Genomic DNA, 124,098 nt, shown 5'->3' on the forward strand with positions numbered 1-124,098 from the left:
CACAAGTATTTGTTGAATTCCTATTTTCAGTTTCTGTTGGGTCAGTACCTAGTAATAGAATTGTTATGTTGAATTTTAAACTGCAGTAAGATTATCCTTTGCCTCGTGGTCCCCCACTAAACAAAGGAAGGAATCTAGAGCTATTTTTCATTTGAAAGAAACTGGTGTCAGCTGGAGCCCTTAACTTTGGACTTCCTTAAATATTATTTTTTTGGAGGGGAGGACAAGGGGGCGACAGGGTTTCTCTGTGTAGCTATGGCTGTTCTGGAACTCACTCTGTAGACCAGGCTGGCCTCCAACTCAGAGAGATCCACCTGCCTCTGCCTCCTGAGTGCTGGGATTACAGGTGTGCACTACCGGGCCCTGCTCCTTGAACACCCTTGAAGAACAGCACCAGGAGGCTAGGGATGGTGGCAGACTCCTGTAACCAGCCGCAGTACTGGGAGGCGAGACTGGGATGAAGAACTTGAGGCCAGCCAGGGCTTCTTAGTACAATCTCTTCTCAAGCAGAAAGCAAACAACCAGGTCAGTAAAGTGAGGTACTTACTGTTGCTCACATCTGTCTATTCTGCCCACAGCTATCCTCCATTAAAAGATACTGACATTCGTGGCCGCAGTTCCTTCACCTTACGGAGCTTCACTTCTCCAGTGACCTGCCTTGTACAATTACTTTGCATTTCCCCCCCCTAATACACTAACCCACCACATAGCTGCTCACTTTAGCACTGTTTAACATCTTCCCCAGCCATGCTCACCAGTAAGTTCTGTGCAAGTACAGTTATTAAATGGAACTTGGAAGGTCCTGTCACACACAGCAGATAGCTGTTTAACATTCTGGTGCCAGGATGTATTGGTAAAAATGTCAGCATTTCAAGCCAGGTGTGGTGGCACACACCTTTGATCCTAGCACGGGAGGAGCAGCAGCAGTAGGTTTCTGAGTTCTGGGCTGGCCTGGCCTACACAGTGAGTACCAGGCCATCCAGGTTACATACCAAGACTGTCTCTAAATGAATAAGTAAATTTATTCATTTCTCAAAGAATTTGGGCTGAAGCAAAAAAATACGTTAAAGTGAGAGAGTATCTAAATGGGTTATTAGTGAAATTTAATAACTTAAAACAGATTTTGTGTTTCAGCATTTTGTTTGATCTTATGAATGGTAAATCAGGTATTCTAGGCAGATGGGTTTTCCATGAGAAACGAAGGCTTTTGGGGCATCTTGTTAACTTTGACTGTTGGGCCTTTCACTAAAGGCAGAGGCAAGGAGAGGCCTCCTTAGTGAATGAAAGACTGCAAGTCTGTCATTGACATGGTGTCTTATTGCAGTAAGTGATGGACAATTGGAGTTATTATAGAGTAAGTGAAACCATAGTGGTCACTTTCCTGTCTGCTGTTTGTTGTTTTTGTTTTTCTCTGTATTCTTTCTGTTACAAAGACTTTTCTATTACTTTGCCTCTCAAAATGTTTTTTCAACATTAGTATGTAAATTAAAACTGTCAGCATTCCTACAGACTCCCAGGAATAAATTGCACCACATAATTGCATCCATTCTGTCTGGCCCTACAAGTCAAAAAAGATACTAGAAACTGGAGAAATGTGTTGAATATTTCATCAAATTTCTAAAAGCCAGCTAAAAGTATGGCCATAGTAGATACCCGAGTGTGTGTCCCTTTGACACCCTAACACATCTATTTGAAGTGTTTCTCACTACTTAAATTGACCTGAAAGTATAGAGACTATGTTGCCGACAGGACCCTGAACACAAGGGTCATACTGTCCACAGAGACCACGTTGTCCACACAGAGATCATACTGTCCACCCAGAGGTCACGCTGTCTACAGAGGTCACGCTGTCCACACAGATAGCAGTTAAGAGGTTTGAGGCTGTCAGTTGGAAGTATCCTATTAGTTTTGTCATTTGTAAGAAATTTGTTGCTTACAACCTCTGTCAGCTAACTGGCTGAAATAACTGGCCTGGGGGTGTATCTCAGTGTGGAGCATTTGCTGTACATTCATAAAACCATTCATAGTAGAGAAGGGGGAGAGATCACTGTAAAGTTGCCATGTCAGAAGAGCACGAAACAGCACGAGCATCTAGTGTCATTCTCAGGAAAGCCACCCATCCCTTTTGACTCAGGGTCTCTCACTGGCGTCAAGCTCGACATTTAGGCTAGTCTGGAAGCCCCTGGCATCCACCTATGTAACTGCGGGTGTTCCTCTCATACCCTACTTCCCAAAATAACAGCTCTGAGTAAATGCCTAAGCCATAAGCTTTGGTGTGTTCCCCGACTAACTTTTAACTTAAATTACCCGTTTATTCTATGCTACATGTGTCATGTGGCTGGTTACCTTTTCTCAACTGCAACCTTTAAAAATGCTCCCTCCTCCCACTCTTATCTCAGGGTTTCTCTTCTGCCAGAACTCCCACCTCCTGTTGTCTGCCTCAGTTTACAGGCCATTAGCTTTTATTAACAGGTGATTCTTCCATATAGTACACAAGAAATTCTCTCTACATACCCCCTTTTAGTTCAACAAAAGGTTCTTTCTCTTTTGTTATAATAAACTATTAATAAGAACAATTATGAGAGCCGGGCGTGGTGGCACACGCCTTTAATCCCAGCACTCGGGAGGCAGAGGCAGGCGGATCGCTGTGAGTTCGAGGCCAGCCTGGTTTACAAAGTGAGTCCAGGATGGCCAAGGCTACACAGAGAAACCCTGTCTCGAAAAACCAAAAAAAAAAAAAAAAAAAAAGAACAATTATGAAAATCATTATGTAAGAATTACATTCACAATGTCTGATCCATTTGTATTTGGCAACTTTGGAGAAAGTACTCTCTCTCTCCTCTCTTGGTGACGTTAGAGTTCCATACCCAAATCACTTTTTATCATAGTTCGCATTTATCAAACTGAAAGCAACTTCTTAGACCTAAAAATATCTTAAGTCTTAAACAACTTAAACTTAACTTTGAGACTTGAGTGGGATAAATATCACCTGAGTATACAGGGAGTGCATAGCAAGAAGCTTCCAAAAGTGTAGAAATGGCAGAGGTAGCTGGCTACATGACAGTCACCCTGTTTCTCAGCAACTGTTGGAGAATCATCTTCAATCTTCTTGCCTCAAATATCTGACAGACCTTTTTGTGAAGCAGGAATTATGAAGGGCTGCTTAACTTGTCTTGAGAAAGCTCAGTAGTTGACTTCCTTGTATCCAATTTGTCCGTTTTGGACAGCATATATCAGCAGTTGAAGCAAGGGCAGTGTCTTTCCCAGTGGCTTGCTTGCCACTCCTGAAACAAACTGCATAAGGAGACTTTTCAGTATCCATCATCTTCTTTGAAGCAGAAGGAGGGTGCTGCGAGGAGCAGACTGTCTCATTGTCCAAAAGAACCCTTAAATTGATAAAATATCTTTAAATGCTATATTCTATAGGTCTCTGAGGTTTTTGAAGACAATCAATAGTATGTCTGAATAGGCACACGTTTGTTTCTAGTTACTTACTATCTGTTCAACCTAGGAAGCATATTTGACTAACATTAACTTGCATTTTTTTTTTTTTTTTTTTTTTTTTGGTTTTTTGAGACAGGGTTTCTCTGTGTAGCCTTGGCCATCCTGGACTCACTTTGTAGACCAGGCTGGCCTCGAACTCACAGCGATCCGCCTGCCTTTGCCTCCCGAGTGCTGGGATTAAAGGCGTGCGCCACCACCGCCCGGCTTAACTTGCATTTTTTTCTTTTTTCTTCTTCTTTTTTATTTTGAGACAAGGTTTCTCTGTGTAGCCTTGGCTGTCCTGGACTTGCTTTGTAGACCAGGCTGGCCTCAAACTCACAGAGATCTGCCTGCTTCTGCCTCCCCGAGTACTGGGTTAAAGGCATGTGTGTGCCTGGCTTAACTTGGATTTCTTTTTCTTTTTAAATTTTATTTAATTTTAATTTATGTGCATTGATGTGAGGGTGTCAGATCTTGGAGTTATAGACAGTTGTGAGCTGCCATGTGGGTGCTGAGAATTGAACTCATGACCTCTGGAAGAACAGTCAGTGCTCTTAACCACTGAGCCATCTCTCCAGCCCCAACTTGCATTTCTTAATATCCTAAACATTTCGTAATAGTAGCTTTTAAAAGAACTAGAACTTAACATTGCATCCTTAAGAATCACCTAGGTACAATGCTTCAAAAAGAATTAACATAGCTGGGCGTGGTGGCACGCGCCTTTAATCCCAGCACTCAAGAGGCAGAGGCAGGTGGATCGCTGTGAGTTCAAGGCCAGCTTGGTCTACAAAGTGAGTCCAGGGCAGCTAAGGCTACACAGAGAGACCCTGTCTCGAAAAAAAAAAAAAACCACCCAAGAGTTAGTACACAGTATGTTGTACCCAAAATATAATGTTAAATTTTCTATCAGTCTACAAAGATCTATACCAATGTAAGAAAATAATAACTATATATATATATACCGAAATTTTATATCAGTATACAAAGATCTATACCAATGTAAGAAAATAATAACTATATATACATACCGAAATTTTGTATCAGTCTACAAAGATCTATACCAATGTAAGAAAATAATAACTATATATATATACCGAAATTTTGTATCAGTCTACAAAGATCTATACCAATGTAAGAAAATAATAACTATATATATATATATACCGAAATTTTGTATCAGTATACAAAGATCTATACCAATGTAAGAAAATAATAACTATATATATATATATATACCGAAATTTTGTATCAGTATACAAAGATCTATACCAATGTAAGAAAATAATAACTATATATATATATATATACCGAAATTTTGTATCAGTATACAAAGATCTATACCAATGTAATAAAATATATCTTCAAGTCTGTATATACAAAGATTTATACCAGTGTAAGATTCTTGGCTTATTAATGAAATATAGTTTAAGAATAGATTCAATAATCTATCCTTTGCACCATTATTTTTATATTACTCCTGTATCCTCCCCTTTTCCCTTTAATCCTTCTCACCCTACATAAGAAAGAAGTCCTGATCGGAACAGTCTGAAAGGCTGGGCCAGTTGGGATCAGCAGCCTTCTTTGAAGCTGTCCTGGAAGCAAGTTGTGATGAAGCAGCAGTTGAGGCAATGTGGGGTTGGGTCAAGCAGGGCGCTGGAATGAGTATTCCAGCTTCTCAGCATCCTTGAGTGTAATCTTGTCAGGGCTGCTTTAACTTCACTGGTATCTGGTATATTTGTTCTATAAACATATAAACTTTCATAGGCAATATCCTTTTTTGCATAAACACAGGTATGGAATGTGTAGTGTGCACAAATCAGTTAGATACTGCTCTGTTTGAGCACGTAAAAAACATTTATCCTTCCTTTTTTCTCTCCTCCTTTTGTTTTTTTGTTTTGTTTTGGTTTTTTGTTTGTTTTTGATAGATAGTTTCTCTGTGTAGCCCTGGCTGTCCTGGACTAGCTTTGTAGAATAGGCTGACCTGGAACACACAGAGATCCACCTGCCTCTGCCTCCCGAGTGTTGAGATTACAGGTGTGCACACCACACTTGCCTTGGCATCTATCTTTCTTTATAGCTAGTTTGGACTGTATAGCCAATTGTAAAATGAATCTTCATCCATGCCATGTAAAAGGATGGCATGTACTAAAAAATCATGAGGACTCTGGCCAACAAGATGCATTGGCTGCATAGACACTCTTGTCACAGCCAGTCTCAGAGATGTGCCCATGTAAAGGGATCAGCACTGGCTCGGTCTGTCTTGCTCTTTCTCTTGATTTTCCAACTCATCTGTAGCCAGTATCTTCAGGAGGTCCCCCTCTCTCACATCTGAGTTTTATCAATTTGGACAGAATCCACAGTTTTTCTTCTCCTCTTCCCAAGGTAACACATTCCCTGCCTTCCATTCTGAAGTCAAGACATCCTTAAAATACCCAGTGTCTCTCAGCAGCTGTTTTGTTGTTGTTGTTGTTTGTTTTTTGTTCATTAGCATTTGATCTGGACTCGGGGTCCTGCACAAACTGTTGTGCCAACCAAGGACAATGCATGGAGTAAACTTAGACCCCCTGTTCAGATATAGCCAATAGACAGCTCATTTTCTACAGCGGTGGGGAGGGTGGGGACTACCTCTGACATGAACTTTGGTGCCCCAGTTTGATCACTTTCTTTTGGTGAAGAGGCCTGGTGGCACACAGAAGAAGGGAAACTGGCTATCTGGATGAGACCTATAAGCTGTGGTCACATGGTGGGGAGGAAGTCCCTTCTGTCAGAGGTCTAGGGGAGGGGAATAGAGCTAAAGATGGAGGGAGGATTGTAAGGTATATCTAACATTTTCTATATCATGATGCCTAATATACTGTTGTGCTTTATTGGATTCATATGTTGACACATCATCAGCTTCAATCTGTAAAGGCATTTCATTTTTCTTCTTTTCTTTCCTTTTTTTTTTTTTTGGTTTTTCCTTTCTTTTCTGGTTTTTTGAAACAGGGTTTCTCTATGTTATCTTGGCTGTCCTGGCTCTGTTTGTAGACCAGGCTGGCCTTGAACTCACAGTGATCTGCCTGCCTCTGCCTCCCAAGTGCTGGGATTAAAGGTGTGCGCCACCACGCCTGGCTTTTTTTGTTTGTTTGTTTGTTTTTGTTTTTTGTTTTTTGTTTTGGTTTTTCAAGACAGAGTTTCTCTGTGTAGCCCTGGCCTGGACTCGCTTTGTAGACCAGGCCGGCCTGGAACTCACAGAGATCACCCGCCTCTGCCTCTTGAGTGCTGGTATTACAGGTGTGCACCACTGTGCCCGGCTGTAAAGGCATTTCTAAGATAGCCACCATCTTAATAAATGTGAAATCTCAGAATCATCTTTTTCAGAACTTAAGACAGAAACCTATTGGAATTCTGAATATATGTCAGTAGTATGACGTATTAACACATGTGCATAAAGGATTTTAAACTCTGCCAGATGGAACACATAAACTCTTGCATGACATTGCTCCAAGGTGGCATCAAGCATAATCTGTACTCTTAACTCAGTATATGGTATCTCTGTGGGTTGCCATCTGAATTTTTTATAAGCCTGTGGGTTTCTCTCATCTCCATCTAATTCCCATAAGAAGGCTGGGAAAATCATTTTAGGTTTTATAACAGATATAGGCTGCCATTTTGCAGTTACAAGGTGGTGCATATTCTGGCCTTCCTTCCTCTGTCACTATCTTAATATCTACTTCAATTTTATTTGTAATTTTTCTAATTTTTCTTCTAATGCTTGCCTCCATATCTTTATTATCTTAGCCTCTTTCTCATTTTTATTTACAGACTTTTCCTAATTTTTTTCCTAAGGCTTGATTCCAATTTTCATTCTTTTCCTTTTCTTGTGCCTTTAAAGCCCTTATCTTTGAGAATGCAGAGAAAGCTATTACCATTGCCAAGACAAGGATTACCAACATGATACGAATCATAATTGGTGGCGGTGGCGCACGCCTTTAATCCCAGCACTCAGGAGGCAGAGGCAGGCAGATCACTGTGAGTTCGAGGCCAGCTTAGTCTACAAAGCCAGTCTAGGACAGCCAAGGCTAACACAGAGAAATCCTGTCTCCAAAAAAAGAAAAAAGTCACAATTGGTGATGTGTCTTTCTCAGTTAGGTTATCTCCTTCCCTGTTGTTTCCTGTCATTAGTCCATTTTAAATGGCATCATATAAAGCCCAAAAATTCTGTTACTATCTTACATATTTATGTGTCTGTTTTCTTTAAGTTTATCAATTTGAAATTATTTATATTTATCTGTGATTTTCATATCCAGCTTTTTTCTTTCTTTACCATTTAGCACAATTTCAAAGATACTTATCTGGTGAGGGGCTTGTGTTTGGGCTTGGTGGTGGCATAGGCCTTTAATTCCAGTACTTGAGAGGTAGAGGCAGGTGGATCTCTGTGAGTTCAAGGCTGGCCTGGTCTACTGTGTGAGTTCCAGGACAGCTAGGGCTACATAGAACCCTGTCTCAACAAACAAACAAAAAACCCAGAGCCACACCTACTGGACTCAACTCTGTGAAGTTGCTGGGTCTGCTCCAGCCTCCTCCAGTTCCCTAAGCCTCCTGCTAGCTCCAGGCCGACCTCAGCAGCATCACTAGTCCCAGCATGCAGCTGTCAGGGCTTTCTGGTCCAGTGCCCAGCTTCAGAACTCAGGGCCTAATGTCTGACTCTAGTATCTGTGTAAGTTCTTGCCCCAAGTTTGGTATGCCATTTTTAACTGTGGTGTTCCTCCTACAGCCCAGTTCCTGGAATAATGACTCTGAGACTATATCACTTATGAATAAATGCCTAGGCCGTAAGCTTTGGTGCGTTCCCCAACTAACTTAACTTGAATTACCTGTTTATTCTATACTGTGTGTGCCATATGGCTGGTTCCTTTCCTCAGTTTCATGCATCCTTCAAAAAACTACCCCCTCTGACTCTATCCCAGAGTTCTTCTCCTCTGTCAGAACTCCTACCTCCTGTGTTCGGCCTTACCTAACAGGCCATCAGCTTTTATTGACAGGCGATGCTTCCATACCGTACACAAGAGAGTCTCTCTACACACCTATCTCTGCCTTCCTAGGTCTGGGATTAGCCAGCATGTCCCACCAAGCTGGGCTCTGGGTTCTAAGGATAGAACTTAGGTCCCTGTGTGTGCAAGGCAACCAATTTACTTACTGACGTGTCCCTCCAAGTTCTGGCCCCTACCCCAGTTTTTGAATGACAGCAATTCTGAAAAGGGTTATTTCTAAGATCGTGTATCAGCCACGGATCCTTTGCCCCAGTTTCTACCAACTGTAACCATGAACTTTTGGTTCCGTGCCTGACAGCAGCCTCTGATTAAGCCATGGTCCAGACATAACTTCAACATTGGAGTTAAGAACACAAGTTATCTTCTGAATTGTGCTCATTTCAGCTTTTCAAGACAGTCTGAGTAGCTCAGGCTATCAAGTTGTCTACGTGCTCTGAGATATGTGAGCACTCAACTCTATTTATTTCGTCACTGTCCAGTCGCCATGTTATGTGAGGCTGTACTGTTAGAGGTGTTTATTTAGGGCTGGCAAGATGGATCGGTGTGCACAAGCGGGCACTTACTGCCAACCCTGACAGCCTGAGGTCAACCCTGGAGACCCACATGATGGAAGGAGAGCACCAGATGCCACAAGTTGTCCTCTGACCTACACACACAAATAAAATAAAATTTCCTTTTGAGCCAGTCAGTGGTGGCACCTGCCTTTAATCCCAGTACTTGAGAGGTGGATCTTCAGGTTCGAGGCCTGCTTGGTCTACATACTGAGTTCCAGGGCCACAAGGGCTACACAGAGACCCTGTGTACAAGAAGAAGAGGAAGAGGAGGAGGAAGAAGAGGAGGGACAGAAAGAAATAGATTTTCCCAGATTAGATTGCAATTCGTGGCTATATTTGTGGCTTGGCCATGGTTTTAGGAAACTTGTAGCTTTATTTCCTCTTTGAAAAGGGTATTCATTTTTTAGAATATTGAGTTCAAAGAAAGTTTACCCTGAGTTTTGACAGATTCTACCTTCGGTCAGCTTCGTAAAGTTTAGACCATATTGACGTACTATTTCGTGTTTGCTGTAGTGTTTGTTCCCTTAGCACATACCCAGCAAGCCCTGCGCCTTGCCTTCAGCCTCATGGTGCCTCCCTCAGGCTGCTCTCTGGAAGCATGAACGGCTTGTAGCCATGCCAGGAAATACCAAGAGCAAGTTTCCATATGAGGGTATCAAGAAGACAAAACATGTACCTCTGCCCCTCTTCAGAAAGACCAGCCAACTTGGCATTTCTGACCATCTACTATATTATTTATGCCAGAGTAGACCTATACACACAGATTTGTTTATTTGGCTTTGAGACAGAATCTCACTCTATAGATCTGGCTGTCCTGGAACTCACTATGCAGACTAGGCTGGCCTCAAACTGCCTGCTTCTCTCTTCTCTGCTGGGATTGAAGGGGTGCACTGTCGTGTCCTACAGCTCTAGATTAATTTTGTTATAACCAAAGCATTGGACAAATTGTGTATAGTAGGCCCATAACATTTGAAAACTTAAAAATGTTTCTGCTGGGCGTGGTGGCGCACGCCTTTAATCCTAGCACTCGGGAGGCAGAGGCAGGCGGATCGCTGTGAGTTCGAGGCCAGACTGGTCTACAAAGTGAGTCCAGGATGGCCAAGGCTACACAGAGGAAACCCTGTCTCGAAAAACCAAAAAAAAAAAAATGTTTCTGCTGCGGATTAGGGGCTAAAATCAAAGAAAAAGAAGCGTACTTTGGGAAAACATTAAAAGCAGTTGTTACAGTTTCCTGCCTGAACCGTCACCCAAAGCTGTCTAAAATGTTGGACATCATCATCAGCCTTCTGGTCCAGTGTATTTGACAGAAATATTTGTGAGGCAGGAACTATTGAGGGTTTGTTTACCCTGTTTTGGCAGAGTTTGGCCATTGACTCTGCCCGTATCCAAGATTGCCCATTTTTAGGCAGAATTCTGTTTATGGCTGAAATGAGGACATTTTGCCCAGTGTCTGGTTTACCACATTTGAAGCCATCTCTATAAGGAGGTTCTTTGATGCTCATCATCTTCTTTGAGGTAGGCTTGGTGTTGCCAGGAGTTAACAGATACAGGGTTTTTCTGTAGCCCTGGCTGTCCTGAAACTCAGTCTGTAGACCGGGCTGGCCTCGAACTCAGAGATCTGCTGGCCTCTGCCTCCCAAGTGCTGGGATTAAAGGCATGCACCACCACTGCTTGGCTAAGAGGTTTAGAAATTTTAAGAGGTAGGGTCTGGTGGAAAGGGTTGAAATCCTTGACGGTGTGCCCCTGAGGAATAGGGAGATTCAGCCCTTTCTCTGCCTTCCACTTTTGTATCCTAGCCATGAGGTGGATGGTTTTGCTCTGCCACACATTTCTCCAGTGATTGCTACCCCAAAGCAAAGAGCCCGTGCATTGCATAGAGCAGGCATAGTGTCACAACACACTTGTTACCCTACCATGCAGGCAGTGGAGGCAGGAGGAACAGAAGTTCAAGCTCATCCTCTGCTATGTTACAAGTTGGAGGCCAGCCTGGGCTGCATGAGTCCTGTCTCAAAAATAAAAAATATAACAATGAACAAAGATTTTATCAGTATCGTAGTTATCTAGGTTCTTAGAAACATTCAAGTGTGCATTAAAATGAAAAATGTACATGTGTTACAATGAATAGCATACAACTCAACAATTCATCTGTAGTGGGTCTCTTTTTTTATTTTTACTTCAATCAAAGTATGGATCTCCTTAAGATACTAATTGTGGGGCTGGAGAGATGGCTCAGTGGTTAAGAGCACTGACTGCTCTTCTAGAGGTCCTGAGTTCAATATCCAGCAACCACATGGTGGCTCACAACCATCTGTTCTGTGATCTGATGCCCTCTTCTGGCCTACAGGTGTACATGCAGGCAGAGCACTGTATACATAATAACAAATAAATAAATCTTTTTAAAAAGATATTAATTGTGGCCAGGCAGTGGTGGTACACACCTTTGAACCCAGCACTTGAGGAGGCAGAGGCAGACAGATCTCTGTGAGTTTGAGGCCAGGTTGGCCTACAAAGTGAGTTTAAGACAGTCAAGGCTACACAGAGAAACCCTGTCTCGAAAAACCAAAAAATAAAACAATGAAAGAAGTAAAAAATTATAATAAAAGAAGGAAAAACCCAAAACATTACATATATATGCATATACATATAAACATATATATGTATTAGTTATGGCTGGAGACTTTCTGCTGTTGCAGAGGACCTAGGTTCAGTTCCCAACAGCTACACGGTGGCTCACAATGGTAACTCCGGTTCCAGGGCATCTGATGCTCTTCTCTGGTCTCTGAGGGTTCCTGCATGCACATAGTGCCCATAAACCCAGGCAAGTATGCATATATATATATGCTAAAGAAGTGCATAAATAAAATGTAAATATATTAATTTACTAAACTGGGCACATTGGGAAGGCAGAGGCAGGAGGATCTTTGTAGATTCAAGGCCAGCATGATTTAAATATCCAGGCTCAGGATAGCCAGTGATACATAGACAGACCCTGTTTCAATAAAAACAACAACAGCTTGTGTGTACGTGCATGCGCACACACACTTGATGATAAGCTGTTTTAGAAGGGTTTTGTGTGTGTATGTGTGTCGGGAGGGGGTTGCGGTTTTTTGAAACGGGTTCTGTGTAGCCTTGGCTGTCTTGAACTCACTTTGTAGACCAGCCTAGTCTCGAACTCACAATGACCCGCCTGCCTCTACTTCCCAAGTACTGGGATTACAGGCGTGAGCCACTGTGGCTGGCTTCTAGAGAGTTTTGGGTTTTTTGTTTTGTTTTGTTTTTCGAGACAAGGTCTCTCTGTATTAGCCTTGGCTGTCCTGGACTCACTTTGTAGACCAAGCTGGCCTCAAACTCACAATGATCCACCTGCCTCTGCCTCCCGAGTGCTGGGATTAAAAGTCATACACCACCACGCTCAGCTTCTGGAGAGTTTTGAATGCAGAGAAATTTAGACTTTTTTTAAAACAGTACCGGGCATGAGCTCCCACATGATAGGCAAGTGCTCCAGCCCTGCAGTTCTCCTCTTCTCACCTTGAATCCACCACTCTTTCAGATCTGCTTTTGTCTGTGTGTAAGCCCGGCGCCTTACCTGTGAACCATGTCTCTGGACCTGACCTCTGACCTCTAATCTTGCTGCTTCAGCCTCCAGAGTGCTGGGATTACAGAGTTATGCCTCGTACTCCTCCCACTTGTCAAGGGCTTTCCATACACTCATAAATATTCTGTGAGGAACTGCTTTGAAGTTGTAGTAGAGAGACGTGTGTGCAGGCTAGGAAGATGGCTCAGGGAAAAAGTGTGCTTGCCATGCACACATGAGAGCGCGCGCGCACACACGCGCACACACACACACAAACATGCCCAAGGCTGTGCAAGCCTATAGCCCCAGTGCTGTTGGAAGCAGAGACAGGAGGATCACTGGGTTTTCTGGTCACTAGCCTGGCTCCAGGTTCATTGCAGTCTCAAGAGTGATAGAGCAAAACACTTGACATCCTCCGCTGGCCTCTACATGGGTGTGCTATGTACCCTCACCCACATGCACACACATCACACACATGAACACAAAACTATGAAAGCAAAATAAGCCAGGCATATTAGCACATGCCTTCAATCCCTTAGCTCAGGAGGTAGGGACAAGAGGGTTGCTGTGAGTTTGAGGACAGCCTGATTTACGTAGTGAGTTTCAGGCCAGCCAGGGCTACACTGAGACCCCGTCCCAAGAAAGAAAGAAAAACAGTACTAGCTTTAAAATAGGCTCTGGTGATATTCTTCAAAGGGTAAGTAAGAATGCCTGCCGAGTGAAACCCTAACCCCTGGATCCCACAATGGAAGAAGAGTACCAGTTCCTGAGGACTTTCCTCTGTCCCACATGAGCCATTGCATACACCATCCCCACCAAATGCACATGTAAAGAATAATAAAAGTGGGCTGGAGAGATGGCTCAGTGGTTAAGAGCATTCGCTGCTCTTCCAGAGGATCAGAGTTCAATTCCCAGCACCCACATGGCAGCTCACAACTGACTGTAATTCCTGTTCCAGGGGATCCGACTTACACAGACATACCTGCAGTCAAAACACCAATGCACATAACATAAAAATAAATTATTTTAAAAATGAAAAACAATAAAAAGAATTCTGAGTAAAGTATTGGCCCTGTGCCTGGCTTAACTAAGGGGGGTGGGTGGGTGTGTGTGTGTGTGTGTGTGTGTGTGTGTGTGTGTGTGTGTGTGTGTGTGTGTGTGTGTGTGTGTGTGTGTGTGTAGAGTCTGGGTGTGCGGAGGGGTGGGCGATGCAGGCCTTAGACGTCTTGGAGCACCCAGTGTGGGAAACAACTCCCAGCCCTGTTCCTCCTGTGGCTCCCTTTGCTGGAGGTGTGGTGAAGGACTTGCTCTGTTATAGTTCCTCTTAATGATGCAAATGAGCTTTGAGAGACCTTGTAATTGCCTGATGAAAGCGTATGAATGGGCTTGTGGGAACTAGAGTGTTAATACTTGAGTCTCTCAACAAGGCATCATTGGCAGTAGAAATGGAAGGCAAATTAAAACCAGTTCCTTTATCTTTTCCAGACTCTGCAACCCTTTTAGCTTGCTGCTTCTGTATTGCCCTGCTCTGAAAAGAAAACGAATGGACATGACCAGCTCCAAGCTGTTTTATAAAGTTTGTGTCCCCTGTATGTGTGCTTGGAGACTCCCTGCCTCTTTCCCTGCGAGCCTCCCTCTCTTTCCTAAGACAGCTCTTCTGCTCATTAGTGAAATAAGCGTCCCTCTCTGTTCTGTCTGTGTTTAGCCGGCAATTAGTCAGATGAGCAGAAACTCTCCTGCTGCGCACTGTGCTGGGGGCATGAAGAAGCTGACACTGCTTTGCTAGTGCAAGCTACTTTTAACGCTCTTTTATCTCCCAGGAAAGGGCCTCAATAGGTTTAGTCTACCCACTGGAGCCTGTAGCTATTTCAATCTAACTACTCATTAAAGTCAATTTAAGATATTACTAAACCTTTAGATTCTTTACATGAATCACTTCCACTTGAATTCAGTTAAAGATGGCTCCCCTTCACAGCTCAAGAGTACCCTATCTCCACCAGCTTCACCCCCAACAAAAATATTGATGTCCAGCAGACTAGCTGCTTACTAAAGCAAGCTGTCTAGATACGGTCTCACTTACCTGTGCTCCTTAACTCTGCACGGAGACGCCGATGGAACATGAGTCCATGCCAGCCTGGACTATATACACGACCTTATCTCAGTACAGACAAGGCAGAGGGGCTGGAGGGGTGACTCAGCACTCAATACATAAATGGCACTTGCTCTTGGTGGGGACCCAAGGTCAGTTCTCAGCACCCATCTGGCTGCTCACAACCATCTTCAACTCTAGTTCCAGGGGGATATGATACTCTCTTCAGGTACCAAGCATGCACAGAGTACACACCAAACATGCAGGCAAAACATACACATAAACAAAAAATTAATAAACCTTGAAAAAATCATATTTTATTTTTGCCACCAAATAGTAAATTATACCATCACATGAGCCAAGTGTGCTGGCAGATGCCTATTAAATTCCAGCATTTGGGCAATGGAGGCAAGAGAATCAGAAGTTTGGGTGGGGATGGCTTAGGCTAGGGTAGAATTGGCTACAAAGAAGAATTGGGAGTCAAGGTCATGCTTTTAAACACATGCTGAGTTCAAAATAGCCCAAGGTACACAGGACCCTGTCTTTATATTTTTAAAAAAGTATTTTGTGTGAGTGTGTTAGCTGGGAGGTATACTTGAGCCACACTGTGCTTGTGGAGGTCAGAAGAGGCTTTGCAGGATTAGATTCTCCCTCCACTGTGTGGACCCTCGGATGGACCTAGATCTTCAGACTTGGTGGCACGGACCACTCAAGTCACCGAGCCATCTCCCTGCCCCGTGCCCTTCTTCCTCCTTGGTCTTAGAAAACAACAACAGAAGGAAAGTTACGTGAGCATAGTTGCTGTGAGAGTCTGCAGTATTACTCAAAGATTTCTTTTTTCACACCTCCTCCCTTGGGTGGAGTATGCTTCCTTGCCTCATAGTTTGGGGCTTGGCCGTGAGACAATTGGCCACTGGAATGTTTGTGGTTATGACTCCTGGAGGGAACTTCAGTGAGCTTGCACTGTTGCTCCAGCTTTCTTGCCATTTCCTCCTTGGAAGAATAGTATGGCTGACTAGCCCCTGGGCCAAGGAGTCACGTGGAGTAGGCCTTGTCCAGTCTGTACCTGAACCCTGTTGATCCAGCTCAACCAGGCAGAGAGTGGCCAGCCCACAGCCTGAAGCCTGACAGTTTTAACCCTTGGGAAAAAGAAAAGGAAAGAAACCATAACCAGCAAATTTTGAGGTGGTTTGTCGTGTTACTTTTCTATTGCTGTGTGTTAAAACACCATGACTTCACCAGGAGGTGGTGGCACACGCCTTTGGCCTTAGCACTCAGGAGGCAGAGGCAGGGGCATCTGAGTTTGAGGCCATCCTGTACAAGGTGAGTTCTAGGATAGCCAGGGCTATACGGAGAAACCCTGTCTCAAAACAAGCAAAAACCACCATGACCAATACAACTTAAAGAAGGAAGGCTTTATTTGGGGTTTATGGCTCTAGAGGATTAGAGTCCATGACAGTGGAGTAAAACTAACAGGTGGCAGACAGAGCAAGAACACCCCCACCCCACCACACACATACACACACCACCACCACCAGGATTTATTTTTATGTGTATGGGTGTTTTGTCTGAATGTATGTCTGTGCATTCATAGGCATTGCAGAGGAAACCAAAAGACGGCATCAGATCCCTTGGAACTTGAGTTACAGACAGTTGTGAGCCACTATGTCTGTGCTGAGAATTGAATCCAGGCCCCCTGGTAGAGCAGCCAGTGGTTTTAACCACTCAATCATATGTCCAGCCCTGAGAGCTTACTGTGGGTTTTTTGTTTTTTGTTTTTTTTTTTGGACCATTTTTCAGATGCATCTGACCATAAGACACACCCAGTTTTTAGAGCAATAAAACAAGAAAAACAGTAAAAACAGCAATCGACCATAAGGCGCACCCTAATATGGTCCCAAAAATACTGTACATCTTGAACCACAATTAAGAAGTTGAGGACATGGAGCTGGAGAGATGGCTCAGTGGTTAAGAGCACTGAGTGCTCTTCCAGAGGTTATGAGTTCAATTCCCAGCAACCACATGGTGGCTTACAACCATCTATAATGGGATCTGATGCTCTTTTCAGCACTGTATGCATAATAATAAATATATTTAAAAAAGAAAAAAAAAGAAAAAAAAAAAAAAAGAAGTTGAGGACACCCTGGGCATGGCATAAAGCTTTTGAAACCTCAAGCCCACCCTCAATGACACACCTCTAGCAAGGCCACAATGTGCTGTTCCTTCCCAAACATTTCCACTGACTGGGGACCAAGCATTGAGCCTATGGAGGCCATGATATTCAAACAGCACATTTGTTATACAGTGTTGTTCTATTGCAGCCCATTTTCCTTGCTACAGCCATGGTAGTTTGGGGTGTATATTTGGTGCTGGGGTTGAACCTAGAGCCTTATACTTGCTATACCCACATACTACCACTAAGGTACACTCTCAGTCTCCATAGTTATCTACGTATAAATCTGATGATGCCATGTCCTTATTTAAACCCCTGCCTTAGTTATTTTTCTATTGCCATGACAAACACCCTGACCAAGGCAACTTATAAAAGAAAGTGCTTAAGTGAGCTGGAGAGATGGCTCAGCGGCTAAGAACTATCTGCTCTTCCAGAGGTCGTGAGTTCAATTCCCAGCGACCACATGGTGGCTCACAACCATCTATACTAGGATCTGATGCAGATAGAGCAATCATATATATAAAATAAATAAATAACCTTTAAAAAAAAAAGAAAGTGCTTAATTTAGGGCTCACGGTTTTAGAGAGTTAGAGTCCATGACCAACATGGCAGGGAGCATGGCAGCAGCAGGCAGTCATGGCACTGGAGCAATAGCATAGAAACTATATCTTGGTCAACAGGCATGAGGGAGAGAGAGAGCTAACCGTAAGTGAGTCTCAAAAGCCACTATCAGTGACACCTCCTCCAACAAAGCCACATAGCCAGATCCTTCCTAACAGCCCCCCAGCTGGGGAACAAGCATTCAGATACCTGAGTGTATGGGGGTGTTCTCATTCCAGCCCCCGTGCCTTCAGGGGTCCTCTTCATTGTTGGGGTGAAGACCAAGTGAAACTTGGCTTTTACAACCCTGAGAGCCCTAGACCTAGCCTCTTTGACCAGCTTCCTTGGTGTCTTTTTCTCCATCACTCTACAGACAGCCTCCCGCCTTCTCACTCAGTTGTGTGGTCCCTTCGTGTTGATTTTTCTTTCCTCCTCAAGATCTTTATATGGACTGGACCCCACTGCCTGCAGCACATTCCTCCCCATTCCTTGCTTAGTTAATTCCCGATTTATAACTCCAACATACACTTTTATTTAAGCTGGATGTGGTGGCGCACGCCTTTAGTCCCTGCTCTAGGGAGGCAGAGGCAAGAGGATCTCTCTGAGTTTGCAGCCATCCTGGTCTACATGGTGAGTTCCAGGACAGGCAGAACTGCAAAGTGAAATCCTGTCTCAAAGCAAAAAAACAAAAAGTGGGGAGAAGGAAGGCTTAACATTTTATTCCTTTTTATTTGAGGATGTTTTTTGCTTTGCTTTGAGGCAGGGTCTCGTGTAGCCCAGGATGGCCCCAAACGTATGTAATGGAGAGGATGACTTCAATTGTCCTTCTGCCTCAGCCTCTCTAGTACCAAATCCAATTTAGGTGTAAACTTTTTTTGGGAGGAGGTTCAAGACAGGGTTTCTCTGTGTAGGCCTGGCTATCCTGGACTTGTCAGGCTGGTCTCAAACTCACAGAGATCTGCCTGCCTCTGTCCCCCTGAGTGCTGGGATTACAGGCGTGGCCGCTGTGCCCAGCTGTCAAGTGTAAACTTAAATGTTACTTTCCTAAGGATGAAGGACCCTAATATAACCTTGACCCCAATACAAGTTTCTATCTCTAGAAATAGCTCAGATTTTTAGCACAGAACTACAGTTAGAAAGAATTGTTCACTGTTCATCTCATTGCCATGTGTCACACCCGCTATGAGGGCAAAGACAATGTAAGTGATTTGTGATCTTCATCCGTGCCTCACAGGGTGCCACACGCCCAGGAAGTACTCAGTGACCCTTCCTTGAGTAACTGATAGATTCAGAGTTTGTGTTGGAGCCTAGAGAGCTGGCTTAGTGGCTAAGAGTATACTGCTCTTGCGGAGGACCCAAGTTCAGTTCTTAGCACCCACCTCAGGTGGCTCACAAGTGTATCTAATGCCAGCTCCTAGGGAATCTGATGCCTCTGGCCTCCAAGGGTGCCAGCACACACATACTTGTACACATAATTTAAAATAATAAAGTGGAGGCTGGGCATGCCTTTAATCCCAGCACTCAGGAGGCAGAAGTAGGCAGGTTTTGAGTTCGAGGCCAGTGAGTTCTAGGACAGCTAAGACTACATAGAGAAACCCTGTCTTGAAAAACCAAAAATAAATAAATGAATAAATCTTTAAAAATAAAGGAGTTGTGCTTGACCTGAAGTCAAAGGATTCATGTGGCAAACACACACATCAGTGTGACTAGAAGGGTCACATAGGAACTGAGTATAAAATAGAATGAATATTTAAACAGCCTCAGCAAAGGACACTTGTAATGGAGTGACACTCCTGTTGGCCTCAGACGTCAGTTACAGTGATAATGGGAGATGTCCAAATGGTACTGAGCTAGAAGTGAACACTATGGTAAGAGAAATATCATCAATAGCAGGGTGGTTGGCACCATGGGAAGGATAGACTGAGAGAATTGCCTATGAGTTTCATACAAGTGACCGCAGCCCTAGAATATGAAAATAGCATCAAAACCATGCCCCCTCCCTATTCTTAACTTCAAAAATAGCGCGAAAGCTTTTGAAAGACACTGTTATAAGTACCACAGGATGTACAGAGAACAAGTAAAACCTTTAAGATTTGGTTTTTGAATTGGATTCTCAGCAGAGCATAATGCTGCACACCTGGAATCTCAGCACCTGGGAGGTGAGACCAGGAATAGTACAGGCTGCTGCAGGAGGAGGCTGAGTTCATTGCGATCTCACAAGGGCTAGGGAGATGGCTCAGCAACCAGGGGTTCTTACTGTACAAGCTTAAGGACCAGTGTTCAAATCCCAGCACCCACCTAAAAAGCTACACAAGCTCCAGGGCTGTGAAGAGTAGAGGCAGGAGGATCATGGGCTTGCTGACTGCCAGACTGCAAGGAAAGCAGTGAGCTCTAGGTTCAGGGAGAGACCCTGCCTCAAGAGAATAGCATGGAGCTAGAGCAGGACACCTAATGTCCTCCTCTGGCTTGTGCATGGGTACACATGGGCACACACTCCACACGCAGGTATGCATACACATCATCAACATTCACGTCCTTTCTTTGATACCATAAAGAAAGCCTCCTGAAGAAAATTTATTTTTAAATTCCAGCTTGTCCATGATGTTTCCAAACTAACCTAATTTGTCACTTTTTAAGGGAAGAAGTAAGAAAAAAATAAAGTATTCCTTTGCTAGTCTCTTGATATGTTTCTCTGGGCTCTATAGCTTATGCTAATTAGAATGATTCCAACAGAGGATCCAAGAGTATAGCTTCTTTTTTAAAAGATGGCCTGTGCCGAGAAGAGACTTGATACCCTATGAGCATATACAGGAGGAAGAGGTCCCCCTCAGTCACAGTCATGGGGGGCGGGGGGAGTAAGGGGAAAATGGGAGGGAGGGAGGAATGGGAGGATACAAGAGATGGAATAACTATTGAGATGTAATCTGACTAAATTAATAGAATATATTTTTTAAAACTGGAAAAAAAAGATGGCCTATGTAAGCCGGGCATGGTGGAACACACCTTTAATCCCAGCACTCGGGAGGCAGAGGCAGGCGGATCACTGTGAGTTCGAGGCCAGCCTGGTCTACAAAGTGAGTCCAGGACAGCCAAGACTGTCACACAGAGAAACCCTGTCTTGGGGTGGGGGGAGGAAAAAGATGGCCTGTGTTGGGCCTAATGTTCGTTGCTTAGATTGTTAATAATCATTGCTGCCTGTCGTGCAGCCTGTGGGAGAAGAGTGACTACTCTCAGATACCAGCGCGTTTGCACGATGCCTGTCCCTTCTGCATAGGCTTCTGTGTGAGGTTTTCATTAGCAGGCATCAGGGCATAGATGTGTCACCCTCAGCCTTTTGTGTTTATTAACTTTATTTAAAAAAAAAAAAAAAAAAAAAAAAGAGTCCTCTCTGCTTAACCAGCTGGGCGGCCAGTGCTGGGGATGGGAGGTCATTCCCACAAGAATTGTTATGAAGAAACAAAGTGGTTGGGCCGTGAAAAACAAGATTACGAAGCTCGTTTAGAGCAATCTCTGCTGGACAGAATGAAACCTGGCTGTCGCAGTGTGCGAGTGAGATAGCAAATCTCAGAGCATCCACAGCCAGAGCAGTGGGTGACACAGGAAGGTGTGGTCTTGCGGAGGTTTGACAATTTCTACCATCTTGTGAGGGGGACAGGCAGAACTAAAGTACAGATCATAGCATCAGGCTCTAGAGCTTACCTTCACACTGCTGAGCAGTCTGTCCCACACCATGGCCAGGAAGGAGCTGCTTGTCAGTCATGGTCTTGGCCTCTCTGGAGACTCTGATGGTCCTGCAGCCTCTGTAGGGATGGAATTCGGTGAGCTGGGTTCTAGGAGGGTAATGGTGGCTGCTTTAGCATGCTCAGAGGCTTATTTGCTTCTAGGGATTTTCTTTTTCTTCACTCCTTAATTGGACAGCAAGCAGCGGTCAAAAAGCAATACAAAGACTAGTTTAAAGGCAGCGGCCTGAGTGCCTGGATCCAAGGAGAGATCTCCGTTGCTCTGTCTTTACCAAGTGATTCGATGTCTGAAGCTGCGCCTGCAATCTGATGCAATACACTCTCACAAACATGTAGGTCTGCAAACTACTAGCCCCAGGAAAGAGGCAGTGGTTTCTGTATGCTGATCCCAAGCACACGTATCAGGGCTTTACGATACGATGGCGGCCTACTCTTCAAACACTGGGGAGACCAAAACTGTAGGACCAGGCTGGCAGCTAGCCAGATGTTCACAGCTGTACCTACCCTGCTCAGGGCACGAAATATGTATATTTACAGATCTACAAAATGCTTTCATCATTATGTTTAATAATTCCTTATTATCTCCAAAGGAAACATGACTGCCAGTCTTTGTCCCCAATGCATTCAGCCTCCAAATGTGTGCTCTCTGAAAAGCTGGAGCCATACTAAATATAGCAGATCACAGGCCTAGAGACCAGAACAAAAGGTGCTTATTTCACTTAAAAAACAAAAAAACAAACAAAAAACCCAAGGGGCTAGAGATATGGTTCAGTGGTCAAGAGCACTGACTGCTCTTCCAGAGGTCCTAAGTTCAATTCCCAGCAACCACATGGTGGCTCACAACCATCTATAATGTGACCTAATGCATACTGTATACATAATAAATAAATCTTTAAAAAAACAAAACAACAACAACAACAACAAAAAAACCAAGCCGGATGTGGTGGCACACTCCTTTAATCCCAGTACCCGGGAGGAAGAGGCAGGCAGATTGCTGTGAGTTCAAGGCCAACCTGGCCCACACAGTGAAACCCCATCTCCAAAAAACATCAAAACCCCGTGTGTGTGTGTGTGTGTGTGTGTGTGTGTGTGTGTGTGTGTGTGTGTGTGTGTGTGTGTGTGTGTAGTTGATCTCCTCCTGTTAACGGGTTGAGGACATCAAACTCAGGCTACCAGGCTTGTGTGGCAAGTGCTTTTACCCACCGTGCTACATCAATGGTCCTTTGTCAGTATTTTGAAACAGAGTATCACTCTCATAGCCCAAGCTAGTCTGCAGCTCAATATATTAGTATGAAGTCTAGTCTTGCCTCAAATGCATTGCAATTCAGACCGTGTCAGCCTCCTGAAGTTACACATGTGAGCCACTATGTTTGGTTTTGTTTACTATATTATTTGTTAGTTAATAGTTGTTACATTACTTTTTTTTTTTAAGGTTTTTCGAGGCAGGGTTTCTCTGTAACAGTCCTTGATCCTGGACTCCCTTTTGTAGACCAGGCTGGCCTTGAACTCACAGCAATCCGCCTGCCTCTGCCTCCTGAGTGCTGGGATTAAAGGCGTGGGCCACCACGCCTGGCACATTAAAATTTTTTGTTTGTTTGCTTTTCAAGACAGGGTTTCTTTTTCTTTCTTTCTGCCCTCCCCGTTCAGGATTTCTCTGTGTAGCCTTGGCTGTCTTGGACTTATTTTGTAAACCAGGCTGGCTTCGAACTCAGAGATCTGCCTGCTTCTGTCTCAGAGTGCTGGGAATACAGGCTTATGCCACCATGCCTTGGTCAGGGTTTCTTTGTGTAGCCTTGGCTGTCCTGGAACTAGCTCTGTAGAACAAGCTAGTTACAAACTCACAGAGATTCACCTGCTTCTGCTGGAATTACAGGCATGCACCATCACTACCCGGTACATTTACAGTTTTGAAAATTGGATTGCTGGGTGTGGTGGCACATGCCTTTAATCCCAGCACTCGGGAGGCAGAGGCAGGTGGATCTCTGTAAGTTTGAGGCCAGCTTAGTCTACAAAGTGAGTCCAGGACAGCCAAGGCTACACAGAGAAACCCTGTCTCAAAAAACAAAACAAAACAAAAAAACAAAAAAAAAAAAAAAAAAAAAAAAGAAAGAAAGAAAGAAAATTTGATTACCCCCTCCTTTTGTGGTGCTCAGGTCAAACTTAGTTCCTTGTGCATGCTAGGCAGGTCATCATGGAGGTATAACTTCAGCCTATGTATTTGGCACTTTCTTGCTGCTGTGATAAAAATATCTGACCAAAAAAACAAACAAACAAACAAACAAACAAAACTTAAGGAAGGGCTTTTTTTTTTTTTTTTTTTTTTTGTTTTTTGAGGCAGGGTTTCTCTGTGTAGCCTTGGCCATCCTGGACTCACTTTGTAGACCAGGCTGGCCTTGAACTCACAGCGATCCGCCTGCCTCTGCCTCCCGAGTGCTGGGATTAAAGGCGTGCGCCACCACGCCCGGCTGGAAGGGCTTATTTTAATGTACAATCTGACAGTCCATCATGGCGGGGAGGCCTGGCGGTGGGAGCGGAAGACGGCTGGCCACATCACATCCACAGTCAGGAAGTCAAGACTGATGGATGCTGGTGCTCTCAGCTCGCTTTCTTACGAGTCCGGGACTGCAGACCATGGGATGGTGCTGTCCACATCTAACTCACCTAATCTAGTTAATATTTTGTAGACACGCCCACAGGTGTCCCTGGCTGGTTTTAGAATATGTCACATTGACAGTATTAACCATCCCAGTCAAATTCTACCATCTTTGTTCTGGTTCTGAGTTTGTTTTGGGCTATGTAACTGTGGTGCCCATCCTGCACGGAGCTGTGTTCTTCCTGCTTTTGCTTGCTAGCTGCCTAACTCTAGATTCTAGCCCCTCCCTCCCTCCCTTGTTCCTTTCTCTCTCTCCCTCGCTCCCTGCCCCTCCCCCTCTCTTTCCCTCCCTCCCTCTCTCCTTCCTTTCTTTTTTTTTTAGGCGGGGGTTGGTTTTTTCAAGATAAGGTTTCTCTGTGTCACACTGGCTGTCCTGGACTTACTTTGTAGACCAGGCTGGCCTCAAACTCACAGCGATCCACCTGCCTCTGCCTCCCTAGTGCTGTGATTAAAGGTGTGCACCACCATGCTGGGCTCTCCTTTCTTTTCTTTCTTTCTTCCTCCCATCCCCTGTCCCTCTTTCTGTGAGACAGGGTCTTACTTTGTAGTCCTGGCTGGCCTGTAACTTGCTATGTAGACCAAGGTGGCCTTAAACTCACAGAGAAAGGTGGTTTCCATCATTTCCTTCTAAACTTTATTTTTGCTAGTGTGTGTGTGTGTGTGTGTGTGCGTGTGTATGTGTGTGTGTGTTGGTGCATGGGGGAGAGGGGAATATGCATGCCATACAGCCTGAGTGTACAAGTCAGAAGCAAACTTTGTAGACTCTGTCCTTTCTTTCTACTTCTGTGTGAGTTCTGGGTGGGGAGAGGTGTGGAACACAGGCTATTTGGCTTGTACCCAAGAACCTTTACCCACTGAGCCATCTTGTCAACCCTTCTGTCCATTTTTAATTCAAAACGTTTAAAGGAAAGACTCAAATTGGCCCTGTTTTGGGATCTGAGGGGAACACATGCACATGGTGATAAGACATACATTCAGGTAAACACTCATATACATAAAACAAAATAATTAAATCTTTAAAAAAATATATATGGCAAATTTGGGAAAAGTGAGGAAAAATAGCCATTCTTTCACACTAACACGTCTTAATTTTCTGCCCCCTCCCACTTGTCTTTAAAACAACACAGTCCAGCCGGGCGTGGTGGCGCACGCCTTTAATCCCAGCACTCGGGAGGCAGAGGCAAGCGGATCGCTGTGAGTTCGAGGCCAGCCTGCTCTACAGAGTGAGTTCCAGGATGGCCAAGGCTACACAGAGAAACCCTGTCTCGAAAAACAAAACAAAACAAAAAACAAAACAAAACAACACAGTCCATACTCTCACATCATGCATAGCCAGCAACACAGTTTTTACTGATTTGTTCAAACGTTCATATTTACATGAAAAACAATGAGAAGTGGGTTTTTGCATCACTGTGTTTACTGGGAAATTTGAAGGACTCATTAGTAAGCTAGATTGGCAAATATTTGTTAAACGTTTGCTCCAGGCACAGTAGCCTCCTGGATACTGCTGGAGATAGTCATGAGTAAGGCATTTTCCTGGCCTTTGAGGATTTATAATCTCATGACTACCATGTCACTCAATCACAACTAAGGTACAGTTTGTGGAATCAAGAGTAAAGAGTAATCTGGGCATTTCAAAATACACGCACTATGTTTACTATTGATAGCTGAATCCGCAGCACCCACATAAAAGCTTATAATTCGAAAAAACAAAAAAAAACAAAAACAAAAACAAAAACAAAAAAAGCTTATAATTCAAAGAGCTGAGTAGGCAGGGCCCTGGGGCTTGCCAGTCTAGACTTCATTAATTAAAAAAAAAATTTAAACAAGTTTGGATGGAAATACTCTGCATGGATGGATAGTGTGGCTTTCAGAAGCCATAGGTCTTTAAGAGGAATCCCAGTGTCAGGCAGGTACGGGGGGGGGGGGCAGGGGGGGGGTCTCTGTGAGCAGTTGGCCAGGGAGCCACAGAGTCTCCAAAACAATGGAGGTGCCATTGCATTGTACTGCTCCTGATCACCCAGCTGCTGCACTGCTGAAAACACCACACCCTTGGGATGCAGCACCCAGGCAGATCAACCTGGGAACGAGCTAGCAGCTTCCTTCCTTCTGGCCAGCGAAGTATCCCAGTGTGCTTGCTATACAGGCTGCTGGATAAGAAAAAACTCACTAAGAAGCTGGAGAGATGGTTCTGTGGTTACAAGCACTGGCTGCTCTTCCAGAGGATCATTTCCCAGCACCCACATGCTAGCTCACAACTGTCTGTAACTCCAGCTCCAGGGGATCCAATATCCTCATCCAGACACCCATGAAGGCAAAACACTAATGCACAGGAAATAAAATTAATCATTAACACATTTTTAAAAAATAAAACTCATTAAGTGTTTCTCAGCTGCAAGATCAATGAAAGGAACTAACCAAAAAATAAAGATTTAAAAGAAAAAAGCCCAGTGTGGTGTTGCATACATACAATCCCAGCACTCAGGGAGGCAGAGGCAGGCAGATCTCTATGAGTTCAAGGCCAGCCTTGTCTACAAAGTGAGTCCAGGACAGCCAAGGCTACACAGAGAAACCCTGTCTCGAAAAACAAAAAAAACAAAACAAAATAAACAAAAACAAACAAATACACACACGCACACACACACAAAATTGTTGTGTAGCAGGTTCCTCCAGGATAAAAACCTGTCTTTGAAAGAAGCTCCTTAAGACACAGGATGTTAGGGCCTGACGTGCACGCCTGTAATCCAGCACTTGGGAGGTAGTGACAGGCAGGTCTCTGAGTTCAAGGCCAGCCACATCTACAAAGCGAGTCCAGTACTATAAGAGAAACCCTATCTTGAAAAACCAAAAAAGAAAGAAAGAGCCAGGCATGGTGACACACGCCTTTAATCCCAGCACTTGGGAAGCAGAGGCAGGCAGATCACTGTGAGTTCGAGGCCAGCCTGGTCCACAAAGCGAGTCTGGGATAGCCAAGGCTACACAGAGAAACCCTGTCTCGAAAAACCAAGAAAGAAAGAAAGAAAGAAAGAAAGAAAAAAAGACATTAAAGGGAAATTAAAGCAACTGGATGGGTTTTTGTTTGCAACTGGATTTTTATTTATTTATTTAGGGTTTTCAAGACAGGGTTTCTCTGTCTAGCCTTGCCTGTCTTGGACTCGCATTATACACCAGGCTGGCCTCGAACTCACAGAGACCCACCTGCCTCTGCCTTCCAAGTGCTGGGATTAAAGGCGTGCACCACCACAACCCATCAACAACTGGATTTTAAAATTTTTATTTATTTATTATGTATGCAGTACGCTGCCTCCATGTTACCTGCAGGCCAGAAGAGGGCATCAGATCACATTATAGATGGGTGTGAGCCACCACGTGGTTGCTGGGAACTGAACTCAGGACCTCTGGAAGAATAGCCAGTGTTCTTAACCTCTGAGCCATCTCTCCAGCCCTACAATTGATGTTTTAAGGGTAGTGGAAACATTCTCTTCCTAAAGCTAAACTCATTAAGCTTAGGAGGTTAACAATTCAATGATTTAAAAGGAAGTTCCTGAAATTGACCAGATTCACTACCTTTCCGCAGTAAGGCCCCCTGAGCTGCCTAGAAGAGGCATGGACCAACTGAACTGCGGGGAAAGAACATTCTCCAACCTGTAGACTGTGCAGTGCATGTCAGGCTTTTAGCTTTTGTGAGCTGTCACCCATGTGAGGTGGGCTTTGGATAACACAACTGTCCTTGACTCATTTCTGTTCCTGTAACTTCGCCCATACAACTGTAAGTAACCAAGTTTACCAAGTTGGGTTTTGGTTGATTTTTAGTCTGTGCTTGGCTCCCTGTCTGAGATCGATGTTTGTTCAGGTCTCCCCAGAAATAGTGTCGTACAACAATAATATACAAAAACTTACTGTATTTTTTTTTGTTGTTGTTTGTTTTTTCGAGACAGGGTTTCTCTGTGTAGCCTTGGCCATCCTGGACTCACTTTGTAGACCAGGCTGGCCTCGAACTCACAGCGATCCGCCTGCCTCTGCCTCCCGAGTGCTGGGATTAAAGGCGTGCGCCACCACGCCCGGCTAACTTACCGTATTTTTAAGGTTTTGATTTTTTTTCATCTTTTACATTTTTATTTTTTAAGTATAGAATGCTTTGCAAATTTGTGATTGTTCTTGTGTAGGGGTCATGCTAATCTGTATCATTTTAATTTTAGTACATGCATGTGCTGCCAGAACAAGCACCATTTTGGGGTTTTTAATTGATTCATTCAATTAATTTATATGTGTGTATGCTTGTATATATACCCTGTTTAGGTGCCCATGGGCACTAGAAGAGAGTGTTGAGTGCCCTAGAACTGGACTTTTAGTCACTTGTGGGCTCCCTGATGTGGGTGCTTGGCATCAAACCCAGGTCCTCTGATAGAGCAGCTAGTGCTCTTAGCCGCTGACCCATCTTTTTTATACCTAGTTTTTTTGGTTTGTTTTGTTTTTTGAGACATGTTTCTCTGTGTAGCCTTGGCTGTCCTGGACTTGCTTAGTAGACCAGGCTGGCCTCGAACTCACAGAGATCTGTCTGCCTCTGCCTCCTGAGTGCTGGGATTAAAGGGGTGCACCATTGTGCCCTGCTCCCATACCTAATTTTAATTTTTTAATTGTATTTATATGTGTCTATCTGAGTGTGCTTTGTGCATGTGAGTGTAGTGCTCACAGAGGGCAGAAGAGGCCATTGGACCCCTGGAGCTGGAGTTAGGGTGCTTTGTGAGCCATTTGACATGGATACTAGGAACCAAACTTGGGTCCTCTACAAGAGCAATATTTTTTTAAAATTTATTTTAATTAATTTATTCTTGTTACATCTCGGCAAGAGCAATATTTAATCTTAACCACCACGCCATCTCTGCAGCCCCCAAGTTTATTGAGGGGGAAATTATGGAAAAGTGCGGAATAAAGAGCAGAAGACACTAAACTCTGAAAGGTGGGGAAGCAGTAAGGAGGGCTGCGGAACTGAGAGCCACTAACCCTGAGTTGGAGACGAGGGCCTGCAGAGATGAATGACTCAGCACGTAAGAGCGCTTGCTGCTTCTGTAGAGGACCAGAGTTCAGTTCCTAGGCCCACTAGGCTGCTTACAACCTGTAACTCGTTTCAAGGGATCCAATGTCAAGGCATCAGACACAGACGCAGTACACATACGTATAAAGATGCAGGCACACACACATAAATATTTCCAAAAAAAAAGGAAGTGAGACCACACTTCAACATTCATGTCCCTTTAAAAGGACGTCAGATACAAAAGGCAATTTGTATTTTGCCAGAGACGCACAGTTTTCCCTTCCACCCTTTCCAGATACAGCAAGAGTGCTTATAGAAACATTTTAATCACAGAGGTCCTGGGCACTCACGGTTTCACAGATCCCAGGCTAGGCCCCAAATTCAAGAGTGGGTTCCAAGGTACCATGCCCCAAAATAGTGTGCAGCCTCTTTCATTTCAGATTCTTTCCCGGGTTCTGGGTTATCTGGCTTGAGTGAAGTGCCCTATGTGACCCATCACTGCTGCAATGCCTGCTCCTTCCCGGTGCTCTTAGGATAGACTCAAGCCACTACCCGCCCACTGCAAGACCCCGCCCTCGAGCCGCCGGTTCCCGCCCTCAACCCGAGATGCCCAATGAGTTGTCTTTCTCACAGTGAGGCTCAGGGCTCCGCCCTCCAGCAAAGCGTTCCCGCCCCCAAAGCAGCGTTAACCAATGCCCGGCTCCCTCCCGCCCAAGGGGCCCACCCCTTCAGGCCCCGCCCCCTACAGGGTGCCTCCTCCTGGGGCGTGGCCGGCGCCGCGCCTCCGCCGCGCGCACGGGGCCCAATACCGCCCTCTCCGCCGGTCCCTCCTCCGCCGGCCTGGCGCCTCCCTCCCTCCCCGCCGCGGTGACTCACGGAGAGGCGGAGGCTGAGGCGGCCGCTCCTGCTGCTGCTGCCGCCGCCGCGGCTGCTGCTCCCGGCTGAGCGCGCTCCGGAACAGGCCGCCGCGCTCCGGACCCGCAGCCCCCGGCGCCGCGCGCTCGGGCGGCCCAGGTAAGCGCGAGGCCCGGCCGCGACCGCAGCACGGGGCCGGCGCGGCGCCGGGACGCGGGGGAGCCACCGGCCCTTTGTCTCCTGGGGAGGGGCGGCGGAAGGCACCTTCGACCCCGCCGGGACCCACCGGGCCGGCCCCGCTAGCGCGTCGCCCTGGGCCTGAACCCGTCGTTCCCCACCACGCCCGGTGCTGCTACCTCTCGCCGCAGACCACCCCGCTGCCTTCCTCCCTTTCTCTTGGGGGGGTCTCCTCCACAGGTGTCCCAGTTGCTCACCCCTCTGGGCCGGCGTGCTTGTCATCGCCTGTCCATCCTCCTGGTCCCCTTGCCCTGTCTCCTCTTCACCTCACCTGCACCCCTTTCCCAGCATCCTGACTCTCCATGTTTCCCCTACTAGATGCTGCCAAGGTCTGTCTGGCTGCCCAGCCGCCCTTCCTCCCTCTCTAGTGTGAATGCACTGTCCGCTCCCCAAATTCCACCTCTCCCTGGTGTTTTTGGAAGGTACATATGAGAGACACATTTGTCACCCTCCCAGGGGACTTGTGAACATGAACCAGCAAATTGACCACTTGGACCTCCAAACTGCACTTACCCGTTTTATGCCACCCCTGTATCAAGGCTGCACTTCCCTTTCCTTGAGGCAGGCGCTCTGGACACCCTACCTGCAGCCCTTGCTTGCGCCTGTATATGGAACTTGTCTGAACAGTAACTCTGTCGGGTTAACTCATGGGAAGGCCAAGGGGAATCATGTTGAGGACAAATCAAGAGTTTTATGAATAATGAGATCTGTGGCTTGCAGCACTTTCTATCTGAGGATCTAGCTATGTCCTAGCTATTATTTTGTCACCTGTCACTTACAGATCTTAAGGAAGTGTGCCTAGATAAGTGCTGGGTAAATTGAGGCACAGAGTATGTTGGTATGGGATCTGGAGGCAAGCCAGTTTTTCTTGAGGTTTACTTCTCAAGTGCCTTGGCTTTTGGCTCCCTGCTACACCCACTGGGCTCTTGTTCCTGGCTAGAAACCCGGTGATAACTGATCTCTTCTGCCATTAAAGTGTCCAGAGATGCCAACACTTCCTTGGATTCAAAGAAGGACTTTGAATCACAAATAAAGGTGCCAGCTGTTATGTGCCAGTGTGTCACTCATGGCTTCCTGGTAGAGTCAGTGTGGCCCATGCAGACAGAAACCACTTGTATGAGATGGAGATTCATTCATGCGTTTCATGCTGGGGGGAGCTGGGGGGTGTGTTAGACAATCTTTGCCTTCTGGGAGGTGACAATCCAAGAAGGAAAGAGAACAGATAATAAAGGAAGAGATAAATAAGTGGGTAGAAATCATTAATGCTGCAACGGGGCCAGAAGACTGAGGAGAGCCTGGATGTGTTGGCACGGCGTTTGGGAGGTGGACGCAAGACGCTAAGAGTTGAAGGTCAGCATGGGCTACATGTGGCCCTCTCAAAGAAAGGGGGGAAAGGAAGGAAGAATCTGTGTGTTCAAAGAATATGTTTTGAATCGGGCAGTGGTGGTGCATGCCTTTAATCCCAGCATTTGGGAGGCAGAGGCAGGGGGATCTCTGTGAGTTCAAGGACAGCCTGGTCTACAGAGTGAGTTCCAGGACAGCTAGAGCTGTTACACAGAGAAAACCTGTCTCGAAAAACCAAAACAAAACAATAAACAACAAAAACATTATCCAAAAGAGTTAGAAGCCATTAGAGAGAAATAGGCAGAAAGGTATTACGGTATGGTGTTTTAAAAGATTGCTCTGGCAGCCATAGGAGACAGGCGTGTGGAGGTGGAAGCAAAGGTTGACTGTTGAAATTGCCCAGCTAGAGATGGTGCTGGTTTTGGATCTGGGTGATGGTGGTAGGACGAGGGAACCGGATGCAGGTAGCTGGGAAGCAAAACTCTGAGGAACAGCAGCTGACAGCTCCACATGGAGCAGAGGACTTCTCCATCTGACTTTGCTCACGCTGAGCTCAGCAGACACTGTTCAGGATCTGCTGTGAGTCAGGCGCTGTCTTAGACTCAGATGCGGACGTGATAAGATCTGCCTTTGAGTTTGTAGTCTGGTGGACCTCATGGCTTAACTCTGAGCTGTTGTATTAACATGTTCCGTAGTACAACAGTGCAGTCACAGACTAGGCCACCCCCTCTAATGGAGGAGGCCTGATAAGTCAGAGGCGGAGGAGAGAGAACACGCTGGGCTCCGTTCCCACATCCAGGTGCACATTTAAATGGTAGCGCTCTCCCTCTGTTGTGAGTTGCTGTACAAAGAAGGCGAAGGGGCTAAGAGTGTAGTTCAAGTGTGAGGCTCTGTGTTTGGTGCTGAGTACCTACAGAATTAAGAAATTGGGGTGCGGGCTGGAGAGATGCCTCAGAGGTTAAAGAGCACTGAGTGCTCTTCCATAGGTCCTGAGTTCAATTCCCAGCAACCACACAGTGGCTCACAATGATCTATAATGTGATCTGATGCTCTCCTCTGGCCTGTAAGTGTACATGCAAGCAGAACACTGTATACATAATAAACAAATCTTAGAAGAAGAGGAGGAGGAGGAAAAAGAAGAAGAAGAAATTGGGATGGGGCTGGAGAGATGGCTCAGAGGTTAAAGAGCACTGACTGCTCTTCCAGAGGTCCTGAGTTCAATTCCCAGCAACCTCATGGTGGCTCACAACTATCTATAATATGAGCTGATGCCCTCTTCTGGCCTGTAAGCGTACAAGCAGGCAGAGTACAGTATACATAATAATAAATAAATAAATCTTTTTAAAAAAGAAAGAAAGAAAGAAACTGGGGTCAATATGCTCATACCTTTAATCCCAGCATTTGGGAGGCAGAGACAGGCAGATTTCTGTGAGTTCAGGCCAGCCTGGTCTACATAGCGAGTTCAGACCAGCCTAGAGCTACATAGAGAGACTTTGTTATAAAAAAAAACAAATAAGTTTTAAAAATTAAAATTAAAAAGAGAGGAAGGGAGAAAGAAAAGAAAAAGAAGGAAGTCGGGATGCTTTCCTTACAGACGACAGAACACCTAAGTGGCCATTAACTTGAGCTATAAAATAGAATTAAACTTGATCTCTGCTGCTCTAATTCTGTGCTCTCAGAGAGGCCTTTGGAGGTCACATATGTGGGCACTAGGGACTTAGGGCTGGCTAGCTCCTTTGAAGTCTCATAGCAGGCTGTTCCTTTCCTTTAGTGCCTGTCACGTTCTCCGTTTCAGCTCTGTGTGTATGTGTGTCTCTGAGCTGACTGAGGCAGGGTCTCCACTGAAATCATCTTCGTGTTTCACAGTGTTTGAGGTCAGTGACCTGCACAAAGTGTAAAGGTTGACTGGCTGCCAGTCCCACCCCTGCCCCTTTTTCATCAGCCTGTGCTGTCTTAGAGAGCACCTTTCTTCAAGTGATCTGCTGAAAACGCAGCAGGCTGCCATTGACTGTGCTCACAGGACAGGGCCGCTCTTCCTAGATGAGGCTGTTCCCTGTCCAGCCCGGCCTCCAGAGAACAGCTGCCGAGGGTGCTGACCACAGAGTTATTTAACACTCAGCAAATATGAAGTGTAGCTGTTAATTAGAGCACGGACTTCATACCGAGACTCTGGGCTTGGATCTTGGTTCTGCCATCACAGGCTGTGTGAGCTGCAGAAAGTCATTAACCTGTCCATGTCTAAGCTCTGCCATCTGTACAACCGTGACACTTCCTCACAGAGCTGTTGAATGGATTTAGCTAAGTAATACCTGTTCAGTATTCGGGGTGGCGCCTTGTGCTTAGTATGTGCTTGGTTGAACTGCTAGCCGTTATTTTACTTTTTAAAAGCTTGGATCTGGGAAATGGCTCAGTGGGCAAAGTGTTTGCCAGGCAAGAGTAAGGACTGGAGTTCAAATCCCTACACAAATGCTGAAGAGGCTTGCTGGCCTGCTAGTAAGTAACTCTAGGCTCAGAAGACAGAGACGGGAGAACCCTAGAGTAAGCTGGCTGGCGAGAGCCAAAGGAGGCTCTGGGCTCAATTGAAAGGTCCTGCCTCAATGAAAGAGCAATCAAAGATAATTCCAGACATTAACTTTGGGCTGCTATATGCATGTGTTGTAACCCTCTACACATACAAAACATGCACAGATACGTACACCACATACGTGACAGTGGAGGGAGGGAGGGAGAGAGAGAGAGAGTGTATGTGGGGGGGGTGACCCTGTGAGCCAAAGGGGCAGCTTCATAGGCTGCAAAGTAATGGGGGCTGGAGTGTGGTGAGCAGAGTCAGGGCTGGATCTGTGTCCCTGGTAGGGAGTTGCAGCGAGAAATTGCTGCACGGGACCTTTTCCTGGTGCCTTCAGGAGATGTTTGAATGCACCTCAGGAGTAGGACCCTAAGAAGAGCAGTTGGGCAGAGTGGGAGCTTCTCATTCTGGGTGGGGGGCGGTCTTTGCAGGCCTGCGGGTTCTGATTGGCTAGCACTCGGGTAACCTAGGAGTCCCTGGGTAGGCTGGCCAAGACCTACAGGTTCAACCGAGCTTTCTATTTTCCCTTGGAGTCTATAACTCAGCAAACATTGCTTAGTGCTAAGGCACTAGGTGCACATGGCCAGCCCTTAGCTCTCCCCGCAATGAGGTGTCACATGGACTCTGTTTCAAGCTATATAAATTAGTCTTCCCTCCCACCCGCTTCCCTCTGTCCCCCTTCCTCCTCCTCGTTGTTGTTATTGTTATTGCTGTTGGTGTTGCTGTTATTACTGTTACTTTTATTTTGCAGTACTACAGCCTAGCCCAGGGCCTTGCACATAGTAGGCAGGTGCTCCAGCCTTGAGCTCCACTCCCAGCCCTGAGCCACTGATAGATAGATCATGGTTGACTAGGTAGCTGTCCTGATTCCTCCTCTCTTCCAGACTCCTGCCAGGTAGCAGCAGGCCAGCTACAGAGTCAGGCACACTGTCTCCTGTGCACCCGCTGCCCGGTCCCCTGATAAGAACACAGTGATGTCTAGAAAGCACAGGTCTTCTTTCCTCTGGATGGAGCAGAACTGGAAACTTAGCAATGCAGTTAGAGAAAAGTGGGCAGAGACACAGCTCACTGGGAACCAGAGTTGCCTTTGGCCTGGTGCAGTAGCCAGCTCCTGTCCTCCTTCAGGCAGTGCCAGTGTCCATTATCGTGCATGGTGCCCCTTGCCCACCAAGCTTGAGATCAAATTGGTCTCTTTTTTACAGGTCCTACTCAGGGTCCTCAGGCATTCAATTGACAGAGTCTGAAACATCTATTAGTCACATGGCATCTGTTCTCATAAGAACTAAGCACAGGACAGGAGAGATGGCTCAGAGGCTAAGAGCACTGGCTGTTCTTCCAGAGGTCCTGAGTTCAATTCTCAGCAGTCACATGGTGGCTCATCTACAATGAGATCTGGTGCCTTCTTCTGGCCTGTAGGCATACATCCTGGTGGAAGAAAACTGTATACATAATAAATAAATTAAAAAAAAAAAAAAAAAGAACTAAGCACGGAGTGTGTGCAGCCTCCATCTCATGTAGCAGGGCTGCTTATTATGGGAATGATGTACGCTCGTGTGGAAGACGAGCAATGAGCAGCCATGACATCCTGGGTCCATTGTCTCTTTGAGCTTCAGCGGAGTTCTGGGGCCACGTGAAGTTAATACTACGTATGTAGCTGGAAACCGAGGTCCAGAAAGGTCAGAGGACTTGTTTGAGGTTCAGCCTGTCAGGGACAAAGAACTGGCTCCTTGGCTGTGGCAAAGGTTTGAATCCTAGGCCCTTTCCCCGTCTCTTCTGATCTTTTCCTCACTTTCTCCAGTGGTAAATGGGATAATGATGCTTGGGCTTGAGCTAGGTTTATGAGAGGACTGGGTACCAGCTACTGACCTACTCAGTTATTAAAGGCCTGCTGTGTTCTGGTCCTCCACAGGGAGGTCAGCATCCCTAGAGAGAAGGCTACCTTGTGGTTAGTATAACTGGACTAAAACATTATCCTCTTCCTGAAGTTTCTGATGGACTGAGGGGTCATGAATGAGCCTACTTTTTTGTTTTGTTTTGTTTTTTGAGACAGGGTTTCTCTTCTGTAGCCTTGACTGTCCTAGACTCGCTCTGTAGACCAGGCTGGCCTTGAACTCAGAAATCCTCCTGCCTCTGCCTCCCAAGTGCTGGGATTCAAGGAATGCACCACCACTGACAGGCGAGTCTTTTTACATAGTTGAATCCTGTGTAAGCCTCTGTAAGCAGGTGTGTAAGCTGTATGTCACACATGATGGCCTGTGTGAGCCTCTGTAAGCAGGTGTGTAAGCTGTATGTCACACATGATGGCCTGTGTGAGTCTCTGTAAGCTGTCTTTAAGTAACAGTTACTGTGCCTTGAGTCTCTAGGATTCTGTTCCTAGCAGCCAGGTTCCTCTGCTGCCAGCTTCAGAAACACCCACAGTGGTGGGTGGGCTTTGGGGGCCACCTGCTGTGCCCACAGAGTTCCCCAAGAAGCTTGTGCATGTGGAACCTCCCTCCCATGTCTTTATTACAATATGTTGCAGGTCAATGTGTGTAGAATGGTGTGGGGGCATAATTTGGAATTTACAGCTGATTTCTCCCCCAAATCTGCCCAGCACCAGGCCTGTCCATCTGCTCAGAGACCAAGGTCAGGGAGGCCTAACAGTCTACGTTCCTTCTTCTTCTTGCTTGCCAGGGTCAGGAGAGTAAAGGGCTAGCAGAGGCCACTGCCCACATACGGAGGGAGAGGAAGATGGAAGAGTTGTGGCAAAGCTGTCTCGGTCACTGTGTGGTGTCCCTTGGCTAATAGACTGCCCCACCAGGCCGTGCTGGGGACAGACTCTGTCTGAATAGGAGGTGGGCCCAGCAAGGACACTGGGTCACTCAGTGCACCTGTACTTCAAGTGAGTTTGGGGCCTGTGGTGATGCTGTGGCAGCAGGAAGAATGTGACCCATTTCTGCCTCCTCTCCTCTGTGGGGAGCTGGGCAGGAGGCTTTGAGACAGGCTCCAATTAAGCTTTTCTCAGGCCTGCATGTCACCTAAGTGTCCAACCACACATTTCCTGCCACTGGAATCCTGTGGTCCTTGTCCCTGAACTGAACGAGTAAACGAGCTTACCGCCTGTTACTCTGCAACCTTGGACTCTGCCAGTGGGCTTTCCTGTGGAGATCAGGGTCCCTCATGGATCAAACACCTCTCACTGTGTGCTCCCACCCTCTTCTTCCTGCCAGATTGTGAGCCCAGCAGTGGACCTGTTTCCAAGGTGATGGGTTAGTCCTGCCCATAGCTAGGTCTCATAGCTGCTGCCCTAAGCAGTCCAGCTTCCCGGAGACCCTTCCCGTCCACCTCCCCAGCTCCACTCCCCCTGCAGGGCTGCGAAACAAGACCCGCTTCTGGTTTATACTAGATGACAATTTTTTCTTTTCTTTCTTTCTTTCTCTGTCTGTCTCTGTGTCCCTGTCTCTGTCTCTCTCTCTGTCTCTCTCTCTCTCTCTCTTTTTGAGACAGGGTTTCTCTGTGTACCCTTGACTGTCCTAGACTTGCTTTGTAGACCAGGCTGGCCTCAAACTTACAGCAATCCACCTGCCTCTGCCTCCCGAGTGCTGGGATTAAAGGCGCCACCACGCCCAGCCAGATGATAAATATTTCAATGCCCTTTGACTTGTTACACATCCCAGGACGTGTGAATGCTGCAGGGACAATTGGGAGAATTACAGCTGATACAGTCTAGTAAGTCTGTCCCCTGATTGATGTCACAAAACATTGAAACTGCAAAGGTCAGCAGCTGTGGCAAGGCTGTGTGAACCCTTCCCTAACTGTATGCTTTTCTGGACGTCTAGCTTGCGGAAGAGGGGCTCCTCATCGCGTCTGTCAGTGTGGATGACAGTGCTCGCAGCCTTAGGACCATGGCCTTCCTCTGGCCAGTCACTGAGATTGCAGGAAGATGGGATGCTGGTGATTTTTAGGAGGGCATTGTGGGGCTTTTGGGCAAGCAGCGCCCCTCCCCCCATTCTGCCTGCTGGAGCTTGTGACAGAACTCAATGGGGTGCAGACAGCTAATGCCTGAGCCTGGAACTCTCCCTCCCGGGGAAGTGCTGCCACTGCTACCTGAGAGAGCCCTCAGGCTGTCCACTCTCCTTGCGCTCTGGGTAGTGGCCAGTCACTGTCACTCCTTGATCTCTGCTGAGGCTCAGTGCAGTGGTGGAGGTCGTCAGGCACTGCCCTGGTCCTTCATGTCTACTCAGATGAGATGAGCTCTTTTATCCTGATCTTTGCACTCTGTGTCATCCTTTTTTTTTTTTTTTTAAGATTTATTTTTATTCTATGTGTATGAGAAATTTCTCCCATGTATGCATGCATGTGTGCCATGTATATGCCTGGTGCCCAAGAAGGCCAGAGCAGGGCATTGGGGCCTCTGGAACTGTAGTTACAGATGATTTTGAGCTGCTCTATGGGTGCTGAGAATCTGCAGGAGCAACCAGTGTTCTTAACTGCTGAGCTATCACACAGGAGGTCAGGTCCTGCTGGCGTTCTGTGACATAGGCTTCTAAAGACTTAAGGCTTTTGTTGTGAAACATGACAGTCTTCGGTGAGTCATTTTAATTTAAAAACAAGAGTATTAGCCAGCGGGACATTCACAGGCCAGCTTTGGCAGGAACTTCTGCTCCCTCTTTGAGGCTTGGTGGTTTGGGAATGAGGGATGACATTCCATGTGGGTGGAACGGACTTAGCCCCTGAGCTGGATTACCGTGGTAAGTGCCCAGGTCTGAGTATATATATATACCTACACTTAGTGGCAGTGAGGACAACCTTGGAAGCCTCCTACCAGTCCCCATGGCATTCGGTCTTGTTTCTGACCACTTTCCTGAACTTGGCTCCCTTTGGAAGCACTGGCTGTAAACCCCACCCCCACCCCCCACTGCCACTATAGCATGAGCTAGCTCTTTGGAGTATGCACTGTCTGATCCTCTCTCACTCGAGCCGCAGCCAGCACTGCCCATGCCTGCAGAATGGAGGCGGCCTTGTGAGCCCTCTTCCCTGTTCTCTTGATACCCTTCCCTAGTTAATGGGACAAACACCTGGGAGATCCCGAGGGCATCTCCCTTGAAAACAGTTTGCATTTTGATTGTCAGCTTGTCAGCCAGCTGGGGAGGAAGGAAACCAAGTCCTCAGCGGCTCTCAGAGGGGAGGTTCCTCCTTCCTTGGATTCTGTCCTGTTCCGAGGTAGCTGGAGACAGAGGAAAGGGCTAATTGCTGGCTGTGACGCAGCAAGAGCTGCTACCCAAAGGCCTTCTGCAGTGTTACTAGGTCCGCTGTAACTTAGTAGACACGTGTGCTGAGAGGAGAGCCCATTGGAACGAGGCAGGGCCCTGCAGAGCAGGCACCAGGCGCTCAGCCCAGGAGGCCACCCCTGGAGCTCTAAGCTGGATCTGAGAATCCAGAATTGTCATCCCCAAATCTGGGCAAAGAAATAGGTGGCTCACAGGCTGAGTCTGCTGCCTCTGGGGACACAAGTGAAGATAACGAGCCCTCATACCACAGTTCCCCCACCCCCGATTGATTTAATAATCTAGTTCTCCACGGTAGAAGGCTCTAGGCTCCCTGGCTCCTACAGCTTGGGAGATAAAGACAGAAAACCTCTGGAGGGAGATGATTGTGTTTGTTTATTATTATGATTTTATGTATATAAGTGTGTGTGTGTGTCTGTGTACTGTGATCATACCTGGTGGTGCCCACAGAGGCCAGAAGAGGGCATCAGATCCCCTAAGTTGGAGTTAGAGATGGAAGTAAGCTACCATGTGAGTTCTGGGAATTGAACCCAGATCTTTTGGAAGATAAGCCAGTACTTTTAAACACTGAGCCAGGAAGATGATCTTGGAACAGTCTGCTGTTCTGGGGGCATCTGCAGAGAGCTTGCCGGTCTGCTTTTGAGATGAGCAGGTCTGTGGCTCGATGAAGAGGCCATGTGCCGTTCATGAAGAAGTGGGACCGGCCTTGCCCTGACAAATGCATCCCTGTCTTAGTTTCCCCCTTCCTCTTTAAAACACTTTTGTATTTCTCAGTTCAATTAGAATTGTAAAATGTGCTCACACGAAATTGATAGGACTGTGGACAGTGGAGTTGATGGAGCTCCCATGGGCTCACGTTTCCACTCTGGCCTCCTTCTGTGGAGGAGACCCACGCTCTGTGAACTTCCTGGCGAGGCTTCTTCCTTAAGGTTAGAGGGCCTGACACTAGCCCTTCCAGCCTAAAATTGACTGACAAGAAAAGAAAACAGTTTCCTGCAGGGAGCTGGGGCAACAAGCCTAAGGGCAGCTGTGATGTCAGTAGGTCACAGAAGAAAGGGGTCTTTGTGTCATCCATTCTTGAGGCGCAGGGTTTCTTCTGATGTCCTTGATTACAATACTTCCTTCTAGGACCAGCCTTGGTCGAAGACCTTCTGAGTTGGGGTATGAGAGTTGCATGTACTGTCTAAGGAGCTGGGGGACCCTGCGTGTTACCCAGACTCTGCGTTACCCACTCCTTTGGGTCTTGACAGAAGCTTACAGTCCCGGGACAGATAGGATTAGAGGAAGATCCGAAGCCGGATCCTGTAGGCGAGCTGGTTCCTGACTTTAGGTCTTAGACCATGACTTGGCCAGGTTTCAGTGTGCCAGCTGCTCTCTGGGGAGGAAAAAAAGGAAGTGTGCCTTTCTTTCTTCGTCTCTGTCTCCTCCTGCGCAGAAGCAAAACCTCTGGTTTTTAGTTGGAACTGTGGAGCCTAAGAACACAGCTCAGAGGTTGGAGTGTTGGAGCAGCCGAGAAGCTGCCTCAGCTTCCTCTTCCTGTGTGCTTTGTCCACAGCTGACACGCCTGGGGCTCCTTCTTGCTGTGGTGTGCACTCACTTAAGGGCTGCAAAAGACAGCAGCATGCTCAAGGGACATTTTCAGCCAGTTGGGCCAACCAGAACTAAGCAGATACTCGACATAAATCCAATTATAGAATATTTTACACACACACACACACACACACACACACACACACAGAGGCTACTATCAGCCCTTGATGTTTGAGGATTATCTGAAATGTCAAATAGAAGGAGAAGCCACTGTGATGTCCTGTATCTGTATTTCCAGCCATTCAGAAAGCTGAGGCAGGAGAATCAGTTGAGTTTAGTTCAAGGCCAGCCTGGGTGACATTGCAAGACCCCAACCTCCAAATAGAAAAATTAATTAATTAAAAAAAACTGGGCCAGGCATGATGGTACACACTTTAATTTCCACACTTGGGAGTAAGAGGGAGGTAGATCTCTGTGAGTTAAAGTCCAGCCTGGTCTACAAAGCAAGTCCGGAACAGCCAAAGCTGTTACACAGAGAAACCCTGTCTCATTTAAAAAAAAAAAAAATGGCACCTATCATCCCAGCACTTGGGAGACAGAAGGATCGTGAGTTTAAGACCAGGGTGGGCTACCCAGCAAGATGCTGTTTAACTGAAAACATAAGCTGGCACGCCTTTAATCCCAGCACTGGGAGGCAGATCTCTGAGTTCAAGGCCAGCCTGGTCTACAAAGTAAGTCCAGGACACCAGAGCTGTTACACAGAGAAACCTTGTTTCGAAAAACCAGACTCCCTCCAAAAAAAAAAAAACCAGAAAAGAAAGAAAAAAATAAGGCCCTCAGCACTTGGGAGACAGAGGCAGGCAAATCACTGTGAGTTCGAGGCCTGCCTGGTCTACAAAGTGAGTCCAGGACATCCAAGGCTACACAGAGAAACCCTGTCTCCAAAAAATAAATAAATAAATAAATAAAAATAAAATAAGAGCTGGGAGGTGGTGGCACACGCCTTTAAGCCCAGCACTCGGGAGGCAGAGGCAGAGAACACTGTGAGTTCCAGGCCAGCCTGGTCTACAAGTGAGTCTAGGACAGCCAAGGCTACACAGAGAAACCCTGTCTCAAACCTCACCCCCAAAAAGAATGAGGGTGGGTGAGGGGCATGATGGCACATGTCTTTAGTTCCAGTACTTGTGAGGCAGAGGCAGGTGAATTTCAGAGTTCAAGGCCAGCCTGGTCTACATAGTGAGTTCCAGGACAGCTAGGACTACACAGAGAAACCCTGTCTCAAAAGAAAAAAAGAAAGTAATAAATGAGTCTGGAGAGATGGCTCCACAGGTTAAAAGCGCACTGGCTGGTCCTCTAGAGGACCCAGGTCAATTTCCACCAGCCATGTGGCAGCTCACAAATGCTTATAACTCCACTTCTAGGGGATGTGACACCCTTTTCTGGAGGTGTATTGTATTTAATGAGAGCTGTGGGTCTGTTACAATGCGTTTCCGAGAACAAGGCTGCACAGGGCCCGAAGCAGCCTTAAACCACCTTCTGTTTGCCCTCAGCCACACTTCAGGCGCAGCAACCTGAGTTGAAAAAGGTGCAGGCAGATGTGTAGACACACACTGGCATAGGCAGAGTACAGTCAGGCACCTGGGTGTCATGACTCAGGGGGAGGGGAGGATGCTTCAGGCTGAGGAAAGAGCAGGTGCAAAGGCCCAGAGGTATGTAGAGCAGGGCGTGGCTGGCAACAATGACGTGCGATCAGACAATTTTTCTTGGCTGCAATTCCTGCCTCTGACGCAGTACAGTTGTGCCTGATAGCCGTAGAGCCATCTGTAGACACTAAAATCTGCAGATGCTCAAGTCCCTTGGGTAAAATGATACAGTGTTTTCATATCGCTTATGTGTGTCTTGCAGTAGCTTTTTTTTTTTTTTTTTAAAGACAGTGTTTTATAGTGCGGGCTGGCTTCAAACTTCCTAAGTACCTGATGATGACCTTGAACTTCTGATACTGCTGAGTTCTGGGATTATAAGTGTGTGTACCCGACTCAGTTGTATGCGATGTTGGAGTTCCAACCCAGGTCTTCCTGTAGGCTAGGTAAGCACTGTGGGTGGAGTTGCACCCCAGCCTTCCAGTACACTCCGTCCTTCTCATTCATCCATCCAGTCATTCATTTGTTAAACATGGTGTCACATTCCAGCACATGAGAGGCAGAGGCAGCTGGATCTCCTAGCTTGAGGCCAACCTGGTCTATATAGCAAGACCATGTCTCAAAAACCTACATAAAGCTGGGCGTGGTGGCGCACGCCTTTAATCCCAGCACTAGGGAGGCAGAGGCAGCTGGATCTCTGTGAGTTCTAGGCCAGCCTGGTCTACAAAGTGAGTCCAGGAGACCCAGGGCTACACAGAGAAACCCTGTCTTGGGGGGAGGGGGGAAGAAAAGAAAAGAAAGAAAGTCTTATGGGGGCTGGAGATGGTAGCTCAGAGGTAGAGCACCTTCTGCATATGTGTGCTTCTGCTCAGAACAAAACCAAGAAATGTCTGTAGACACTGGCAAATGTCCCCTGGGAGGTGAAGTTGCCTCCAGTGAGAGCCACAACTGTACAAGGAACACAGTGGTGAACTTGACCCCAGGATCTGACCCCTGCCCCTGCTGCGGACACAATGAAAGGGGCCTTTTTGCTTCCTTCATAGCCTGCTGGTCCTGGGAAAGAAGTCTCCAGGTGGATCCTGGACCCTTTAGTTTTGTTTTTTGTTTTTGGTGGCCTTTGGGGCTTTCTCTGAGCCAGGGTCACTACTCAGAAAGGAAGAATCCTGTCTTCTGGCTCTGAGGGACGTCCCTGCATCCTCCTCCTGTTGTGACTATGGAGATTCCATTGGCAACTGTGTTGATGCTCCTCTTGTGACAGGTGAGCTGGCTTAGACTTTGCTGTGTCAGAGCCTCACTGAGGGACCTCTGTGGGAGTGCTGTGCACCTGGATTCTTCTGAACTTGGCTGCAGCAGTGAATGGGACAGGCAGGCAGCTTGGGTAGGAAGGGTAAATATATGGAATTAGAGCCACTCCTGCACCAGAGATCTGTGGCCAGAGAGAGCGGTTCCCCTACATGGGCCTCGGGGGCGTCTTGTACTTGATGAAGCCTCATGCACCGGGACTGAAACCAGGGCCTGTGGGGAGCTATGGAGAAGTTGTAATGTGTATCCTTTGTACATTTACCATGTTTTCTTTGTAAAAAAAAAAAATATGTAATAATTTGTGTGTGTGAAAGCACGTGTGACAAATGTGTGGAGGTCAGAGGACAACTTGGCAGTAGTCTTTTCTCCCACTGTGGGTTCTGGGGACCACTCTCAGATGGTCAGGCTTCCATGGCATGCCTCCACGTGCCACTCACCAGCTCAGTTCACCAAGTTCTGCTGTGTGCTCCTTCATGCTGTCAACCCACATCCACACATGGACACTGTGTGGTGTGTGTATGCGCGTGCACGCATGCATGCACATTTTATGCATGTGTGTGCCTACGTTCATGTCTACAGAGGCCACTGAATGCTGTACTCTACACTTTCCATTTTATTGCCTTGAGGGACACAGTCCTCCTCCCTTTTTTTTTTTTTTTTTTAACCTAGGTGCTCAGGATTCCAACTCAAGTCCTCCTACTGGAGCGGCAAGTACTCTTAACCCCAAGGCATCTTCTCAGCACAGAAACAATCAAGAGTTAATTGCCACTATGGAGCTTGTGCCTCTTAGGAACCAAAATGATGGGTCTGAAGAGATGGCTCACAGCTCAAGAGCTGCTCTTTCAGGTTTGGTTCCCAGAGCCCACAGCTGTCTGCTGTTCCGGGATCTGATGTCCTCTTCTGGCTGCTGAGAGTACTGCATGCACGTGGTTCACAGTCATGGATGCAGGAAAAACATCCATACACGTAAAAACAAAGAACTCTAAAACAGAAACACCACCACTGGGTATTTCCTGATGTAACCACAGTGTCACCATTACACTCAACATGTACAACACTGGCACAGTATTCTTGTGTAGTGCATGGTCTCTAGTTGTGTAGTAATGTCTTTCATAGCTCTCACCTCTGTTTGTAGGGTGCAGCTCAACATCAAATCCAGGCTCTGCCTTAGGGTCCCTTCATGGCCTTGGGCAGATTGCTTAGCTTCCCGGATCCTCAGTTGCCTCATCTATAAAATGGGAATAATTCCTACCTTGCAGGCTTGTGAAGTCTAAATTTAAATAAAACAGTGCATAGAGCCTGGCTGGTTCCATGCCAGGCAATTGGGAAATGCCACAGCCACATCATAATTACCACTGTTCTGCAGCATGGCCTGGCTTCACACAGCAGGAAGGAACTGGGGCAGGTTTGAATTTGGGTTGGCATGCTCAGGACAAATTCCTAATCTCAAGCTCACCCCCCCAAGAATGGCACTGCACCCTGAAAACTGAGTGACTCGCCTGAGCTGTCATCAGAAGACAAGTTGTCCAGAGTAATGACTGAGAATGGAGCAGGTGGAATTTTTCTGTGGTACCTATGTCCTTGGAGGACCTTAGGTGCCACCCTGTGCGGGATTCCAGCAGAAGCTATACCTCAGGCCTGCCTCCCTCTCCCTGGCCCAAAGCACATTTTTAATGATTACTGGGCGGCAACAGAGGAGCCCAGATGACCTGGGTTCAAGTCCTGACTCAGGCTGTCACATACGAGCCGCTTGTGTAGCCGACAGGGTCAGTAGTGATGTGGGTGGAGTGCCTTATTTACAGGGCCGGGGAGAGCTTGGCAAATGGCACACACTGTTGAGCACAGCGTCCCCTGTGCATGCCTTGGCTTCCAGGCCGACTTGCTTCAGTTGTCACACCTACAGAGGAGGTGTGGTACTGGTGGTCATCCTGCAGCACACAGGACTCAGCCTGTGCATGTCTTCAGGGCGATGTCCAGAGACCCCTCCAGTTCTTAACCCCCTCATTCCTTTGAACCAGCTCGGGCCTGGTGGTTGAATTTGGAAGAAGAATGGAGAGAAAGAAGCTTGTGGGTTTTACGCATGTAGACCTTTAAAATTTGTTTATTTATTTGTGTGTACTTCATGTGGAATTCAGAAGACAGCCTATGGGAGTCAATTCTCTCCTACAAATATATATATGAGGGTGTATGTGTGTGGTGGTTTTGTTGTTTTTACCAATTTATTTATTTATTGGTTTGGCTTGTTTTTGTTTGTTTGTTTGTTTGTTTGTTTTTGGTTTCGAGACAAGGTCTCTCTGAGTTAGCTTTGGCTGTCCTGGACTCACTTTGTAGACCAGGCTGACCTCGAACTCACAGTGATCCGCCTGCCTCTGCCTCCCTAGTGCTGGGATTAAAGGCGTGTCCTACCACCACCTGCCTGTTTTTTTATCTTTAATGTATGACACTAAAGGTGTGCTCTGCTGTGGTAGCCCAACTCCCTAGCCTCTTTAAAAAGAACTTGCTATTTTAGAACAGAATCTCACTAAGTTTAGCCTTGAGCTCACTCTGTAGCAAATCAGGCCTTGAAATATAGACCCTCCTCCTCAGCCTCCTAAAGCTCACCAGCAGTGGCTTAACTTTGAACTCCTGTCATTGCTGCTGTCCCCTCAGTCTTCCCATCTTATTCCTAGTAACAGTGACTCCTCTCCGCGGCATGCGCCCTGTGCTCTGTGGCAAGGGCTTCTTAATCATGGCGTCTCATTTGCTCTCAACTCAGGGCAGGTACCACTGTCATCCTTCTCCCACAGATAAGGAGACCAAAGCTCAGAGAAGAGAAGGCTGTCCCCTGTAAGGACCACCCCCGTGCACCCTCACTCTTACCCACGGAATGTGGATCCTGCGGTCTGTCAGCGCTGTTAGCCCCCAGCCTGGCCACAGGTCACCGTTCTTCACCTAAGACTCTTACAGTCACCTCCCTTTTCAACCCAATGCCTGATTCTGCCTCAGTGACCCTGGGTGGCTTTGGGTGACCCTGCTGATCTGGGTCTGACCTGGCTATTGCCTGGCTCTGGGCTACACAGTAGCTACTCTGTGCCTGAAAGCCAAAATCAATCCGACAAAGGCCTTTATGGCCTAAGTGATCCACCCCAGGCTCTCCCCTGCCCCATGTGCCTCTGCCCGGCCCTACTTTCAGCGCAGCTCTCACACCCCGCTCTGGCACTCAATCTCCTCGCTTACTCACCCTCCATGGTTTTAACTCCAGCACTTCTCTCTCCCTTTTTGCTTATTGTCTGACCTTTGCTCTCTGGAATGCCCAGAGTGGTCATTTGGATTAGTTTTTGTCATCACTGTGTGTGAGTGTTTATATCAATGGAAAAGTGAACACATTTCCCCAAGGGCACACACTGGTGTCAGGGACCAGGCATTGTCTCAGCTGCAGGAACTTCAAGCTACCCTGGTGCCTAGCAGTCAGTCACAAAGCCCTGCACTGGCCTCACATCTCATGCCTGCCTTTGTAGGACCCTTCCTGCCTCACAGGTGTTAGATAGGTGACATTTGGGGTGTCTCTGCCTCACCCAGCATTGTCCATATGTCACATAGAGGGTAGAAGACAGGAGGATGGCCACTCTGGCTCAATTCCTTTTCACCTGGTGCAGGAGGACAAGGGCCCTAGGCTTCATCCACCCCTCCTAGGGTTCCAAGGACCTTGCCTGAATAACCAGTGGTCTTGTCTCATATACCTTCTACCAGAAGTTGTGGGCAGGAAAGGAGTTTTGTGCAGCCGGCCTGCCTCCTGTTTAATTCCTGGCCTGTGGTGGAGGTGAAGAGTGCCAGTGTCGCGCAGTCAGGGCCTGGCCATTCACTCTGCACACTCTGAAGTGGTCATTTCCTTCTTCTTTGGGCCCCAGCCCCAAGGCTGCATCAGCCTTGATTTCGTTTGCCTTGTTTTTTGTGTGTGTGTGGTTTTTTTTTTTTTTTTTTTTTTGAGACAAGGTCTCAAATAACCTAGGCTGTTCTGGTCTTAGCTCCCTAAGTAACTGACTCTTGCCTCCACTCTTGCCTCCACTTCCCAAGTCCTGGGCCACTAAGCCAGACTCCCTTGGTTTTTTAGACCATGTGGATGTGACCTCGAGGATCCCCCCTCAACGCAGTCAGCTGGCTCCACCTTCAAGAGCAAAGCTAAGATTTAAGAGTAGTTACAGACTAGACTCAGGCCAGTCTCCAGCAAACGGTACAGGGTGTGGGTGGCCACCTAGCAGACATGGAGCCACACAGGCAAAGACCAAATAAAACTGCTATGCCCTGCTCCTTAAGGGGGCAAGCAGGTGGGAGCCCAGCAGTGCAGAGTGACTGCTCAGTTGGGGGAGGGCAACGCTGAGAACCAGAAACCCACGAAGAGGCAGAGGTGCTTCCTCCTGTGCTGGCTGGAGGAGCCCTGTCTGCTGCAGCTGGGGTGGCTGCCTTAGTGAACACTGGGGGCAGTGGGTCCTGTGAGACAGGTGGGTAGGGGGCAGCAAGCAGAGCTGTCATCTCTGACCGGCAAGGGATCCTGTCCTGGAGTCCTGCCACTTCCTGTCTCCTTCACCTACTCTTGGCCTTCACCCTCCATTCTGCTTGGAAGGCCACTTAGCTCAGTCACAGTGGCAAGCTGGACTTGGATCAGCTGAAGGGCCCATGAGTCTGGAGCCTCGGTTTCTTCCTGGCCTTCTGTGTGCTCTGCTGCAATGCAGGTCTTCCTTTGTTGTCATTTTCTGCGCATCTGACTCATCAGTGTCTCTCCCTAAAGCCCCATTTTTGCCCTAGTCCCACTCTGCTCCGGAGACCCTGGTGCCTCCCAGGCCTCGTTTCCTTTCTGGCTCCAGAGATCTCTGGAGATGTTCTCCAAAGGGCGAGTCTGGTCCTGTCTTTTCTCTGGAGGCTTCTCAGTGCTATTTGTGTAGCTTGCCCTCTGGCCTGTCCCTGGGCCCCCAGGCAGTCTCTCCTCACAGGAGTCCCAGCAGGTCAAGCTCCTGGAAGCATGTCCCCAGGATGCGTTCTGTTTCCTCCTGTGCTCTTTGCCACAGTGTCTGAGACGCATTGTCCTGAGTTTGACTTGAATGGTGTCTGTCTGCCCTCAACTCAAGTTTATCTCTCTGTATTCTCGAGGTCTGCCATTAGAGGAGACAGCCCAGGGATTGCTCACTCAGTGTCTGTGCCTTCCTCCTCCTCTTCCAGCTAACTCCTAGTCGTCCTTCACGACCCAGGTCCAGAGCCAGCCTCTGTGCTTTTCCACACACTTGTGCTCTGCCATTGCTCACTGCTTTGGGTCAAGGCCCTGGGTCTTTCCTCCTCATGCCACTGAGCTCCTGGAGGGCAGGAGGCAGTGCATGGCACAGTCTGTGGTTGGCTCATCATAGTATCTTATTTGTGCTGTTGGCTGTGTGTATTATGATTTCCTCAGCCATTTGGTTATCTCTGGCCAAGAGGACCCTGGTCTTAGTGCCCCCCCCCCTTCTGTATCTCCACTACCTGTGCCAAGAACAGCTTGATAAACCCCCTTGATCCAAGTAGTAGTCTGTGTAAGACTGTGGGCCCTTGGCAGTTTGGGAGGCCTCCTTCCCTTCTGGACCAGCCATATAATGTTGGGCTTTTTATTTTAAAAAAAAAAAAAAATTACAAGTCAGACACAGGGGGACATACCTTTAATCCTAGCACTTTCTTCTGGCCTGTAGTTGTACATGCAGGCAGAGCACTGAACACATAATAATAAATAAATATTAAAAAAAGAAAGTTTATTTTTTAAAAAACCAAATAACTAATTAACTCATTACAATTTTCAAGGTGGAGCTGGAGGGTGTGTAGAGTGTTAGCTTAGCATGCATGAGGCCTTGCGTTGGATTCTAGCAGTCAATCAACCAACCAACAAAGATGACTCCCAGACAAGAATATCATAAAGAGGTCAAAACATGTGAAAGTATCTTGGTGATATGTGCCTGTATTCCCAGTACTTGTAGGCAGTAAGATTAAGAGTTGAAGGGCCAGAGCTGGGCCATGGTGTCAAACGCCTTTAATCCCACCACTGTGGGGAGCAAAGGCAAGGGGATCTATGAGTTCGAGGCCAGCCTGGTTTACAAAGTGAGTTCAGGACAGCCAGGGACACAAACAGAAACCCTGTCTCAAAAAACAAAACAAAATAGAAAAAGAATAAGGTGGGTGTGGCTTGGTGGAATGCTTGCCTAGAATACATGAAGCTTTGGGTTCAACCCCCAGCACTGGAAAGAAAACAAAAAGCAGGCGTGGCAGTGCATGCCTGTAATCCCAGCACTGAGGAAGTAGGAAGAGTTCAAGGCCATTGTCTGGTACATAGTGAGTTTCAGGCTCCAGGGTGGGCTCTGTGATACCCTGTAAAAACAACAACGAAGGAGGAAGGAAAGGGAGGGAAGGAAGAAAAAAAGAAAAGAAGGGAGCCTCAGAGCGGTGGCAGTGGACAATAGGTCCTGGCGTGGGGACCCTTGTCACTGTGAAGCCTCCAGTGCACGAAGCCAGCCGTCATCCTGTGTCCACCCTGCGAAGCACACAGGATGGTGACCAGCCTTGAGTCCCACTGCTGGTCAGTGACAGCTGGTTGGAAGCAGAAGCCAGCTCCTGGAGCACAAAAAATCTCTGATGCTGCACAGGACTAAGGCATCGTGAGCCTCAGTTCCCATCCGTGTCATCTGGGACCGCTGTCTACGAAGGCCTGTGTCGTCCTGGCCTTCTGATGCCTCCACTGAAAGTCACAAAGCTCCCCTCTCCTCCTTGGAAGGTCCTGAGCCCCGTGGACAGGAGGATAATTAGTGATCATGGCAGTTGATGAAATAAAAGCCCCTCAGAGGTAGGAGGAGGTTCTCTTTTCATCTCTTTTTGAAGGACTGTGAGAACTTGGGTGGGAAGTTCCCCAGGGTTCCTTGGTATTTCAGTGCTTTGATATCTGGAGGAAGAAGAGAGCAATTAATTGCTATAAATGGCCTGTTCCTATAGGGCTGCTGTGATGGGTGGGGGGGGGGGGGTCAGGCAGCCATCCTCTAGATGGAGGGACTCACACAGTGGTGCCTGACTAGGGGAGGCTGTTAATGTACCACTGTGTGGGGCTGGGAAGGTGGCTCAGTGGGTAAAAGCAGTTGGTGTGTAGACATGAGGACCTGAGTTCAATTTCCCAGCACTATGTTTGAAAAAAAGAATGGCCACGTGTGCTTGTAACCCATTGGGGTGGGGACAGAGATAGGCAGATCCTAAGGACCCGTCAGCTAGCCAGACAGCCAAAATGGTGAGCCTCAGGTTCAGTGTGAGACCCTGTCTCAAAGGAATGAGGCTAAGGGTGATGGAGGCTTCCATAAGAACATGCTACACACACACACACGCACGCACGCACGCACGCACGCGCGCGCACACACGCACGCATGAATGAACCCGTGTATATATGGAGAGAAATCCTTTGTAGAAGTGTGCCTTCCTCACTTCCTCAGCTTCTCAGCAGCTTTGTCTTCAGAAATCAGGTAGGGAGACATTCCCAGGCTCAGAACCCATTGCCTCAGGCTTGGAGGGATGAGCAGGGATGAGAACTTGGAGGCCACTCAAGGCTGGATGGGAATGCCTTGGCTGGCTGCCACTGGTCCCCATAGTAGGCCACTTCCACCAGGTTGGCTAGGATGTTGTCCAGTCGATGAGGTTGTCGGGGAAAGGCCAGAGAAGCCATGTTCTTTGGTTCTTGGAAGAGGTGTGTTGCCATAGAGAGACTGCAGCCAGGCTAGTCAGTGTGTAAGCCTCATTCGTGACTGCTGTATGTGTGACACATTTCTGTTTCAGCGGACAGCTGCAGATGTCATCTATACACACAGCTGGATACAGCTGGAGCACAGGAGGCAGAGGATGAGGAACCTGGCCTTGGTATTTGAGGTGTTTGGTGGGTAGGAGGTCATCTCATGCAGAGGCAAGGACTTCCCCATCATCTGTCACACTGAGTCATTCAGGTCCCATGTCTCTAGACAGAGTAAGTAGCCCAGAGGAGGGGCTGTGCACTGTGTGGAGCAGACCTGCCTCAGCCGGAAACGAGAGGCTTGGTGCATACTCAGCATCCTGTCTTGGAGGTGTTGGAGCAGGCTGCCTGGGCTTGCCTGACACACAGGTATTTCTGGACTATGACAGAGCCCATGGCCATAGGCTTTGCGCCAGCCACTCTGTTCCCTCAGCATGGGGGCGTGTGCACCAGGTCCTGCTGCAGCAGCCACTGGGCCCTCCTGGCTCCTCCCATGCCCGTGTTCTATGTTTCCACAGGGCGGCACCTTCCTATTTCTTCTCAGCCGCAACCCTCCCCTTAGAGTTGAGCATCTTTTTGCCTGAAGTTAGTTTCCAGAAGCCAGGTAAGGATGTGAGGGGAAGGCTCTGTTGTGTGGCCGAAGGACAGCGCGTTGTGGAGGGAGGTTGGGGGAAGCCTTGAGACCAGACTCGAAAGGTGAGCACCACTGGCGTCACTCTCTGACGGCCTTTCTCCTTGCTCCCAAATGCTGCTTGGTTCGTCCAGTGTGGGGCTTCTTCTTCCTTCCTATTTGCTCCTTGCACTGTTGGGACCTGAACCCAGTGCCTTGAGCACCATGAGGAAGGCACTGTACGACTAAGCTGCTCTGCCTGATGTGTGGACGGTGCTGCTGAGTTTTCAGGCTAAGATTTGAGTAGACTCTCGCTTAATAAAGGTAAACATTTTGTTATTGTGTGTGATAGGAGGCAGGGGCAGCAGTGACTCGTGCACATGCGAAGTTGGTTCTCTCTGTCCACTTGCATGTGAGTTCTAGGAATTGAACTCAACTTGCTGGGTGTGTGCAGCAAGCGCCTTTACCTGCTGAGCTATCTTGATTGCCCTGGGTTAGCACCTTGTGTAAACTCTGTGTGTTATATGATGCATTTCTGTCTGCTGTGAAGCATGTGTGCATTTAGGAGTTACAGAGGTGGTTTGTGGTGGTGCTGTGTTGCCGACAGTGCTCAGGACCTTGTGTATGCTAACCGTGGAGCCACACCCCCAGATTTCATGCCCTTGTGGGGGGTGGCGATGTGTCTGTGTGTCTGTGTCTATATGTATCTGTGTGTGTGTGTCTGTCTGTCTGTCTTGGGGGGGGTGCCTGTATGTCTGGGAGGGTGTATCTGTGGGGGAGGTGTCTGTGTATATCTGTATGTCTGGGGGTGTATGTCTTTGTGGAGGTGTGTCTGTCTGTGTGGGGTTATGTCTATGTGTGTGTGTTGCCTATTTGTGTTTTGGAAACAGGTCTGCTGTAGCCCAGGCTAGCCTCAAATTCACTATGTAGCTGAGGATGACCTTGAAGTCCTGATCCCTCATCTTCTAACTCCCAAGTGCTGGGATTATAGGCACGTGCCACAATGCCTAGCTCCTTTTTTAAAAATTGTTTTTATGCCTTAAAATTATTTTTGAGCCAGTCATGGCAGCATGTGCCTTTAATCCAAGCACTTGGAGGCAGATGAATCTCTGTGGAGTTTGAGGCCAGCCTGCTTTGCATAGGGAGTTCCAGGACACCCTGTCTCAAAAAATAGAAACTACTTTTGATCTAGAGTCTCATTTTATAGCCTCACTGTGTAGCCCAAGGTAGCCCCAAGCTCGAGGGGCTCCGTGCCTCACCTCCTGGGTGATGCATTACAGATAGGAGTCTCCATGCCCAGCTCTCACGGTGTGTGCTTTTGTTTCGGGCTGTTGACAAAGTAAGTCACTCTCTGTCTGTGGCTGGCCTGGGACTCAGGTTGTTTCAAGCTTTTGGCATCCTCCTGCCTCTACTTCCCAGATGCTGGGATTACAGTTCAGAACCATTACACTGGCTTCCTAGTGTGTTTTAACATGGAAGGCAAATGGTGCAACCAGAGGACAGCAACCGTTGTGACCCTGAAGGGCCCATCCTACGGTCTAGCACAGCTTAAGGGTTTTTTGGTTGTTGTTGTTGGTGGATTTATTTTTGATTTTTTGATTTTTTTGATTTTCTGAGACAGGGTTTCTCTGTTTGGCAGCCCTGACTGTCCTAGACTCACTTTGTAGACCACGCTGGCCTCGAACTCACAGAGATCCGCCTGCTTCTGCCTCTTGAGTGTTGGGATTAAAGGCGTGTGCCACCACGCCCAGCTGATGGTGGGTTTATATATACATTTTTTCTAAGATGTAAGATCCGCCCCCCATGGTTATAAACTAATATTTGCTTTCTTATAAACTTGAGTGTGCAAACAGCATTAGCTTCAGGTTTATAAATAAAAGTGAGCACAAGTGGCTGTACTTGTAATCAGGGCCAATCAGGCAGGTCAGAGAGAGGCCAGCTTGTCAGGCTCCTTATCTGCAGTGATAGACCCGCACAGGCCAGCGCCAGCCTCTCACATTCTTGGCTTCTTCTCCTGCACTGCCTCCTACATCTTCTAAAGTGCCGTCGGCTGATCCACGTGGGTCTGTACAGAGGCTGGGTGGGAACGAAGCCTTGATGTCCTTGCAATCTCCCACACTTCCGTGCCCATCTCAGCCTGTGATCCTCACAGTTCTCTCCCTGTGTGCATCTTGCACATTGATCAGGAACCTACCTCTTCTCACTGTTCTTTCCTGACCAGCCATGCTTCCTGCAGCCGAGGGCCAGGCTCAGAACTCCCAGCTGTATGTGCATGCAGTGTCTGGGTATGTGTCTTAACCCTTAGTGTTTGTATTTACTCTGTCAGATGGAATTTCCTGGCAAGGCACCACTTTATGTACAACATGTGGTTTATCCTCACATAATAGGAAACCACAGACCTCTCTGCTCCCATTCACTTGCATAATTGACAGCTGCCTGTTGTTTCTCTCCATTTTCCTTTTTCTGGTTCATCTCTGACTCCTGACACATTTTCTTAGTGGAAGGGAAACACTGCCCTGTTTTCAGGGGTGGGGTGGGTGTGTAGGAATAGCTAAAGCCATTACTGATGTGTTATCACTTTTGATTCTTAGGTCTAAGCTTGGATGAACAATTAGTATCTAACTGAGTTGCGGTTTGAGCTTATGCAATTTAAGCACCTTTTAGTGGAGACCAGTTTTTGATCCCTACAGGGGAAATAGGAGTCCTCCAGTGGGACACTCAGAGTCGTGATGAGCATTTAACAACATGACACCCTTACTGTGAGTTAGGACAGAATTGCATCAGTTATGACGCTTTCTGGAGCATTTGGCCTGGAATGTGAAGGGCAGGGACCTGTGCTCCACTTTCTATCCCAGATCCAGCCCTGGGTGTTCCTTCCCGGCAAGCAGCAAGGCACAGTCAGCAAAAGCAGGGCTGTGCCGACACCAGAGGACAAAGGTACTTGTCACCAAGTCTTTGAACCCGGGTTCAGTCCCTAGGAGACGACTGACCTCCAAAACTCATCCTCTTGGGCTGCAGAGATGGCTCAGAGGTTAAGAGCCTCTATCTGTTCTTCCAAAGGTCAGTAGTTCAATTCCCAGCAACCATATGGTGGTTCACAACCATCTATAATGAGATCTGGTGCCCTCTCCTGGCATACAGGCAGAATACTGTATAAATAATAAGATTTACATTCAGAAACTTAGATGCACCAAGTTAGGGAAGATGTCTTCTTCAAGGCTGTCAAATACAAATAGCCAAAACACTAAGAATGGAACATTTACATAGTTCCTGATTGTGTCATAGTTCTTCTTGCTATAGGTAGTTTATTGTGTATATGTGAAATAATATATATGTACATGTAAAAAATAAAATAAAAAGTTTTACCTTAAAGAAAAAAAGGCATCAGCCAGGCATGGTGGCGCACGCCTTTAATCCCAGCACTCAGGAGGCAGAGGCAGGTGGATCGCTGTGAGTTCAAGGCCAACCTGGTCTACAAAGTGAGTCTAGGACAGCCAAGGCTACACAGAGAAACCCTGTCTCGAAAAACCAAAAAATAAAAAAATTTAAAAAAGTCATCCTCTCTGCCCTTCACATGTACACTGTGGTGAGCACACAAACACATAAAGAAGGAAAGAAGTGCGAACAGAATACCGGCTGGCAAGAACTTTTCGAAATGCTGTCAAGATTCTTCTGAAGCTTAGGAAACAGCTTTGTGCCAGGCAAGTGTGTTGAAGTAAGAATGACCTGGCTCCAAAGACCCTGTTGAGCTAAAAACCCCAAGACTTCACAGCAGGCCTGATCAGCCAAGAGGATAGGCTGTGCCAGTCTATGGGGCGGGGAAGGCTAAAGCTGCAGGTCAGAGCTCTGTAGCGCACACCGTATGTGAAGTCCCTCCAGCTAGCACGGACACGACAGCCCTAACCAGACCACTGCCTCTTGCGACCCGCTCTCTGAGTGAATAGATACGTTTCTAGGACCCACCGGTTAGAGTGTGGTTTGTAAGAGCTTCCAGTCCTCCTGGGTGACCAAGACACCTGGAGACGCCAATGCTTTTGTGTGTGGCGCCACCTAGTGGCTGCTCCCTTGCATGCCATGCGTCTTTCATTGGGGGCTGGTGGGTGGAGGGGGCGGAGGTAAGCCCACTGAAAACTAGCCCTTGAGCACAGGACAGAATTGGAAAATTTTACCCCGGGAGCTCTGATTCCCAGTTCAAAGGCTTTGTGACACACTTCCGAGATCACAGTGTCTCAGACCACACTGAGTACTTTGAGAGGGAGAGTCCTTTGAGAAAGTTAAATTTGGTTGTGGGATTCTAGGTTAAGTTGCTTTTCTTTCTTTTTTTGTTTTAGCTTGGTTGGTTGGTTGGTTGATTAGTTTTTGGTTTTTCGAGATAGGGTTTCTCTGTGTAGTCTTGGCTGTCCTGGACTCACTTTGTAGACCAGGCTGGCCTCGAACTCACAGTGATCCACCTGCCTCTGCCTCCTGAGTGCTGGGATTAAAGGCGTGTGCCACCATGCCTGGCTTACTTAAGTATCTTAATACTGTGGCCTGGTCCAAATTGGAATGAGTACAGTAGAGAAGGGGGATCTGAGACAGTAAAGACTGCTCCCCTGCTCCATTCAGCCAGGTGAGTGGTGCTTATAAGTGCCTGCTGGGTACCAGCATCTAGGAGGACGGGACAGGCAGAGCAGACACCGCCTGGCCTTCCATCAGAAGAGGGAAGACAATGAGCAGCCGCACCAACCAGACACTCAGGACAGTAGGGCAGTAAGACAGGGCTGTGGGACCAGAGGCGACGATGCAGAGCTGGCTCCCCTGGAAACTTACCTTGAGGCTGAGGGGAAGCCAGTTCTGCGCCCAGGGGCTAGATAGCCAGTGCAGAACTGACCAGTAAAGGAGTAGGGAGAGCTGGGCTGCGGACGAAGCGGGCTGATTACACTGGGCCTTGCTGGTATCGGCCAGCACTAGGAAATGTATTTTCAGGTAGGACCAGGCTGTAGACAGTGTCATCTCTCCTGATCTGTGTGGATTGTAGGGAAGAGGACAGTGAAAGTGGGTGGGCCATGAGGCCAAGGCCATATGGTAGTCCAAATGAAAGGATTGGGAGGGAGATATAGGCCACGGCATCCACACTCGGGGTCCAGGCAGGGATCACCATGAAGGCATGTGCAGTCCGTCCCACACACATCAGTGCTGCTGTGTAAAGTAGAGGGTCAAATGAAGGAGAGCTACCCCAGGACCTTGCTTTCCTGCCGAGTTCTGGTGCAAGTGAGGATCATCCACAGGCTGCTGTGTGCCCTGGGGACTATGCTTGAGGCCAGTGTGCCTTTTCCTAGCCCCTAGTGATGACTTTGGCACCTCTCTCTCTCTCTCTCTCTCTCTCTCTGTCTGTCTGTCTCTCTCTCTCTCTCTCTCTCTCTCTCTCTCTCCCCCCTCCCCCCTCACCCTACCCCCTCTCCTTTTTTCCGAGTCAGGGTTTCTCTGTGTATCCTGGCTGCCCTAGACTCACTTTGTAGACCAGGTTGGCTTCGAACCTTCAATCCACCTGCCTCTGCCTCCTAAGCGCTGGGATTAAAGGTGTGCACCACCACGCCCGGCACACTTTGTCCCTTTTTTGAGCCCAGGATGAGTTGGAAGGGAGTGGACCACAGAGGAAAGGAGTCTGGATTCTAGGGCTCTGAGGGTGGATCCAGTGACTCTAGAAGGAGTTCTGTGCTGTGGCAAGCACATAGCATGATGTCAGCCCCAGCTGGCCAGGTTGTCAACCTGCTGTGTGGGCTCTCAGGGCGAGGGCCCCATTAGGCCTTTGAGCAGCTGACGAGTAGATACCGAGAGCTGTTACCCAGGCTCTGGCGCATTCCCGGGTACGCCCTTGGCATGGAGCATTGCCTTGTCCACATATTCCTGTCCAGGACGCGTGGGCCACAGAGAGTTGACGGTGTGAGGAGCGTCCCCTCATTCCCCGAGTGCAGCTCCTTGGTAGCAGGGCTGCTGAGGCTCCACCCCACCAGCTGCTGCGTTATTTCTGACTTGTCCAAGAGTTCAAGTGTGTAACCCAAACCCCTAGATCCTGCCTCCTCTCCCCCAGCTCCTGGAGGAGGCTCTGGGCTTCTCTCTCTGGGGCTGGCTGGCTGGTACTCAAGCCAGAGACACCTGGACACAACTACTGGCCTTCACAGCTGCCTTCAGGAGCTGTTTAGCAGGTGGGGTGGGTGGGTGAGGGTGCCGACTGCTCTACCGGTTCTCTGCTCCATAGCCCTGAACAGACCTGTAGAGGGGCTCCTCAGTGCTTTGCCCAGGAGCTGGCATCCTGAGTTCAGTAGAGGCTTTGCACGGGGCTGTCACTGCCTTGGGAGCTGTCAGTGGGCTGTTTCTTGAGCCAGAGGCCTCACTAGCCACCTTGGATCAAGCCCTTTTACTTCTTGTGCATGTCTCTTGTGTTGAAAGCCTAGAACTCTTGGGGCTTCATTGCCTATCTATCTTGTGGCTCTGAACAGAAACCTTGGCTGTCCCTGCAGCCTCTGGTCTGGAATGAGAACTCCTCAGCCGTGCTGCCTGGGCCTCAAGTCAAGAGGTACTGAGGACCTGCCACCTCCTCCACAACCTTTCTTTTGCTGTCAGACATGAGGTCCCTACTGAGGCGGGACTACTTGAGAAAAGTGTATCTCACCCTGCCGTTCTCCCTGTAATGCTCCCTGTCTCGTTGTAGTGTCCCCAGAGCTGGGCCAGGGGGATGAACCGCGAGGGAGCTGCCGGGAAGAGTCCGGAGGAGATGTACATTCAGCAGAAGGTCCGCGTGCTGCTCATGCTCAGGAAGATGGGCTCAAACGTGAGTGAGTGGCCTTTTGGGTGCCAAGCGGCAGGGTACCTGTTGCCCTGAAGAAGGAAGGGGCAGCCGCAGCTCCCTGCTGACTCTCCAAGACCTGGGGGAAGGGCTGTGGGGCTTGTGGATCAGCTCTGTTGCCAGGTCAGGTGCTGTGAACACAGAGCATTTTGAGCCAGGCACGATGATGGGGACTTTAACCTTCCTTTCTGGCCCTCAGTGACCTCAGAGAGCCTTCTCTCCTGGGCAGATGAGGGGCAGCTGGGCACGGTGACCACTGAGGGCAGCAGTAGACAAGCAAGTACAGGGGTATCTTTTGAAAAAAGAAAGGGAGGGATTTGGGATTGCTGATTGGCCATTGGTGTCTGGCCAGAGCCTGATCTTCTTACCTGCCCTGTGTCAGAATAGACACTAGTTTAGGTACAAAGTGAGTAGCAAGGCATGTAAACTTTAGGGACCTGGTTTTCAGGGTAGAAGCAGGCCATGATGGTGACACTAAAGAGGTCAGACACCAGGAAGGATCAAGAGAGGAGGCAGTCATGGCATCAGGCAAGGGGCCTTCTGGGGGACTTCTAGGGTGCTTCTCTCACCACCGCCCTCTCACCCTGCAGCTGACCGCCAGCGAGGAAGAGTTCCTGCGCACCTACGCGGGGGTAGTCAGCAGCCAGCTCAGCCAGCTGCCACAGCACTCCATCGACCAGGGTGAGCCAAGGCACCAGCCAAACCCTCCCTGAGCACTAAGCAATGGTTCTTTACAAAGCTGAATGGGTGATCTGGGAGTTTAGGGAAGAAAAAGAGGCCATTGTTCCCTCCCATCCACACATAGCCTGTCTGGTCCCACCTCCTTCCTCGGGTGGGAGTCCAGGATCCAGCAAGGCAGGTGGTTTCCCTTTCTAGGCCTGGAGGAAGCAGGAGGTAGAGTGTCTGGGGCCTGGTGTAACTGGAGAGGGTCTGATTACTGCATTCTGTAACCCTGACCCTGACCCCTGTTCACTCAGCACGTAGTTCAGGGACAGCGAACTGCTCAGTGTGTTCTGAGGGGACTGTCCCTGTGGGGTACAAGTGTGCAGTGACTGGAAGGGGTGGCTCAGAAAGATTGCTGTCGCCTTATGCCCAGAGGGGAGTCCTGAGAATCCTCATAGTCAAAAGTCCCACTCGAGTGTTTACTGTACCCAGCCTATGCCGACGACTGATAACACGTGGAGTTCACAACTGGCACTTATACTGCTTCCGGTTAGCATTTAGGGTTTTGGAAGCAGTAAGTCATTGCCCTTGACCATACCAAGGGGCCCAGGAGTCACCTCCACTCCTCACTGGCAAGGCTGCTGGGCAGCTCCGTGTCCCCTTGCTGTCTATGCAGGCCCGTCCTCTCTGAAGGCTCAGTGTGACACTGCAACACCGCAGTGTGAGCAGCATCTCCTGCACTCCGTTTCTGTTAGTCTTCTCATGACTCATTGGGATTTTGGGCTATAAGATAGTCTAGTGACCGGTGGTGGTGAGGCACACCTTTAATTCCAGCACTCAGGAGACCAGCCTGGTCTACAGAGCGAGCTCCAGGAGAACCAGAGCTACACAGAGAAACCTTGTCTGAAAAAACAGAATACAACACTTTAGTGGTCCATGGCATGTCCAGGCAGGGGCAGCCACCAGAGTAGAGCATTCTGTGCTGAGGCTGCTGTGGAGGGAAACAGGTTCAGCATACTGGGCTGTCACCCTGGTTGTCCTGCGTGTTGTGGACTCAGCCGTGAGACGGGCTGCTTTCCCAGCACTGGTGCTTGACGTGGCCCAGCCAGCTCAGCAGAAACCTTCCAGGGAGCCTCAGGTATGTCAGAGAAAAATTGGAGACCATGCACATATTATACTCAGCCTGTCCAGGCATGTCTGCTTAAGTGTGCTGCATGACAGCCAGCCATGTGTGTTTCCCATCTTCCCGACCTTCCCACTGCTCTTGGAGGACTCCTTTTCTTCCCTGTGCCTGCTCTGGGCTCCCCTCAGCCCCTAAGCTAGGTCCACCTGAAAACTTCAGACTTCGGATTCCTAGGGATATCCTTTCCTGTCCACATTATCCTGAGTCGTTGAGTGTGATTCTTCCTGCAAATGTGGAGTGCCCATACTAGCAGAGTAAGGGGCCGTAGGAGCATGTAGAAGAGGCAGCACTCAGCACATGTCCCCTGCCGCCTACATTCAGTCATGTGTGTATAGAAAAGCTGATTAGGTGCTTACTAGGCTGTTAGTAGGGAAAATGGCTTGCGTGGTGTTGAAGATCAGTCCTGGAGCGTCATGCAAACCAGACTCTGCTACCACGGGACTGCACCCTTGGGAGAACAAAGGGACTGGTTATAGGTTTTCATAATGAACTTTTACTTTCCTAGTTAGTGGGTTTTATAAAATATTTCTTACGTTGTCCATGCGTTCTTTTGTAAGAAGTGAAAAATCTGATGGTGGTTCTAGAGACCAAACCCAGGGCTTTGGACAAGCTAGATAGGCACTCTACTATTGAGTTATAGCCCCCTGCCCTTAAGAAGTTATATATATGTTGGCCAGAGAGATGGCTCAGCATTTAAGAGCAAGTACTGTTTTTGCAGAAGGCCTGAGTTCAATTTCCAACACCCATATCAGGCAACCTATAACTCCAGTGCAGTGCAGTCTAGCACCTCTGGCTTCCAGAGGCACCTGTGCTCACATCCACAGACCCACACATATACATAATTTAAAAAGAATGAAATAAATCTTTTTAAAGTTACTGTTTATTATTTACAATAATAGAAAATAAATAAAATAAAAGTTATATTTAGCTGGCTGGACATGTTGGTGTACACTTGTAAATTGTAGCAGGAGTTCAAGACCAGCCTAGGATACATGAGTCTCTAGCTCATGTGTGTATAAAGTATATGTATCCATACATTTGAAAACTCACCTCGCTGAACCGACAATTGAGAGTGCAGATGCAGCCTATTAAGTTGTTTGAGAAAGTCACAGTTAGGACTGAGGATGAGGCTTAATTGGCAAAGTGCTTGCCTAGCATCCATGAAGCACTGGGTTCGGTCCCCAGCAGCCCCTGTGGTCCCACTAGGGAAGTATGGGCAGGACGATCAATCAGCAAGTCATTCTTGACCACCTACTGAGTTTGAGGTTGCTCTGGGCTGCGTGAGACTGTCTTGAAAAAAGGAGGTGACTAGCCGGGCGGTGGTGGCGCACGTCTTATAATCCCAGCACTCGGGAGGCAGAGGCAGGTGGATCTTTGTGAGTTCGAGGCCAGCCTGGTCTACAAAGTGAGTCCAGGCTACACAGAGACCCTGTCTTGAAAAACAAAAAACAAAAAAACAAAAAAGGGGGTGGTAGGGCCGGGCTTGGTGGCGCACGCCTTTAATCCCAGCACTCGGGAGGCAGAGGCAGGCGGATTGCGGTGAGTTCGAGGTCAACCTGGTCTACAAAATGAGTCCAGGATGGCCAAGGCTACACAGAGAAACCCTGTCTCGAAAAACCAAAAAAAAAAAAACAACAACAACAACAACAATAACAACAACAAAAAGGGTGGTGACTACAGTGACCTCACTGTGCCTGGGCTCTAATCTAAAACTGCTGATGTAGCCGGAAGCAGCCGTGGGCAGGTGGGTGTGGCCATCCATAGACACTCAGGAATCTGGGGCCTCTTGGTGTGTGGCATCCGTAGATGCTGTCTTTCCTTGCCATGGTGTGGGCTTCCTGGATTGGGGGAGAACCATCCCTGGGGAAGGATGAGGAGGGTGTGTGCTGCCTCTGCTGCCGCTGCCCCTTATCTCTGGTAGTCACCAGACCCAGACCAGAGGCTGCTTCAGGAGGCGTGGGGATTCCAAGGACTGTGAACTGGAGCCAGGAGGCACCCAAACATGGAAGACTGTCTCAAGCCTTCTTTTATTTTCCCTATGTTACAAATAAACCACATAGAAAACCATATTCATAGAATCCTAGTCTGAGCCAGGCATGGTAGCACACGCCTTTAATTCCAGCACTTGGGAGGCAGAGGCAGCAGGATCGATGTGAGTTCGAGGCCAGCCTGGTCTACAAAGTGAGTCCAGGACAGCCAAGGCCACACAGAGAAACCCTGTCTCGAACCTCCCCCCCCAAAAAAAGAACCCCAATTCGGTGTGTAGTCTAGGTCAGGAGCTTATGCTTCTGTCTGTGCTGTGAGACTGAGTGGGTCTCCAGTAAAATTCTAGCTCGCCACCTTCTCCATTGGCAGAGGAGCCAACCTCAGCTCATACACCAAATGCCAGGTTGTCTCTGCCTAGGTGAACAAAGCATGGACAAAGGCCTAGGAGAGTGAGGGATCTGGCACCTGTGTCCACTAGATGGCTCTGTCGCTCAGCAGATGGCAGAGCTCCACCCTAGGGTTCCCTGAAGCAGACCCAGCCATAGGCCAGCACTCGCCACACTGGGGCTAGAGGAGCCTGGTACCTGAGTGGTCCTTCACCCTTCACAGTCTAGTTGTGTTTATAGAGCACAGAGATGATGGAAAAGACGCTGCGGCAGAGGACTGCACTGTAAGGGCTGGCTACCCAGATGGTTCCAGCGGGGACCCAGTCAGTGGCCTCCCAGAGCTGAACAGTGTCCTTCCCAGTTCTCAGCTTGCCTGATTTTCTATTAAGCCGAGATCGCTATGACTGCCTCCTTCCTCTTCTTCATCCCTAGTGCTCCCCTCCCTCCTCCGTCCTCTCCAGTGTGTTGGAGCATCTAGATTCAGTCCTTCCCTTACCCCCTCCGTTTCTACCCTCTTTCACATGATTTCCACAGACCTCACATCAACGCCCTCCAAATATGCCCTCAGCCCAGACGCCTCTCTCACCCCCAGAGCTTCCTCCTGTGTCTTGACACTGCCCTGCACTGTATGCTCAGCAGGGCCAGCAGGGCCCCTCCTTCCAGGTTCACCTGTGTCCTCACCGGGTGTGGGAGCAGGACACGACCTTACCTCATTCCCCAGCATTGCAGTGGCCCCTAAGGCCTTTAGTCTTCCTGCCTTAATGCTCCCTTATGTATGTCAGTGTGCCTGGTACCTGCAGAGGCTAGCCAAAGGCACCAGATGCTACGGGACTGGAGTTATGGATGGTTGTGAGCTGCCATATGAGTGCTGGGAATCACATCCCTACAAGAACAGCAAGTGCTCTTAACTGCCGAGCCATCTCTCCAGCCCCCTTTTAACTCAATTTTTACAGAAACATCCTAACATCTTTCTGTTGTTATTGTTGTTGTTTTCAAGATAGGTTTTCTCTTTGTAGCTCTGGCTGTCCTAGAACTTGCTCTGTAGACCAGGCTAGCCTCGAACTCACAGAATCCCCCCCGCCTCTGCCTCCTGAGTGCTGGGATTAACTGCGTGTCCCACCACTGCCCCGGCTCCTAACTGGGGTTTTGATTGGTATTAGTCCCCTGGTCTACTCTCCACTCTTGTGGGCAGAGTGACTTTTGAAGGCTCAGAAGAAGTCAACATTCAGAAGAGTGAGTCCCTCGTGCCTCCTGCCCCCCTGCCCCACACCCTCACTCACACCTTAGTAGCTAGGGACTGACCGGCTTTAGTCCTAGACTGTTGTGTTCTCCTCTCTCTGCTGCTGCTGCTGCCCTGGCAGGCTGCAGTCACTCACCCTCAACCCTACCTGCTGCAGCTTAGCCTAGGCCCTCAGTTGACCAGATACTGGCGTCCTTGGGCTTGAGACTGAGGCTTCCTTCTGGGTGGGCCTCTGTGTGGCTGTTGGTGAATACAGTTGAGTGTAGTGATCAAGCGGGCTCTGGGGCTAGGAGTCAGAGAGGCAGGGAATTCTGTGAGAACTGTCTCCTGGTCCCCAAAGATGGCCAAGCAGATTTGACAGCCAGGCAGGACTCTGAACCAAAGGAAATCAGTGCTTCTCTGGGAAGTTGGCCTTTCTGAGAGAGGCCAGCTGCAGACATGGTAGGGGATGCGGAGTGTAGGGGTTGGAGCTGCAACTTCTTGAAGCAGGCCACAGAATGCTGAGCATCCCCTTTGCGCTGGTGCTATCCCATAGAATGTGCATTGACTGTCTCTTCTGGCTCGGAAGTGATGCATGGTCACCGTAGGAAACGGGAAACATACGCTTAGAGGATTGGATCCCTCTATAGAGCTATAGACTCTGATTCCCCTTCTTCATATTCGGCAGCTTTTATAAGGTAGGCAAGTACTTCTACCAGACTGTACAGCATAAATACTTTGATATTTATGTGCATGTATGTATGTATCTATCTATCTATCTTCAGGCAGTTTCATTGAGCTCTTTAACAATTTTCAAAAAAATAAGTTTTGGCCATTGTATAGTATGCAGCATCTGTCTGTCCTGTTATTGACCAGTCTCTTCCTGCTGGCGCTCAGTTCTACTGTTAATCATCATCCTGGCACGCTTCATTAGGCTCCTTCTCTGTGCCAAGTTCCTTACAAAGTAATATACAAGTGTTCCTTCCAGTGAGCATCACTTGAGCCCGGTGAGAGAGGCAGCTCAGAGCCATCGTCAGCCAACGTGGGTTCCACATATGACAGATGGTGACAGCATCCTTTGTACCATTTTATCATTTATGTTAAGGTGGACTTACGGATGACTTACATGCCATAGTTGGCTTTTGTTGTTGCTTGCCTGCCTGCCTACCTGCCTGCCTACCTGCCTGCCTGCCTGCCTGCCTTCCTTCCTTCCTTCCTTCCTTCCTGCCTGCCTTCCTTCCTTCCTTCCTTCCTGCCTGCCTGCCTGCCTGCCTGCCTTCCTTCCTTCCTTCCTTCCTTCCTGCCTGCCTTCCTTCCTTCCTTCCTGCCTGCCTGCCTTCCTTCCTTCCTTCCTTCCTGCCTGCCTGCCTTCCTTCCTTCCTTCCTTGCTCACTCATGCTACACAAGCACTCTACTAAGCTATGCACCCCCGGATCTTCAAGTTTTCTTTTTAAGCAGACAGCATATTACCTGAGGACCAGGTATCATTGAAATGGTTGCATGGTGTCATGGAAGGGATGAAGGGGATTGGGGCCTCTCTCTGCTCACTTGCTCTTCTGGCCCCTGCACCCGCAGGTGCCTTTGAATGTGCCTACTCTGGGTTCTTCGTGCCCTAGTGCTACACATGGTACAGGACACCTAGTGAGTACCAGGGATTCCAGTCTCTGGTTTGCAAAGGTCACACTGTAGCTAAGTTGCCTGCACAGTTGTTGTTGCTTTCATTTTTAAAAATTTAATCTAGTGTGTGTGTGCATGCACACATGTCATGGTGTGTGTGTAGAGGTCAGAGGACAACTTGTGGGAGTTGGTTCTCCCCACCCTGTGTGTCCAGAGATGGACACCACTTGTCAGGCTTGGCCTGCATCTGGCTTTACCCACTGAACCATCTTGCTGGCCCCTAAGTTTTGTTTTGTTTTGCTTAAGATTTATTTATTTTTTTATTATATGGATATGTGTGGTGTGTGGACAGTATGTATACATATCTGTGTACATATATGCATGAAAGGGAGTTTGGAATCCCTTGAGCTGAACTCACCCAACATGGGCCCTGGGAATTGAACTTGGATCCTCTGTAAGGACCTTGACCACATGGTTGCTCTTAACTGCTGAGCCATCTCTCTAGCTCCCACCCAGAGTTTATGGAGGGGTTTCACTGTTGTTTTTATTTATGGGTGTTGTGCCTGCATATATGTTAATGTACCACATGCATGCCTGATTCCTCCAGAGGCAAGAAGAGGGCATCTGATCTCTTGGAATTGGAGCTAAAGACAGTTGAGCTGCCCATGTGGGTGCTGGGACGTGAACCTTGGTCCTCTAGAAGAGCAGCTTAACCCCTGACCTGAGCCATCTTTCCAGCCTCTTAGGGATGCTTTTATATGACTTGGCTTGGTTTTGGGGATATGTAGCCCATGTTGAACTTGTGATTTGCTTCAGCCTCTCAAGTACTGGGATTCCCCGATTGCCACCGTACCTGGTAGAATTGTCACTCTTGTGCTGTGTCTTTGATGGGTCTAGGGTCCCAGGGTTGACGAGGCTCTTTCTCTACCTAGGGAATTCAGAGAGACATGCCTGGTCTGTTTTTGAGAGCTACTGGTTGTCACATTGGCTCCCTGGGCCTGTCTAGTCATAGCCATTGTTAGAGTCCACTTAGTCCAAGGGATTTCCAGGAAAGAACTAGGCTTTCTCAGGCCTGCTGGCTTTCTCCTGCAGAAAGAGAGCCACATGGTGCTACTGGAAAGCCTAAAGTAGTTTCCTTAATCTCATGGTTAAGCTGAAGACTTATTACAATAGCAAGATATGGGGAAAACAGCAGGAACTAGGCCCTTGGAAGTGACCCAGTTCTGCAGTTGCTCCACTTGACCCTCAGAGAGCCCTGAGGCCAAGCATGGTGCATGAGCTTCTCCGTTTTTTCACCCAGTGAGTTCAGTCCTCTGGAATCTTCCCCCACCAACATTCATGTGCTCTTTCTTTTCCTTCATGCGCCCTCCCACACCCCTTCCAGGGTCAGCTGGTACCGGCTCTGGCTCTTCAAGCCCCATGCCAGTCGTCGCTTTCAGAATCTGTTGTTATACAGCGTCAGGAATCTGTGGGGAAAGGGTCTGTGCTTTGCTCACGTCACACACAGACAGGCCCAGGGCAGCTTGCGTGCTTAGACCAAAGCCTCGTGGAGGCTCAGCAGTCCTGGGTGGCTGCTTACCATGTGCAGCAGCGTCTCTGTCCCTCCCTCGCTGTGTACACGCTCCTCCGTGATTTCTGGATCTTCTCTCCCCATGCCTGGCTCCTTCCAGAGGCCCCAGGTGAAAACAGTCAGTACTGAAATTAAAGTCAGCCCAGGGAGGATTCGCTGTGGGACAGGAATCTCAGCCTCTTAACTTTAATCAACACTTCTGTGAGAATTACCAGTAACCCAGTAACAAAGTTGAGCCAGAAGTCACATGATGGCACAGCAATCTGTAGGGATCTGGTTCATACCTCCTGTCACTGAGAAAGAAAAGGCACCCTTACTTGGGAGGCAGAGGCAGGCGGATTGCTGTGAGTTCTAGGCCAGCCTGGTCTACAAAGCAAGTCTAGGACAGCCAAGGCTACACAGTGAAACCTGTCTCTGAAAACAAAAACCAAAACAAAAGACAGAAAGAAACAGCAGCCCTAGGAAGAGTGAAGAATGTGCCGAGACCCAGGCGGGCTGCTCCTTCACTTTCCAGTTCTGTCTCTGAAGGGCCGCTTTAACCCAGACTGCTGGTTCTGTTTTCTAAAGCTGAGAGCAAATGCTTGGAAGGCATTAAAGTCCTTGGTATGACTCTGACTTCCCAAGAGGCTGGTCCCTGTCCTGGGAGGGGAACTGAGGGCCACTCTGTCCAGCAGCTGGACAGTTCCGGTCAATTAGCCTCTCATTACTATAAGCCCATCCTGGGGTCTCCTTGAAGGACAGACGATAGGGCACATGCACGAATGCATAAGAGCTTTGCATGTACAGGTTCCCTTATGTGGCTGACTGGGAGTGGGGCCACCCAGGAAGCTCGAATGCAGGCTCCAGGCCTTTCCTCAGCCCCAGTGAATCATGGTACCTGATAATCTGCCTTTTAAACAAAGCAGAGCATGGTGTTGCACACCTGCAAGCCTAGCACTCAGGAGCTGATGCCAGCCTGTGCTACACAGAGGGACCCTATGAAAGTACCGGCTCCTGGGCCCTTACCTTGACTCAGTGAACCATAGTGACTGCCAGGTACCTAGGACACTGCATCTTCAACATAGCTGGATATGATGAAGTCGGTCTGCTGTCTAGCTACTGTGGAAGCTAAGGTAGTAAGGTCACCTGAGTTTAGGCATTCCAGGCCACCCTGAGGCAAGATTTAAAACTGTCTTGGGGGTGAGGTAGAAGGAACAAAACAAGGAACAAGGAGACACTTCCAGGTGATTCTGATGCCTAGTCTAATTTGAGAATATGAAAGGTCCTTAGTGATAGCCTGATCAGCCCTGAGCCCTGAGGAGGCAGGCCCATGTCACCTCCCATATTCTGTCCCTTTAGTTTTATTCTGTGGCCTAAAGAAACTTAGGAGAGGAAAGGATTTGTTTCTCTGACAGACCACACAGCCATTATTGAGGGATGTCAAGCAGGACCTCAAGGCAGGCCTGCTTGCCGGTCCACACAGCATTACCTCTGCCCGAAGGATGAACTCACAGCCAGGGAGGCACAGCAGAGACCATGCGTGCTGTTTTCTTCTACTTCTCAGACCACCTGCCCAGGGAGTGATGCCTCCCAGAGTGGGCTGGGCCCTCCTACATCAGTTAGCAACAAGAGCAATCTCGCAGGGGCCAGTCTGACCTGGACAGTTCTTCAATTGAGACTCCCTTCCCAGGTGACTTTAAGCTGTGTCAAGTTGACAGTTAAAGCTAAGTAGGGCACCCTTTGTGACATAGTCAACCTCTCTGGTCTGGAAGAGCTTATATTTGGGGAGACACTGGAAAATTTAAGTGAGGGGAATAAGCACCTGGGAAAGGAAAGTGTAAGGGTCCTGTGCGTGTTTGCATGCGTTTTGCATCTCAGGGGGGGGGTAGGAGTGGGTGTAGAGGCCTCAGGGAATGCAGCTCAAATTTGACCCTACCATTGTCCCTAAACATTGTTTCTACTGTGTTAAAGCAGAGTAACCAGAGGCCCAGTGTGTAGGGACTGCTCTGGGATACACAGGCAGTCAGGGTTGGGCCAGGTCCCAGATGGCAAGTCTTGCTACTGGAGTACACTGAGCAGCCACTGCTGTCTGAAGGGGCTGTAGTTGTCTCCTCTGCCCCCATTGGCCTGTGCTAGGAATCCACCTATGACAGCTCTGGCTGCTGGAGCCTAGTAGGTACCACTGAGCCTTCTGCTGCTAAGTCCTTGGTGAATCAGAGCCCACTGTTCCCATAGTAACCCAAGTGTGGTGCTACCTTGGGTAAAAAGCATCCGCTGGGAGCTTTGGGGGTATCAAGGCGGAGGTGTATAGAACACCTGGCTCATAGCCTTGGGCTGCTAAAAACAGCACATGCTGCCCAGTGGGTGTTGGTTTATGTGGAAGGAAGCCCAGTGCAGGGGGAGCCGCAGCCCCACTCCCCTCAGAAGTTCTTCCCTTTGGTGGGCCTCTGGGATCTGTTTTTCCAGGCGGCAATTCCCCAGAGCTGAGACGTTGCAGTAAGTAGTAAGATAGCAGGCACTTGGTAACTCAGGGTGATGAGCCCATGGCATGAGGAGGTGCTGCACCCAACCCAGGTAGTCAGGGAGGGGACTGGAGCAGTCCAAGTGGGCGTCAGTGGACCCCTGGCTGTTTGCTGCAGCATGAGCCGGTACCGTATGTGCTGAAGGTGTCTCACTGACCCTGGAGCCCACAAGGCTCAGCAGGGGTGCTCCCTGGAGATTTGGAAGCACTTAATCAAAGTGTCCTACATTGGTGACAACTTACAAAGGAGGTTCCCTCTATTAGCCTTCGGAGTTTGGAGTCTCTGCAGCCTTAGGGTTACAAGTTGTTAGCTTTTCAGACTGCTGATTTAAAGGGAAAAAAAAGATTTATTTTATGTGTATGACTGTTGTGTATGCATCTCTCTCTGTGCCCCACTTGGATGCCTGGTCAGAAGAGGCCATGGGTCCCCCTGGATCTAGAATGACGAATGGCTACAAGCCACCAAGTGGTGCTGGGAACCAAACTGGGGCCCTCTGCAACAGCAACAAGTATTAACCACTGAGCCATCTTGCCAGCCCCAACAGGCTGCTAATTGTGTGTGTGTGTGTGTGTGTGTGTGTGTGTGTGTGTGTGTGTGTGTGTGTGTGTGTGTACATCAGAGAAGAGCTTTCAGGGTTGTTGTCCCTCCATGTTGCTTAGGCGGCACTCTCTGGTAGTTTTTGCTATGCTTCACGTTCTAAGCAGGCTCGCCCACAGCTTCTGGGCAATTTTCCTGTCTCTCCTTCCTTCTCACATAGCATGCTGGGACTACAGATGGACACACCACATCCTGTTCCTTTTCAAGGCTCAGGGATTGCACTTAAATCACCATATTGCCAGATTTCCACCTTAGTTTTTTGAGATAGGCTCTCTAATAGTCTGGAGTTTACCAGTTGGCTAGCCTGGCTGGCCAGTGAGCCCCAAGGATCTGCGTGAAGGTCTCAAACATACTCTGCCGTGCACCATGGGTGCTGGGAATCTGAACACATGTCCTCCTGTTTGCATAGCAAGCACGTTACCAATTGAGCCAACCCCCCAGCCCCCAGGTCTCTATCCTGTACTTTGGTTAGGTAGCTATAAGGTTCCATAGAACTACAGGAGATGGTGGGCACCTAGCCCCAGGATGTCTGAAGCTGGAGCAGCCCTGGGATACCTAGGCTAGTAAGGGGCACTGTGACTTCAAGGGTGGTAGAGTCAAGGCCCTTGTACCCAGGGCTTATGGTGTCATGGAGGTTTGGCTTTGAGCATTTAGGTCATATGGTGTCCAGCTGTAGCTGGTGCTGCTTCTGGGTCCCCCCTTTCCCGAACACCATCCACAGAGGGCTGTGCCCATCCTGGTCTGTGGGGTCTTTTGTGCTTGCAGGAGACTTACAAGTTCAAGGTCAGCCTGGGCTACGTATGGTAAACCTGTCTTAAGTTAGAACAAAAAATAGAGTGATTCTCATCGGGTACAGGAGCCTTTCTCCAAACCACACTGCCCCTGCCATGATCTGGTTTGGGTGTGAGTGCTGGTTTGAGACAGAGCCTGGCTTCCAACACTGCTGGTGTGAATTCATGCCCAGCTCACAAACACACCAGTGACCCCATTGTCTGGCTCCCGCCCCCAGCCAGGGCCCAGCTTCCCTATTTCTATGCTTCTGCATATTTGTCATTTTTCTCTCCCCAGTCACTTGACCAGCTCCATTAAAGGGCCAGTGCTGGCACTGGGCATGGGGTGGAAGTACCAACAGGCACCCGCCCCACCCTGTTCAGAGAATAGAGCCTCAGCCCTGCTTTCTTCTTTCTTTTAAAAATGTATTTATTTATTCATTTTGCATCCTGATTGCAGCCCTCCCCCATTTTTTCCTCCCAGTTCCTCCCAATCCAGTCTTCCCCTCTCATTCTCTCTTCTCTTCCTCCTCGCAGAAGGGGGAAGTCCCCCCTGGGTACCAACCCGCCCTGGCACATTAAGCTGCAGAGCTAGGCACATCCTCTCCCATTGAGGCCAGACCAGGCAGCCCAGTTAGGGATCCAAAGGGAGGCCTCAGAGTCAGAGAGGCGCCCACCCCCACCCTGCCTCAGTTGCTGGGAAATCCATATGAAGACCAAGCTGCACATCTGCAGGGGGCGTAAGAACAGTCTATGCTCTTTGTTTGGTGGTTCAGTCTCTTTGAGCCCCCATGGACCCAGCTTAGTTGGCTCTGTAGGTCTTCTTGACCCCTCTGGCGGGTCTCTGCATCTGTTTCCTCAGCCCCGCTTTCTAGGTGGGTGAGCCACGGTAGCAGAAGAGACTGCAGGGAGAACAGTAGACACTCGGACTCACATGTCGAATTCCCTCAGGCCTCCTGGCTGCAGATGTGGTGGGTTTTTATTTTTAGGTTTTTTCGAGACAGGGTTTCTCTGTGTAGCCTTGACTGTCTTAGACTCACTTTGTAGAACAGGCTGTCCTCGAACTCACAGCGATCCACCTGCTTCTGTCTTCCAAGTGCTGGGATTAAAGGCGTGTGCCACCACTGCCCAGCTCAATGTGGTGGTTTTTAATCCTGGGCCTTAATTCCATTCTCATAGTGGCCTAGAGATTGGTCCAGACTTTGCCCGAGGCTTGACACTCCTTGGTGCTCTGGATGACTAGAGCCAGACTGTTGTCTCCCTTCTCCTGGGAAAGATAACACAGTGCCCTGGCCCAGGCTCCAGCTGGGGCTTTCCCGGGTGCTCTGAGTGACTGAGAACAAGGCTAGCTCCAATCACAGAGCATGTGCATCACCGAGGAAACAAAGATCGGATTAATGGGACATAACTCAGTTGTAGACTGCTTTCCTAGCATTCCTGAGGCCTTGGCTTGCTCTCCAGTACTACACAAAACTGGGTATGGGTACACACCTGTAACCTCAACCCTTGGGAACTGGAGATAAGAGGGTCAGAAAGTGACCCTACACAGTGGGTTCAAGGCTAGCCTAGGCTTCATGAGACCGCATTTCATACCCTCACCCCCACCCACCACCACCACCATGCTGCTGAAGAAGAGCACAGCTGCTTGGCTGTTAAGACACAGGGCGCAGTTTCAGAACAACCCTCAGAAAGGGTGTGGGGCGTGTACAGGGAAGCCTCTGACTCCACTTTCTGTCCCTTCAGTCCTGCCTCTCCTGTTGCTGTGTGGGAAGCAGCACGTCCTGAGAACTTTGCCTTGTGTTTCCAGAATAATGCAAAGCTGCTCTCAGGAGCTTGCTGACCACGCCTGTAATCCCAGCACTCAGGAGGCAGAGACACAGGGATCATGAGGTTGAGGCCAGCTTGAGTTATGTAGTGAGACCCTGTCTTCAAGAAAACTTAGTTAAGCTAGAGATGTAGCTCAGTGGTAATCTAGCTTCTTGCTTCTTGTGCCCTGGATTTATTTAATCCATCACTGAAAGGGGTGTGAGAGGGTAATATTTTTTTTTAAGTGGTTGCTGAGAATTGAACTCAAGACCTTTGGAAGAACAGCCAGTACTCTTAACCACTGAGCCATCTCTCCAGCCCTCTTTTTTTTTTTTTTTTTTAGTGGTAACAGTGAAAGGCCTTACCAAGAAGAGACTTGATACCCTATGAGCATATAAAGGGGGAGGAAGTCCCCCTCAGTCACAGTCATAGGGGAGGGGAGGAAGGGGAAAATAGGAGGAAGCGAGGAATGGGAGGATACAAGGGATGGGATAACCATTGAGATGTAATAAGAATAACTTAATAAAATAAAATTTAAAAATTTTTTAAAATTCATTAATTAATTTAAAAAAAGAGTGAAAGGCCTAGCTTAGGTGGTGCACACCTTTAGTCTGAGCACACAGGACAGCCAGGGCTACAGGGAGAAATTCTATCTTGGAAAAACAAAACAAAACAAAAAGCTGTAAAGCCTGAGTTCCAGCCCCAAGCCCCACATGGTGGAAGGAGAGAATGGCCGCCTGCAGTTGTCCTCTGATTCCACACGTACTGTAGCACACACAGTCATCCACACAGTAAATAAATAAATGTAAAAAAATGTGTTCCTAAGTGTTGTAGCATCATCAGTGAATGATAATAGCAATGAAATAATTTCCTTAATTTCAGTTTTAGATTGTTCATTGCTAGTATATGCAGATAGAATTGCATATGGTCTTATGCCCAACAACTTTATCATATTCACTAGCTCTGATGACTTTTATTTATTGTTTATTTATTTATGATTTTTTTTTTTTTTTTTGGTTTTTTGAGACAGGGTTTCTCTGTGTAGCCTTGGCCGTCCTGGACTCGCTTTGTAGATCAGGCTGGCCTCGAACTCACAGCGATCTGCCTGCCTCTGCCTCCCGAGTGCTGGGATTAAAGGCGTGCGCCACCACGCCCGGCTATTTATGATTTTTTTAAAAAAGATTTATTTAATGTATGTGAGCACTCTGCTTGCATGTACATCTGCATTCCAAAAGAGGCCATCGGATCACATGGTAGATGGTTGTGAGCCATCATGTGGTTGCTGGGAATTGAACTCAGGACCTCTGGAAGAACAGTTAGTGCTCTTGACTTCTGAGCCATCTCTCCAGCCCTATGATTTTTTTTTTTTGAGACAGAGATTCTCTGTGTAGCCCTGGCTATCTTGGACTCACTTTGAACTCACAGAGCTTTGCCTGCCTCTGCCTCCCAAGAGTGCTGGGATTACAGGCGTGTGCCACTGCACTTGGCCTCTGAAAATTGCAGAGCATTGTCTACTTACAAGGTCACGACATCCACAGATAGAAAGTTCAATTTCTTTTTTTTTTTTTTTTTTTTAATAAATATGCTATTTATTTGGTAACTTGCTTTTGCCTAATCGCCCAGGAATGAAACTTCAGAACACTTGAGGCACATGCCTGAAATGACAGCATCAAGGGAGACAAGAACATTACGACATGATTTCCTGGGGTTGGTTTGCTCCCGTTTACTCCTCCTATCTATTGGGGAGCATCGAGCCTACCTTCCCCCATATTAGTTCCTGAGTAAATGACACAGAGACACTATGTTTTATTATTAAGCTGTAGGCACTATGCTGGGCAGGTTCTGAGACACTTTTTTTTTTTTCATGTGTATTGGTGTTTTGTCTGCTTGTCTGAGTGAGGATGTTGGAGCCTGTGGAGCTTGAGTTACAGACAGTTGTGAGCTGCCATGTGTACTAGGAATTGAACCCTGGTCCTCTGGAAGAGCAGCCAGTGTTCTTAGCCACTGAGCCATCTCCTCAGCTCCAGTTCTGAGCTTTTTTTTTTTTTTTTTTTTTTTTTTTTTTTTTCAGATTTATTTACTTTTATTTATTGCATATGAGTGCTTTATCAGCAGAAGAAAGTATCAGATTACATTATAGATGGTTGTGAGCCACCATGTGGTTGCTGGGAATTGAACTTAGGACCTCTGGAAGAGCAGACGGCGCTCTTAACCACTGAGCCATCTCTCCAGCCCAGTTCTGAGCTATTCTAATCCTACTACTTTTAAAACATGTATAAATGGGGCCAGGCATGGTAGTGCACTATTAATCCCAGCACTTGAGAGGCAGAGGCAGGTGGATCTCTGTGCAAAGCCAGTCTGGTCTACAGAGTGTGTCCAGAACAGCCAGGGGTACACAGAGAAACCCTGTCTCACAAACAAACAAACACCACATAAATGCTTGTCACTCACCAATCTGATGGCTCCCCGCAGCATCTGCTCCATCAGCCTGCCCTCAGGGCCACGTGCTCCTGGTCCTCCTCTCTTCTTCTTCCTTCCTCCCCACCCACCCCCTGCTTCGTGGCCCCTCTCTGACCCCAAGCTCAGCTATAGGCTGTCAGCAACTTTATTCAGCCCGTCAGAGAATATTGGTGAGCAAAATTTACACATCACTTGGTGTATGTGAAAGTGTCCTTGTCTGTGGTGCAGCCAGGTCTTGGGGGCCAGTATTTAAGATTTGGATACATAGCAGCACCAGATTGACCCCCAACAGATAAGGCAGGAGGCTTGTTAGTCAAAAGCAAGTCCCGGCTACATGAGACTCTGTCTCTAATGTCCAGAACAAAACAGGAATCAATGTGAATAGAAATGGTGAGAGGAAGCCAGGCGCCGTGGCTCACATCTGTAGTCCCAGCGCTCTGGGAGGCAGAGGCAGACAGATCTCGGAGTTCAGGGCCAGCCTGGTCTACAAAGCAAGTCCAGGACAGTCAAGACTACACAGTGAAACCGTGTCTTGAAAAAAATAAGAGAAGGAGGGAAGAGGAGGAAAGAAAGAAATGGTGAGAGCGGACAGACCTTTTCTTGTTCCCATCTTGCTGCGATGAGCTTTAGCCATGCGATATGGTGACACCTGTTATCAGGGTGGACACATTCCGTGTTTCCTGTCTGATGCATGTTCTATCATGAGGGACGTTGGACTCCGTCAGTGTCTGTTAAGGGGATTGTGTGGGTTTTGCCCTTTATTCCAGTGGTAGACCATATTACATCAACTGATTCTCAGATGTTAAGCCAACCTTGCATTCCTAGAATAAATCTCATTTAGTCTGAAAATAGGATCTCTTTTTATATGTTCCTATATGCAATTTGTAGCATTTTGTTAAGCATTTTTGTATATATTCATAGAAGGTCCACATTTGTGGTTCCTCTGTGTGTGTGTGTGCATGTGTGTGTGTGTGTGTGTGCATGTGTGTGATGCATTGTCTGTTTTCAGTAATCTTACTGTTCAGTTTGGTAGAGAAGACATTCAGGAGCAACTGAGGAGCTCCTGTCTTTCTGAGCTCACCTGCTCAGGGAAGCAATGAACAAACGCTCTGAGCGCACGGCTTGACAGTGGTGACAGAGCCTTGGCTATGAAATAGATTGCCTACAGCACAATGACAAGAGCACGTGAGGGGTCCGCTGTGCCCCTTCTAGCTCAGGAGCTGAGTTTTAGGGCTGGAGCCATGATGGCAAACTAAGCATCTCCCCGTCCTTTTTGCTTGCTGATCCAAATTCCAGAGCAGAGAAGGCTCAGAGCGCCAACATCCTCAGGTCCTAACTGAATGATGACCACCTGGCCCACTAATGATACGCACAGGTCAGAGGATGCTCTGCCCTCTCTTTGGCTTCAAAGGAAGAAAGGTCCTGGTGGTCAGGAGAACAGGAGAGGGTGCAGGATGGGCAGCATGTCTGGAGACTCCTGCAGCCCCGAGAGACAGACACACACACACACACACACACACACACACACACACACACACACACACACACACGGAGCAGAGGCTCTGAAATCAGGCCTGGGGGTTCCCAGTCAGGGAGGGCGGGGTCAGCTGGTAGTGTGGGAGGGTAGGTGTCTTGTTACATACTCACCGGAGTGACTTGTGACCTTGAGAAGGTAAAGTTAGGGTCTCCATTGCTGTCGTGAAACACTATGCCCAAAGCAGCTTGGGAGGAAAGCGCTCGGTCCACTCACAGTTCCACATCACTGTTCATCATCAAAAGCCGTGTGGGCAGGAACCTGGAGGCAGGAGCTGATGGGGAGCCATGGAGGGGGAGGGGAGCTGCTCACAGTCCTGCTCCTCATGACTGGCTCAGCCTGCTCTCTTATAGAACCTAGGACCACCACCCACAATAGACTGGACCTTCCCACATCAATCACTGATTAATAAAGTGCCCTACAGACCTGCCCACAGCCCAGTCTTAGTGGAGGCATTTTCTCAATTGAGGTTCCCTCCTTTCAGATAGCTGTAGCTTGTGTCAGGCTGACATAAAACCAGCCATCATAGTTACTGTCTTCATAGCACAGGACATGTACCACTGAGCAGTCTGCGGAGCCCACTGATGGGGATTGGAGCTTCTCTAAGGAGCTAGTGGCCCATTCCCTCTGCACAGTCACCATTCCCTCCTGGGGATCCAGTGCTATTTTTGTGCCTGCAGCTCTCCGCAGAGGCCCAAGGTCCCTGCAAGAAAGCCCACGAGGCAGATGAGGAAGGAAGAGAGTGGGTTGTCACCATTCATTACCACAGAAGCATCTTCTGCTGACACCTCCCCGGCACAGTCTTTCTTCGACCCCCTCATGCCTAGGCAAGCCGGAGGCAGCTCTCAGAGAAACCAGCATCTGTTAGGTACCCAGCTCAGCCCGCAGGCAGGGTATGATGTAATCCTGGAGTCTGGTTGCTGCGACAATCCTGCCTGCAGTGGTAGTGCTTGGTCCCAGGACTGGAGTGAGAACAGAATGTTTCTGAGAACACAGAAAGGAGTTGCAGGGCTTCTCAAGTAAGAAGCCAGATATCTGTGCTCCTTTTAGAGGCTTGTCTTTCTTTCCAAGGATGCTGATCCTCGAGGCAGAAATGGGGGGAGGGTGATGATTGATTACATTCCCTTAGCACCACTGTGCTGATGTGAAGGCAGGATTTCCGGGTGTCACTGTGTTCTGCAGCACCGCCTGAGGTGGTACCTCCTGCCTCTTCCAGGCGGTAAGGTGTAGAGAAAGCACTCCTCTGTGGTGTAGACAAAGATGGTCAACACTGCTGACTCTGGTCCAAGTGCTAGAGGCCCTGTTGTACCCCACCCAGCCCAATCTTTGGATGCCTTTCTCTTCCCTGCTGTTCCCATCTGCCTTTTCCAGGGAGATGGCCTCCAGTGGAGCAGAGGGAAGCATGCCAGAAAGGCCACAGGCAGCCTGTTCCTGTTTAGGGCAAAATGCTGGGTCATCCTTTAGGAGAGGGTGGACAGGTAGTGAGACACAGGGACAGGGCTCAGCTTGGGTAGATTAGCGTTTCCAGCTCCTTTCCTCTTCTGGCCAAATGCCAGAGCCTGTCTGGGGGAGAACTAGACAAAGGGGGTGATTCATGAATGGCCGGACTAGAATCTCAAGCTCAGCATTCAGAAAACACATAAGGTGCCGGGCGTGGTGGTGCACGCCTTTAATCCCAGCACTCGGGAGGCAAAGGCAGGCAGATCGCTGTGAGTTCGAGGCCAGCCTGGTCTACAACGTGAGTCCAGGATGGCCAAGGCTACACAGAGAAACCCTGTCTCGAAAAAACCAAAAAAAAAAAGAAAGAAAGAAAACACATAAGGAATGGGCATCATGCGTTTCCCTCAAGCCTGGCAGGCAGCAGGCTAGAAATGGGCTTGGCCAAGCTCCTCGGAACAGGCCTTTAGCAAAGGGAAGCCAAACAGTTTTTAAATTCATAGTGGAGGACTGGCTAGATGGCTCAGTGTGTAAAGGTGCTTGCCACCAAGCTTGTCCACCTGAGTTTGATCCCGAGAGCCACAGATTATCATCTGACCATAGCACGCATACACTCGTATGCCTCTGCCCTAAACAATAATAAATAAGCATTTTTAAAATCATTTCATCTGGTTTTCAATTTTAAAAAATGACTATGAGCATCAGGCACAGTGGCACACGGCTGTAATCCCAGTACTCTGAAGTCAGAGGCAGGCAGATCTCTGTGAGTTCAAGGCCAGCCTGGTCTACAGAGCGAGTCTAGGGCAGCCAGGGATGTTACATAAGATAACCCTGTCTCGAGAAACCTGTGTGTGTGTGTCTGTGTGTGTGCGCGCACACGCATACTTTATTTTGTCTGTGGTACCCATGGAGGTCAGAAGAGTGTGTTAGACCCCTAGAACTACAATTGTGGCTGGTTGCGAGCCAGCATGTAGGTGCTGGGAACTGATGCTAGGCCCTCTGCAAGACCAAGAAGTACTCTTAACCCTTGAGCAAGCTCTCTGGGTCCAAGGTCTATAAACTGTAGAAGAGAGAAGGGGGTTCTCAAGAATGTCTTCCTTCCGTCCTAACGTGCTGTCTTTGGAGCAAGGGACATGAGCGGGGCAGAGCTGCTCCAGGACCAAAGAGCTATCTCATCTCTTTGTGGTGTTTTCCAAGGTAGGATCTCTCTGTACAGCCTTGGCTGACCTGTACTCACTTTGTAGTCCAGGCTGGCCTCGAACTCACAGAGATCCGCCTGCCTCTGCCTCCCGAGTGCTGGGATTATAGGTGTGCGCCACCGTGCACAGCTCTATCTCATCTCTTAGCCGTGTGGCCTTACCCTGAAGCCTTGAATCAGGGTGGGATGGCTGCCATGTCCCCAGCTTGGCTATAGGAAGACAAGAGGCTTTCTTTTCCTTCTCTGTTGTTTTATTGGGTTGTCATATGCCCCAGGCTGGCCCTGAACTCACTGTGTAGCCAAGGATGACTATGAGCCTCTGGTCTCCTTGCCTTCACCTTCTGAGTGCTGAGCTCAGGGCATGTAACATCACACAGGTCATGTGGTGCTAGGGACTAAGCACAGCGGGCTTTGCATACAAAACAAGCGCCCACCAACTGAATTACATCCATGGCCCCTTTGATGCATTCTGTACTCAGCATCTTTATGTCCCATGGGAAAATAGAGGAGGGATGCTCCTCAGGTGAACACAGCCTTTCTGCCTTGTCCTGACACTAGAAGCCATCAGCAATTCCTGTCCCCTTGGTATGCAGGTGCAGAGGACGTGGTGATGGCGTTTTCCAGGTCGGAGACAGAAGACCGGAGGCAGTAGCTGAAAGCCCCTTGGAACACCCTGGAGGCTACCGATGGCCAAGAGATTTGCGTGGCTCCTCTGCTGGTTGAGTGGTAGCAAACCACCTTCAACCCTCCCTCTGCTCCCCTCCTCCACCCGACCCTCCCCACCCCAGCCACTCAGCGGAGCTGGCATCAAGGGAGATGCCAGTGGTGGTTTGTGATTGGCTTAACGGGATGGACTTGTGATTGGCTGCAGGAAGAAACCTTTTTATTTTTAAATCTTGACCAACGGAAACCTTTTATTTTTATTTCTGACTCTTTATTTTTTTAAAAATTTGCGCCTCGGTATCTGGCTTCCCCGGAAGCTCTCCGAGCTCTGGTGCTTTATTTAGGTCAGTTTTTAGAAATGTGAAGAGGCCCAATTGGCTGCTTAAACTGGAAAAGGATTGTGATTGGCTGGCTAGTGGGAAATGGTCTTGTCTTTGATTGGCTGCAGGTCTTCTGCTCACATCAACTTCCTCTATTCTGAATGCAGAAAACAGGGTTTTGGGATATTGATTGTTATATTTGACTTGGGAAAAAAAAGAAGAAAAGAAAGAAACCAAATGAGCTTTGCAATATTTATTACACCAAGAGCTGCTGCTGCCTTCACATTTTGAGTTTGTGCTTGAGTTTGACTGGCATTCAGTATGTGGGTTTGGTTTCCCATTGGCTCACCCCTAACTCCCGTTGCTATGGACTTAACTTCTACTCTGCTGCTTATTTGAGGCCTGGGGGTACACCTGGAGATTGCATGTGCTTTAATGACCACACCTGCTTCCACCAACAAAAGGACTTCAGGGACCCTGAGCAGGGTCCACAGCTGGAAAACAGGTCCCCCAAGGAGCTTTGTGTTGTCCTAGGGCAGCAGCCCAGAGCTCAGGGGTGACCAGAAGGCAAGATTTATGTACTCAGTTCTAAGAGTTGGCAGCCAGCCAGCTTCCTGGGGCGAGAATGGATTATGCAGACCTCTCCAGCCTCTCTGGCCAGCCCCGCTAAGCACAGGAGTGCTGGTTGTCAGCTCCATCCTCTTTGAGGCTCTGTGTCTTATTTCCCCGGGCCTTGGCATCACTAGATCCCGAGGATTATGAGGGGTCTTTCCTAGAGCCTTGAACCCAAGCAGATACCCCATTTTCACTCCCAGAACCCCAGAGACTCCCCACTTGGCTCAAGCACAACCTTACCAGGCTTCCCAGGGTGCATTGCCAGGGGCATTAGGTCCTGGGTGACAGATGTGTTCTACCTGAGTCCAATCCCCCACTACACAGTATCTTTCCATGTCAACCTAGAAGGAATAGTAACGTGGCTTATTTAGGAAGCACACAGTAAGAAGACCAAGTAGACCTTCTTCACAACAGTGGGCCACAGGCGAGCCCTCAGATCCAGCCCTAGGGCCACATTTTAGAGCAGCTCCTGAGAAGAGAGATCTGGGTCATCGTCCCCTACCCCACCCCCACCACACCTTCCCTGGGCGTTACAGAAATGGTAAGTGATTGATGGCCCTTTCTTGTCCTGGGTACCATGAGGCAGAGAACTCTTGGAGCATCTTTCCCCTTCTTAGGGCTCAGGCCTCCCATTGTCAGGAGGAGCCGGAGCCCAGCACCAGCATGTCTTGAGACCGAGCCCTGGGGCACCACCTTGGTGGATGGCCTGCACTTACCACCCTTATTCTAGGAGGAGAATTTGAATGCCATGTCCTCTGGCACGTGGGTGCTGTTAGCTGACAGTAACATGCCAAGGGCATTGGCTCCAGGGAGCAAGGACAGTGGAGAACCAGCTACACCAACCCCAGCCTGACCAGCAAGAGCCTGAGAGGAGAGCATCATTCCTGGAGAGAGCAATGTGTGTGTGCAGGCGCGGTATGAGTTCCCACAGACAGACACTGCCAGCTCAGTGTGGCCGAGAGATGTGGCTGACAGAGCCTCTGGGCAGAGACGGGGGTTTGCACTCTCCCCTCACTCGGGTGATTACATCTCAAGTCAGCTGTTGCCAGCCTCAGCGGGTTCCTGTGACACCTGGAGGCAGAGCCCTGGTGTCCTGTGCTCCCTCCCAGCAGTTCTTCTCAGCTCACTCTTCCAGCAATGGCCTGGCTCGTCCTCTAAGGAAGAAAAGTGCAGGTGTCGCTGTGGCTTCTTACTCTAAATGAAAGTCTATCTAATGGAGGGAGAAAAAATAACAATAAAGATTTTTCATAGGTTGGTGAGTGAGCTGAGCTGGTTTCTCTCTCAAGGCTATCACTGCTGGGGCCCTTCGCAGGAGACATGTGGAGGAGGGATGGCAGCATCAAGCTTGGTCAGTGTTAATGGCCGGGGCTGGGGGTGCTCAACTGGTAGAGCTTCCTGAGCATGCCTGGGTTTGAGCCCAGCACCACATAAACTAATTGTGGTGACACATACCTGTGAACCCAGTAATCGTGAGGCTGTGAAGCTGAGGCAGGAGGATTCAGGTGAGTTCTGGGTCAGCCTGGGCTACAGTGATATTCTGTCTTGAAAAGGTAAAGAAGCTTAGGTGTGGTGGCACATACTTAATCCAGCACTGGGGAGGCAGAGGCAGGTGGGTCTCTGAATCTCTGTGAGTTCAAGGCTAATTTGGTCTACAAGCAAGACCAGGACAGCCAGGGCTGCACAGAGAAATCCTTGTAACAACAACAACAAAAAAAAAAAAAAAAAGAAGAAGAAGAAGAAGAAGAAGAAAAGAAAAAAACTAAACAAAGTAGGAGGAGAGAAAGAAACAGGGTCTGGGCCTGTTCACACCTCTGCATGGTGGATGTAGAAAAGTCAGTTCTCGTTCCTCTTCAGCTGTGTTGTTAGCTCCAGGGGGTAGACTACATGAGACCTCACCTCAGAAGGGGAGGGGAGTGTGGTGGTGCACACCGTTAGTCCCAGCACTCAAGAGGCAGTGGTTTGTGGATCTCTGTGAATTTGAGTAAAGCCTGGTCTACATAGACAGTTTCAGGATAGCAAAAGCTACACATTGGGACCCTATCTTGGGGAAGGGGGAAGGGTGCTGGGGACACAGCTGGGCTTACACTGTGCCTGCCTAGCACAGCATCAAACCCCTGGGTTTGATCTTCACCCAGGACTAGATGAGCCAGGTGTGTTGGCACACACTCATAATCCCAGCACTCAGGCCTCAGAGGCGGGAGGACGTGGTCATCCTAGCCTACATAGGCAGCTTGAGGTCATGTTGGTTACATGAGATCTGACTCAGAAAACAAACAGCAAACCACTTTGTTTTAGGCCTGGACCAGTCCACATCCGTCTAACACGCAGTCCTCAGAAAGAGGGGCCCTTCTGACCATATGACATCTTCAGTGACCGCCCCATTTCATGCTGATGTTAGCAGCCCATCAGAGTGTAGTGGCATTGACCGTGTAGACAGCCAACATCTGTGTGTGATGGCTGGACAGAACCCCATCCCTCCATCATCCCAGCAGATTGGGGAGGGGAGGGGCGGCGCTCACGAAGAAGAGCTTTGCATGGTCCCTGCTGGCCTTGTAGCTGGAAGTGACCTTGAGTTCCCGACCCTTCTGTCCCTACCTCCCAAATGGTGGGATTTCAGGTGTATGGCACCACACCTGATGGAAATTTACTGATACTTAGCCATCTGTCCAGTTTTAGGACCTGAAATCATTTCTGCTTCGGGAGGTTTTGCCTTGGAAGCACTTTCTGGAAATTTTCACCTTCATCCTCCATAATCCCCTCTAGGCCCTCTTGCCCGCCATGCTATTTACCACACAGGCACATTGCTTCCATTTCCTTTTCAAAAGCTTTGCTTGAGGGCCTGGAGAGATGACAGCTGACAGTACTTGCTCTTGCAGGGGCTCTGAATAGTTCCCAGCAGCCTCATCAAATAGCACGCAGCTGCCCTAACTCCAGCACCGGGATCCAGTGCACGTATCCACACACATACACGTAATTTGAAATAAATATATTTTGAATTTTTTTCCTCTGGACTCTTAATCTTGTGAGGGTTTTTTGGTTTTGTTTTCATTTTAGACAGGGTCTCACTGTATAGCTCTGGCTGGCCTGGAACTTGCTGTGTAGACCAGATAGATGGGCATCAAACACAGAGATCCAACTGGGTGGTGGTGGTGCACGCCTTTAATCCCAGCACTAGGGACGCAGAGGCAGGCAGATCGCTGTGAGTTCGAGGCCAACCTGGTCTACAAAGTAAATCCAGGACAGCCAAGGCTACACAGAAACTCTTGTCTCGAAAAACCAAAACAAACAACAGAGATCCCCCTGCCTCTGTCTCCTGAGTGCTGGGATTAAAGGCATGCACCACCTAGCCCAGCTGCTGTGGGGATTTTAGACGGCACAGTTGTAGCACTGAGTCTTGGCATTGAGCTAAGAGTGTGTATTTCCAGCCAGTCAGAAGGCTGAAGCAAGAAAATCATGTAAGCCCAGAGGAGTTCAAGGCAAAATAACACTTAACCTCAGAACAAAAACCCACCTTTGTGTGGAAGTCCCGCAGCCTATAGTGTGGCCACTCATCTCAGGAAAAGATGTGTCCAGCTGCATCTGGGAGCTCACTCCCCTACAAGGGAGCCCCTTCCTGCTTGAAATGACCTTGTGGCTATCCTCACATCAACTTGGTCTGTCCTTCTCTGGAACTCCTAGTCCATAAAGGAGTTTGTCATCATAGTAAAAGAGACAGATAAGCTAAGTTAACCAAACTTACATAGGAAATGGCTTGTCCAGGACTCAGGCTTTAAAAAAAAAAAAAATCTAACGTCACCCTGCAGTTCTAAGCCGCAGGGCCAACCTTGTAGTTTATGTAGTTAATTGCTCAGAGGGAGGGGTTGGCTGGCTGTGGTCCAGCCTCCAGCAGCTAGGGTGCAGCTGTCAGTCACCTTGAGCTGCCTGACCCACTGAAGTCTGTAAAAGGAAGTAGGTCACTTAAAATGAACCAGGGACGTGAGCAGGTAAAGTAAAAGCGTCTCCCAGGGCCCCTGGCCCCACACAGCAGGCCCCCTCAGGGGTCTGCCTTCCTGGGCACAGATGGATGCTGCTCATAATGAACTCAGCCCTCAGGATTGGGGTGAAAATGGGGTGTGGTGTGCAGACAGCCTGGAGGGGGCCTAGGGACCTGGAGGGCAGGGAGGCAGAACACCCTGTCCTTTGTTGCTGCCTCCCACCCCCAGAGTAGGAGGCAGTGGGGGGGGGGGGGAGTGAATTAAGTGTTTCCCAGTCCCTTAGGTACCTAGCAGCTGTGAGCGTCCAGGCAGCTCTCAGCCTTTGATCAAGGTCCTTTGTTTTGTCCAGGACTTTGTCAGAGAAATCCTTCCCTTCTGTGGCACCGGGTCCTGTTGAAGGAGGCAAGAGCCAACTTCCTGAATGGGGCAGCTCTGGACCCCAGGGGACCTCAGCACCACCCTGCACCCACCAGGCCTATGAGCAGGCCCCCTGCACCTGGACAACTGCACCTTTCCCACAAGATGAACTGGGCTCCGACTAACTATGGGGGCCCCATTTAGAAACCCTTTACCTCTTCTGCCATCCTTTGAAATAATTTGATCTTCTGGGAGACAGCTAGGTGTTTAGAAGGTGAAGTCATTGAAATAAATGCCTTAAAGGGCAGAGGGGCAAGTAGTGCACACCTTTAATCCCAGCACTTGGGAGGCAGAGGCAGGTGGATCGCTGTGAGTTCAAGACCAGCCTGGTCTACAAGGCTACACAGAGAAACCCTGTCTCAAAAAACAAAAAACAAAAAACCAAAAAACAAAAACAAAACAAAAAAAGGCTGCTTTTCTCAAAGACGTGGCTTCAGTTCTTAGCACCCACATGGCAGCTCACAATGTTGTATCCCCAGTTCCTTGAGATCCATCGCACTTTGGGGCTTGCATCTGGTGCCTATAGCTAGGCTTGCAGGCACATAAAATCAAAACAGGGCCTCACGTATCCCAGGCCGGCTTCATATATGGCTTCACAATAGGTATCGAAGGACGGCCTTCTGATCCTCATGCCTCAATTACAAGTATGGGCAGGGTTTATGCAGTGTTGGGGATAAAACCAATGTCATAGCCTGGCAAGGTGACACATGCCTGTAATCCCAGAACTCAGGAGGCAGAGGCAGGTGGATCTCTGTGAGTTCCAGGCCAGCCTGGTCTACAAAGTGAGCCCAGGACGGACAGGGCTCCACAGAGAAATCTGTCTTGAAAAACCAAAACCCACCAGTGTCGTGCATGCTAGGCAGTGTGACTATCAGTGTCTGACAACCAGAAGGCTACCAGGCAGTGCCCATCCTTCAGGGAAGGGAAGTCAGGAGAGAGATCAGCTTGCTGCCAAGCCCCACCCTCCCAGCCTCCTCTGGGAAGGAGCTTCTGTTTACACACCTGTGGGAGACCCACCCACCCTGCACAGCCCTAGGAGGTAACTTTAGACCCAGAAACTTCTCACTTCCTGGCAGCCTTGCTTCCAGCTGGAGAAGGCAAACATTCATAAATATCACTTGTTCTTGTTGTTTTTTGTTTTTCAAGACAGGGTTTCTCTGTGTAGCCTTGGCTGTCCTGAACTCACTTTGTAGACCAGGCTGGCCTCAAACTCAGCAATCTGCCTGCCTCTGCCTCCTGAGTGCTGGGATTAAAGGCATGCGCCATCACACCCGGCTCATTTTTTTTTTTTCTTTTAAAGACAGGGTTTCTCTGTGTAGCCCTGGGTGCCCCTGGAACACACTGTAGATCAGGCTAGCCTTGAACTCAGAGATCCACCTGCCTCTGCCTCCCAAGTGCTGGGACTAAAAGTGTGCCACCACCCAGCCCACAAATATCTTTCATTCCTTTATACTCTTGTTGTAATTTAAGTGTGGCCCCTAAAGTTCATATGTTGAAAACTTAATCCATAAATTCATATGTCCATGAATCTAGATGGGGGACTTTTCAGAGGTTACTAGGATTGGATGATGTCATAGGGTCGGACCCCCAGGACAACACTGGTGCCCTTATCAGAGGAAGAGACCTATGCCTGGCTTACTCTGCATCACCAGCTGTTGTCCTCCACCATGTCACAATGCAGCAAGAAAGCCTTCACTAGACAGCCACACCATGCCCTTGGACTTCACAGCCAGCAAAGCCATGAGCCAAATAAACTTCTGCATGACTTGCCCATGTAGCAACAGAAAAAGACATCAGGCATCTGGAATAGCCCAGTCTTGGTAACACAGCTGGTAGGCGTTGGATGCTAAAAGTCTGGGTAGCCCTCTGCATATGTCAGCCTCAGGAAGGGGTGACATCAGTGGTCCTGGTCTGCCCCTGAGCATCCGTCTAGACTCTGCCTTCTTAGCTGTCACACGGTGCAGACATGGCAGTTCACCGCTAAGCCAAGCTGGCTTTTCTAGAAATTTCTCTTCCACTTTAAGCCTCTTGGACATAGAACGTTGTTTGTTCCCACAGAATAAATCTTATTGTCCACATAGCCAGGATCTGGGGAGACATGGCTTAGAGCAAAAGCTCTGGAGACCAAGGAAAGCAACCATCCCATGAGGCCGCTGCTAAGGAAGAATGTCAAAACACGTAGGACACGCTCAGCAGTATGACCTATGTACAGTAGGCGGTCAGGACATATGGTCATCATGAAAGTCACCCTGGCAGGTGTCGCCTCCACCCCAACCTGCTCATAAGTCACACAGAACACAGACTTACTGCAGTACTTGGGGCTCAGCTCCAGGACCAATTAGGTGCCTGTTAAATGTTTTCTGATGACAGACAAGCCAAGGGGGAGGAGCCAAGCCTTCCCCACCACCATAGAGCCTCTGCCTTACTCAAGAGGCTTTGTTGCCTGGTGGCCTTCCCTAGGCGGTAGTGGAGCTGTGAGGGGTCCCCCAGATGGCAAGGCCTGGGCACAGCAGCTCTGCCTTCTGGGGACCCTGCTGCTCCCCATGTGCTTTAAGCTCTAATCATAGCCAGGCAGGGAAGGGGATAAAATTAAATCCTCGATCATGATCGAGTGGTTAAAATAAGCCATGGCAGCCAGAGGCTCCCTCCCACTGCAGCCCGCATTGCTCTCAGCAAGAGGGAGGAGGAGGAAGAGGAGGCGAGCAGCACCCTGCGTGCCCAGCACCCTTCTGCTTTCTTCTGTCACCCAACAGGACCCAGTGCCAGGCTGCCACCCTGTTCCGAAATGGGGAGCCCCAGGGGGGCTTCCTGAGGCTGGGAACTCACACTAAGGGTAGCCGCCCTGAGGGGCACTTCCAACACTTTATCCAAGAAGACAGGTCCTGAGCTTGGGGTTCCGGGACTGTAGGTCAGGGTTCAAATTCAGACTCTGCCAGTTACTAGCAGTGTATTGTGAGCAATCATGGGAGGTCTCTCAGTTGGGGTTTCCTAACGTGGACTGCAAGAACACCAAAGACACTTACCTCATCACTGTTGTGCTGCACTCATCAGCCAAGGGCCGGATCATGTGGTCCATTGTGGAGAGCAGTCTGCCTGGAGCTCAGAAAATAAGGGGCTCTGCTGACAGGAGAGAATTTCAGAATAATAAGACGAATTATAGGTCTACTCTTCCTTTCTTCTCCCCTCCCCACCCAGCATTCCCACCCCTGCTTCATGCGAGGTGCTCTGTCTCTGAGCCTCAGAGACCCATCCCCAACTTGTACCTCCCCTTGTCCCCTTTAGGGGACCAACCATAGCTGCTGGGCCTGCTCATGCGGCCCCTTCTGAGACTGTAGGTAGTCTGGGGCTGAGGACAACTGGGTGAAATTTTCCTCCATGGTAGGCAATGGCCCAAGCCCAGGCACCTCTAATTTCCCCACCCAGCCTCAGAACAGGACTCAGAGGGCCCCATCTTCTCAACCCAGAGAGGCAGCACCTGGGGGCTGTGGCTGGTATTGCTCTAACCTGGCATGGCAGAGTCAACAGTGCTGGAAGATCTGTGATACACATACATGGTGCGCCCCAGGCAACACCGGGGTGTCCCTTGGCTAAGGAGCTAGAAAGCTGAGTGAGGAAACAATGAGGTGGTAAAAATAACCCTTTGTTTGTGCAGCTCACTTCCTTGTGCATCCCTGCATGAAACAGAAACCACAGCAACAAGACTCAAGATGGGGCCGGGCGTGGTGGTGCACGCCTTTAGTGCCAGTGCTTGGGAGGGTGGATCTCTGTGAGTTCGAGGCCAGCCTGGTCTACAAAGTGAGTATAGGCCAGCCAAGGCGACACAGAGAAGCCCTGTCTTGAAAAACTCGAAAAACCAGGGGGGGGGGGGGAAGCCCCAAGATGGGTCTGGAAGGAAGGGGTTCAGTCTCCAGCGCAGGAGGGCCTGGCTGGACAAGAGTGGCTGGATCCATCCTTTCAGGATCCCAAGAAACCTTACCTTGATGGCCAAGGCCTTTTGTGTGATTGTTGCTGTGGCCCCCTTGAAAGGCCTTTCTTGCTCCCAGCCTCATCCCAGCGGGGCCTGGCTGCTTTCCCCTTTTCCCCCCTTCTTAGCTTAGGCTGTTCCTATCAGCTGGCCCTTTGGGAATTAGTTCCCAGGGACATTGCCTCATCCCAGGGGACTCTGTGGCTGTAGTAGTCTATGAACTCTTCCCAAGCTGACCCACCTGCCCATCGGAAGTGCTGAAGCTGTCTGCCAAGAAGCCGCAGGGGCAAACTGGAGCCGGTCTCTTAGGCCTTCTGTCTAGAACCTTCCTCCAGATCTTTTGGGAGATTCCCCAAAACATGCAACAGCCTACCGAGGTGAGCCCCAAGCCTTCAGTAGGCATCCAGGACTCCTCTGGGTTCCTGGAGAGTTAACCCAACCTACCCTGAGCTAACTGGGCTCCTGTCAGATCTGAGCTAGTCACAACCTGCTGGGCTCAGCCAGGAAGGCAGGGATATGGGACCTAGTCCTCCCTGCCTGTGTGTCGTTGAAGCTGCTGGAGACAGGCCCAGAAGAATTCTTTCTCATCACCTGGAGGGCAATTCGTCACAACAAGCAGACCCAGGCTTGCCAGGCGGCAGGGATTCTGTTCCTTCGGGAACTCCCACCCCAACCACTGCACATGCCCAAGGGGACTTTCTACTTTCACGTGGCTAATTGGGAAAGGCAGCGAAGGTACAGAGGTCTGTGGGTCTGCTGGGCTCTGGCCCAGAAAGCTTCAGGAGTGGAAACCCCACAGAAGCTGATTTGTCCAGACCAGCCCGGAAGCTTTGTGGGAGAGCCAAGTCTGTTCCACCACTACCTCAGTCCCGCTGGGGCCGCGGGAGGTGGGGGGGGTGAGGGATGCGGGGGCGGGGGATGGAGGGATAGGGGGGCAGGGGGCTCCCCAGTATGTTGTAGAGCAGCAGCCAGTGCCAGTTCTGGCTCCATTTTCCCAGCCACCCTAAGTTGGAGGCTGAGAAGGGGGTGTCCCACCCAGGTGTCCTGCTGGCAATGAGGATTTACCCAGCCCTCCTGAGAAGCCAGGCTTAAATGGGAGGAAGCCGAAAGGCTTAGGGGATTACTGTCTGGAGGTCACGGGGGGGGGGGGGGGGGGTGGGGGGGGGGGGGTGTGTGGGGGGGGGGGGGGGGGGGGGGGGGGGGGGGGGGGGGGGGGGGGGGGGGGGGGGGGGGGGGGGGGGGGGGGGGGGGGGGGGGGGGGGGGGGGGGGGGGGGGGGGGGGGGGGGGGGGGGGGGGGGGGGGGGGGGTAGGTGATAAATAATGTTTATTTGCTAACTGTTTTAAATCCTCGTCCACTTCACCTAAGCATTTTTACCTGCCTTCTGATATTGACTGAGCTTGACACCAAAAACGCTTTACGCATTGCAGATACCGGCTTCTGACTGGAACTTGAAGTCATAACCATTTTCCCTGGTCTTAAAGTATTCTAGGTATATGGTTTATAGAGTGCTCGCGACTAGTTTCTCTGAGTGTATATGCTCTTTGGGAGGAGGATTGATAGACGTCTAGATGAGATGGTCACATTATAACTTTGGAAGCTCTACAGAAAGTTTGCTTTTTCCAAGCCTTGGCCTGACGTAGTTTGAAAGTTGTGTTCACAAATTAAAGGGCAGAAAGAGGCCAAGGCATCCTTTGTTCCAACGTGCCACAGAGGGTGATAAACTGTGAAAAACTTCTTTTATTTCATTTAGAACATTCGGTCCATTCTTGTCAAATTCAGCTTCTGTCGCTACTAAGTATCTAATTACCCTGCATTTTTTTGTTTGTTTTTTAAAAAATTTCATCAAGTTTGATCTGAGCTTTGAAGCTTGATGTATCCAGGAGGGAAAAAGTCAGTGTTGCTTCTCTTGGGAACCCTCCCCCCCCCAAAAGGGGCCTGGGTTGGGTATTTTGGAAACAGTTCAAGTAATGTTTAGTTTAACTGTAATAGCGCCGCTTACTTGAATCCATGCTTTTAAGTTTGCTCCCACACCTGCATTTGTTCGTCGGTTAATTACTTGGGTTGAAAAATGGCATCAGTCTCACCTGATTACCCTCATTCTGGGAGACTGGCCGAGAGGAAAGGGAAATTTCCAGCATTGTGTTTTTGAGTCATTTGTAATCTGGTTTTCTCTAAGCTTTTTCGTGGTGCAGATATGGTCCGTTGGAGTTCTCATCGTCAAAGTAAAAATGTTTCAAAGTCAATTTTTCTTTTGCATTTGTTGTTTCTTTTCTTTCTTTTTCTACAGCAGTGTACATTCATGAATATTCCATGACATGCTAATAAAACAATTGCAGTTTGAAATGTTACAAATGAGTTTTATATGTAAATATGCAATTTGTGGAGACACAATTTGTGTGGGCTCATTATATCAGTTAACAGCTGAGTCCTCCCTGCAGTGTTGGTGTGCTGAGGACCAAGCCCAGGGCCTCGGCTAGGTTGAGGAAGTGCTCTGCTACCGAGCCACACTCCCCCCTCAGTATTCCAGTTTGTTTCTTGTTACAAGAGAGAATGGCATAAACTATTGTTCATACTCCGTATACCTTCAGTAATTATTAATGGAACAGAGGTCGCATGCAGACTTAGAACGAGAACAATAGATATTGTAATATAACATTGCATTGCACTGTTACTTAGTTGTTTTTTTGTTTTTTTTTGTTTTTTTAAGCTTTTACTTTTTTTTTTTCCTCTTTGAGGTAGTCTCTCTCACTCTGCAGCTTGGAACTTGTTGTGTAGACCAGGCTGGCCTTGAACCAGGCTCTTCTCTCCACCGCTGAGCTTACATGTGTGTACCTCCTGTCTGGCTAATTAGCTTTTTTTTTTTGTTGTGGTTTGTTTTGTTTTGTTTGTTTGTTTTAAAGAGTACTATAGAATTTTACTTTAATTTAAAAAAAAAAATCAAGTAAATCAAAAGACTAGTGTCTCTTGTCTCGGCATGGCCTGGTTGGTGGTGTCTGCAGCAGCTTATCTTCCAGCAAATCTGGAAACATGATCGGAAACACGCACTGAGGTAGAGAAGACAGAAGCTACATGAATGCTGTATTTTTTTCTAAGAGAGGGCTTCTCTGTGTAATAACTCTATCTGTCCTGGAACTTGACTGCCTCTGCCTCCTAAGTGCTGGGATTAAAGGCATTTGCCACCACATCGTTTATAAATTTTAATTAATTCATTCATTTATAGTTTTTGTATTTTTTCCCCCTCAGACAGAGATTCTCTGTGTAGCCCCGTCTGTCCTGAACTCACAGAGATCCTCCTGCTTCTGCCTTCTGGAATGCTGGGATTACAGGTGTATACCACCACACCCGGCTCCCCCCCCCCCTTTTCTTTTAAGCTGTGATCTGCCATGTGGGTTCTGGGAATTCAACCTGGGTCCTCTGGAAGAGCAGCCAGTGCTCTTAACCACTGAGCCATTTCTCTAGCCTATAACTAATTAAATTGTTTGTTTATTTTCAAGACAGGTTTTTCTGTGTAGCCATGGCTGTCCTGGAACTCCCTTTGTAGACCAGGCTGGCCTTGAACTCACAGATATCCGCCTGCCTCTGCCTCCCAAGTGCTGGGATCAAAGATGTGTGCCACTACCGCCTGGCTATAATTTAAATTGTAAAAAATTTATTTTATGTAGATGAGTGCTCTGCCTGCACATACACCTGCGTGCTAGAAGAGGGCATCACATCTCATTATAGATGGTTGTGAGCCACCATGTGGTTGCTGAGGATTGAACTCAGGACCTCTGGAAGAGCAGACAGTGCTCTTAACTGCTGAGCCATCTCTCCAGCGCCCTATAATTTAATTTTTAAGTCATCAAGAACAACTCCTATTTTAGATATGAAGAATATGGTGTGAAATAGCATTTCTGTGAAATATAGCTTTGTAAAAATATATTGAAACCAGAAAATGCTATAATTGTAACAGGTTTCAGTAGCTGGGTAAATTTAAAAAGCCTGAATGTTTAAAGTGATAAACCTGAGATATAAGTGAAAATTTTACAACACTGAAAAAAAAAAAGTTTTGGCAACTCAGGTGCAGTGATGCACACCTACAGGCCTAGCACTTGGGAGGGAGGCAGAGATTCAGGTTTGAGATCATTCTTGGCTGCATAGAAAGTTATAGGCTAGCTTGGGCCATATAAGACCACATTGCAAACAAACAGATTGCATTATTTTCATAATTGTAAGACAGGAAAATGTGAAAAAAAATTTTTTTTGAGAAGGGTCTGTCTGTGTAGCCTTGACTGTCCTGGACTCACTCTATAGACCAGGCTGGCCTAGAACTCACAAAGATCTGCCTGCCTCCCGAGTGCTGGGATTAAAGGTGTGTGCCACCATGCCTGGCTGAAACGCTGTCTCAAAAAACCAAACCAAACAAACAAACAACAGCAACAAAACAGTCGGGTGTAGTGGCACATGCCTTTAATCCCAGCGCTTGGGAGGCAGAGGCAGGCAGATCTCTGTGAGTTCGAGGCCAGCCTGGTCTACAGAGTGAGTCTAGGCCAGCTGAGGTTACACAGAGAAACCCTGTCTCAAAAACAAAGAACAAAAACAAAAATAAAACAAAAACAAAAAAATTAAGATAAAGAAATCATTTTTAAAAAATGAACACAGAAACCTTGTCTTGAAAAACCAACAAAACAAAACAAAACAACAACAAAAGCAACGGCTGTAGAGATGGGTAAGTGGATAAGAGCTCCTCTTGCTCTTCTCAAAAGTCCTGAGTTCAATTCCCAGCAACCACATGGTGGCTCACAACCATCTATAATGTGGTCTGGTGCCCTCTTCTGGCCTGCAGGTGTACATGCAGGCAGAGGACTCATATACATTAAAAGAATAAATAAATAAACGATTAAAAAAAAAAAAAAAAAAAAAAAAGGAAACAAACAGGGCACAGTGACTTACACCTGCAAATCGTAGCACTCAGGTGGGTTGCAACAAGTTTGAAGCCAGCCTGGGCCCTGTATGGGTTCCAGGCTGGGAGCTTGTTCCTCTCGTGTTTTGATTGAGGCTTCAAAATGTCCTAGTGTGCTTTTCTTTGTCCTTGATTTGGTAGGAGCAGGGTTTCTCAAAAGAAATTCATCTTTGAAAATGGAAATTTAAAATGTCGATTTGCCTATGAAACACAGCTTTCATAGAGCGAGAGGCATGTGGACTCCAGACCGGTGGATATCTGTTCTCTCATTGTTTAAAAACCCAAACACCATGGATTCCTTTAGACACAGGTAGAGGTGTGAAAAGGCCCAGGTGGGAGCCTCAGGCTGTGACAGCCCCCTCCCTGAACACACGGGAGCCAGCACCACTGCGGTGTCGCGTTCCAAGCAGAGTCAACCTGCCCTTTGTCGCTGATGTTGGTCTGGTTCTGCACATTTTAGCATTCAGCTTTAGGATGGTATTATTACATTAGACATTTTTACAGGATCCCTTGCTCAGTGTGTTTTTTTTGGGGAAAAAAAAAGGGATCTCTGTAAAGATTCAAAGTAACTGAATGTAGGTACATGCTTTCAAAGCTGTAAAACATGGCTGAAGGTCAGCGCCTTTCCTCTCCAGCTCCAGCAGGAAGTACGTGGCAGGCAGCAGTCTGTGCTTTTTCCTTTGTTCCTCTTGGTCAGGGTGGACGCTGTCTCCGTCACCTGTTTCAGGTCAGTCTGGTCCTCCTGTCCCAAGAGCTCTTGGTGAGTCTGGTCTCAGCTTCTCTATTTAACGCAGTCGTTTTTTTCTTCATCTTCTTCCTTGGGGTCTGGGAAGTGAATGTGCCTCACACATGCTCTGGGTAAACACCCAACCTCTGTTGCGGTCAAAAGAAGGCCAGGAGTTCCCATATCCATTTAAAAAATTAGCTGCGTGTGGTGGCACACGCCTTTAATCCCAGCACTGGGGAGGCAGAGGCAGGTGGAACGTTGTGAGTTCGAGGCCAGCCTGGACTACCAAGCAAATCCAAGACAGCCAAGGATAAATAGAGAAACCCTGTCTCGGGGGTGGGGAGGGGAGGACAACTTTAAAAAATTAATTAACTAACCGGGCGTGGTGGCTCACGCCTTTAATCCCAGCACTCGGGAGGCAGAGGCAGGCAGATTGCTGTGAGTTTGAGGCCAGCCTGGTCTACAAAGTGAGTCCAGGATGGCCAAGGCTACACAGAGAAACCCTGTCTCGAAAAACCAAAAAAAAAAAAAAAAAAAAAAAATTAATTAACTGATAAATAATTATGCTGTGGCTGGAACCCAGGGTCTTGTGCATAGCAGACAAGTGCCCTGCCACTAAGCTACATACAACCCAAAATTTCCTTTGAGACAGCCCTATGGAGAGAGAATTCACGTGCCATAGAGTGTGTGTGTGTGTGTGTGCGCGCACCCGCAAAAGGTTGGCTTCAGGTCTCTCTGTCTCTTGACTTTTTCTTTTTTTCTTTTTTGGTGTTTTGAGACAGGGAGTCTCTGTGTAGCCTTGACTGTCCTGGACTTCCTTTGTAGACCGGGCTGGCCTGGAACTCACAGAAATCCACCTGCCTCTACCTCCTGAGCCCTGGCTAGGATTAAAGGCATGTGCCACCCCTGCCTTGTGTTCCCATTCCACCCCACTCCCGGCCTAGGTGACTTTGTCCTTTGGCTTATTTTTTGATACAGGGTCTGTCTCTCACTGGTCCAGAGTGAGGATAGGGCCACAGATCCTCATGACCATGCCCCGCTTTTACATGGGTGCTGGTGATCTGAACTCAGGACTCATGCCTGCGCAGCTGGCGGGCACATTAATTACAGACCAAGCCACCACCCCTGCCTTAGCAAACAGTCTCATGTAGCTGAACTCCAACTTGCCATATAGCCAAGATTAGCCTTGTCTTTTGGATGCTTAAATCACCCCTAAGCCCTAGTGCTGGGATTATAGCCATGCTGGGATTAAAGGCAAGTACCACCCTACAGAGTTTATACAGAGCTGAGATGGAACCTGAGATTAACTAACCCTTTGGCGACTGATACTCATAAATTCACGGCTTTGCTACATCCATCACCGCAATCGAATGCCAGTCCACCCCAAACTGTGAACACACGTCTTTGACAACCACTGGTTTTCTGTCCGGACTTACTTGTTCTGGCATCACCTACCAGTGCTCTTTAATGCCGGCCAGGCATCTTTTACTTAGCGTAGTTTCAGTTTCGTCAGTATTAATAGCATGTGTCAGAACTTCACTCAATTTTGGCCAAGTAATATTCCATTGTGCGACATTTTACTTTTATCACTTTTCACTTAGTGCCTTTTTTTATACTATGAACATTTACAAGATTTTGAGGACGTCTTAAGATCTCAAGTATATACTTAGGAGTGGGATTCGTGGGTCTTGAGGTAATTCCTTCTTGTTCTTCTTCCTCTTCCACTTCCTTCTTTCTTCTTCTTTTTTTAAAGATTTATTTATTATGTATACAGTGCTCTGCATGTACACCTGCAGGACAGAAGAGGCCACCAAATCTCATTATAGATGGTTGTGAGCCACCATGTGGTTGCTGGGAATTGAACTCAGGACCTTTGGAAGAGCAGGCAGTGCTCTTAACCTCTGAGCCATCTCTCCAGCCCCCTCTTCCTTCTTTCTTGTTTCAGGTAGCTGAGGCTGTCATTGATTGTCTGATCCACCTGGATACTTTTTTGCTTTAATCTCAGACTGTTACTTAGTGGCCCAGCCACCCTGGGACCTCTACAGTCACCGAAGGGAGCATTTTCCTGCCACCACATTCCCGGTTGTCTGGTCTTAAGTTGTATGCTGTGCATTTTTTCCTACCAGGACAAAGAAACTTTTCACCTAACTGGTTCCTTCCCCATCCAACAGACAGGCTTGCGCACACCCACGGGGCTCTGGACACAAAGCAGCTTTCTCTTCCTGCTCTGCTTTCCCTTACACGGAGTCCTATCACTCTTTCCCATCTTGGCGTCATCGCAGCCTGAGGCTGTCTTTGTCACCTTTTACTCTGAGAGGCCCACAACATTTTGTGGCTCCATATCTCCCAGGTTTGGTGATCTGGGCTGGAGCCAGCTCATATGAGAGACAAGCAAAGTGTGGGTCTAAGGCTTCTGGGCAGGGCCTGAGCTTCATGAATTCCTAGGCTACAGCTAGCTTAGAAAATGACAATTGCTTATTCATTATAGTTTTGTCATGCTAATCAAGGACTAGGGTTTAAAAAGTAAATTATTTTGTCTGACCGTTTGATTTTATTCTTTAATTAGCATTCCTTATTTACCCAATCTTTAATCCTGGTACAAAACATTTAGAGACAAATGTTTTTAGACTGAAATGCATTTTAAAACTCAGTAAAAATAACTGTCAATTTTAATACCTCTTTAAAGCGAGAGAAACAAAGATATTTGTTCTAAGCCCTTCCAATATTTAAAAAAAATTTAAGACAGGGTCTCATGTAAACTTAGACTGGCCTCCTGCTCCATATGAAGCTGAGGATGACCTTGAACTTCTGATCCATCTGCCTCTACCTCCATGTGCTGGGACCACGGTCATGTGCTGTCATGCCCAGTTTATGGGTGTTAGGGAACACACACACACACACATACACACACACACACACACACACACACACACACACACACACACACACTCTCACTCTCTCACACTTGAGTGTGGCTTTGTGCATTCTAGGCTAGTATTCTACAGGCGAAGCCACACTCGAGCGCTCATATTTTTTGACAGAGGCACTTACTCTTAACCCCAGACTGGCTTAGAATTCACTCTGTCACCCAGGCTGGCCCTTCACTCTCAGCTGTCCTTCTGCCTCAGCCTTCCAGATGAACCGGCTAGTGTGTAGCCTCCCGGCTGATGCTCACCTCCTGCCTCTTGGGGAGACTCTGGCCTTTGATTGTTGGATAGCCTCAGGATGAAGGCTGCCCCTTGTCTGTGTGTATAACACCCTTCTAGAGATGGCGTTCTCCTCCTCCTCTCTTCCTCCTCCTCTTCCTCCTTCTGTTTTTTTTGAGACAGGTTTTTTCTTCTTTTGGGTGGTGGTGGTTTTAAGACAGGGTTTCTTTGTGTAGCTTTGGCTGTCCTGGACTCACTTTGTAGACCAGGCAGTCCTTGAACTCGATCCGCTTGCCTCTGCCTCTGCTGGGATTAAAGGTGTGCACCACCACACCCTGTTTGAGACATGTTATTCTAAGAGACAGTGAGAGCAAATGAGGTTGATTCATGATTTGAGAGATTAAAACCCAGTGTCAGACAGATTGTGTTTACCTTTAAAATGCATTCAAAATTACCTTCACTAATTCCTGCCAGTTTCATGTTGCATATGGAATTAGCACCTAGGATGACAGTAATTAAAATTCACGGTTAATCCCTCACTTTTTTTTTTCCTGCCATGAATTTCAGATGTTTATCGAAGAGTAAGAACAGTGTGCACTGACTTGACTCTGATTTTTTTTCCTAGCCTCCTCTGGGTAAAAATCATGAAAGAACAGTGGGGTGGGACTGGCAGGAGGGCTGTAGCCTGCCTGAGTCCTCAGTTACAGTGTGGCATTAGTGGCAGGGTGTCTGGGAAATACTGGCCAGTGTGTGTGTGTGTGTGTGTGTGTGTGTGTGTGTGTGTGTGTGTGTCTGCGTGTCTGCGAGTGCTTGTTTGTCAGGGGTGTAGCTAGGATTCATGCCAGTACTTCAGAAGTCTCAAATAGAAAATCAACATCCCGGGGGCTGGAGCGGCGGCCCAGCACTGAAGACATCTTGCTGCCCTTGTGGGGTACCTGAGTTTAGTTCCCAGCCTTCTGACCAAGGCAGCTCACAACTGCCTGGCACCCCACTTCAGGGGATCTGCTGCTCTCTCCTGACCTCAGGCACCGGTGCACCTGTGGCACGCACATACACATAAATAAAAGTAAAATGCATGCTGTGGCTTAAAGCACAGGCTGTGTGTGAGTTTGATGCCCTGCATTGCAAGAGCAAATCTGAGTTCAGGAGCTGGAGGGATGGCTTGGGGCCGGGAGCCAGAGCTGCAGCAGCTTGCTGCCATCCAGAACTCCAGGCCCAGGGTCCAGTGGCCTCTTTTGACCTCTGCGGACACTGGGTGCACATGGTGTGCATGCATACATGCAGGCAAAACATTCATGTGAAGGAGAGAGAAACCTGTTTTTTAGGATCCCAAGTGCAGGATCTGAACAGTCTTGTGAGAGAGCAGGTGAGGTTAATCCACTAGAAGACCAACCACTTCCTGCGGATCTTGATTGTTGCCAGCTGAAAAGATCTCGTGAACAGACTCTGGGAGGAGATATATAAATGAGCCAGAACTGGAGGTGGGGCCTTTGGAGACTTGGGATAGTTTTGGCTGCACTTGGAGACGCTCCTAGAGAAAACCGCTCGAGGGAAGGCTTCAGGACTCTGGTTCCTGCTGAGGTTCCGGGTTCTGGTTACTCCAGGTTCCAGCGGAAGAAATCCTGTTGATTATATCAGGAGAATCGCTCCTCAGAACTGATATCCTTATGGTTTTGTTATTGTGTTCCTTAATCCTCCTTTCTTACTGTTTTGGTTAGTCGGGTTATAAGTGACGCATGCTCGGTTACTAAGTTGTTAATAAAATATATTGGATGCTGGGTGGTGGTGGCGCACGCCTTTAATCCCAGCACTCGGGGAGGCAGAGGCAGTCGGATCACCGAGTTCGAGGTCAGCCTGGTCTACGAAGTGAGTCCAGGACAGCCAAGGCTACACAGAGAAACCCTGTCTCAAAAACAAAACAACAACAACAACAAAAATAAATAAATAAAACCAACAACAAAAACAAAAAACAATTGGATAAGAAAATTGAGCCTACACTCATGTATGTAAAACAAAATAACACTAAAGCAGAATACAGCAACAGAAACCTTAACTGCCGGGCTGCCGGTGAAGGCACTCGCCGCACAAGCCAGGAGACCTGGCTTTCATTCCCGGAGCCCACGGGGGAAGGAGAGAACCGAGGTCTGAGGGCTATTCTATAGTCTCCACTGTGTGCAGTGGTATGCGAACCCATATTCCTGTAAATGGGGGGTGGGGGAAGTAAATGCTTTTTCTATATGAGTTGGGTGAAGACCTCTCTCTAAACTTGCACCGTTGGGATGAGCCCCCCCATCTCCTCACTTGTCTCTCTTTCCCTCCCCTCTATTCCCCTTCCCCCCCTTCACTCCTCTTCTGCTCTTCAAATTTTCTTTCCCTTCCCCTCTTCTTCCTTCCCTTCTGTCCCTCCCTTTCTGGGAATTAAACTTGGCTCTGTGTGTGGTAGGCGAGGACCCTGCCATTCCGGCCTTGGAGGAGGTCACACTGCTCCCTTTCTGGAGTCTTTAACAAGGGCTATAGGTTCTGTGAAACTATAGAGGTCACTCATTCCAGTGATACAAAATTGCTTATTTAACTGGTTGAGTTTATTGACCTTTAAAAAACCAAAACTACCCTGACTGACTGACTGACTAACTAATTATCTATCTATCTATCTATCTATCTATCTATCTATCTATCTATTTATTTATTTTCTTTTTGGTTTTTCAAGACAGGGTTTCTCTGTGTAGCCTTGGCTGCCTAGGACTCACTCTGTAGACCAGGCTGGCCTCGAACTCATAGTGATCCACCTGCCTCTGCCTCCCGAGTCCTGAGATTAAAGGCATGAGCCACCATGCTGGCTCTGACTATTCTTAAAAGTATTGAACTTTTGGGCTGGAGAGATGGCTCACAGGTTAGAAGTTAAGAGCGCTGCCTGCTCTTCCAAAGGTCCTGAGTTCAATTCCCAGCAACCACATGGTGACTTATAACCATCTGTAAGGAGATCTGGTATCCTGTTTTGGTGTGCAAGTATACATGCAGGCAGAATACTATACACATAATAAAGAAATAAATATATCTTTAAAAAAACAAACAAAAAGAAGAAAAAAATACTGAACTTGTTACCACTTTTTTAAAAAGTGGGGCTGGAGAGATGGCTCAGTGGTTAAGAGCATTGGCTGCTTTTGCAGAGGACTCAGGTTCTATTCCCAGCACCGTCTGTAACTCTAGGTCCAGGGGGTCTGATGTCCTCTTCCATCCTCATGAGACACGAGGCTCACAAGTGGCCCACAGATGCAAATGCAGGTAAAACACCCATACACAAAACAAAATTTAAAAAATATAATGTCAGCCGGGTGGTGGTGGCGTACGCCTTTAATCCCAGCACTTGGGAAGCAGAGGCAGGAGGATCTCTGAGATCAAGACCAGCCTGGTCTACAAAGAGAGTTCCAGGACAGCTAGAGCTATTATACAGAGAAACCCTGTCTCGAAAAACCAAAAAAAAAAAAAAAAAAAAAAAAAAAAAAAAAAAGAAAAAAAAAAAAAAAGTAATGCCTGGGGGAGTGGGCCTACATGGTTAGTGTTTGTTGCTTTTTTTCTTGTTTTGTAGGTGGTGTGCCTTCAGTTGATGTCAGGGCTTTAGGTATCAGGGCATAACTAGAGGCAGGGAGGGGAAAGGTGCAGGACATGTGTGGAGTGCACAGTCCGAGGGATGTCGCTAGCATCCTGCCTTGGACAGACAGGCGATCATACAGTAAGCAGCTTTCTTCGGGATGCCCAGTGCACAGCTCCCAGCAGCCAGACTGTAATGTGGAGGTGGCTTGACCCAGCCTGGGTCTGAGTCTGGAAAGTGCAGCACATGGGTGAGCTCAGTAGCTCTGATGTCAGCTCAGAGTGACCAGAACTCTGGTGGCACGTGTCCCTTACGGCCATGAGTCTCATCCTGTGCCTTCTCAAGTGGACCAGGAAATGTGCAGAGAGAGTCACAGTATGGAGTGAGAGGTCGGAGTCTGTCATGGAGTAAACTCAGAGCCTGGAAGACCCCCTGTCCCTGAGCTTGAATGAGTGGATCCTTTCTGCTTGAGGGATTCTCAACCTTGGTAGATGGAGCACAGCCAGGGGCAAAGTGAAGGCAAGTGTGGCCTCTTGGGCTGGCCATGCATGGTGCAGGCTTGACAAAAATGGCTTTGAAGGACGGTCTTAGGCTCAGGCAATTCTCCTGCCTCAGCCTCCTGAGTAATTGCAACTACAGAGCTGATTGAATTTTCTTATGGCTTAGACATCCAAGTACAGGCTGGTAAACTGAGGCTGCTGTTGCAGAGGGTGGTGTGGCCACCGTGGCCTGAGCAGCCCTGATGCTGACAAAGTTATGCCTTGTCTAGTCTGGTGCTGACCGAAGTCTTTCCTCCTGGATGCTACGATCCTGTTTCATTTCTCTTCGCTCAGATCTGTTGCCGTGAACTGGCCCTCAGGGTCCTCCAATCTGGTGTCTTCTGGAATCGTGCGGCAGCTGAAAGCCAGCTTTGTTCGGACAGTGTTTCCTTGGACCACAGTCCTGTGTGATTCCAAGAGGACCCAGAGGGTCACCTGTTGGGTGGCATGTGAATTTGTGAGGACAGCAACTTGCAACTCAGATTTTGTTGTCTCCCTGGGGATGTTAGGAACCCTTGAGGTTTCCCAAGTGACCACAAGAAATTTACTTAGCCTGTAGTAGGTGTGAGTGCGTAATCACGGCTCATAACTCCCAGGCCACACGTATGGTGAGGAGGACCTGCGAGGAAGAGTTGACATGGTGGAGAGAGAATTCCAGGTTCTTGAATTCTGCACCAGCGTGGGTACAAGGGCAGACAGTAGTGGTCAGTTGTGGTCTCACAAGGGGAGGAGCAGACTGAAGGGAAGGGGAAGCGGAAGAGCCTCCTGGGGCAGCACCTGGACGGGGCAGCAGGTGGTGTGTCCACCATGGGGACTGTCTGACCCGTGCTTGTAGTCTTGCTGTCTCCCCCCTGCTGGTGCCGGGATCACAGGCATGGGCCATATCACTTGCCTTTCAGGAAATACTTATTAATGTGCATTATATAATAAAGACCTGACTGATCAAATGTGCCTGATGGTTTGTATTAAGGAGTTTAACTTAAGAATTGCTGTTTGCCAGCACTTGGGAGGCAGAGGCAGGCGGATTGCTGTGAGTTCGAGGCCAGCCTGGTCTACAAAGTGAGTCCAGGACAGCCAAGGGTACACAGGGAAAAACCCTGTCTCAAAAAAAAAAAAAAAAAAAAAAAAAAAAAAAAAAGAAAAGAAAAAGAAAGAAAGAAAGAAAGAATTGCTGTTTGGGACCGGAGAAATGGCTCAGATGTTAAGAGCACTGACTGTTCTTCCGGAGGTCCTGAGTTCAATTCCTAGCAACCACATGGTGGCTCACAACCATTTATAATATGATCTAATGCCCTCTTCTGACCTGCAAGTGTACATGAAGGCAGAGCACTGAATACATAATAATAATAATAAATATTTGGGGGAAAAAAAGAATTGCTGTTTGAAATTGTCCCTTGGTCCTTCCAAATTATTTAATCTATAAGAATCAAATTTGCTCTTTTGTAGAAGTATTTCACCACAGTAAAGATAAAAAGTGTGTCTTAGAGCCAGCCAGGGTAGGTCAGCAGGCAGAAGTGCTTGGTGTGGAAACCTGTGGACCAGAGCCAGCTTCCTGGAGCCCACAGAAAGGGGGGGAGGGGAGACCCAGCGTCACAGGGCTCTGCTCTGATCACATGTGTGTTGTGACACATGCATGCCTACACTCACACACAAACCAGCAGGCATATGTGCACACTCACATGATGATAAAACTCAGAAGGGGACTTCAGAGATGGCTCAGTTAAGAGCCAGTTAAGAGCGCTGGCTGCTCTTGCAGAAGACCTGGACTCACTTCTCAGCACCCACATGGCAACTTACAGCTGTCTCTAACTCCAGTTCCAGGGATCTGGCACCCGCGCATAGACACGTAGGTAAAACACATAAAAATAAATCTCAATGCACATAAAAATTGAATATATCTAAAACAATTTAAAGTGTGTTTTACATAATTCCTACTGTGTCCCAGGCTGGTCTTGAACTTCCAGTCTTCTTCCCTAGTGCCACCTTGAGGGCTTTATGCTGGCATCTGACCTGGGCTATGCCAGGCAAGCGCTCTAATGTCTGAGCTGAATCCTTACTCCTTTCTCTGTGCCTCCCAGTGCTGGGTGACTAGCAAGTTCCATTTGCTCTCAGATCTGTGAGATCTTATCCCCCTCTGCTCAGTACTTGGTGTGTCTGTTTATGGGTTTGTTTGTGTTTTTTTTGTTAAATATTTAAAAATTTTTACATGTACATTTATTTTATTACACATATATACAACAGATTACCTAAAGCAAAAAGAACCATGACACAATCAGGAATTATAGAAATGTTGCATTCTTAGTGTTTCAGCTATTTATATTTGACATGTTTGGTTTTTGTTTTTGTTTTTTTTAAAAACAGGGTTTCTCTGTCCTGGACTCACTTTGTAGACCAGGCTGGCTTCGAACTCACAGAGATCCTCCTGCCTCTGCCTCACAAGTGCTGGGCTTAAAGGTGTGCGTGCTGCGTGCGCCGGCCCCCCATACTACAAGTAAATATCACAACTGTTTTCTAAAAGGGTCTCATGTGGCTCAGCTTGCTCTCAAGTGTAGCCCACACTGGTCCTTCACCTCCCTAGTGCTGGGATCACAGTCCAGCTGGTCGCAGACGTGACTGAGGATTTAAGGAACTTGTCTTAGTGTGGTTTTGTTTCTATGCAGATTTTACTGGATTAGACATTAGAAGTAAGGGCCGAGTGTGGGGGCACAAGTCTTTTAAAATCTCAACACTTGTGAGGCAGAGGCAGGTGGGTCTCTGTGAGTTCGAGGCTAACCTGTTCTACAAAGCAAGTCCAGGATAGCCAAGGCTACACAGAGAAACCCTGTCTCAAAAAAACAAAACAAAAATAACAACAACCAAAAAAACCCTGAAACAAAACAGACTTTAGAGATGTGGGGTTGTGCTCAGTTGTAGAAAACAAAACAAAACAAAACACTTGCTAGTGTGCAGGAGTTTGATCCCCAGCACTCTAAAACCAAAACAACCAGCAATTTAGTCAGAAGAGTGGCACTGATTTTTTTTTCCTAATCTTTATGTCTGATTGTGACATGAGCTGAATTCTGTATTTAGTCCATTCTGTTTGAAATAGATGAGGAAGGTAGATGTTATCTCCTGAAAAGACTAAGGAGATGCCCTCCCGCAAAGAGCCCGCAGCATGTTGTAGCAGCTGTCTACAAGTAACTGCATGGGGGGGTGGGTCACTGTAATTCGCCTCTACATGCTAGTTGACTGTGCAGTGCTGAGTCTGCAGAGGCCTTATTACAGAGCGAAGGAATTCACTTGCTCCCCCCCCTTTTTTTTAAAGACTCATTTTATGTATATAAGTGTTCTATCTGGATGTAGACCTGCAGGCCAGACGAAGGCATCAAATCACATTATAGATGGTGTGACCACCATGTGGTTGCTGGGAATTGAACTCTGGACCTTTGGGAGAACAGCCAGTGCTCTTAACCTCTGAGCCATGTCTCCAGCCCCACTTGCTCCCTCTTGCCGTGCCTCTCATTAACCATGATGTAGAGAACAACTGGAGTAGAGTGGGTGGAGTTCTAGCCCTCAGGCCTGGCATTGCTTGTGGCATTAGACATGCCACTGCAGCCCAGGGAGGAGCCCTCACAGATGGAAAGGCCCCTGATTGGGATTGTGAGCTTTTTTTTTTAGGTTTTTGAGACAGGGTTTCTCTGTGTAACAGCCCTGGCTGTTTGAGCCCTGGAGCTCACTTTGTAGACCAGGCTGGCCTCGAACTCACAGCGATCCACCTGCCTCTGCCTCCCGAGTGCTGGGATTAAAGGCATGCGCCACCACGCCCGGCTCTCTCTCTCTCTCTCTCTCTCTTTTTTTTTTAAATATTTATTTATTTGTTATTATGTATACAGTGCTCTGCCTGCATGTACACCTGCAGGCCAGAAGAGGGCATTAGATCACATTACAGATGGTTGTGAACCACCATGTAGTTGCTGGGAATTGAACTCAGAACCTTTCGAAGAGCAGGCAGCACTCTTAACCACTGAGCCATCTCTCTAGCCCCCTACTTTGCTTTCTTTGAAAATAAAAAAAAATTTTTTTGAGGCGGGATCTCATGTACCCAATGCTGACCTCTAACTAAATTGTGTAGTTGAGGATGACCTTGAACTCATGACCTTCCTACCTTCCTCTCCCAAGTATTGAGATTACGGATGTACAGCACCATGCTTGGTATATCCTTCCTTTTAAAGATTTATTATTAGTTGCTTTATAGATGGAGGTGTTTATGTGCCTGTATGTGTAGCACATACGTGTATTCCCTGTGGAGCCCAGAAGAGGGTGTTGGAGGGGGCTCTCTGGAGCTGGAATTAGGGAAGGTTGTGACCACCATGTGAGAGCTAAGAACCAAACCTGGGTCCTGCAAGAGCAGCCAGTGCTCTTAGTCACTGCGCTGTCTCTCCAGCACTTCCGTTGTCCTCCGGAGGCGGTGGTACTGGGGATCGAACCTCACACGTGCTCAGCAGACACCCCTGAGTTAGCCTCCTTTTTTGAACCTCAGCTGTCAACTGGAACAACCAACGACCACCTTTGTTTATCCTCCCAAGGCAGCCCTTTGCAAGCCTGTACGTGGGTACTTTCGTTGTAAAGCACTTGCTTTTTATAACCACTGTGATGAATGAAGTCTGTGTTTGCTTTATTTTCCTGAGAGATCTGTTGGGATTTCTCAGCATCTGGCTTTACCAGGGACAGTTCCGCCCTCAGGAGCCTGCCTGGGTGCCCGTGGGAAAGGCCGAGAACTGCTGACTCTGGGGCAGTTGTTTTGGTGTTATCCTTGATAAGCCCAATGGCTTGTTTTCACTTAGATGACAGTCCCTACATCTGGCTCCCCTGACCAGTGCTCTGCTCCAGTCCTTTCTACCCTGTTTGTGTGTGAGAGAGCCCTTTGCTTGTACAGCTGGCAGCTTGCCTGCCCACTTACACAGGCTCCGGGCCTTGGATTGCATCAGGATGTTAGGTACTTAAAACCCTTAAACTTCAAAAAGAAAAAAAAAAAAAATCTACTAATTTATCTTTTAAAACAACAACAGCAACACTTAAAAAGAAAAAAGCCCAGCTTCTGAATTACGATGCTGGAATTCTAGAAGTAAAAGAAACTTCAGAATCGTGTTGCTTAACACATTTTACCAAAGCGGAAGTAACCGAGGCTGACACCTCTGTCTGCGGTTTTGTCGCTCAGGACCAGCAGATGATAGCAGAGGTGGATAGAGAGATGGATGACTCAGAGGTTAAGAGCACTTACCTGCTCTTGCTGTAGACCTGGGGTTCGGATTCCAGCACCGACATGGTGCCTGACGGCTACCCGTAACTCCAGTTTCAGGGATCTGACTCTTGCATGCATATATGGTTGGTGCACATAAATTAGTTCATGTAAATTTAAAAAAGGTCTTAAAAAATAAGTAAAAGTCCAAGAGTAGCGAGGAATGTAGCTCAGCGTTTGAGCATGCGCCTTGCACGTGCAAAGTCCTGTGTTCAATCTCCAGCACATTCCCAAATATTTTGTATAATTAATACATCATATTTATTAACGGCTATGGCATTTACATGCGTAAACATCTCAGAAACTTGCACTGTGCTTTCCTCATGGCTGCAGCCTTGGCAAGCGCCAGCAAGGATCTGCTGTGGCTTGACTGAGCTGCTCTGCGAGTTGTCTTTAGTGTGAACTACTTCTGCCTGGCTCCAGAGGAGCCTTGCTGCTCATCAGGGAACCGAGCTTAGCCCTGGAGGCCAGTTCTGCCGCCGGGAAGGCACCTTTCCTTGGCTGCTTTCTGCCTCAGGATCCCCAGAGGGTGAGTTTGGGTGTGGCCGCTCCTGACTGTGCGCTCTTGCGTGACTTATTTAATTTGTCTGTGACTCGGGTTTTTTAATCTGTGAATCAAAGATAATAACTATAGCGAGGGTTGTTGGAGAGCGATGAATCTTGAAGTGTTTTGGACAGTGGAATAAGTATGTGTGCTGCTTTATTAGTTAGTTGCATGTAAGTCCCTTGTACCTCTTTTTAAAATTGAGATGAAATTTACACGACATAATATTGACAGTTGAATTAAAAAAAAAAAAAACCATTCACTTGTATGTGTGTATGCGCTCATGGGCGGTGCCACAAATGCAGAGGTCAGAAGACAACTTGCAGGACTTGGTTCTCTCTTGCCGTAGTGCGGGTCCCTGGGAATTGGTTTAGATCGTTGGGTTTGGTGGCAAGTGTGTTTACCTGTCAGCTGAGGTGTCTATATATGGACATGAATTTCCCATCAGCAGTGGTCAAGAGCCCCCGTCCAGCATTTGATGGCTTCAGTGTTCTTTCCGCATTTTGGCTGTTCTAATAGCTGGCCTGTTCAGCGGAGTCTTAGTGTTGGTCAGGTCGACAGCATGCGTGGGGGACATCTGTTAGCACACTCACTTGCCTTGTTGTAGAGGATTCTGTTTGTCTTCTGCCTGTGTTAAGACCATTTTCAGCCAGGTATGGTGGCATGTGCCTTTAATCCCAGCACTCGGGAGGTGGAGGCAGGTAGATCTCTGTGAGTTTGAGGCCAGCCTGGTCTATGAAGTGAGTCCAGGACAGCCAAGACTACACAGAGAAACCCTGTCTCGAAGAAAGAGAAAAAAGAACAGAAAGTTCATTTTCTCACTGAGTTGTCCTCTCACCTTCATGCTCTCGCCCCCATTTCCTCTTGAGGTGAGGTCTTTATTTTGTCACCTAGGCTGGTCTCACATGGCTGAGTTCAGTGATTCTCCTGCCTAAGTCTCTTGAAGAGCTTACCTGACTCTGTCTTTGTCTATCTATCTATCCATCCGTCCCTCCCTCCCTCCCCATCCATCCACCCACCCACCCACCCACCCATCCATCGACAGGGTCTCACTATACAGCCCTGGCTGACCTGGAACTCACTGTGTAGACCAGGCTGGCCTCAAATTCACAGAGATCCTCCTGCCTCTGCCTCTGCCTCTGCCTCTGCCTCTCAAGCACTGGGATTAGAGGTGTGTACCACTGTGCTCCCTGCACCCAGCTCTTTATTGAGATGTACGAGTCCTTTCTGTATTTTGGGTGATAGTCCTTTATGAGGGACACCTTTTTTGCAGATGTGCTTTATTGGTCTGTGGCTTGTCGTATCTTCCAGTGTTTTTGTTTTTGTTTTTAAGGGCTTTTAAGGGGAGAATTATGAGTTTTAGTAGCTTATTGCCATGCACAAAATCACTGGATTTTTTCTCCTTTGCCATCTGTTTGGTTTGGATATTTCTTGTGTGAGTTTTGGCAGACTTTGCATTCTAAAGAATTGATCTGTTTGATTTAGTTCACCAAATTGTGGGCATCGAATTGTTCGTATTATTCCTTTACTCTAAAGGCCACAAACCTATATTGATGTCTTCACTTCTTTTTAAAAAAAAAAAAAATTTAGCTTTATTTTTTTAAATATTTATTTCCTGTGTGGATATTTTGCCTGCATGTGTGTCTTTGTAGCACATGCATGCAATGCAGTGCCCGTGGAGGCCAGAAGAGGCGTTGAATCCTCAGGAACAGAATTACAGATGCTTGTAAGCTGCCCTGTGGGTGCTGGGAATTGAACCTGGGTCCTCGGGAAGAGCACCCAGGAGTCTTAGCTTGGCTAGAAGTTTTTTTTTTTTTTTAAACCTCTTTAAAGAACCAACTTTGGTTTTTGTTGATTTTTTTTTTTCTATTGATTTTGCTGCCTGCCTCTGCCTCTCAAGTGCTGGGATTAAAGGCATGTGCCACTATGCCCAGCCTTCTTCAGAATATCTGATGTGGGGGCTGGAGAGATGGCTCAGAGTTAATGTTAAGAGCACTGACTGCTTTTCCAGAAGTCCTGAGTTCTATTCCCAGCAACCACATGGTGGCTCACAACCATCTATAATGAGATCTGGTGCCTTCTTCTGGCTTGCAGCTGTACATACAAGCAGAGCATTGTATACATAATAATAAATAAATAAATCTTAAAGAAAAGAATATCTGATGTGTCCTCTGTGAGGGTTGCGACCCACAGGTTGGAGAACCACTGGCTTAGGGCCTCTTTGCTTTTAGGGTACTTGCAAGGCTGGTCTTGAATTCTCAGACTCGCCTGATCCTCCGGCCTGTGGTTTCTGAGCAGTAGGGACGGTAGGTGAGTGTGGCTGGCCCTGGCGAGGTCTTCTTCCTTTTCGGATGTGTTCATGCAGTTAGTGGTAGGAGGTACTACAAAGGGTGTGTAGTATCTCTGTAAGCGTAGAGTGCTTACACATGCCTAGATGTGTAACCCACGGCATACCTGTGCTCTGTGTTATAGCCTGTCATACATTTTTGTTTTGTTTTTATTATTTTAATTAATAACTAGGGCTCTGACATATGCCTTAGCATGTATCTCCACAGGGTTGAGCTGGTCAGTATTTTTTTCCTGTCTCTGTGTCTCATTCCTTAGGTCTTCGGGGCAATAGCAGGCTGCCTTCCATGTTTTCTCATGGTGACAGAAAGGTGTACATTGTAAAATAGCAGCAAACATATGCCACATCCTGTCCGTCCGTCTGTTGCTGCTTCCTGCGGGAGGACCTCACCTGTTGATGTTTTGAACAACGCTGCCATCTAGAAGTGGTGCTGTGTTGTTTGTTAGTTTATTGAGAAAGTGCCAACAGTGACAGAAACATTGTTTTGGTTTTGTTTGTTTGTTTGTTTTGTTACTTTTCTTTTTCTTTTCTTTTTTTTTTCTTTTTGTTTTTGTTTTTTTTTTTTTGAGACAGGGTTTCTCTGTGTAGCCTTAGCTGTCCTGGACTCGCTTTGTAGACCAGACTAGCCTTGAACTCACAGGGATCCACCTGCCTCTGCCTCCCGAGTGCTGGGGTTAAAGGTGTGCGCCACCACTGCCTGGCTTGTTTTGATATTTTTCAAGACAAGAGTGTCTCTGTGTAGCCTTGGCTGTCTTGGAGCTCGCTCTGTAGGTCAGGCTAGAAGATTTACTTTTAATCTTTATTAACGGCTGCAAGTGTGTCCCTCTATGAATGTATACCGTGTGCGTGAGGAGAAGAGGGCTTTGGATCCCACAGAGAGATGCCACACGTGGGTGCTGGACACTGAACTCAGCAAGTGCCCTTGGCCACGGAGCCACCTCGAGCCCTGGCAGAAGCGTCCTTACATTTCCTCCAGCAAAGGGAACCCTTGTCCTGTGCTTTCGAGGGCAGGTCAGCTTTTCACGTCTCCAAGCCAAGCATCCTCGGTTCCCTCAGCTGCTCTTCATGTGACTTTGTCTCTCAGGTTTCCACCAGCCAGCCCGGTTTCTTTCTGGGTGCCTCTGACGGTGTGGATGTCGCCTTTCAGGCTGAGGGTTCAATGGAGGCCCCTAGACAAGGGCAGCATTGGTATGGCCAGCTAGCCCTTCCTCGTCTCAGCGTCTCAGCGCGATGCTTTGTTCTGATGCAGACCTTTGTCCTTCCTCCATCTCATTCATCCTGCTGCCTGTGACCCTCGCTCCAATTTGCTGCTTAATCACGGCGCATTCCCTCTACTCATTCTGGCTTCGTGTCATGTCCAATTTGACAAACAAATGGGTCGGAGAGAGCCCAGTGAGGACAGAGCCTTTGAAAGGTGCCTGGAAAGCGGTCAGGGTTCCTTGTGGGCTCCTGGTCCTCCTGATTCGGGGCCCCTTTGAGGAGGCTCGTAGTGCATGGCAAGACCTCCCATCCTGTTCTCAGTCACAGCATATGAGGCCTCATCACATGCTCAGAATCTCAGGAGAGTGGGGCGGAAGCCTCGGCCCGTGCTTGGCACTAGGCGAGCTGTAGTTTGACGCTGTCTTTTTAGCGTTTGCTTGACCCCCTGAAGCATCCGGAGAGCTTGCTCATGTGAATCATGTCGCCAGCTCTTGCGGTTTCTCAGTCTCTAAAGGCACAGGAGCCGGCTAGGCCGTGGCTCCTGTGCAGCAGCGCCCATCACGTGGGCCCAGCTCCCTCTCGTCGTCGTCCAAATCCATCTCTGTGAGTACCGTAGGTCCCTTAGAGAGCAGCCGTCACGTGGCTCAGTGTCCTGGCACTTAGACCCTTCCGAATAAGTCAGGCAAAGCGAGTCCTTTCCTTTTTCATGTTCTCCATCTTGGAGTCTAGTTGTCTCATCCAACGTGCTTCTTGGGAGGCGCCGTGGCTGAATCTGATAGGGCAGTTTCGTTTTCTGTTTATCTCGACAGCGTTACATTTATTTTGCAAATAATACAAGGACTCGTCAGAGTGCTAGTTTTGCATTGTTGGTATCATAGGAACATAGGTAAACAAAACAAGGAGCGAGGGCAGACTCCTGATTTTTCTGACAAGGCTTTCTGGACTTCCAGATGCTCACAGCCAGCCTTGGATAATGCTTAGGGAAGCAGCTGGTAAGGATTTTGCATCGATAATGAATGTCGGCAGGTTTTCAATACCTCGTGGCCTTTTTGGAACTGCATGTGATAAAGTTTTCCATTGTGCATGAAGGTCAGGAGACTGAAAACACACAGGACTTGGAAATGCTGCTGGGCCATTAGGACTCAAGACAGTGTCCTGCCCTATTTAAATTCAAGACAAATGTGACGATGACAAAGCAGCGGGGGAAAGGTCAAGCCTGGCCTGTGTTTTCTGATAGCATTATAAGAAGGAAATCGTAGCGTGTGCTCTGTGGAATAGTAGTTTGTAGTCAGCGCTGTAAGCGTGTGCATGCGCACCCACCGACACCGAGCCGTGCCTGCGTGGTTACTATCGGGATCTGCTCCTTGTGTGTTACACATTTAATTGTGTAGAAAACTGCAAATAGGTGCTAGAGAGATGGCTCAGCAGTTAAGAGCACTGGCTGCTTTTGTAGGGGACCAGGGTATGGTTTCTAGTACCCACATGGTGGCTCATAACCATCTTCTGTAACTCCAGTTCCAGGGCATCTGACGCCCTCTTCTGATCTCCGAGGGCACTAGGCATGTACATGGTGCACATATGTACATGCAGGTAAAACACTCATATGTGTTGAAAAATATTTTTTTTTTAATTAAAGGAAGCTACTTATAGCTAGATGCACACATCTTTAATCCCAGCATTTGGGAGACAGAGGCAGGAGGATCTCTGTGAGTTTGAGTCCAGCCTGGTCTGCATAGCAAATTCCAGGTCAGGCAGGGCTACATAGTTAGATCCTGCCTTCAAAAAGAAGAAGGAGAAAAGAAAACTGCATAGTCATATATAGTTTGAATAATTTTCATGGCTGGCTGTGTGATAAAAGTGGCCAGACACATACAAGATGGACCAGGATTGCTGAAGGGCCCTCTTCTTCCGCCAGGCTGTGGAGTGCACACTCCCTGCTCTGGTTTGTTTGTTTTTTTTAATTATTTTTTTTTTGTTTTATGTGCATTGGTGTTTAGCCTGCACAAATGTCTGTGTGAGGGTGTCAGCTCTTTGGAGCCACAGACAGTTGTGAACTGCTATGTGCATGCTGGGAATTGAACCCAGGTCCTCTAGAAGAGTAGACAGTGTTCTTAACCACTGAGCCATCTCTGCAGCCCTCCTCCTCTGGTTTGTGAACCTGTTGAATCTTTTTGCAGGATAGATCCCTTAAATCATTAGTGCCATTGGCATCCAAGTCACATTAGTAGCCCGGCTGGCCTGTGACAGGGTAGTGAGGAGACGGGAAGTTGGGACAGATAAGTTGGTTCTGAAGAGTTGGGAGATTTGGAAACACTGACTGGTTCCAGTGGTTTACTCTGGAAGTCCTGGCCTGCCTTAAAAAGTACCTGGAAGCAGTGTGCACAGAGAGACTGTGAGAACCACTGCAGCCTTGCATGGACCCTCTGGCAGTCCCTGTGAGGTGATGGTGAGTTAGGGGGCTGTGCCAAGGCAAGGCAACGAGCTGGTGGCCCGGTGGCCTCAGGTGAGCCAGTGGTGAGTGTGAGCTGCAGGTGGGTCCCTGCCAAGGTGGGAGTGTTCCGAGGGCACCTATGGGTTAAAGCCACCAGCTCGGGTTGAGGAACCTTGCCCCTTTCCCCAGTTGGCCTCTGCTCCTGAGCTGCTTGTTGGTTTCTGTTGGGGAGCGTGTCTCAGCCTCCTTAGAGAAGGGCCCAGGCAGCCCAGCGGCTGGGTTGCTGCAGGAGGCAGTGGGGGGTTCCTTTCCTGCTGCTCTATAGGGTGCAGAGCAGGGTGGCTCTTCGCTCTTGAAGCTTTCACCTCCCCTGCCCTCACCTTCCGGAATGAGAGTTTTCCAGTTTTCTCCCTTTGCTGAGAGAGGTGTGTTTGCATCTCAGCCCCAGCCTCCTTGACATCTTTCATACCTCACACCTTAGTCCCCAAAGCCACCGATCAGCAGACACAGTGGGACAGTCACTGCCTGAGGCAGACTGGAGAGTTTGACAGAATCTCAGGGGAAACTGGACCCCACCCACCTGAGTTAGAGATGCCCAGTTGCCTGGGATGTGACCTACACACAACAGGCACCATCTTCTGTGCCCTCTCTGGGTATTCTGGACGCAGGGGAGTCTCTTGATCTCAGCAATGCTGTACCTCAGGATGTGGCCCCTTCATCTCTGCTGGAGTCTGTTCCCGGTTGGGGACACAGGAAAGCCAACACCCAGAGGAATCCTGTCACCCCAGGGGCACCTTTAACTGGATCTTCCCAGCCTACAGTCAAATACAGAGTGAGATTTGATTTCTTTAACACTTAAGGCTGGCCTTGGCTATACGCCTCGCCTGTCACCTTTGGCCACTTCTGGAGAGTGGTGCACGGACTTTTGTTTGCAGTGCTTGGGGTCCAGGTGTAGCACATTCATGAGACTGAAGAGCCCTCAGGACACTGAAAGCCTTGTAGGAAGCTCGGGAGACAGTAAGGGACACGGGCCATCAGATGAGCTTGTCATGGTTTGGGTTGGTGCCTGCCCCGCTTTGATAGGACAAATCTAATGTTTAAAAAAAAAAAAGTGCTGGGTGGTGGTGGCGCATGCCTTTAATCCCAGCACTTGGGAGGCAGAGGCAGGGGGATCACTGTGAGTTCGAGGCCAGCGTGGTCTACAAAGTGAGTCTAGGACAGCCAAGGCTACACAGAGAGACCCTGTCTTGAAAAACAAAACAAAACAAAACAAAGTTAGATTAGAAGTGTAACATCTTCAGTTAACGTTGTGCCCCTGGGAAAGTGCGAATGTGATAGGAGGCCACTTTGGAAAGTTAAATATGACCTTTGATGAAGGTCGCAGTGCAGGAGTGTGAGCTCATGGGTAATTTTGGCTGCTGTTGGTGCTTGGGTTAGAGCCCAGGACCTTGTCTGTGCCAAAGTCACGCTTAGCCACAAGCCACATTCTCACCTCAGTGTAAGCATTAAAAGAAAACTTGGCCAGCTAGACGTGGAAGCACAAGGTTTAAGCCCAGCATCTGGGAGGCAGAGGCAGGCAGAGCTCTGTGCATCTAGGCCAGCCTGGTCTACATAGTGAGTTCTAGGCTAGCCTGGCCTATATAGCGAACTCTGGCCCACGTGCTTGTAGAGCCAGCACTTCAGCAGCTGCGCCTTCTCTCCAGACCCACTTCCTGTAGGTTCTCCTCAGCATCCTCATTGGCTGTGTGCAGCAGAAACCAAGCACTGGCAGATTGTCTTCGCTCACCTGCAGGGCCAGACAGGACACTTCTTGCTTCCTCCTTGTCACCTTCCTTTGCAGCTTGGGGGGAATCCTGCGGACTGTTCTCATTCTAGCCTCGTTTCTTCACCAGTTTCTCCCTAGCAAGTGTCCTCTCCTGACAAAAAGGACTCGGTGCAGCTCATTAGTCCCTGTGAGCCAGTCTGCCCCAGAGTGAACCTACCCCTGGGGACAGGTTTCCAGCCCGTGAACCCGTAGAGGGTCAGATCTGGCTCTGCCATGTTTGATCCCACTATCACCTTGTAGGAAATTGAACCTCTTAGGACACTGTGTCACAACTTAGTACTTCATGGACAAAGTGAATAAATACAACTGCACTTCTTTCCCTTCCCCTGAGAGCTCTGTATAGCTGAAGATGACCCTGAACTCCAGATCCTTCAGCCTCTAACTCCGGCTGCTTCTCTTATAGGACCATGTCTTCTGAGTGTGTGTGTGTGTGTGTGTGTGTGTGTGTGTGTGTGTGTGTGTGTGTGCGCGCGCGCGCATACCAGAGGTTGACGTGACCTTCTATATTGAGGGAGAATGGGTCTCACTAAACCTGGAACTCTCCGATTAAGCTAGTCTGACTGACTAATCTGCAACCCCCAGGGATCTGGTGTCTCCATCTCCCAGGGCTGGGATTACAAGTGGGTGCTATCCTACCTTTTACCTGGGTGTTGGGTCTGAACTCCATTCCTCAGGCTTCGGTGGCAGGCACTCTGCCCAGCGAGCCACACACAGCCCATGGTTTACTGAGGAAACTGGATGCTTATTTGTGTAATACAATAATAATTTATTTCATATTAGATGTTTTTTATTTTTATAATTCACATGAAGTTTGGATGATTTAAAGTATACAAGTGATTTTAATGTGGAAAACATTGCTTTTTTGGGTTTTATTTTGCACTGCCACCGCCCGGCCACATTGCTCTTTTTTTTTTTTTTTTTTTTTTTCTTTTTTAAGATTTTATTTATTATGTATACAATGTTCTATCTGCACGTACACCTGTAGGCCAGAAGGCGGCGCCAGATCTCATTATAGATGGTTGTGAGACACCATGTGGTTGCTAGGAATTGAACTCAGGACCTTTGGAAGAGCAGCCATTGCTTTTAACCTCTGAGCCGTCTCTCCAGCCCCACATTGCTCTTTTTAATGAAGTGGGTCCAAGTTGCCTCTGGGGGAACAGGCATGGGTTTTGCTTTAGAGGATTTCTGACACTGCCTGGAGACTAACTGCTTGCCCTAACCAGGGAAGGCCCATGGGACAACTAGTACTATACGTTTAGGTAGCTTGCTTGTTTTTGTCCTGTTGTTGATTTTTCGAGACAGGGTCTCTCTGTGTAGCCTTGGCTGTCCTGGACTCACTTTGTAGATCAGGCTGGCTTTGAACTCACAGTGATCCTCCTGCCTCTGCCTCCTGAGTTCTGGGATTACAGGCGTGCACCACCACGCCCAGCAGTTCCCGGTTTGTTAAAGGTCTGGGTTCTTTTGTTGTACGGGTAACACCGTGTGGTGCCCTCTCTAGTAAAAGGAATCCTCTAACGGTTTGAGCCTGGGGGTTCACTTTAGCGTGAGTTGTACTAATTGGAGTTTGAGGAATTGCTAATTGACTGGTGGTCCTGGGCTTGTCCGCAGCCTGGGTGGTGGCCCTAAGAAGTCTGGTCCTGCCTTGCTTGCAGCCTTCAGAAGGTTTATGGTGGCTGGTTACCTAGGTAGGTAGTTCATCCATCCACTCCCAGCACTTGACTAGCATGTGTGGGGCCCTGAGTACCAAACCTCGTCTTCAAAAAGAAAGAAGGAAAAGGCAGGGAGCCCCCTCTTTCCCTGCACCCCACCCTGCGCAGTTCTGCCAGGCAGAGCAGAATTCGTGCAGTCACCTCCTTCATCCCTGTCCCAGGCCTCCTGCGTTTCTGCCCTCCTGCTCTTTTTTAAAACTTTACTGCAGGTCAGGCGGGGCCTTTAATCCCAGCACTCACTAAGTAGCTCTGGGTGGTCTGGAACTCACTGTATAGACCAGGCTGGTCTCAAACCCACAGCACTCTGCCTGCCTCTGCCTCCCAAGTGCTGGGATTAAAGGCGTGCGCCACCATGCCCGGCTTCAAGGGCATGTTTAAAGGTCTCTGGGCCCAGATGCCTGGTGTGCTTGTAGTTCCTCAGGCTTTGGCTCTGACTGGTCCTGGTCCATAAGCTCTGAGATTCAGTGGCTGCGCATCTCTGGAGGAGGAGATCTTGCATTGATGGGTTTGCACTGACAGCTGCCTCGGCGTGCTGGGCCTCATTATGAAGTTGCCCCCACAGGGCCCGGCTCACTACTGCACTGTGAGGGTACTGTGAACAGAACCAAAGTGTTTTAGATGGAGTACAGATGCATTTGATGTTTGTGTTCTGCCTAAGAGTCCTGAGAGCCCAGGACCTTGCAGCCTACTGTCTGCACATGGATGAAAGATTTCTTGGAGCACATAGCTCTGCGAAGTTAAGGATCTGTGACATTCAGTTGGCCAGAAGGACCACAGATGGTCTGAGTTGAGCAGAATTTATGGTTAGAGACGGTACTCAGCCTCAGAGCGTGTCTTTTTAATTTTTACATTTTATAATTAATATTATTATTATTGGGGTGTGTGTGTGTGTGCGTGCACGCACACCACAATGTATATGTGGCATGTAGTAGGTAGTTTTCCCCCCTCCTGTCTCTTAGACTAACTAAATATTATACAAATACCTAGGCCATATAGCTAGGCCCTTCTCTAACTAGCTCATAACTTAAAACAACCCATTTATACTAATATTCATTCTGCCACGTGACTGGTTACCTGAGCTCAGGCACCATGCACCCAACTTCCTCACGTCTTGCCTGCTGACTCTCATGCCTGGGCTGTATCCCAGAATCCCTTCTGCTTGCCAGATGCCCCACCTATTTCCTGACTCAGCCATAGGCTATAGTTTTTTTGTACTGCTCTTTATTGTTTTTTTTTTTAAAGATTTATATATTATGTATACAGTGCTCTGCCTGCATGTACACCTGCAGGCCAGAAGAGGGCACCAGATCTCATTATAGATTGCTATGAGCCACCATGTGGTTGCTGGGAATTGAACTCAGGGCCTCTAGAAGAGCTGCCAGTGCTCTTAACCTCTGAGCCATCTCTCCTGGGCTATGTTTTTAAAACATTGACAAGTATTGCATCCATATAGTACACAAGAGAGTCCTACAGTGGACATCAGAGGAAACATCCTAACAAGAGGATGGCTTGCTGGGGTTGGTCCTCACTCCCCTGGGTTCCTGGGCTGAGACAGGCTCTTGGGCTGGGCAGCATGCATTACTACTCTGCTATGTGGGCATGTGCTGGGGCAAAAGTGCTGGGAACCAAACTCTATCAGTGCCTGGTCCTAACAGCTGAGCTATCAGCAGCCCTCAGAGCTCGTCTTCTGCATCGCCAGCTTGGAACTATGAAGAAGTTACCCTCCTGTCAGCTTTCTGTTGCTGTGAAAATTGGGCGAGAAAATCACCTTAAATAAGAAACAGTGTGTTGGCTATTGACGCAGAGGTTGCAGCCTATGTGCTCTGTCGGCTCTTGTTTCTGGCCTGCACGGAGTGTGTAATTCAATCTTCCTAATGCTGTGACCTGTGACCTCTTCCCCCCCAGCCATAAATTTTTTGTGTGTGTGGGTTTCCAGACAGGGTTTCTCTGTGTAGCCCTGGCTGTCCTGGACTGGGTTTGTGGACCAGGCTGGCCTCAAACTCACAGTAATCTGCCTGCCTCTGCCTCCCGAGTGCTGGGATCAAAGGTGTGGGCCACCACGCTCAGCTCATACAAACTTTTAAATATGTATTTCAGTGTATGAGTGCTCTGGCTGCATGTACACCTGCAGGCCAGAAGAGGGCATCAGATCACACTATAGATGGTTGTGAGCCACCATGTGGTTGCTGGGAATTGAACTCAGGACCTCTGGAAGAGCAGGTGGCTCTTTTAATCACTGAGCCATCTCTCCAGCTCCCCTTCTACCCCCCCCCCCCAGTTATTTTTGTTGCTGTATCATAGCTGTAATTTTCTACTGCTGTGTAATACCTGATATGCAGGGTATCTGCTATAAGAGCCTCGACCCACAGGTTGAGAACCACTGTTCTAGTGGAAGGAGAAGTAGACAGGAAGTAATGAGAAGGTGTCCTGTCCGTGGCCACACCCCCAAATGACCTAACTTCCTTTCACCTGGTCCCGCCTCCCAAAGGTTCCGCCACCTCCCAGTAGCACCACAGGGGGACACTCACTATACAAACTGGAGTAGCCTATCCTAATGCTCTGTTTTGTTTTTTTTAGATTTATATCTATTTCCTGTGCATGAGAGTTGTCTGGGTATATTCTGCACACCGTGTGTGTGCCTGATGCCCACACTGAGGTCAGATCCCCTGGAACTGGACTTAATGGATGGCCATGAGCCACCAGGTGGGTGCTGGGAACCAAACTCAGGTCCCCTGCAAGAGCAGCCATGCTCCCAACTGCTGAGCTGACTCTCCAGGGGGCCTCCCATGCCCGTTCCAATGTGTTTGAGGAGAGACTCAGCTAGGGACTACATTGACTTGGCTTATCTTTGACAAGTCTCACTATGTAGCCCTGGCTGCCCTGGAACTCACTGTGTGGTCCAGGCTGGTTGATCTTGACCTTGAGATCCTCCTGCCTCTGCCTCCTGAGTTTGCAGAGGATTGTGGGCATGTGACACTATGCCTAAGCAGAGATTTAGAACATAGTCAGGGATACTTTTTTTACGCCCGTCATCTTAGTGGGGCTTTTTTTTGTTTTTGTTTTTAAGATTTATTTATTTATTATGTATACAGTGTTCTGTCTGCATGTACAGAGGGCGCTAGATCTTATTACAGATGGTTGTGAGCCACCATGTGGTTGCTGGGAATTGAACTCAGGACCTTTGGAAGAGCAGCCACTGCTCTTACCCCCTCTGAGCCATTTCTCTAGCCCAGTGGGGCTGTTTATACTCCTTTTGTAATCAGGGGTGGACTAGAGGTTAATTTTTAAATCAGAGCATAATTTGAAGCATGCACGCCCAAGCACCTGCTGCCACCTGGTGGCAGTATCCCAGGATTTCAGGGTCTTTTTAAATAGATTCAGTTTGTAGTCATTTTAAATGTATTACAGATTCTTGAAACTTACAGTATGACCAGCCTGGGTATTCTGTAATAGGAATCATACATCAAATTCTTACTTTCAAACAATTGAATTTTACACATAAAAAAGTGCAAAGCAGAAGAGAAGGTTTAGCAGTGTGTTACTGATGTCCTGGGCTCTGTAGTGCACTGTGGATCTAAAACTAATCTACTGGTGTTTCTTGCTCGCATGACTTGGCAGGAGAGCAGCCTGCTGTGGCCCCAGAAGTGGGATGTGCCCAGGATAAAACTCGTCATATTCGATGTGAACCCTAGTGTTCATTGTTCATATTGGTTTTGTTCTTGTTTTTTCGAGACAGGGTTTCCCTGTGCAGCCCTGGCTGTACTGGAGAACTCGTGTTGCAGACCAGGCTAGCCTCAAACTCAGATATCCACCTGCCTCTGCCTCCCGAGTGCTGGGATTAAGCATGCGCCACCACCGTCCGGCATTCATATTGATTCTAAAATCAAGTTTCTAATGTAAAATCTGTAGTAAAAATTATTTTTGTCTGCAAGTAACCTCAGAAAACCCACACACTTCCAGGTGTGGCCGTAGAAATGTAGCTGGCTTTGATACTCTGGAATGCGAGGGAGGGAGGGAGGGCAGGATTGTGTCAGGGAGGGCAGGATTGTGTCAGGGAGGGCAGGATTGTGTCAGGGAGGCAGGGAGGGCAGGATTGTGTCAGGGAGGGAGGGAGGGCAGGATTGTGTCAGGGAGGGCAGGATTGTGTCAGGGAGGCAGGGAGGGCAGGATTGTGTCAGGGAGGGAGGGAGGGCAGGATTGTGTCAGGGAGGCAGGGAGGGCAGGATTGTGTCAGGGAGGGAGGGAGGGCAGGATTGTATCAGGGAGGCAGGGAGGGCAGGATTGTGTCAGGGAGGGAGGGAGGGCAGGATTGTGTCAGGGAGGCAGGGAGGGCAGGATTGTGTCAGGGAGGCAGGGAGGGCAGGATTGTGTCAGGGAGGGAGGGAGGGCAGGATTGTGTCAGGGAGGGAGGGAGGGCAGGATTGTATCAGGGAGAGAGGGAGGGCAGGATTGTGTCAGGGAGGGGAGGGAGGGCAGGATTGTGTCAGGGAGGGAGGGCAGGATTGTGTCAGGGAGCGAGGGCAGGATTGTGTCAGGGAGGGAGGGCAGGATTGTGTCAGGGAGGGAGGGCAGGATTGTCAGGGAGGCAGGGAGGGCAGGATTGTGTCAGGGAGGGAGGGAGGGCAGGATTGTGTCAGGGAGGGAGGGAGGGCAGGATTGTGTCAGGGAGGGAGGGAGGGCAGGATTGTGTCAGGGAGGGAGGGAGGGCAGGATTGTGTCAGGGAGGGAGGGCAGGATTGTCAGGGAGGGAGGGAGGGCAGGATTGTGTCAGGGCTGAGGTGGTTCTGCTCTTAGAGTCCATAATCTTCTGTAGTTTGGAGAGAGAATAATTACAGAGACATCAGTCACTTGTTTCTATAAATGTTTCATAATGCAAATTGAATGTGATGAAATATTAAAAATATCATTCATTAATTATTGAAAAGTTCAGCCTCTGGAAATGGCCACATCTCTCATTATACTGCCAGCTTAAAGGAACAATTGAGAAATTTTTGAATTATAAAATTAGAATGCTGGGATGGTTGTGAAATTAATTGCCACAAAGTTATTTTCTACTCTGAAACTTGTTAACCATTTACAGCAGTAGCCTTTCCATTAAGGTGTGTTAGGACAGTGCAGGTGCCCTGCACTTTGCTTTGCTTAGTATTTTTATGTTCTTGTTTTTTTTTTTTTTTTTTAAATAAAGGATTATTATGAGAACTCTATCTGCATGTATACCTGCAGGCCAGAAGAGGGCATTAGATCACATTATAGATGGTTGTGAGCCACCATGTGGTTGCTGGGAAATGAACTCAGGACCTCTGGAAGAGCAGACAGTGCTCTTAACTGCTGAGCCATCTCTCCACCCACCGAGAGTGGACTCAATATTTTATGGACTCAAATATTGGAATAAAACTCAATTTTATTTTATTTTATGTTATTTATAGTAACTTTCCACCTTGTAAAATGAAAGATTGGAGTGGGATTCAGTGGTGTGCGACGGTAATCCCGTCAGTTTGGGAGACGAAAGCAGGAAGATGGACTTTAAAGCCAGCCTGGGCTACATAGTCTGCGGGGGTGAGGGGGGCACAGAGAGTTGAGAACTAAAGCAAGTCCACCTGGTATCTGGACCCAGAATATAAACAGAGACCTTTAAACATGCCCTTGAAAGGACCACTGGATTGGAGTTCATACGAGCTGCTCATGGTGGCACACACTTTAATCCCAGCACTCGAAGCCAGAGAGGCAGGCGGGTCTCTGTGGGTTTGAGACCAGCCTGGTCTATACAGCGAGTTCCAGGCCAGCCAGAGCTATTTAGTGAGTGCTGGGATTAAAGGCACACACTGCCCCGCCTGACCTGCAGTAGAGTTTGAAAAAAGAGCAGGAGGGCAGAACCGCAGGAGGCCTGGGACAGGGATGAAGGAGGTGGTTTACACTGCCGTGGCTCACGTTGACTGTCCCCCAGCCCCCAGGTGTGTCCCAGCTTCCCTCCTAGTGTGGTTTATGTAAAAACTTCTGGGAAGACACTGGGGTCGCAGCAATGGATGAATTGCCCTCTGTTCCATGAACCCTTTAATTAGGCTGGCGGGGCTGCTG

The 124,098-nt window shown here is 48.3% G+C and overlaps 1 protein-coding gene across 2 annotated transcripts; it reads left to right on the forward strand.

The window, feature by feature from the left end:
• The first annotated feature begins 29,838 nt into the window (after positions 1-29,838).
• Ctnnbip1 (catenin beta interacting protein 1) lies at positions 29,839-80,701 on the forward strand. 2 transcript variants are annotated; one of them, XM_051172188.1, is made up of 4 exons: positions 29,839-29,948; positions 58,730-58,849; positions 59,455-59,545; positions 80,385-80,701. In XM_051172188.1, exons 2-4 carry the CDS (start codon positions 58,754-58,756, stop codon positions 80,441-80,443), a joined length of 246 nt encoding a protein of 81 aa, XP_051028145.1. In that variant the 5' UTR covers positions 29,839-29,948; positions 58,730-58,753; the 3' UTR covers positions 80,444-80,701. The 2 variants fall into 2 exon arrangements, with proteins under 2 accessions (XP_051028145.1, XP_051028146.1); XM_051172189.1 differs by lacking the exon at positions 29,839-29,948 and adding an exon at positions 51,891-52,032.
• The last annotated feature ends 43,397 nt before the right edge of the window (positions 80,702-124,098 follow it).

The sequence above is a fragment of the Acomys russatus genome, chromosome 29 (genome assembly GCF_903995435.1).
Source record: "Acomys russatus chromosome 29, mAcoRus1.1, whole genome shotgun sequence".
NCBI classification, from domain to species: domain Eukaryota; kingdom Metazoa; phylum Chordata; class Mammalia; order Rodentia; family Muridae; genus Acomys; species Acomys russatus.

What these genes read in the sequence shown, in the direction of transcription:
- Ctnnbip1 (XM_051172188.1), top strand. Translation starts at nt 58,754, where the DNA reads ATGAACCGCGAGGGAGCTGCCGGGAAGAGTCCGGAGGAGATGTACATT. An exon ending in TCAGGAAGATGGGCTCAAAC is followed by an intron (nt 58,850 to 59,454) that starts GTGAGTGAGTGG and finishes CTCACCCTGCAG; the next exon opens with CTGACCGCCAGCGAGGAAGA. An exon ending in ACAGCACTCCATCGACCAGG is followed by an intron (nt 59,546 to 80,384) that starts GTGAGCCAAGGC and finishes CTTGGTATGCAG; the next exon opens with GTGCAGAGGACGTGGTGATG.